Raw genomic sequence first — 137,989 nt, 5'->3', positions numbered from 1 at the left:
GCTCCCATGCTGTCAATGAGTATACTCTATTCAAACTCAAAGTCATATTGTCCTAATTAGAGTAAGTACATTTTAAAAGCAACCCCCTTGCCTGCTAACAAACTTCTACATAATCACAAAAGAAGGCATCCCCTGCCTCAGTATGACAGTATGATATACTATATATATTAGACTGTTCCCCCCATTCCATGCAAGGCCACCTGGGTTGGCTGGAAGACTGTTTACTTAGCCTGGCAGGGCGAAGGGCACTGTCTCAGCTGAACTCTGGACACACACACACACATACACTGATATGCACACACTGATCCCCCCTCCCTTTCCAAACGTCTTCGATGCTTGTGCCCTACTGGGGAAGATGGCAGTTGACTGGACCAGCGCAGACATGCTGCAGGACCGGATGCGCTGTCTACACCGGCTCTCTCTTACTCCTTACCCGCCCCTGTTGCTTGTCTTGTGTTTCTATGGTGTATTGATAGTCATGTGCTTTTTGTGCTCAGGTGTTTTTTTCTGTTATCAAACTGTTCTCCCACTAGGAGCTCAGTCTGAGTGGAGTTTTTTTTCTCCTCCTCTTACCTCATGTTATGTATTTTCGTTGTTTTTTTCCTATCAGCCTACCTTTCTGACATGTCTCCCCAATGTGATGTTTGTGTAAAGTTGGTCAGAAGGTTCCTTTGTAAGTGCGCATGCGCCATTAGCGTGCTGCCTGCTGTAACCCTAATTTCCTTCGGGATTAATAAAGTATTCTGATTCTGATTCTGATGATATGGCAGCTGCACAGCACAGGACAGAAAGGACTTGGCCCCGGGTAGTGAGAATAGTACAGGGGATTTTGGGAATTTCTTTCCGAGATCTGAACTCAAACTATGCTCGCCGTGTCCAGAAAAAGGCTACCTGTGTTGATGTGGACTCCATCCACCTGGGTAATAAACTGTCCCTCTGCCTTCTGGAAGAAGCTATAGGACTATAAAAACAAGAACCACCAGACAGCATAAATACACACCTTTAAAGAGCAGGCGTGTGTCAATTTCACCATGTGAGTGCACAATGACATTAAGGAATCTTTGAACCTTTATCAGTATAGCACTGGTATCACTCCAGGACTTGACAATCAGTGCATCCCCAGTGCTCTGTGTATATTATCTGTATTTGTTGTTTATTTATGATAAATGTGATCATTTTGTAAAGGAAATCATCACTTCCATTATCCTTTCAGTGTTTCTGATGCACATGCTTTCAGCCGAGTTCTTCCTCTCTGCTTAAGTGATGCTATGCTTTAAAATTCTAAAGAGGTACTTCAGTTCAGTGAAAAAGTAATTTGAGTGTTCCCATACTAATTATTCTGGTGAGGAAGAGCGTGCATTGAAATATAAAATCTCTAATTTAGCTTTTTTTTTCTGTTCTCTGCTAGTTGAAATAACACCAGTTCATTCCATGTTATTATTTTACATATATACCAAATAACCAAGATTTTATTTTTATTGAAAATATTAATTCAGCCCAAGTTTCTCCTGCTGATATTAAAGCGTCCCTTCCAAGTTTTAATCTCTTGATCATCTGATGTTTCACTCCAACTATGTCACTTCTTTAATCTTTTCTGACACAAACACATTTGTTTGATGCTAACAAATTACACAAGACAACGCAGTAAACATTAAAGATAGATAGATAGGAGGAACTGCTGTAAAACTGATAAACGAAACTTGATCTGTAACAGTATCAGCACTGACGTGAGTTGTGCGATGTAGAGACTGAACAACTTTTAGCCGGAAAATGTGGTAAAAATGTGAGCGTGGGGGTAAAGAAAAACAATTTGCTGTATTCTGAGCATTCATGTGACTCCTTCTTATGTAACAATTCAAGAGACAAGGTGCAGCAGGGTGACAACGTCAGAGAGCAGCGTCAGTTGTTTACTTGTTCCACTCTGATCCTGACTTTCATCATGAGGATGGAAGAGCCAGGATCCAACAGAAAAGCTGTGAATGTGAAGACCATTCCTCAGGATGTACTCTACCTCGAATGAAATTAAAGTTGTCTCATTTGTAATACAATGAGGAGGGTTTTTAAGGCTTTTTCTGCAACTGATACCGAGTACACCATTTAAATATTCCAGCTGTTATCCTCTCTAGTTTTTCCTTCATGACCTCAGACTGCATTTTAATATTGCCGTATCTGATGTTTTCTTTAAAATGCAAACAAATCCAAATCATGTGCTGTTCTCTTGTCAGCAGACAGGAAACAAATGAAGTAAGCCTCTCCTGGGACACTATTTGAGCACAAAAGTAATTCTGACTTGCATTCAAGTCAGTTTTGTTTGTAGTGACTGTTTTGTTTATAATGAAGTTATGTTTTCTCCGTAAAATTTGGACAAATAGCATTTCATTCTGAAGTCAGAGCTCTTTGAAAAAGGCCTGGACATCCAACCCGCCTGTCAAGAGTTCCAGACGTTTGACAGTCCAGAGGAAAGACAGAAAGCAGCCAGTATTTACCAAATTCGTCCAGGCTGAGTCACCTAAATCAATAAAAACCGTGTTCATGAAAAGCCTGGAAAGCAAGCGTGAGCACTACCCTGTATAATCTGCACGTACAACAACCGCAACACCTAGAAATTGAAACTGCAATCACAGTGTAGGTGGCTGGATGCGATACATTATCTTCTGCATGAGGGAACACTATGTTCAGATATATTATCCGTGTGTTATTGCTATCCAATTTTTGTGATTTGGATTTCTAGTCAATGGAAGCCATTAGTCATTGTTTCCTTCTTCCTGTGGCACATGAGATAATCACAGCCCACTAGAGAATGCTACTTTCTCATGTTTCATTCAATCTAAGCAATGCAAAGACCTTTTTGATGCAGCCTCTAAACAGAGAGGCTCTGGAAAGCACTGCGAGGCCTTGAGGATAAAGAGCACTGAAAACATAATACAACATGATTCCGGCCCATCTAGTCTGCAGAGTGACCTCTGTGTCTGGCACAAACTGACATCATTTGTGTTGTTGACAGTGGAAAGTGTTGCACAGACAGACTGGGGAAGTGTTGCTGATGGGCACCATGCAGACACTTCCCCTTCTCTCAAAATATCCCAACAGACTGATGGCCGTGCCACTGAAACTTCCACACTACAGGGAGTACCATCTGGTGCACAGATAACACTTGGATGGAACTAAAAGTAAAACTCTGCTTTTCAATAATGTGATGCTTCTGGGTGAGATAGCCATTGTTTCAAGTGTGAAATTCAATATTTATTGATCAATACAAGTGAAATGTAGATGGCCAGAGGGCTGTTGCATGTATTCTTGCACAATCTTCTCATGTGTGCATCATAAAGCATTGCGATCCCCGAGAGTTTATTGTGATAGCGATATATTTAAATTGTTCAAGCGTTGCAAAAACGGAACAAAAACCCCCATCTGTGTTTTCATGGGTGTAAAAAGTGCATCACGTCTCTTTGCAGTTGGTGTGCTACTGCCACACAGTGGCGACTTGAAAGACGTGCAGGCAAAATTTAAATTTGAGCCACTGAAAAACACCAAAAATGATGCAGCGAAGAGTAAACATTAAATTAATCTTTATGTTTAAACTGTAAATGATTATATATCATCAACCAGATCAGCAATTTTGTTATAAAAAATGTGCCTCCTTCCATGCGGTGTCCAGTTGGTTGCAATTCAATTAATTTTGGAAATGATGATTAGAATTTGTCCATCAGCAGAATAAGTTGTCAGGAAATCATTAAAGTGCATAAAGGGCCAGTTGAAACACTTGTTGGAGGATGTGGAAGAATCTGACTGCATGTGATAACCAGTGATGGGAGACAACAGGAACGTTTATGTCAGGCGCAGTGGCCCGTGGACATGGGATGGACTCAAGTGCAGATTCAAAACCGGAGGCCAGGGGTGAGGTGTAACGAAAAGAGATTTATTTTTACAATGCTCAGAGGCTAACAGAAAGTGCAGACTGAATCAATGAACATAAACTAGGTGTCTGAGGCGAGAGAAAAATACTGTGGTGATAACTAGATGGCAGGGATAACTGGGTGCAGGTACTGGGCAGGGGAAACTGTGGCGGGCCAGGGCACTGAAACAGAGGACAGAGCAGTCAGGGGAATCCAACAGAGGTTTGCGAGTGAATCCAAGGATAGTACACTGAGCTGTCTTACAAGCTTGCAGGTGGGGGTTGCGTGGAGGGGGGAGGCAGGAGAGGTCCAGGTGGGTGCTGCATGCAATGCAGGGAGGCAGGCAGCAACTGGTATCCAGGAGAGCTTGGTAGGTGGGTTTCAGAGGCTGACGAGAAAAAACAGAGATTCGGTTAACACACACGATTAGTCACCAAGGAACGGACGTGAGGCCGAGAACTGACTAAAGTTGGCAGATAATCTGGCGAAGACCAGTTGAGTGCGCCGGTCATAAATACTGCTGGTACGATTGCCATCAGGTGAGGAGCAACAAAGACTCCACCCAGTGGGGAGGAGCTGATGCTGTGGAAAACCACCCAGACCACGACAGTTTAGGTATCTAGGCAAACATCTGTCAAGAAAAACACAATTAGTGTGCCAAGTGGTGGGAGGTATTCTATCTTGTTATTTCTATAGTACACAACTACTGTACTGTGCAAAAGTCCTGGGCCACCCCTCATTTATATTTTGCTTTCAAGGTGTTAGGTTTTCTGAAGGTCTTTTGTTGTGGATTTTCGGATGACATGTATACCTATATACACTATATATCTATCTGGACTGAACAGATAGATATATAGGGGCGATCGTGGCTCAGGGGGTTGGGAAGCGCATCTGTAACCGGAAGGTCGCCGGTTTGATCCCTGGTCGTTGTGCCCTTGGGCAAGACACTTTACCCTACTGCCTACTGGTGTTGGCCAGAGGGGCCGAGGGCGCGATATGGCAGCCTCACTTCTGTCAGTCTGCCCCAGGGCAGCTGTGGCTACAACCGTAGCTTGCCTCCACCAGTGTATGAATGCAAGAGTGAATGAATCGTGGCATTGTAAAGCGCTTTGGGTGCCTTGAAAAGCGCTATATAAATCCAATCCATCATTATTATACTGTAATGTTTGCATAGACTCTTAAGCACAAGACATTTTGCCCTCACCATAGTTTATTGAGGTGGTACAGTAATAGGGAGGTTAATGCCAGGGAGAGTCCTCCTGAACAATTCACTCTCCAGCTCCAGTAACTAGCTCTCCCTTAAGGATCATTGGTATCATAGACAGGAGGAGTAACACTCTAAATATGTTAAGTTTGAAGAGCTCGCTGCTTGTTCTTGTTCTTTTTTTTGGCAGCCATTTTCTGTTGTGGGGAGGGTTTGGGGAGGGTAAGGGTCACTGCTTTGAACCTCATACACTGTTCTTTTTTTTAACCTGTTCTGAACTAATTTCCACCCACTGTAAAGTTATTCTGTTCTTATCATCTAAGGCCAGTGTGCATAGTTTCTTTGCTCTACAAATCAGATGAGTCTGCAATTGAACTTTCTAAGCTGGAATGTTAAAGGTCTAAATCATCCAGTCAAGAGACGGAGGGTTTTGTCACATGTTAAACACCGTAACACTGACGTGGCTTTCCTGCAGGAGACCCACGTCAGGGCCTCTGATAATGTCCGTCTCTTCTCCCGTTGGAGGGGCCAGTGTTTTCACTCACTTTTCCAAGCTAGGGCACGTGGGGTCTCTATATTGGTCAGGCAGAACATTCCCTTTGAGGCCCACAATGTCATAGCAGACAAATATGGTAGATATGTCATAGTCATAGTCCTCAACATGAAGAAGAAGGCTTTCAGGAGCAAAGTGAAGGAGGAGATGAAAGCAGCACAGCGGGAGGTGAAACGCTGCCTGAGGGAAGCAAAGGACACCTACAGGAGGAAGGTGGAGCAGAAGTTGGAGAGGAACAATATGAGGGAGGTCTGGAATGGTGTGAAAACCATCACAGGCCACAACACCAAGAAAAGCACAGTGGGGGGGACTGTGGAGAAGGCAAACGAACTCAACAACTTCTTCAACAGGTTTGACCAGCCCACAACCCCCCCACCCTCACCCTCACCTTCACTACAGAGTCCTCTCCCCACTCTCCTGCCTCCCTCGCTTCCCCCCCTTCCTGACACCATGACACTCCCCTCCTCCAATCCCTCTCTCAGCAGCAAGACATCTCCCCCCCTCCCCTCCTCCCAAACACCTCCCAGTGTCACAGTGGATCAGGTCAGGAGGCAACTGAGGAAGCTTCGTCCCAGAAAGGCAGCAGGCCCAGACAAGGTGTGTCCTAGGATGCTAAAGGCGTGTGCTGCTGAACTTGGGGAGCCGCTACAACGAGTCTTCAACCTCAGTCTGCGACTGGGGAGAGTGCCCGCCCTATGGAAGACATCCTGCATCGTCCCGGTCCCCAAAAAGAACCGGCCCAATGAGCTGAATGACTTCCGACCGGTGGCACTGACGTCACATCTTATGAAGACTCTAGAGCGGCTCTTCCTCAACCTCCTCCGACCACAGGTACAACATGCCCAGGACCCACTACAGTTTGCATACAAGGCGGGTGTCGGAGTGGAGGATGCCATCCTGTACCTCCTACACAGAGCCCACTCACACCTGGATGGGGGAAAAGGCACGGTCAGGATCCTGTTTCTTGACTTTTCCAGTGCCTTTAATACCATCCGGCCCTGTATGCTTCAGGAAAAACTGAACAGGATGGAGGTGGACCCCTGCCTGGTGGCTTGGATCTCCGACTACCTCACCGACAGACCACAGTACGTCAGGCTGAAGGACATCACGTCTGACACTGTGGTCAGCAGCACAGGAGCACCACAGGGAACTGTGCTGTCCCCTCTTCTCTTCACCCTGTACACCTCTGACTTCTGCTACAACTCTGAATTATGCCATATTCAGAAGTTTGCAGATGACACGGCCATCATGGGGTGTATCTGGGATGATCAGGAAGAGGAGTACAGAAGTCTGGTGAGGAACTTTGTCGCATGGAGTCACACAAACCACCTGCAACTCAACACCTCAAAGACTAAGGAACTGGTTGTGGATTTCGGGAGGTCTAGAGCAGGTCCACTGCCGGTTCAGATAGAGGGGGAGGAGGTGGAGGTGGTCAACAAGTACAAGTACCTCGGGCTGTGGGTGGACAATAAACTGGACTGGTCATGCAACACAGAGCACCTGTATAAAAAAGCCCAAAGCCGACTGTACTTCCTCAGGAGGCTGAGGTCTTTTAACATCTGCAGGAAGCTCCTGAGGATGTTTTACCAGTCGGTGGTTTCTGGAGTACTTTTCTATGCTGTGGTGTGCTGGGGGAGCAGCACAGCAAAGAGGGACTCATCCAGGCTGGAGAAACTGATCAGGAAGGCTAGCTCTGTGGTCGGCATGAAGCTGGACACTCTGGTGACAGTGGCAGAGAAAAGGACATTAAAGAAACTGATGGACATTATGAACAATGCTGGGCATCCTCTGCACACGGCCATTAACAACCAGAAGAGTCTGTTCAGTGACAGGTTGCTTCTCCCCAAGACAAGAACTAACAGACTTAAAAACTCCTTTGTCCCACACGCCATCAGACTGTTTAACTCCTCTCTGGAGGGGAGAGGGAGGGGAAACAGGAGGACAAAGGAGGGGGGAACAACTAAGCTGTAGTGCCTCTTCACCTCACTGTACAATACCTTGTGCAATACTTTTTGTAAATAGTCAACAGTGCAATAGACTCAATACTTGAAATGTGCAATTCACTTGTATTTTTATTTTTTATTCCTATTTATTCTGTTTATCCCCTTTGTATATTTTATTTATATTTGTCTCTGTATTTATATATGTGTGTGTGTGTGTGTGTGTGTATATATATATATAACAATTCTGTAACTGTAACTTCGGTCGTTGCTGTGCTTTTTTTGGAAGTCGAATTTCCCAGAGGAACCCACCCGAGGGATTAATAAAGTTCTATCTTATCTTATCTTATCTTATCTTGTCAGTGGGAAACTGTATAACAGTCTTGTTGCTCTAGTAAATGTGTATGCTCCTAATACAGATGACGAGAATTTCTTTAAACAACTATTCTCCTCTTTGCCCGACTTAAATGTCTACTCTCTTTTTCTGGGGGGTGATTTTAACTGCTGGTTAGACCCAGCCCTGGATCGCTCATCCACTAAGAGCAATGTTTTAAGCAAATCTGCATCTGTCATTCATGCCTTTCTATCAGAATATGGAATGTGTGATGTTTGGCGTACTCTAAATCCTCATAAAAGAGATTACTCCTATTTTTCACATGTGCACCATACATATTCAAGAATTGATTACTTTATCATTGACACTAATTGTCTGCAGCAGGTCAACTCCTGTGCCTACCATAGCATAGTTATTTCAGATCACGCCCCTCTTACTTTGTCTCTGTCTCTTCCACATCCTCCTGTTAAAGCTGCACAATGGCGTTTCAACTCGACCCTCCTGTCGGATGAAAATTTTGTAAAGTTTATCCAGGATGAGATACGCTTTTACTTTGCCACCAACTCTTCCCCAGAGACTTCCAGCCTTGTCGTATGGGATGCCTTTAAGGCGTATATCAGAGGCCAGATTATTGCTTATTCGGCAAGAATTAAAAAACAGTCCACCCATGAAAGGAACAAGTTAATGCAACAGATTAAGGAGACTGATGAACAGTATGCTCTCAAACAGAGTCATGAAATATTTAAAAAGCGTGTAGAACTTAAAACAAGACTTGACCTACTCACAACGTACTCGACTGAACGTTTACTCTTACATGACAAATCCAAATTTTATATGCATGGTGACAAACCTGATAAATTACTGGCGAGCCTTCTAAAAGGTTCTCGGGCAAGGCAAAGTATTCTTAAAATTCGACAACAAATTCAAATTCAAATTCAAATTTTATTTGTCACACACACACAACCATACACAGTATGACATGGGGGTGAAATGCTTGTAGCTGTACAATGCCCGACCATTAAATGACAGAAGAAAAGTTTTACAATATTTACAATTTACTACAAAAATTTACAAATTAACTTAGGAATTTACAGTAAAAATGTGCAAATAGCAGAAGAGATTATAAAGATAAGGATTGTAAATTATAGGAATTATAGGATTATAGGAAATGTGTGGTGGTGCGTGTGGTGACGTGTGTGAGAGTCCAGTCTTATAGTGACGTGTTTGGGAGAGTCCAGTCCTACACCTGGTTCAGGGCCCGAATAGCCTGGGGGAAGAAGCTCCTCCTCATTCTCTCTGTTTTGGCCTTAAGGGAGCGGAAGCGCTTCCCAGACCTCAACAGTGAGAAGAGTCCATTGTTGGGATGGGAGAGGTCCATCATAATCTTCCTAGCTTTGGACTTGCACCGCTTGGTGTAGATGGACAGCAGGTCAGGGAGCTCTGATTGAATGATGCGTTCTGCCGAGCGCACCACCCTTTGCAGATCTCGTCTGTCCTGCTTGGTGCTGTTCCCAAACCAGGTGCAGATGTTTGACGTCAGGACGCTCTCGATGGTGCAGGAGTAGAAGTTCTTGAGCACAAGATGGCAACATAGTCACAGATCATGAAAAAATCAATGAAGTGTTCAGGGATTTTTACTCACAGCTTTACACCTCAGAGTCCCAAACTGACTGTAATGCAATTAATGAGTTTTTAGCTAAACTTAACATTCCTGAAATTCCAACAGAACTTAAAACAAGGCTGGATGAACCCATCTCCCAGTTAGAAGTTTCCTTGGCTATAGCTTCGATGCATTCTGGTAAGTGTCCAGGTCCGGATGGCTTTCCGTCAGAATTTTTCAAACACTTCTCTTCATTACTGTCCACGCAGCTTAGTGCAACCCTCACAAGGATCTCTTCCTCGATCATTCTATGAAGCCTGTATTACACTTATTAAAAAGAAAGGAAAAGATCCGTTGGAATGTGCCTCCTATAGACCCATTTCTCTACTGAACACAGACGCTAAAATATTAGCCAAGATACTTGCCCATAGACTAGAAATAGTTCTTCCAAAAATTATTTCGAAAGACCAGACAGGCTTCATTAAAGGTCGTCATTCATATTTTAACATAAGGAGGCTATTTAACATAGTCTACTCCAGCTCTACAGACTCTGATGAATGTGTGGTCTCTCTTGACGCTGAAAAGGCCTTTGATCGAGTTGAGTTTGATTATCTCTTTGCAGTCCTTGATAGATTTGGCTTTGGAGCGAAATTTACTTCATGGATCAAATTACTCTATTCTCAACCATCTGCTACAATACGAACTAACCTCCAATTGTCAAAACCCTTCAAACTTCACAGAGGCACACGCCAGGGATGTCCTCTCAGCCCCCTGCTTTTTGATCTGGCCATAGAACCCCTTGCCATTGCGTTCCGCAGTTGCAAAGAGGTACACGGCATTTGGAGAAACAATACAGAACATAAGGTCTCGCTCTATGCAGATGATCTCCTGCTCTTTATTTCTAAGCCCTTAGCCTCACTACCATCTGCATTGAATCTGCTTAGTCAATTTGGTCAGATTTCAGGGTATAAACTGAACCTTAATAAAAGTGAGCTCTTCCCGCTAAGTAGCAAAGCCAGTATGTTAGACTTCACCTGCTTGCCCTTCAGAGTTGAAAGGACAAAAATTACATATTTGGGAATCACAGTGACAAAAAAACATAAAAACCTTTTCACAGAAAATGTGAGTGCATTGCTGAACCAAGTGAAGCGGTCCCTTACCCACTGGACACCACTCTCTATGTCTCTGGTAGGACGTATCAATTCAATTAAAATGACCATTCTACCCAAATTTCTATACCTTTTCCAGGCCATACCCATTTTCATTCCCAACACTTTTTTCAATAAGCTGGACTCTGTCATCTCATCTTATCTATGGCAGGGTAAACGCCCAAGGCTCAATAAGATGCATCTTCAAAAATCTAAAATTGAGGGTGGGTTTGCACTTCCCAACTTTCGTTTTTATTATTGGGCTGCTAACATACGATGTTTGGTGTTTTGGTATTTTTACCATAATCGGAGTGGTTGTCCTGACTGGGTCACTATGGAATTGCATAGTGACAACAGTATATCCTTACTAGCTGCACTTTGTTCTCCACTCCCATCCTCTTCATTCAACTTCATTCCCAACCCTGTAGTGGTGCACTCATTAAAAATATGGGGCCAGTTTAGGAAATATTTTAAACTTTGTGACTTCTCCCTCCTCAGCCCCATTGCATCTAACCATTTCTTTAAACCTTCTACCCAGGACGGTGGGTTTGCGGAGTGGCACAGAAGTGGAATAACTTGCTTTAAGGACCTATTCATAGCCAACAAACTAGCATCATTTGAACAACTTGCTAATAAATATATTCTTCCACCATCACACTTTTTCAGATACTTGCAAGTCAGGCACTTTATTTGTTCCCAGATTTCAGGCTCAAGCCCTCCACCAGAGCCTACACTACTAGAAACTATTCTACAACTCAATCCAACCAATAGAGGGCTGATTTCCTTGCTTTACAATAAAATGTTAAATTTGACACATACCTCTTCATCCAAGCTCAAGACACTGTGGGAAGAAGACTTAAACATGACAACCTCTGATGAAACATGGGCCTCTATACTCAAACATGTCAACACTACATCACTATGTGCCCGCCATTGTTTAATCCAGTTCAAAGTGGTGCATAGAGCCCATTTCTCAAAATCCAGATTATCCCGTATCTACCCTGAAATCACTCCATACTGTGACAGATGCAAAACTGCTGAAGCCTCACTGGTCCACATGTACTGGTCTTGTCCCAATCTCACTCAGTTCTGGTCAGAGGTTTTTCGTACCCTGTCCAGAATTCTCAGTGTGACGCTGGCCCCCGGCCCCCTTCTTGCTCTGTTTGGCATCAGTGGGAATGAGGTGCTTCTACCGGCCTCTAAAAAACAGGCATTATCATTCTGTTCCCTGTTGGCCAGAAGGGCAATCCTACTGAGGTGGCGGGACGCTGCCCCTCCCACTCACAAACAGTGGTTATATGACCTCATGGCCTGTCTAAAACTGGAAAAGATAAGACACTCACTTCAGAACTCCACTGGGAAATTTCAAGACATGTGGGGACCCTTCCTTGATGCTTTTCAAAATCTATAAGAATTTTTCAGCGAACTCTCTTAAGTCAGGTGTGGAAATACAGTGTGCGGGTGCAGGCAGTGACCTGGGTGGGAATGAATGGGATTGTTTTGCAGGGATTATGTTACTTTGGGATATATTATACATTTGTTTATATTCTTTTTTTTTCTCTTTCTTTCCCTTTTTTCTTTTTCTTTTTTTTTCTTTTATTTCACAGCCGAAGATACATTTTTGGACTCATTTCACAGCTTAAATGTACTACTTAACCTTAATGTACAGACCACCTGGGTCTGGGTGCAGTTCCCCCCTCCAGGGGCAAGGGTACCTAGACCCGGTTCGTAGAGTACGCTTGGGGAGTGTGATCGTGTGTACAGCGTCTCTTTATGTCTGTCTCCACGTTGGTTGAGTGTGGAGTAAGTGCATATGAGAGCATGAGGGTGGGAATGGATGTTTGTGTCTATATGTCAGGTTGGGTATCAGACGCCACCTCTCTGGGGACATCTCAGGCCCTCCAAGGTTTGGAGGCCTATCTCCACCCACCACCACTTCCCCTGCCAGTGGCGGACTCCCTCAGGTGTCAGTGCGTTGGTGGTTCTTTGTGTCTGGGGGTGGGCGTCCGGGTACACACCGGCTCACTCCTTGGCGGCCGCTTATCGGGGCCTGGAGCCTGGGGCTCGCTCGGGCCACTTCGGAGGTGGGGTGCCCCCGGCCTCTCGGCCTGGGGCTCGGTCACTCAGGCACAGCTGGCTGCCGGCGGAGCTCACGGGCGCGTCACTGCAACTCCCCCTGGCTTCTGCTCCGTGGCTGCTGAGTGAGCCCTCATCTGGGACTCTCCTCAGCTCTTACTGGGACAGTGGCGCGGCTGCCCCTCTGTTGGTCTTCCTTGGTCTGTTGTGTTCTGGGGGCCTCTGGATGTCTGGAGTTTTGTTCTCCTCCATACCTGCTTCATGCCCTGGTGGACGGGGCTGTGGCCCCCCCCCCCCCCCACACCCTCTAGCAGATCATTACATGGAGAAACCTTTGGAATGCAAGCATGCTGATCCACACAGGTATGCACACAGGTGTACACACGGCTATTCACAGACGCGGACTACAGCTTTCTTGGCTGCTGCCTCAAAGCACATTGTGCGCTGTCTATCTTGCGTGCTGCACAATATCGTTTATTATTTAGTATCTACTGCTAGCTAGTTTATTGTGATGGTGCCGTTTTTTTTATTATGTTGCTCTTTGTTGTTTGCTTTCTCTTCTGGGTTTTTTCTCCATACAGGTGACCCAGGTGTTTTTTTGGTTTTTTTTGTTTGTTTTTTTTCTTTCTTCCCCCCCTTCTCACCGTCTCTTCTCCCCTTTGGTTTTCTTTCTCTCCCTCTCTTTCTTTCATTCTTTCTCCCTGTCCTATCCCCCAGTCATGTCTGTCCCGTTTGTAGCAACTGTAAATAAAATAAATTCATAATTATAATAAAGGTCAATCAAATGGACCAATATCGCAAGGCCATGATGATCCACTTGGTAAAATAAATCCGCTTGGCATCTTTCTTGGCCTTAAGACAACAATTCTGATGGCTATAGATCCAAATGGGACACAAAAAAAAAAAAAAAAAACCCAGATCATCTGTAATCCTTCTCTTTTCTTTCTGTCTATATGTATAATATATATGTTGATGTTTATGTGTACAAAAGGAAACCTCTTAATAAAAAAGACATTGTTTAAAAAAAAAGTGGGATACTTAGATGCCGGTTAAGTGGAGCTTCCTGTTAAGCTGCGGGAAGCGCTTATAAATTAACATAAGACTTAGAAATCGGGCCGCTGTCCTGGACAGAGAACGGTCAATTGAACAGCAAGGTGGGCAAACCTGGGCTTAGAGGCTTTTAAATCTGTCGAAAAGGTAGGATGACCGATATCGGAGGCAGAGGAAGTGACGTTGAAAATGTTTGTTTTCTCTTTGATCTTTTAGTAGAATAAGCGGTTATAATGCACACTTTCTTACACATACTGAAAAAGTGCTCATGAAGAGATGATCTGTTGTGAAAGGTGACTTAGAGTGCAGTAAAAGGTCAATGCATGCACGCTTATGGTCACAGATATTACGTAGATTTATTTCTAGGGTAGAGGTGAAACATTTTGCTTTGTCTTTGCTTAGCAAGTAGTGATGCAGAAGGTGTTAAAGATATTCATGCCATGAATAAGTCGACAGGAAACATATGGAGAGTGAGACACCTACAGTGGGGCAAAAAAGTATTTAGTCAGCCACCGATTGTGCAAGTTCCCCCACCTAAAATGATGACAGAGGTCAGTAATTTGCACCAGAGGTACACTTCAACTGTGAGAGACAGAATGTGAAAAAAAAAATCCATGAATCCACATGGTAGGATTTGTAAAGAATTTATTCGTAAATCAGGGTGGAAAATAAGTATTTGGTCAATAACAAAAATACAACTCAATACTTTGTAACATAACCTTTGTTGGCAATAACAGAGGTCAAACGTTTACTATAGGTCTTTACCAGGTTTGCACACACAGTAGCTGGTATTTTGGCCCATTCCTCCATGCAGATCTTCTCGAGAGCAGTGATGTTTTGGGGCTGTCGCCGAGCAACACGGACTTTCAACTCCCGCCACAGATTTTCTATGGGGTTGAGGTCTGGAGACTGGCTAGGCCACTCCAGGACTTTCAAATGCTTCTTACGGAGCCACTCCTTTGTTGCTCGGGCGGTGTGTTTTGGATCATTGTCATGTTGGAAGACCCAGCCTCGTTTCATCTTCAAAGTTCTCACTGATGGAAGGAGGTTTTGGCTCACAATCTCACGATACATGGCCCCATTCATTCTGTCCTTAACACGGATCAGTCGTCCTGTCCCCTTGGCAGAAAAACAGCCCCATAGCATGATGTTTCCACCCCCATGCTTCACAGTAGGTATGGTGTTCTTGGGATGCAACTCAGTATTCTTCTTCCTCCAAACACGACGAGTTGAGTTTATACCAAAAAGTTCTACTTTGGTTTCATCTGACCACATGACATTCTCCCAATCCTCTGCTGTATCATCCATGTGCTCTCTGGCAAACTTCAGACGGGCCTGGACATGCACTGGCTTCAGCAGCGGAACACGTCTGGCACTGCGGGATTTGATTCCCTGCCGTTGTAGTGTGTTACTGATGGTGACCTTTGTTACTTTGGTCCCAGCTCTCTGCAGGTCATTCACCAGGTCCCCCCGTGTGGTTCTGGGATCTTTGCTCACCGTTCTCATGATCATTTTGACCCCACGGGATGAGATCTTGCGTGGAGCCCCAGATCGAGGGAGATTATCAGTGGTCTTGTATGTCTTCCATTTTCTGATGATTGCTCCCACAGTTGATTTTTTCACACCAAGCTGCTTGCCTATTGTAGATTCACTCTTCCCAGTCTGGTGCAGGTCTACAATACTTTTCCTGGTGTCCTTCGAAAGCTCTTTGGTCTTGGCCATGGCGGAGTTTGGAGTCTGACTGTTTGAGGCTGTGGACAGGTGTCTTTTATACAGATGATGAGTTCAAACAGGTGCCATTCATACAGGTAACGAGTGGGGGACAGAAAAGCTTCTTACAGAAGACGTTACAGGTCTGTGAGAGCCAGAGATTTTCCATGTTTGAGGTGACCAAATACTTATTTTCCACCCTGATTTACGAATAAATTCTTTACAAATCCTACCATGTGGATTCATGGATTTTTTTTTCACATTCTGTCTCTCACAGTTGAAGTGTACCTCTGGTGCAAATTACTGACCTCTGTCATCATTTTAGGTGGGGGAACTTGCACAATCGGTGGCTGACTAAATACTTTTTTGCCCCACTGTATATAGGGCAAAATGTGGTTGAGCTTGTAACTGAATGTGTGCCTGCAAAAGTAACAGTGTTGTACAAGACGTGCTCGAGATGATCAGATAAGAGAAGAAGAGAGCGAGCAACAGGAAACAGCTGGAGGGAAGACGGTGAAAGCGGCTCTTTAAGTGTGTTAAAGGTTGTCAAAAATATCGCTTACACAAATAAATAAAATTGAAGATTAAATACATAAAGGATAGAACCCAGAACATGATAAGTTGAACCAACTTTGAATAATTAAGAGAACAATTGATGAATACATTAGATTACTGAGGCGTAGCAGGGGGAGGAGGTTTTTTTTATACTTTACAGCAGCGGTCCCCAACCTTTTTTGCGCCACGGACCGGTTTATGCCCAACAATATTTTCACGGACCGGCCTTTAAGGTGTTGCGGATAAATTCAACAAAATAAAACTAGTACCGATACCGAAAAAAAGAAGATTTATTCATAACACACGTGAAAAGACCCAGGAAAACCGAGTTAACGATAAAAACACTAACAAAATAACACTGAAAACCGATAAAAACCCTGAAAACCATACATTTCACACCTGAGCCTCAACTCTCGCGGCCCGGTACCAAACGACTCACGGACCGGTACCGGTCATGTTAAAAGAATGTTGGAAATTTGATCAGAATACGGTGAAAATGAGAGAAACAGACATTTTTCTCAGATCATTGTGTTAAATTGTCAAAATCCCCGTGTTCTCTTTAAGACTATCAGCTCTACTCTAAACAACCCTGAAAGCCTCTGCTGACACATGTCATCAGTTCCTTTCTTTCTTTGTAAACAAGGTCGAGTCTGTCAGGTCAGCAATAGTACTTCCTACAGATGACCCATCAGTGTTTATTCCATGACTGTAAACATGTTTCCATTCGTCACTTCAGTCTTTACTCTGAAATACAGGAAATGACATCATGGCTCAAAATCTTTGTCGTTCAAACAATTCTTTATTTAACATTTTTTTAACTTTATTTAACAAAATACATTCAATAAAAACTTCAACTGAAACTGATTTTTAATCCAACCACTGAAAAAAAAGGTAACGACTGAACACAAACACTACAGAAGAACAATTTATAAAGATTAACATTGAACTATAGGAACAGTTTGATTCACAGCCTCATTAGAACTTTAACTTAAACTTAAGGAGAGCCGACCTGAGCTCTGTGGAGCCTGATCTCCAGGGTTTTAAGTTGGACTCTGAAACCAGAAGAGGATGTTTCTCTCTCTTCAGATTCGCTGTCGTCCTGTGATGGGAACGGTTTCAGCCCTGCGTGATCGCGCTGATGTTTGCACAGAGCAGATGATGAAGTGAATGTTTTGGCACAGTGGTAACAGTGAAACAGTTTATTAGTAACGTGGGATCGTTTGTGTGCAGAGTATGAACTGAGATTACTGAAGCTCTTGTCACACTGCTCACAGCTGTAGTTTCCTTCCATGTGTGTACGTTCATGGTTGCTACGATGACCTGACTGTGAGAAGCTTTTGTCACAGTGTCTGCACTTGTATGGTTTCGCTCCTGTGTGGACTCGTTTGTGTGTTTTAAGCTGACTTGCAGTGGTGAAGGATGACCCACACTGATCACAGAGGTGCTTTTTGACCCCACTGTGAAAGAGTTCATGTTGTTTTAACTCAGCTGATGTGGGGAAGCTTCTCCCACATTCTTTGCAGTATTTCAGTTTGTCTCCAGTGTGTTTATGTTGATGTATTTTTAGGCTGGCTTGCTGACTGAAAGTTTTTCCACAGATGTCACAACGAAAGTCTTTCCCACCACCACAGCGATGACAGGGTTGAGAAGTGGATCCATCTGTGTCGCTCTGCTTCTAAACAAAGACACAAAGACCGTGTAAGTCAGTCCTTCAACACTTTTATCCTGAAAGTCGCCTGAAATAAAGAGCATCTCTGCAGACGTCCAATTACATTTTACTGTTTCGATTAACACACTCAGTTTACTGGGCTACAATAACTACAATACTACCACCATAATACTACAGCAATACTTATTTAATATTACAGTAACATCTGACTTACACTTAAATGAAATGAAAACCTGAATAATGGCTCAGAGCTACTCTTCGGTGCAGCAGAAGTGCTAACATGCTAACACAATTTAATGAGCAGACTTGTTCCAAACAGTCAGACTGAACTTACAAGAATAAAATAAAAATACAAACCTCACAGTAACTGCACTTGTAGAGTCTCTTTCTGGTGTGGATCTGTTGGTGTTCTCTCAGGTACTGTGGAGTTTTAAAAGTCTTCTCACACAGGTCACATTGATAAGGTCTCTCCTCAGTGTGGGTAAACATGTGGCGTTGTAACTGTGTGTCTGTTGTAAAGTATTTGCCACACTGATCACACCAGTACACATCTTCTCCGGTGTGAATGCGTAGGTGTATATTTCGGTACCCTAGCTGGCTGAACGTTTTTCCACAGATGTCACAGCTGTATGCCTTAATTCCAGAGTGGGTAACTAGATGTCTCTGTAAGTGGCTACTGTGAATAAAAGCTCTGCCACACTGATCACAGCTGTAAGCTTTAACTCCACTGTGGATGACTTGGTGTGTTTTCAGGGAATTCTTCCAGGAAAACGACTTTCCACACAAGTCACAGCTGAACGGTCTCTCTCCAGTGTGGATGAGCTGATGTTGTTTTAGTTTAAACTTCCAGGTAAAATCCTTCCCACACTCGTCACAGGTGTTTTTTTTCTCTCTCTTTCTTCTGTGAGGTTTGTCGGCCTCCTGAGAGCGCTGACTTCTCGGTCCACGTTGGTCCTGCAGTGACAGAGATACAAACAGAGGCAGTGAGTGAAATGCAGTCATTAAACAAACTGAAGCTTCAAACTCCCTCCATTAACACTAGTTTTAAACCTGAAGGTGGAGTGTGGCACCAAACACCTTAAAGGTCTCTTATCCCCACCTACTGGTAGTAGTAACACATTACATCCAACCTGCTGTTAAAGATAATTAATCATTGTTCAAACACTCTAAAATCATGCCCATCCCTCCTGCCTGTGCACAAATATTAATGCTAACACACTCAGAATAGTAATAAATGTTTACCAGGTCTGTACTTTTTTATATTTCCTGTTTGTTTCCTATTATATATTTCTATAATTGTATAATTTATTCGATAATAATAAATCATATGTAACAGTTACTAGCTTGGTTCAGTGAAGGATGATGTCAGAGTCTGACTGTAACCTGACGTTTTTTTTTTACTTTTACTCGCTACATTAAAAAAAAAAAAAATCTGTATTTTCTACTCCTTACATTTTCAACACAGGCTTGTTACTTTTGGTTTAAGTCATTTGAGGGGAGTTATTTCATCACTGCGGGCATCAAAGATCAAATTGATTTGAGCCTAAACAGTAACACATGAAATCCAATCCTGCATCATACACCAGGCTGTGTGGTAAAGTCCTATAAATGGAGCATGTAACGATCACTGTAACACAAACCGTAAATCTTATCTGAGTTTAAAGGTTTAAATCACCGTCAATTTCATCCTTCTATGATTCAGAGTTTGGTGACATCCTTATCATACAGAGTTCCGTTGGCTGAGTTGGGAAAAAGTTCTCAATAGAGTTTTTGAGCTCAGCAAAGAAATCTGTCAGTTCATGGTGTGAGATTATTATATTATCTTATGCCACGTTATACCCCTAATTAAAGATAGTGAAATTATTATGTAGTTTTAGTTTGCATTATTCTCCTGACTTTGAAGAAGGTGACAACTATTACAGTTATTAAACTGATTTGTATTACATTAGACTGCTGATTTGTGAATGAGTGATATTGTTTTATGATGCATTATACTGCTGAGGTATAAGAAATACTGTTTTCAGAGAGTCATGGCCTTATTTGTCTGATTAGAAGAGAACAGAGCATACCGGAGAGGTTTTCTGCCCCATCTCATCAGGAGGAGATAAAACAGGGAGCCAAGGCCGTCACTTAGGCGCCGTAAGAGAGAAAGAATGTGAATGTTTAGGTTTTATGACTAGGTGGAGGGGGGCTGAAGCTATAAGAATGTGAGAAACACTCAGACGCTTCGAGATCAGGCGGACACCCTCCCGCGCTCATCTCCCCTCCGGATGGTTTATGCTCAAAAGTGTTGAATTGTATGGAATAAAAGATTGTTGATTGAGCATTTATACACCGAGTATTGTCCTTCCTTCAGCCCAAAGATCAAAAGAATTGGGAGATTTAACAATGGACATGGCATGTATGATGCAGTGAAGGCATTTCAAGTGAAGCTGTCACAAATGCACCAGTGCAACCTGTCTCACTTTCCCTGTTGCCAAGTAATGTTGAACCAAGTCGGCGCACTTTGCTGATAAACTGAGCGCACTGAGTTCGCGGCGCTTTGGTGACTGTGAAGCACAAAAAGAGAATTTCAAGCTTCTTCTTTACGTGGAAACTGCACCTGTGCAGATTCAGATGGAGCTGCAGTGTAATGATAGACTCAAGGCAAAGTACGACACTGAATGGCCTGCACAGTTTATTAGTTCCATTCCTGCAGCAATGCCCCAGCTCCGTCTACATGCAGCTCCAACCTTGTGTATGTTTTCATTTATTTTTTCTGGGGTTTTTGCAGCATGTTCATATTTCTAACTTGCATAATTTTGACAGGATATATTTTTATGAAGATCAAAACATTTAAAGTTAAAGTTGATTTTTTAAGTTTATTTATTCTGGAATAAAATTCCTGTCTGTTTTTATTCATATTTCTGTTTAAAAAACATGGTTTTAGTGTGTTCAATAAATGTTTATCTTGTTTGGCACGCAACCTAAAGTGTGCCTTGAGTTTTGCTCCCTGTGCAGTTGAGTTTGACACCCCTGGTGTAGAGGATGGAAATCAGCCAGGACAACTCATGAAACATCTGCAGACATCTGGTTGAATTCAGTTGTGTACATCCACAGAGAGCAGCAGGTCAGCTGATCACAGCCTGTACATTAAGAACATCGACTGGAGCTCTCAATAGAAATGATTGTGAGCTGTGACTCTTTTCCCCACACTGAGCCACTACAGCTGATTTTAGGGTTGAATCCTGCTGAATCCCACTTTAACCTCTTCCCTGCCCATTTTCCTCTTTAGAGGCAAAGTCACCCTCTACAATGTAGGCATTGTATTATTACATGAATATTACATTACATTAATATAGCACAAGGTTCAGTTAGTTTTGCATAATATATATATCAGTACTTCATCTTTTACCCCTTTAAGACCTACCATAGAACCAAGAGCTTATGTTTATATTTTTACTAGAGATGGCACGATACCACTTTTTTATGTCCGATACCATAAATTTGGATATCTGCCGATACCTATATGAATCCGTATTTTTTAATCAACAGAACTGTTTTTTTTTTAATATCTTGCTGTTTTTGTATAAGTTCATACTCAAGTTAAAAAACAAAACACTAAAGCTATTCTGTTATACCTGTATGCAAAAAATACACAGCACCCAAATATTTCATAGTTCAGTAATAGTGATCAATCTAATACACTTAATCCTACTCCATCCTCCCTATTCTGGTATTTTAAGGAGTAAGTAACCTAAATAATAGGGCTCTAAAACTCCCAGCAAAAAAAAAAATAGATAGGGAATCACCCACCCTCCACTTCATGATGCTTAATCAACATAATCAACTTTAATTTGATGCAGTGTGAAAAAAGATTCACAGAAATCAATTATTTTTCAAGAATAATTAAATAGATTCAACATCTTTCTTCAACAGAATTGCAGACTGCACAGATGGTACCTTCCCAAAGGAAAAAGTAGTAAAGCTTACTAGGGTATATTAGGCTTAGTTACTATATACAGTCATGGACTTCTATACATTTTACATCAGATTAAAACTTTGGGTGTAAGATTCAGATAATTATTTATTAAAATCTAGACATTTTAAATGAGAATAAGAAAGAAAAGGATGTCTTTGTGCCCCCTTTTCCCTGTTAATGCCCTATCGGCCACCCTGGCTAAACTTTGCTAGATCCGCCCCTGCACAGTTACCAGCCGTCAGCTAGAAAAGGATCCTGGTGTAGAAAGTAATATTAAATAAATTCTAACAACAGCTTATCAAGGTTAAACGTGCTGCTGTTGTTCAGCTGCTGGTTTCCTCTTTCTGGCGCGAAGTGGGCAATAAACAAACAAGAGAGACGGACTCGCGACAGAAAAGCCGATCAGCTGATCATGATTTCATGACTGAAGTAGCAGCAGGAGAGGGAGGGGGAGAGAAGAGGCAGTCGCTCCATATATGTTCCATCGCAGGAATGCTTTACAAACATTCAGAGACGAACTTACACACTTGCTTTACTTCTCTCTGGGATAACTTCCTCGGAGATGAAATGCCGGATTGGTAGCGAGGCTACAAATACACACAGCCGCTCTATCACGTGAGCACACTGCTCCGACGTGCTACGGTTATGAGCCGAGTTACGCCATGTCGCAAGTTTTGTGAGGTGCTTTTTTGAAATTTAATGGATCGGATTACATTTTTTATTTCTCTCCGATATCAGATCCAGTAATTTACGTCAGTATCGAACCGATACGATACGTGATATCGGATCGGTCCATCTCTAATTTTTACATGCCCTTAATGCAGGGCTCTAGAGTGCGACCAATTTGGTCGCAAATGCGACCAAATTTTTCAGTGGTGCGACTAAAAAATATATTTGCTTGCACCTGTGCGACCAAATGTTCGGGTAGCAAAAAAAAAAAAAAAAAAAAAATCTGCAACCTTCCCTGTGGTCAACAACAGACACACATTATGCCCCTATCGTGGACTAAACCAATCAGAGATAGTAAGGGGCGGGACCTCTCTGATTGGCCGTGGTCCAGTTGAAAGTGCAGGTGGAAGTGGGAGGTGAGTAGCTTGAATAAAGCGATATCAATTCATTAAATCCTGAATCGACTTTTAAATATAACTGTGTTTTGCCAGAAACGCCAGATTCTCAGATTAAAGCTCACAAAACCATTTCAACAACAACCAAACAGCAAATGAGAGCAGGTACACGGACTCCACACAAAGACGTAAACACAGAGCCAACGCATCAGAATCAGCTTTGTCTTTCTCGGCTTTCTCAGCTTAGCGATCCTGATGCGTCCGGTCCACGCTGTGATTACGTCTTTTTGCGCTGATTCTGAGCTGCAGGTTTTGTCTCTCCAACCAAAATTCACCGAGCCAGCAGCAAAAGAAGCAGCAAACTGCGCTTCACATTTGATCAATGTCGTCATGAATTTTGCTGTTTTGCTTCCACGACTATTAAAATCACACTTCATGCACAGCTAGCTCTCTCTCTCTCTCTCTGTACTTCAAGAACAGTTTCCCGTCTCCAATCTCTGTTTTCTGTATTATTCATTCGCTTATTACCCACCAGTCTACCGTTGTTTACAGCGCTGTCGGCTGCTGTCTTTTTCTATTCTTTTTTTCACTTAAATGACATCGGACAAGAAAGCCTATTTTTTCTGTTGTTCAATACTGAAGAAATTTAAACTTTATATGCAGAACATTGTAGAATATTTTGAAGGTTATCTGCTATAAAAAGCCAGACAAGGAAAATCTCCTTCATGTTTTTCTGTGTTTTATTCTCAGTTACTTTCACACAAAGGCATCTGCTGTGATGTTCACAATTCTGAAGAAGTCAGTACTGATAAATGATCAGAATTATAATATTTCTGACTGTCTGAGGCTAAGTTGAATCGAATCGGGACTTTGAAAACCGGAATCGAATGGATTATAGAAATCAGTGATGATACCCAGCCCTAGTGAGCAGCCTAGGCACGACAGAAGTGGATGTAGCTGTAATAGGAAAAGAACTATTGCTAACTTTTCTGTTAAGTTAAGGCCTGATCCTTCTGAAATTCATAGCCAGTGCTCTGACACGGTGTCATCAATCTTTGAATGCTGAAAAAGCACAGTGTATCCAGAAAAACACATTATATTATATAAATTATTATAAAATTTGTGTGCGCCTAACTTTTGTGCTGGTACACCTAACTTTTTAAAGTTAGGCGTACCGGCAAAAAGTTAGTCTAGAGCCCTGCCTTAATGCCATTTTGGGGAGCATTTCAAGTTGCTATACATCAATATGACCATTATATCCCAAATGTTAATAATATCTATGCATTAAGTCCATAGTAACTACATAAAGTGCAAAAAAACTGCAATAAAATACAAAAAAATTTAAATTGTTTTTGTTTTGTTTTTTACACATATTTGTAGTTAGAAAATTGTATCCCTCAAAACTGTAAATTTAAAAAAGTTGCACATTGTTTCCAACCACAGGAAATTTGTTTTTGAGCATTTTTGAGGAAAAACAAAAATAAATATTATAATGCAAATTTGCAAACAAACAGCATGTGCATCAAAATAAACTATTACCAACAGTGCAGTTTGAGTTCTAAGCATCCCAGAAACAATACAGAAAAGAATAAAGTCAAACATGACTTTTAAAAACACCAGTATAGGTGTCGCTGAAGGCAGGTTTTGGCAGGTAAAGTCGGACATGTGATAGTTCGCGCTGGCATCTATTCCAACATAGGAAGTGCTATGAACAGCAAAGCGTGTTTCTGGTATATTATGTTTTTTTGCTGCAAGTGCTTTTTATGCAATTTCTGCAAATACATATGTGGAAGGAAACGTGACCTAGGGCAAGCTGATGGCATAAGATGTAAGTACAACTATTCCTAAATAAAATAATTGTGTTAGCTTAAGTGCAGTTCTACCGGGATTTTAAAATTGTTACGCAAAACGGAGCATTCCTGCTCCAATAGGCCTTAAAGGGTTAATGGAGTATTTCTTAACACTAGTATCTGTCACCTTCTTTGTCGAACTCATTGTTTTCTCTGCAGTGGCTGAGCTGAGTCCAAGTAGCGTAAATGTTCCCCTGCTGCTCCGTCAGACTCTTCTCCTCCTGCTGATCAGCTGGGACACAAAACAGAACTTTGTTAGGCTCCACACTGCACTGAAGAGTCAAAGTGTCTCATATGTTCATCTGAGAGCACAAACAACAAATTTTAGCTTCCCTGGGTGAGCAACTTGTTTAAAACATACACAAAAGGTTTGAGCACCGATACCAAATTCAGCAGTATGGCACACCAGTACCAGGAGAGCAATTCCTCTTTAAAAAAAGCCCTGGCAAAGAACAAAAACAGAACAATCGATGGACCTGCATAAACGAGTACAGTGTTTCCCAACCACTGTGCCGCGGCATATATACGTGTGCCGTGAGAACTGATCAGGTGTGCCGTGGAAGATTATCCTATCTGAGTGGGTGTAGAAATCTGAGCCATGATCTGAGTAACCCTCATCACTCAGTCACACTCCGATTCTCTACTTATATCAAGTCCATTGCACTACTTTCAAGCATTCTGCAACCTGTCCTCTAATTTATTCTTACTGTCTTACTATTTATATTGTTTTCCATGCACAGTTGGTGTGGAGCACCCACAATTTAGTTGAATATGTACAAAGACAATAAAAGACTATTCTATTCTATTTTAAAAAACTCTGCAGTACTTTTAAAACACAGATCCCCTCTTGGGGTTCGAGGCTGTATTTGTTTTAAAAATGAATCTCTGGTATCTCTGGCCTATCATTATTATTTTGCTAACAGTTAATCAGGCTCATTTACTGAATACTGATCAGAATTTATCAAATTATCTTTGAAATGATTCTAACAACAGGCCTCTCAGAGTGAGGCCAGTTTTTACAATCACATGCCCTGTGGGCTGACACAACTTTGCTGATAAGACAAAGGCAGCTGTGTTTTAGTCTGGAATACATTTATTTTTTACCTTTCTTTTAAATTGATTTCATTATAGCACTTTTACCGCCAACATATTTGGATTTTTTGGCGCTGGAATTGACCTTATATTGATGATGGCTGGCGTTAGCTAGCTAGCTAGCTAGCTTGGATAGCACGCTGCATTCAAAAACTATGCAGGTGCCACACAGTGACAGAGATGCTAACTAGCGCTTAGTAACAGACTAATAAAATAATAGAAACTCTGATTACACTTAGCTAATTTAAAAGCTTTCTTCTAATAATAACACTGTTTTCTTCTCTGTGTTTCATTAGCATTTGTTAATATTTTCTTGTAAATTAGTTTATAGCAGCTTGACTTGATGTAGAGGTTTTTTCTTTCAACTGGTTCACAAATAACTGACAACAGAGACCGAGGAGAGCAACAGAAAACTTCACTCAGGAGCTAAATTCAAGATTGACTGAACTCAGATCAAAGTTACCTTAGTGCTTCACTTTAGATGAGGAAGAAAAATAAACTAAAACACAAACGCAATGAAGCGGGAACTTCGCGGCTTCTTCTTCTTTGGGGTTTTTCTTTGGCGGTTAGAGCTTTAAGGTGCATTACCGCCACCTGCTGGACTAGATGGTTCTTAAACTAAAACTAGACATTTAAAAGTATTTTAATAAACAATAAAAACAAAGACAAAATGTTTCAGTGTGTTATATTCATGAACATAAACATCAGATGGCTTCAGCTTACGCTTACCCCCATTTATTTAAGAGATTTTGCTCTCTGCAGGCGAGGATTTTTTGTTTAGAGGATCTTTGTAAGCCTGTATTTACTTTAAAAGAAGGGAAGCACTTCTTCATTCTACAGAAAAGGTGACACATTACAGATGAGTTCATAAAAAGTGTCTCTGTCACTCTTTCAAGGCTCTGTCATATGGAAGAAATATAGTATCATCAGAATTCAAGTATTTTTAGACATTGAATTTATGACACTGAATTTTTATCCTCCAAATTTCCCTGCAAAAATATTCACCTGCAAAAATTCACCTGCAAAAATTCACCTGAAAAAAATTCACCTGCAAAAATTCACCTGAAAAAAATTCACCTGCAAAAATTCACCTGCAAAAATTCACCTGCAAAAGTGATGAACTTTAATGACCCAAGCCAGAGCAATCAGCACCAGATCGAGTCGAGTGGCTCTCAGCCAATTAAATTACGCTGTTTGATCACATGACACCGTTAGCCAGCAGTGTGTCTCCTAAAAGAGAGCTGTTTAAAGGTGAGTGATTAAGTTTTTCTCCTAAATAGAGATCATTACAGAACGCCTAGTCCTACTTAAAATCCCATTTATTATTATTATTATTTTTTATCATCTACTCGAACTAAGGAAAACGTTTGACTAACTCAAAGACAATTTCCACGCCTCCCCTGCCTGACTGCAGAGGCAGTTTTGAATTTAGGAGCGCCAAGATGGCAGCGGCAAACCCTGGCGGCTCTCCGGTGAGTATATATATATTTTTTTTTATCTTCAAGTTTGTCTTTTGAAACCTTAATTTTATTTAAATCCGTTGCTCACGTATAAAGTACACAGACGGGGTCTTTGCTCAACTCGTCTGAGGCGTGTCTCACTAAGCGCTACATGCTAGCATCCTGCTAACCGAGCTACCCTTTACATGCTGTGCTTTAGAAAATAGGATACTCGTTAAAAAAAATACTCCGCAGATATTGATAGATAGACGAACACTGCAAATATAATGTTGGAAACGAGAACGGCCTTTGGTGAAGGGGTAAAATACACCATGAATAAAGCCATAGAGTGAATGGCTGCCATGGTTGCAGAACAGCCTGATTTAATGACAAGAATGGGGAAGAGTGAGGTGAAGTGAACCACAGCCACAAAACACGGTCAGACAAGGCGGCAAAAGGGCAGTGATCTGTCCGTCAGTATGAAGTTGGTGTCTGCTTTGGTGAACAAAAACTCCAGACTGGTAGCAGGAAGATGGGAGACTCGTGTTTCACTGGAATAGTGGTGAATTAAAACATCCTTTGTTGGGGACATTTCGGTGTAAATGCATCCATACAGGCAAGACAGAGGCAGACCAGACAGTGAAGAAAACAAGGCAAACATTAGAAATATAAAAACGGAAATATAGGATGAGTCGGGGATGAGTTCCTGCCCCAAGTGGAGGAGTTCAAGTATCTCGGGGTCTTGTTCGCGAGTGATGGGAGAAGGGAGCCGGAGATCGACAGACGGATTGGGGCTGCAGCTGCAGTAATGCGGACGCTGCACCGGTCCGTCGTGGTGAAGAGGGAGCTGAGTGTAAAAGCGAAGCTCTCAATTTACCGGTCGATCTACGTCCCTACCCTCACCTATGGCCTTTACATGACTAACGTCCCCTCTTCTCCCTACCTCACATTAGCCCCCATCTTTCTTCCAGGTGGAAAAGACCCGTCACCTTCTGGGAGTGGCGGCTCCCGTGGGAACAGCTCCCACCACCAAGTCCCTGAGTGAGTCTCTGTCCCCCAGCGTGAGCTCCAGCACTCTGTCCACATCCACCTCCGTCTCCTCGCAGATCTCCAGCACCACCTTTGAAAGCGTGAGAAGGAGCTGGCCACCAAGGTGAGAAAAACGTGGGCTTAGTGGGCGTTCTTGTTGCTGCCTTCTTCCTTCTCTGCTCGGTCTTGTTCCTGTTGTGTTGTAGTGCCTGCGCCTTCTGACACACACCTTCAATACTGAATACAACCAGCTGGTGAACAGCATCAGTGACTGCAAGGTGAGAAATAATACAAAGAAATAAAAAAATAGCCTTTCTGTGTCACATCAGGGAGTTCCTATATTGACGTCTACCTCATCCTGCTGTTGTTTCACTTCAGCTTTCTCTCATCTCACCGATCGGACGTGATCCATCCGTGACGAGCTTCAGCAGTGCCACCCTCACCCCTTCCTCTACCTGCCCCTCTCTCGGACTCCCGCTGTGGCTCCATGGGCCAGAAGTAAACATATTTTTAGGAACATTGACCTCGATCTGCAAACGGTTATTGACAGGTTATCCATTTGATTCTAACTTGGTGTGATTTGTGTTAAAGGACCCCTGAGAACAGCTCACGTGCCTCCAGTCCCTCCTGCTCAGACTGTGAAAACTTCCCGATGGTTCCCACTCTGGAGACCTCCTACCTTGCGCGGGCTGCAAAGAACGAGTTCCTGAACTTGGTGCCTGATATTGAAGAAATGCGACCAGGGTGAGTAATGCCATATTAACCCAAATACTGTCACTATGACATGTGTCTCACAGACCAAATGTAAGTCGACACTCATGTTCTCTAGTTCAAGCAGAAATGATGTGGATCGATTCAAATTCCTGAGCCTGGATGATTTCAGCTGGAAACAAACCAACTCTGCTTCTTCCTCAGATAATTCAATTCAATTTTATTTATATAGCGCCAAATCACAACAAAAGTCGCCTCAAGGCGCTTCATAGATACAGAGAAAAACCCAACAATCATATGACCCCCTATGAGCAAGCACTTTGGCGACAGTGGGAAGGAAAAACTCCCTTTTAACAGGAAGAAACCTCCAGCAGAACCAGGCTCAGGGAGGGGCGGGACCATCTTCTGCGACCGGTTGGGGTGAGAGAAGGAAGACAGGATAAAGACATGCTGTGGAAGAGAGACAGAGGTTAATAACAGATATGATTCAATGCAGAGAGGTCTATTAATACATAGTGAGTGACTGGAAAGGAAAAACTCAATGCATCATGGGAATCCCCGGCAGCCTACGTCTATTGCAGCATAACTAAGGGAGGATTCAGGGTCACCTGGTCCAGCCCTAACTATATGCTTTAGCAAAAAGGAAAGTTTTAAGCCTAATCTTAAAAGTAGAGATAGTGTCTGTCTCCTGAATCTAAACTGGAAGCTGGTTCCACAGAAGAGGGGCCTGAAAACTGAAGGCTCTGCCTCCCATTCTACTTTTAAATACTCTATGAACAACAAGTAGGCCTGCAGAGCGAGAGTGAAGTGCTCTAATAGGGTGATATGGTACTACAAGGTCATTAAGATAAGATGGGGCCTGATTATTTAAGACCTTGTATGTGAGGAGCAGGATTTTGAATTCAATTCTGGATTTAACAGGAGAAATCTGCTCTCTCTTTCTAGTCCCTGTCAGGACTCTTGCTGCAGCATTTTGGATTAGCTGAAGGCTTTTCAGTGAGTTTTTTGGACATCCTGATAATAATGAATTACAGTCGTCCAGCCTGGAAGTAATAAATGGTAAATGCCCTGTATTTATATAGCGCTTTACTAGTCCCTAAGGACCCCAAAGCGCTTTACATATCCAGTCATCCACCCATTCACACACACATTCACACAATAAATGCATGAACTAGTTTTTCAGCGTCACTCTGAGACAGGATATTTCTAATTTTAGAGATGTTGCGCAAATGGAAGAACGCAGTCTTACATATTTGTTTAATATGTGCGTTGAAGGACATGTCCTGGTCAAAAATGACTCCAAGGTTCCTCACAGCGTTACTGGAGGCCAAGGTAATGCCATCCAGAGTAAGAATCTGGTTAGATACCATATTTCTAAACTTTTCAGGGCCGAGTACAATAACCTCAGTTTGATCTGAATTAAGAAGCAGAAAGTTAGCGGCCATCCAGGTCTTTAAGTCTTTAAGACATTCCTGCAGTTTAACTAATTGGTGTGTGTTATCTGGCTTCATGGACAGATAGAGCTGGGTGTCATCTGCATAGCAGTGAAAATTTATGCTATGTCTTCTAATGATGCTGCCTAGGGGAAACATGTATAATGTAAACAGAATTGGTCCCAGCACTGAACCCTGTGGAACTCCATAATTAACCTCAGTGTGTGAAGAGGACTCTCCATTTACATGCACAAATTGGAGTCTATTAGATAGATATGTCACAAACCAAACTGTACACTGGTAAACTGTTACAATAAAAAAGACCGTAATTTTCTTTACTCTTCTTTATTTATGTAACTTTAGTTTTCACTGGCAATTTAGTGTTAGGTTAGGACAAAAAACAAATTAGGAAGGTTAAAGACAGAACATTACTAGATTGTGGTTTTAATTAAAATGTAGCCTTTGACAATGCTGAACACATGAGAAGCTACTTTAAGGCATATCACCCAATTTGTAATATTGCTAAACATTTCTTAAGGCAGACGAGTCATGCTGGCTGGGTCAGTGTCATTTTTGTTGTAATTGATGTCTGGTTTGTTCTGTTCCCTAGTGATGGGTAGGGATGGGTACCAGTATCCGGTGTTCTTACATAATCCTTGAAATAGTAATAACACAGTATCCTCAGCAAAGATGAATTAAACAAGTTTTATTTTAATGGAAGTTTACTTCAAGTCTTCAGATTTTTACTGTCTTTTATTTGATTACTTTAAAGTATATGATTACATTAGAGTAATTAAATAAAGACAGTTTTGATGGAGCTCCTGAGCCAGCCCAAGCTCTCTATGAAGACGAGGAAAAACTCCCCTGGGGGGGCCAGACTGACGGGAAGAAACCTCGGGAAAGCCCATTCAAAGAGAGATCCCCTTTCCTGGGATGGCTGGGGGGGGTTACAGGAATTCCAAAACACTGAAATTTAAAGTGGGCTAATTAAAAAAAATTATTTCCTGAAAAAAAGAAAGGTAATTCATACATCACACATAAATGATAACGTCTGAATTGTGTGTGTTTGTGTGTGTGTGTGATAGGCTTATCTCAGCCAAGTGTGATGCTGTAGCTCCTCCAGCGTCGGCCGCGTCTCCGGGACTTTGGTTAAACACGCGTCCAAGAAATCCCGGCAGTCTGGAAAGAAACGAAAGAGAAAAAACATGAAGATGATAGTTCCAGTGGTCCAAGCCATCAGTCAGTCTTGAAGTGTGACGTTTTCTTACTTTTGGACAGATGTCTTTTGAATTTCAGGCGCTTTTTGAGGAAGCTCGTGGTGTTAAAGTCCCCGGCATGAAGCGCTTCGTACAGAACCACTCCCATTTGCCATACCGTGGTGGGTCCACACCTGTAGCAACTGCGCCCGTACCACTCGGGAGGGGAGTAAATTTCTGTACCTAATAAACAGACACAATTGCAATTTCTTCTAAAACAAAAGGCGAAAATTGTGACATCTGTGAAGAGCAAGAGCAGAATATGTTACCATAGAAGACGCGGTACTGCGACTGCTCCTTAACAAAGCAGCTCAGTCCAAAGTCGATGATACGAACACGCGGTACATCTGAGCCGGTCTCAATTAGAATGTTCTCACTCTTGATGTCCCGGTGAAAGATGTGTTTATCCTCCAGGTGCTTCGCAGCATCAACCAGCTGCTTCAGAATGACCTGGAAATAGAGCAGGGCGATATGACCAAAAATATTTATCACGATATACATTTGAAAAGTTGTGATAACGATATAACTGACGATATAACTGACACTAGACAAAATACTTTACAACTCCACAACTTTATTAGTGCAAAAAACCCCATAAATGTATTTCCACTTAAACAAGCAGCTGTTTTTTTATGTGCATTAAAGTTATATAAAAATGTAACAGTGCAAATGCAAATTCCTCGCTGACAGTTTAACCAAAAGGCATTTCCAGTGGAAATTGGCCGACATATCCTCAGCATAACCATGTAAAATATCCACAAAGCTTAAAAAGAGGTTATACACACACAATACGGTAATATCACGTTGAGGTGCAGTACGTATCACTCCGCGAGGCGCCTGCCTACGATAGCCGTAATGCTCCGACAATCCATCGAGCGGTGCGGCTTTGTAGCTTAGCAAAGTCGCCGTGTACATAAAATCGTTTCGAGGTCAGTAAACACAACCAGAATTCATACATAAGGCACACGGGATTATAAGGGGCACTGTCGAGTTTCAGAAAAATCAAAGGATTGATTTTAAGTGTGCCGTATTTTCCAAACAACACGGTAATAACGACGGCCCGCTAGCATGCGCTACCAAAAATCGTGCTTTGTTGTGTATTTGACGGACGAAAGCTAAACCAGTTCCACACCACTAAAGTTGCAGCATTTTTACAAACCAGTTCTGGTTCATCCGTTTCATTCAACGATCCACTTTTGCTCTTCTCTTTCTGCGTCACCGCCATCTGCGTATGTAAACATAGGCACTGCGCATGCGCGTTTTACCTATTCTAGCGCGATATTTCATTTTCCTATCGTTGCCCAAAATTACACCGGTATTACCGTGAATGGTATGATATAGCCCAGCCCTACCTGGAAACGATGAAAAAGACAATAATCAATCAATGGGTTAATGTTTCTCTAATACTCTGTGCTTTGATTGAATGATGTACAGTCTAAGACTCTTCTAAGGCAAGTCAACTTGCCTTGGCCTTGTCCTCTGGCAAAAATCCTCCATTTTCTTCTATGTATTTATCCAGGTCCACAGCGGGGACAGGTCTCTCCATCACCAGGATCAGCTCTCTGCCAAAGTCAAACCACTCCAACAGAGACACTGGGGCTGATGTTTCCACTGATCCATCTGCTTCAGCTGCAAGCTTCAGCATGATGGCAACTTCCACTGACACATTCTTCCCGTTATCATCCTGAAATATTTCACCAAAGTGGATGATGAGGCACAGACGTTCCACAGGTGAACGCTGCATGCAATCCACTAATGTAAAAACAATTCAAGTCTTGCACATTTACCTTCACTTTGCAGTACACTTTCCCCTTTGGGATGTGTTTGATGGCCACCTAAAAGACACAGGGCATTGATGAGCATTTCCTCAGTATGACATCATTAAAGGTGTAAAACAGCATACATCTCAGCTTACGATATTATCCCTTATCTGCATTACTGCCTGTCTTACTACCACCATCTGAACACTTACTGGTAAATGATCCTTTATGCGGTAGCCAGCAAACACTGCTCCACAGCCTCCTTCTCCAAGCCGGTGCTCCTCCACGTATCTCGCTTGGAAGTCTCCTAAACAGACAAACACAAATTGGGTTTTACTACAGCTGTCACACAAATTACTCTCTGCTGTACCCTAAATGTTCATTTTGCTCTTCACCTGAATATAAAAGCTAAGCTGCTTGCTACTTACGTTTCTGTTCAGCCACTGACTTTTTGGCAACGGTTTTGGTTTTGTCCTGGTCCACGTTCTTTTTCTTAGGTGGGTCCCTGGTGTCTCCCGCAGCTTTCCTTTTGCCAGCCTTTTTGTTTTTACTGCAGCTCTCTGAAATCTCTATGCTGCAGTCTGCAGATGTGGAAAACACCAAAAGCACGTCAGCTTATTAGATAATAGACACAAATATCTCCCAAACACTAATATCTTCAAACTAGCAACCAGATGTACACTTAATCTACCCCTCACTCAACTAATTAGCCTACCTTTACCAGTGTCCAACCAGGAAGATGCCTGCCCCTTGTCACCGCTCACATGCTCAAGAAGTTTACGCTTTTTTGCTGTATTGGTTGTCCCCGCTTCATCTTGTTGGACCTTTCGCTTGACTCCCCCGACCACATGAGCATCTGAGCTGGTGGAAGGACCAGCCTGCTCAGTGACCCTCCTTCTTTTTATGGGGGTCGTTTTTTCAGGACTGGCCTTTCTTTTAGCCATCCTGCTCTTACAATCTATAAACAACAACAACACATTAGTGAAAAAGAGCGCTCGACATCAGGACTAGAAGGATTTTGATGTCATTGAATTTTAAATTAGTATTGCTTACAATATAATAACAAGTTTATCCTTTTGATAAAAAATCTACTAAGTCTAGATACTGATGACACTTGTTGCTCTGTTTTCACTGCTCAGTCCAAGAATAAACTTGTCACATTATTTTACCAAAAGACAAAGTGCCCCAGTAACCTTTCTTTGATTAGACATGTTGCACTCAGGTTAGTTTCAATCAAAACCAGGATTTAAATCCTCTAAAAATGAATCATTTTATACACAGAGCCTCAACATTGTTAGAAATGTACATTCTGTTATTTAGGGGATTTTATTTTTTACTTACTTTGATCTCCTGGATCTTTCTTATCTGCCTCAGTCGTAACTTTTCTTGTTTCCTTTTTCATCTTAATTTTTAAAATAGAAAATGTCACCTTAATGAGTGAATAGTCCTTCAAATGTCTGGATGCTTGACTTTTCTAACTAAGCTGTATAAGTCAGTTCTGTAAGTGAGCTTTAAAAGTAAACTCCGGAGTCTATGGCAACACAACATTAGAACCTTGCCTTTTAGTGACAAGGTTAGTGACATCACTAAAAGGCAAGTAGTTTAAAGAAAAACACTCTGGCATTTCATATAATTCAGTAATTTCACATTAAACTTTCTTTCATTATCCTTTCATTATTTGTTTAAAGACTTGATGTGTGGATGCTACTATGAAGACTTCTAGTTGAGCAAACACTAATAAACACTGACTAGTTTATCTGAGATAAAATATAACACTTTTTTATTAAGTCAGTGTTAACTCTGTTTTTTTCTGTTAGGATCATTCAATAGTATCAGAAGAGAAAAGAAAAGTATGTTTTGTTTTGTTTTTTTTTCTTCAAGATCTGTTCACATGTACTTAGCAAGAGTGAGTACACAGCGTTAAAAAATGGTACTTAGTGTAGTGAGGAAGGCGAAAAGCAAAGAGAGCATATGAAGGTAATATTGAAGAAGGCGCAGTTTTGAAGTGGTGAAAGGCAAAGGCATGAGTGCAAGCGTAATAAAAGGTAATAGGAGAGATGTCGAGCAGGCGGAGGACTTGGCTGGAGCAGGAAAAGGCAAAAGGGGAAACGCGAGTGCACGTCTGAAACTTCTTCACTGTCAGTGAATCCTAATTCTTAAGACTAAGAAGAATAAATCTATGTATGAATGTCGTTTTGAGCACATCTCCTCTTTCTACTGATCAATTCTTCCACCTAGTGGATAGATGATAGTATTGCAGCTTGTCTCGTCACCTGTTGTGTGTTTTGTGTGCTCCAGAACCTGCGTCCTGTTGGAGTACTGTACGTAAAACACACAAACACTGGAGTGAACACAGCTGCTGAACATCTCTATATTCATAACTTCTTCCTGTTATCTCATATCTGTCTCCCTTCATCTGTGTAGGAACGGTGTACAGATGTATGAGTATGTCACTCCTGCTCCTCCACCTAACACCTCCACTCCAAAGTAAGTTTGCTCTGCTGCTTTGGTTCACTGATCTGCAAGTATCTGTCATTTGTTTGCAGATGTCTGCAGGAATTATTGTAATGATCCATTAATGGTGCCTGATTTCATTCAGTTTTACAGCTTGTCTCGTGTTTTTGAACTGCTTCCCTCACAGTTGTACACAGTGCTAACATGTGCTCTTACTCTGTGTTTTATTCCTGAAGAAAAAGAAAGTGCCCAGCCCAGCAGGATGAAGATGGGCCATACGTCAAGAAGCCGCCAAATGCCTTCATGCTCTATCTCAAAGAGCAGAGGCCAAAGGTCATTGCTGAACTCAACATCCCTGGAAGTGCAGCCGTAAATGCAGTGGTGGGACAGAGAGTAAGTGTGTAACTCTGCATACATTTATGCATCTGTTAATGTTGTCTGCTCATGTTTTTGCATGTGTCCCAGCTGTCCTGTAGTTATGTGTAGTAGCAGTGCTCACAGTGTGTTCTTATGATCTTCTGTCCACAGTGGAAGTCGCTTTCAAACGACCAGAAAGCCAGATATTTCAAGCAGGCTGAAACAGAAAGACAGAATCATGCCAAAGAGCATCCAGCCTGGTCGACCAAAGAAAACTATGTATGTCCAACAATAATTTCATTATAGACGATTGGACTGATTTCAATTGAATTAAACTGTTACTCCTGTTATTTCAACATCTGTCTTTGTGTAAATAAATGAAAAAACAAACAAAAGATGCTTCTGTCATAAGTTACAGCAGGATGAAACAACCTTCATGTAGTTCTTGTTTTTAACACTGCAAACCTTCTTTAGTTCTTTTGTTTCCTTTCATATTCAGCACACATCTGTCAGTGTCCACTAACTGTCAGGGAAAAGCCAGATAAAAACACTGTGGGGTCTTTTGGGACACGTGCTCGTTGGGTTTACTCATAGATATCAGAAATGATCTGTTCTGTATTCAAAGGATACACGAAGGACGTTTGTATTAAATGCAATATAGCGACTGATCATATGCTGCTTTCTTTGGGGGCTTTTCACCACCATGTTACACAAATCCAGTTTCTAACTGAAAAGAAAATCCTTCACCATTTTCTAATCAAATTCCCTGGTTTCCCATGTCAGAGATGTCATGGCTGAAAGGATCATCGCATATTGAGCTCAAAGCTAAACTCTTGTGTAGGGCCTCTTTCCATGTTGTACCATTCATTTTAAAAAGTCCTGGTAACAAGAAACAGAGGTGACTTGATGTATTACAGTTACTTCCCAATTTACAGAAATGATGTGACTTCTGACATTTTCCTAGCAGGAAATGTGCTACTGTGGGACACTGAAAGAATAAACAGCAAGGCACGTTTTGTTTTAATAACTTTTCTTTACTTCATTTGTATGAACTAGGTTTACCTTACAAAATCTTATACTGTATATAATGTTTTATGTTTAATTCATGTCAATGTCAGCTCGTGTTTACTCGGGTGAGCAGTACCGGCCCACAAAGAGAATGCTCTTGGTGGGTTTATGTCGGATGAAGAAGATGAAGTGATGGTCGGCAACAAACTCAGCGGGAATCGTTATAGAGCGGACTTCCATGTCAACCCCAGTGGCAGCAGCAGCCTCAGTTCCTTCTTCATTTACATCCACGAAAGCCTTGTGGACAACTTTGGACACTATCAGGTCATTTGCTGGAGACATTCCTAGTAGATGAAGAGCCCAGAAATCAGTTGTGTTTTTTTCTTTACCAGATGATGTTTTGCCGTTTTTGTGCTCTCAATATAACTGTATAATTGATTCAGTGTGTCTCATTGGTGCAATATTTCTCACCAGAGAAGTCTCTCTTGTAGATGTCAAAAGCGTTCTCCATTCCCATGTTGGTCAGGATTTTCTCCAAGTCATACTTCTCCTCCATCTTAAATCGAGGGAGCTTGACATCAACCTCGTTGGGGCTCATCATGTCTGGGCGAGTCCAGTCCACAAAGTTCTGATAGGTCAGCTCCTTCTCCAGCTGTGTGGATACAGTGTCACTAGCTTGTCTGATTGAAACTGGACATTAAAGTACTGGTAAGTGCATCTTACCTTTTCCAAGCCTGTGGTATCATCTTCTATGTCATTAGGCAGGAATATGAGCATGCTGAGGTCATTTCCTTTATACGGCATCTCAAGAATCTGTCCAGAAACATTGTTTTTATTTATTACTCCATCAAAGATGATCTGACTTCCTAATCTAGAAATTTAGGCTGATATTTGTAAAAGACAAGTTTTAGATCATGCTGGTGAAATCCTGTAATAAGCTGAAAGTGATGGATGTTACCTTGCAGTTGGCCTCAGGAATGGTCGCAAAAGGAAATTTACTTTTCTGCTGCATCATCTTCACCGGCTTAGTGTCGTTCTGAAAAATAGGGGAGACAAGAGAAATGTTTTTTGTGTTTAGTCTCAAAATGATCTCAAAAAGTTCTGTCATGGTTTTATTCCAGCCATTGAGTGGATTTGGATGTAGAGCACACGTCACAACACAACTTGTTCTTGTTAGCCGAAGTTTGTGATGTGCTGTTGTTTGAGATTTATTTGAGAACTTATTGGATATTACATGAATAATAAACTGCATTGCATAACTGCATAAAGTTGGAAAGTGATCGTCCAAAAAGCACGATTTTATCCCCTCAGAGCTCCAGGCTTTATGTTCTCATTCAGCAAAGTCCACAGCTCGTTTGTAGTATGACAGATCAAAGTATAACTGCACCATCCTATGCTGCCTTTCTGCACTGTTACCTTGTTCAGTCGAAACTGCGCATCAGCAGTCTTCTCCTCCTTAAACTGCGTGTTCCAGCTGCCCTTGAAGTAAATGGCATTCACGAGAACCAGCTTCGTCAGGCTACCCACTGCATCCTGGCTTAGCAAGTCCTTGATTTTATCTGGTAAAAAGAATTTATGAAAACTATTAACTATTACCAAAGATGCACTAGTTACTGTACAACATCTTCAGCTATAAAATCAGAAAACAGGGCAACAGCAAGATGGTTTTTATTTTAAAAAAAGGGGAAAAAGCTTTATGATCAGTATAACAGGGAACAAAAAACAAAAATTCAAGCGTAGGCTTGAAGCCACTGAGGTGGTTGTTAGCGGGGGTGACGCGATGCTTCTGGTATGCATGAATTAATTAAACAGTCCAATAACTCCAGCAGTACTTATCTTGTCCTTTTTGGTCTTTGTTCCAAACATTTTAAGATAAAAGCGCAGCGGTCACAAATGTTTTGCCTTCTTATGATTAACAACACACCTGACGCTGATTACGTGCGTCCACCTTAAATACCTTACATAAACCTACCATACAGAAACTTAAAAAGGTGGAATCCTCAGTGGTGCTTGGTGCCACACCCTCAGGGACTTTAATGTTATATAAAAACACTGACAGCTCAATATCTGCCTCAGTCACTCTCCCTGATCCAGCTGAGTCACCAATAGGAAAAATCTGCTTTTCACAGGAACTTGGTAACAGCAATAAGAGAATACGTAGTTTATTCCAAGAAGATATCGTCTCTCTCCCATATATAACATCTTATTGGAACCGATATGTTCCAGATATCAAGTGGAAGACAGTCTGGATGGTCCCCCATAAATATTTGATTGTAAATAAGGTGAAAGAAGTCTCATTTAAAATTCTACATAAATGTTATCCAGCCAGTCACTACATGGTCAAATGTAAAAGGGACATAAATACTAATTGTACTTTCTGTGGGGATCATCCAGAAACTGTGACGCATCTTTTTTGGTACTGTTCTTTTACACAGAGATTCTGGAAGGAATTTAGCAGGTTTGTTATTGTCCATATTTTAAGGGAGTTTTCTTTACGATGGGAAAATGTTTTATTCTGTTTGTTTAAGTTCCCCAAGAAGTATGAGAAATGTTTTTTATGATGAATTTGTTCATACTTTTAGCTACATTTTTTATCCATAAATGTAAGTTTACTAACAAAACACCATATTTCTGTCATTATTTTAAGGATGTGGAAATGTACATACAATCAATATCAGACTCCACCAACACAAAGGCTCTCAAAACAATACATGTATGTGTATTCTTATAATTGTTACCTTTTTCTTTTACTCTTGGCTTTTTGTGTTCATGTTCTGTTGTTTTGTATACTTCATCTGTTCGTATGTTGTATACTCATTGTTTGTTAAATAAAGTTTAAAAAAAAAAGAAAAAACTTAAAAAGGTTACCTCTAGCGGCAACATGAGGTATCAACCCAAAAATGGCTCCTACAAAAATAATGGGATTAAGATTGTCTCATTTCCAGCAGGTGGCACCACAGTCCTATAACCCTCATAGAAAGTCCTTGTATCCTATTATTATAGATGGTAGATTTATAAATGGCCTGTATTTGTATCGCGCTTTTATAAAAACAATGAATGAATTTCCTGCTGCACTTAAGATAATATAAAGATATAGAATCAATAGCAGCCAATCCTAAATGGGCCTGAAAAATAAAAATATGTTAAAGACACAAGTGATCAAAGTAGAAGTACCCATCACATAATATAATAAGAATAGAAGAATTGGCCTGCTATTTACAGCAACATACTGCTGTGATGGTTTTATTAATAGCATGAAACCAAACAGTAAAACCCAGAGATAGTGCTGCTTAATACTGAATAGAAATTAGACTGGAAGAACTGGAAACAGAAAATAATGTGGACGGTGGACAATCCGGTAATAATGTCTCAACTGAACACAACACAACTGATCCCCAAGGATTTACAGTGGAGATCATTTAAAGTTACATTATGCTTACCTTGTGTCTGCTTCTCCACCCAGCTGTTGATGTGGACCCTGGCCTCCTCTGCATTTCCTTTGAAGTCCACAGACTCGAGCTCAGCGTTGTAATGCTTTTTGGTGCCTTTTAAAAATTCCTGGAATTGTGAAAATAAGTCACTCGAAACAGATTCAACAAACTACGGAGACTTCAATCAAGTTCAGTCACTGTGTTAAAACATTTTCAGTCCTTTGGATGCAGTTGAAGCTTGAACTAACCAGTCAGCCTTTGTCTAATAAAAGATTAAAGCAAATAGCTTGTTGGATGCCAATTTAAGTAGCCAGCATAGAAAAATACACAGATTGTGGGTAAGCTGGTTTGTAACGTTTCGGTTCAGATGGCAGCAGTTTTTGCTGACAAATGTAAGTTTTAGTATTTCTAAGTATTAATAAATTATTGTTTTACTTCTTTATATATTTCTTTATACTATTTGCAAATATTTTAAAAGTTTAATCTGCTGTGATGACTGGAACACAAAGGAGAGAAATGGTGCCTTGTCTCTTGTTATGAACTGTAAATAGCTAAGTGCTTAGAGCAGCTGGTCCTAGCACACTTCAAATCCTGTCTCCCCCCCACCCTGGACCCCCACCAATTTGCATACCGCCAGAACAGGAGCACAGAGGATGCAGTCTCCATCGCACTGCACTCTGTCCTCTCACACCTGGACAACAACAACACCTACGCCAGAATGCTGTTTATAGACTTCAGTTCAGCATTCAATACAATCCACCCCTCACAACTCATCAGGAAACTGACAGACCTGGGCATCAGTTCCCTCATCTGCAAATGGTTACTGGACTTCCTGACCAACCGCCCCCAACATGTCCGGCTGGATAACCACTGCTCATCTACCATCACAATGAACACCGGTGTACCACAAGGCTGTGTGATGAGCCCTTTCCTCTACTCCCTCTTCACCCACGACTGCAGACCTGCTGATGGTTCCAACACCATCATTAAGTTTGCAGATGACACCACGGTGATTGGCCTCATCAGTGACAACGATGAGGCCGCCTACAGGGAAGAGGTGGATCGTCTGGCTGAGTGGTGCGACACAAACAACCTGCTGCTTAACACCGAGAAGACCAAGGAGCTCATCGTGGACTACAGGAGGAATGCTGACCCACATCCACCCATCCACATTAAGGGGACGGCTGTGGAGCGTGTGAGCAGCTTCAAGTTCCTGGGAGTCCACATCTCCGAGGATCTCACCTGGATGACCAACTGCTCCAAGCTGGTCAAGAAGGCTCACCAGCGCCTCTTCTTCTTGAGGACTCTGAGGAAGAACCACCTGTCCTCAGACATCCTGGTGAACTTCTATCGCTGCACCATCGAGAGCATCCTGACCAACTGTATAACAGTCTGGTACGGGAACTGCTCTGCCTCGGACCGGAAGGCGTTGCAGAGGGTCGTGAAAACTGCCCAGCGCATCGCCGGAGCACCACTTCCTGCCATAAAGGACATCTACAGGAAGCGGTGTCTGAAAAGGGCTGGGAAAATCATCAAAGACCCCAGTCACCCATCACATGGACTCTTCACCCTCCTGCCCTCTGGGAGGCGCCACAGGAGCCTCCGGACTAAGACCACCAGGTACCGGAACAGCTACTTCCCCACAGCTGTCAGACTCCTGAACTCTGCCTCCTGACATCTGACCCACGTTAAACTCATGGACTGAACATACACACACACACACAATGGACAACTGTACCCTCAAACACACAATAATAACATGGAGTGAACCACCACTCACAACCACTAGCACTTTATATAGCCCCTGTAGAAACTATCTACACCCTCACTTATCTTAACTGAACTACTGTATAGCTCTGTGTAAATAATCATTCTGTACATTCAATAATCTTTAATCCTACAACTGTTTACAACTTGCATAGTTGCCGGGGATTCCCATGATGCATTGAGTTTTTCCTTTCCAGTCACCTTTCTCACTCACTATGCATTAATAGACCTCTCTGCATTGAATCATATCTGTTATTAACCTCTGTCTCTCTTCCACAGCATGTCTTTATCCTGTTTTCCTTCTCTCACCCCAACTGGTCGCAGCAGATGGTCCCGCCCCTCCCTGAGCCTGGTTCTGCTGGAGGTTTCTTCCTGTTAAAAGGGAGTTTTTCCTTCCCACTGTCGCCAAAGTGCTTGCTCATAGGGGGTCATATGATTGTTGGGTTTTTCTCTGTATCTATGAAGCGCCTTGAGGTGACTTTTGTTGTGATTTGGCGCTATATAAATAAAATTGAATTGAATTGAATTATCTGAAGAAGAAGCAGAGTTGGTTTGTTTCCAGCTGAAATCATCCAGGCTCAGGAATTTGAATCGATCCACATCATTTCTGCTTGAACTAGAGAACATGAGTGTCGACTTACATTTGGTCTGTGAGACACATGTCATAGTGACAGTATTTGGGTTAATATGGCATTACTCACCCTGGTCGCATTTCTTCAATATCAGGCACCAAGTTCAGGAACTCGTTCTTTTGCAGCCCGCGCAAGGTAGGAGGTCTCCAGAGTGGGAACCATCGGGAAGTTTTCACAGTCTGAGCAGGAGGGACTGGAGGCACGTGAGCTGTTCTCAGGGGTCCTTTAACACAAATCACACCAAGTTAGAATCAAATAGATAACCTGTCAATAACCGTTTGCAGATCGAGGTCAATGTTCCTAAAAATATGTTTACTTCTGGCCCATGGAGCCACAGCGCGAGTCCGAGAGAGAGGGGCAGGTAGAGGAAGGGGTGAGGGTGGCACTGCTGAAGCTCGTCACGGATGGATCACGTCCGATCGGTGAGATGAGAGAAAGCTGAAGTGAAACAACAGCAGGATGAGGTAGACGTCAATATAGGAACTCCCTGATGTGACACAGAAAGGCTATTTTTTTATTTCTTTGTATTATTTCTCACCTTGCAGTCACTGATGCTGTTCACCAGCATCAGTGACTGTATTGAAGGTGTGTGTCAGAAGGCGCAGGCACTACAACACAACAGGAACAAGACCGATCAGCTCCGAGCAGAGAAGGAAGAAGGCAGCAACAAGAACGCCCACTAAGCCCACGTTTTTCTCACCTTGGTGGCCAGCTCCTTCTCACGCTTTCAAAGGTGGTGCTGGAGATCTGCGAGGAGGCGGAGGTGGATGTGGACAGAGTGCCGGAGCTCACGCTGGGGGACAGAGACTCACTTAGGGACTTGGTGGTGGGAGCTGTTCCCACGGGAGCCGCCTCTCCCAGAAGGTGACGGGTCTTTTCCACCTGGACGAAAGATGGGGGCGAATGTGAGGTGGAGAGAAGAGGGGACGTTAGTCATGTAAAGTCTGTACTCTAAGAAAAAACTTTTTAGAATAGCACTTTGGTCTTTGAGCTGAAAAGTCATTTTTCCCTCAATGATATTAAACAGATTTATTTCTTTATGAATCTTTTAAGGCCCCACCTCCTGCAGCTGCTCCATCTTCTCCAGCTTCCACTGGTGCTCTAGGATGAGGCTATCTCCTCTGGGCCTCCAGCCGGCCAGGTTCTCCTCTCCACGCACATAAGCCACTGATGTGTCCAGGACCTTCCTCCTCCTCCTCTGCATCCCTGCTCAGGACATGAGCCCTCATTAGGATGAAGCTCTCCACAGAATTATGATAAAACAGCTGCCGTTCTTTAAACATGTTTCATGGCCGCTCACCTGGGCTTCCAGTGTCAGACATCTTACACAAGCTCAGCTCGTAGATCCCAGTCACTCGGTTGTTATAATGAAGCAGAAGTTTTGAACAAGGAAACTTTGTAACGAAATGCCAACGACCGCCTGTCTGTTTTCAGGGCTGTATTTGAAGCCATGCTCCAATCAGGCAAAGTTTTAAGTGTTGCACATTTCGATGGGTTTCTTTCAGCTGACATAGTTTCCATTTGGGTCATGTGGTGTTAGATACCCCAGCGTGTGGTCATAGGGTGAAGAGCCCGGACGATTAGTGGGATTTTAGGTGTGGTGTAAAAATGACGCTGCAACTTTAAAAACGTTGTTGCTTTAAGGATTAACGTACAACCATACTTGGGCTGAGTTTGACACTGGTTCTCTTCAGTAATTAAAATAGCTTTAACACATGATAAGATCAAATGTCAGCTACACTGTGACAGTCGAGGGGCCACACTCAGATATATTTATTCGCTTGTTCTCTTTGTGTGATAAGAGTTTCCATCTGAATTTAACCCCTGTGTGGGGCTGATCTTTCATTTCATTTTATTTCAAGCTCAGATTCTTTGCCTTTGGCACATTTTCTGTGACGAGACTTCAAACCATTCCCACCGTCCTTATTAATCAACATGGTGAAGTGATTCTTCGCAAGGTGATGGGATAGGAAGAGTTTCAGAAAATGAGGCCTTTTGTCTTTATTGGAGAGGTCAGTGCAGACAGGACGGATGGGGGGAAGGCGAGGGGGGAATGACACAGGAAACGGTGTTGGTCAGACCCAAAGACAGGCGTGGGCAGTGAGGACTCTCACCTTCAGACTCACTGTCTAATCAGTCTGACAGTGAGTCTGAAGACAGAGCAACCCAACACACGTTACTATGTTCATCATCATCATCATTGTTTATTTATATAGCACTTTAAAAACACACAAGGCTGACCAAACTGCTGAACAATAGAAACATAATAGATACCATAAGAATAATAAATATAGCGAAAAACAATAAAATACAAGTCAGTCAACCACTGAGTCAAAAGCCAGTGAATAAAAATGCGTTTTCAATCTGGATTTAAAAACCAGCACTGATGTCGATTGCCTAATGTGAAGAGGAAGATTATTCCAAAGCTTAGGAGCCACGATAGAGAACGCTCGGTCTCCTCTCAGTTTCAGCCGTGATTTGGGGACTGAGAGCAACAGCTGCTCAGCTGACCGGAGCGAACGAGTGGGGACATAGGGCTTCAGCAGGTGCCAGACCATTTAAAGATTTAAAAACCAATAAAAGAACTTGAAAATGAATCCTAAATTCAATTGGAAGCCAGTGCAGGGAGGCCAAGAGTGATGTTATCACTAAGCAGGACATTAAATCAAATTAATGAGACACCAAAACAAGAGCTGGAGCCCAAGACAGCCATGAAGTCACAGTGTACACAAATACACAAGAAACACAGAAACCAGCTGGGTGGATGTGGCTCGGGAACCTTCTGTTACCTTGAACGTCGGTGTTTTGAACGCTGGCTGCTCCAGTCTGCTTGTATTTGTCCAAGATTTCCCCTCATATCTTGGTTATGGTTATTTTTTCTTTTATTAAACTGATCACACTCCTGTTCATGAATAGAAAAAAACCCCATCAGTGTATTTTCACTTAAACAAGCAGCTGTTTTTTTGCATTAAAGTTATATAAAAATGTAACAGTGCAAATTCCTCGCTGACAGTTTAACCAAAAGGCATTTCCAGTGGAAAGTAGCCGACATATCCTCAGCATAACCATGTATAATATCCACAAAACCTGAGAAGGTTGGAGAGAAGGTAGGTGAACTCTGCTGGGATCTGCGTTTAACAAAGTGTCTAAAGACGAAACAAAGAAATCTTTCTGTAAATGTTCAGATGCACAGACTGGACTGAAAAAGAGTGAAAAAGCAGCTAACGTCCAAAAATAAGAAAACTTTGAAAGAACTCCAAAAAAACCTGGAGAACTTTTGCTCAAAAAACAGTTTTGTTTTTTTTAAATTACAAGGCAATCTGACAAAATGTCATCAAATGAGACTCAAGACTTCTGCAGGTCTCTGCCATGACTCAATTTTTTTTTCTTAACGGCAGAAACAATTGTTCCTTTTTTACTTTGTTTCTATTTTCTCTTCTTGTTTTTATCTGTTGAACAACAAACAACATTCATGCTGATTCACATAATATCCTGTCTCTAATCTCTGGGATTTCCTCGTAGCTCTTTGATGCAAAGAACATCCATCAAACGCTCCAGCTTGTGCTCAACATCATCGTGAACGGTGATGGTACTCTGACGAGAAAATACTCAGTCGACCTTTTGGTTGATTTGTTAAAGAACCCCAAAATAGCTGATTACCTAACAAGGTATGCAGATAATTCACAGCTCTTTTCCTGAATAGCTGCTTTAAAACTCTGCTGAAAGCCTTTGTCCATTTCCAGGTATCCCCACTTCTCGGCATGTGTGTCTCAAGTGTTAGGACTGCTGCATTGGAAAGACCCAGACCCTGCAGCCAAGGTGAGAGACGACAAATATGATAACCCACACCAGCTGTGCTTAACTCTGTAAGTTCCCAGTATTCCCTGAAACCATCACGTGTGACACAGTTTACATCAGACGTGATGCAGCTGACGTCAACACTGACCTTCTTGTGGTAACAGAGACTTAAAAAAATAATAATAAAGCAACAAAGTGGGTCGCTCTTTGACAGTAAATTCCAGTGCGGTCCGCTCCAATCTCCTCAGGCGGACTCTCTTCTAGGCTCTCCTGACTGTTCCCTTTACATGTTGATGATGTGTCTTGTAAATCTGGATCCCTTTCCAGCAGGACGCTCCTCTTTTTCAGACAGTACCTCAGCTGCTCTCTCTCCTGACAGTCAGCTGTCCACCTCTGCATGGCCAGTCGAGCCAGCGCCGGCATTTGAGGCAGAGCTCGGAGCAGAGCGGGCAGCCAGGCTGAGCACAGAGCAGAGGTTGAAGGTCGCAAACTGACATCCACGTCTTCCAGAGAGCCCAGACCTCCTGCTGCAAACAGACTGCACCAACCGTTGTCTCCCACCAAGCTGTTGTAGGACAGATCCAGTGCACGGAGTGAGGAGAGACAGCCCCGTCTGCACACGGCAGCTGCACAGAGGAAGAGGACCCATTGATAACTGATCACTTTATGCCTGTTCACTTTACTGTTTTGTTCACAATGTTTCTGATGGAGACAAAAATAACACCGAATAGTTTCATTGTTTTGTTTTATACGACAGCTACAGATGCTGGCAGCATGAAATAAATGAAAGAAATATCAATTTCCTTCAGGCTTTACTTGTCTTAATATACATTTATGCAGCCTAATGATCCACTACAGACCAAAAAAGAAAAAGTATAATGTCATTGTGTGTTAGTTACCCAGATGTTGCATGTCATCAGTGGTGAGCTCGCAGCTGCAAAGACGGAGCTCGCTGACGACTGATGGCTGCAGAGCATCCAGCAGGAGCGCCAAGTGACCGCCAACCACTTTACACCAGGAAATATCCACCGTGCGCAGATAGGACACCGCCAGGGCTGATGCATAAACACAAAGTTTTCACCATTTCAGGCTAGAGGGTGGAAGAGGTATTCAGGGAGAATGACTTGAAGGAAAACTTCTATAAATAAACAAGTGTGTGTGTGTGTGTGTGTGTGTGTGTGTGTGTGTGTGTGTGTGTGTTACCCAGAGCAGTGAAGGACTCGTTGCTCATGTAGCAGCTGTTGAATGGCAGCCGCCTCATTTGTGTCGCAGGGAGGGCGGAGACCAGCAGGTGGACCACACCTCCCACTTCCTTATTGGATGACACATCAAGCTCGGTCAGTGCAGTGAGAGAGGGCAGCACCTGGACTGAAAAACAACGAGTCACATGACTGCTGCAGCGAGCATGCGATTAGTGTCCGGCGTGTGAGATTGGTAGCAACTGACTCAGAGCCTCTAGATCATCTCGCGTGAGGCAACACAGGTGGAGGTCGAGTCTCTCCAGGTGTGTGACGTGAGCCAGGTGAAAGGTGAGGCGGCTCAGTCCACCAGCTAGAAGCAGCTTTACAGTATATTAATCAGAACAATGCTGCTCTCTAATGTATCTTGGTAAAGCGCAGAAAAATCTAATGTTTTATATGATACAGTGTGATTTCAGTAACATATCATAATCTACACTGGAATGTTTTTATATATGAGAATCACCATGTTAAGCATTTAACTTATATAGTTGAGCACCTGTTGATGCATACTGCTTGTTGTACGATTTAACAATTAGCATTAATGTGCAAATTTTGACCGTTTTGTGACCTATTGTGATAAAGCAAAGCAAAGGGTTAATCCAGAGCTTCCCAAAGTGTGGGGCCCGCCCCCTAGGGGGGGGCGCAGAGCCATTGCAGGGGGGGCGTGGTATGAAAAGGGAAAAAAAAACAAAAACGCTTGGACACTGCTAGCACAGGGCGCCCACAAAAACGCAAAGCAGGAGATGCAGCAACTTCATTCTAAGCCAAAGACTAGGAAATATGGTGAAGCATATCTTCCCTTTGGCTTCACCTGCACAAGTACCAAGGTAGGTCTCCCCTGCAGAATTGGTTTTCCCTGCGTCAGGAGCACGCGCTGGGCAAAAAAAACAACTGCACGTAAATAATTACACTGTGACGCCTCTGCTTTTCTTGCTTTGTTTGGACCCGGAAAATGCTGGCAAACAGAGTCTGGATTGAACAGTCAGATTTCGCCCATCCCTTTCTTTAAATGTGAAGTGGTGTCGGAATTTCCAAGTAAGAAATGCATTCCTGCCCGTGCACTGCTGGGTCTGTTGTGCTGGTTCCGGGTCCATTGTGCAACTGACCCCACCAACATTAATAGGATGCCTACATTAGAGCCTCTTATTTTGTTTGGGTTTCCAGCAATGCGTGAAATTACCTAAATTAGAGAGGGGATAGCCTAACATATGAAGCAGAAAATGACCGCTGTGTAATCCATTAATTTCAAGAAAGTAACTTTATTCTAATTATCACATATTTAAGTGTTAACTGTAAAGGAATACAGTTACTCATATTTTGTATTTTAAATGCATAACGCCGGTACCTGTATTCAGTTACTCCCCGGCACTGCCTATAAGAGATGGGTCGGAGGGGCCACCGGGGCTCTTCTCTGTCTCTGTGTGGCTCTGCTGTCTGTGCTTAAGGCTCTACACTCCAGGGTTTGCTTTGTTTGCTCTGCTATGGGTTTTCTTGCTGTTCTGTGTATGAACTATCTTGCTGTTCATATGTATTAAACTCTGTTCCAAGAATTCTACTGTTTTCCCGAGGATCTTTTTGAGTGAACTGATTTAATTGGATCTTAAAAAAAACTGGATCTCCACATCGTTGGTGGGATAAGGTTATCATATTGGCTTTAAAATTTACAATCCAACACTTTCAGTGTGATTTGTCTTCTGCTTAATTGAAAAGGGACCAACAGTGCCACCTAGAAAACCAGAAAATGTTAAATGAGCAGGTGATTCAAATGCTGTAAGGTGAACCAGAGGCACTGCTTAGAATTTTATTTTATTTTTTTGCCTGTCCCATTTGGTTCTTTTGCCATCAGAATTGTTGTCTGAAGGCCAAGAAAGATGCCATTACATTACAAAAAATACATATATATATATCACACTGATTCTTGAGATAAGGGACAAAACATGTCCGGCAGATAAAACCCAATTTTGTGGTTAAAAATATGCATACAAGTGTTAATCCAACTGCCTAAAAGACAAACCAAGGCAATGTTTTTACAACAAAAGCATGATTTTGCATTTTTTATACACATATATTTATTTTAAATGGTACAGTACATTACCAGTACCTTAAAAATCCATTGTCCTGAAGCAGGTGTGATAATATTAAAATACAGAAAAAAATTAAAAGTAATGTAAAATTAAACATCATGGCTCTCGTCACTAAGTATTTAAGTCAATACCTGTGTCCAGAGTTTTTGTCAACACCATCAGATTTTTTTTAAAGTACAAAAAAATCAGGAATTATTGTGGGCGGCTTACACTCTGAGGACCCCTTTACCACTTCCTGTTTGATACACATGCCATGAGGTCACTGCTGTGATAACTTTTTTTATTTTTATTTCATTTATTGCACACCTTTCTGATAAAACTGTGTCACAACCACAGTGCGTCAACACCAAAGTCGATGTAATCAAAAAAATTTTTTGTAAAAAGAGCTTAATTTAGGTAGATTGTAGAGGCCATAAGCAACTGATGAAAAACAAGATGGCTTCTGTCAGAAAAACATGTAATTATGAGAGAAAGTAGGGTATTTTGTCAACACCATCAGATGTCAACACCATCAGGATTTTTGTCTGACGGTGCTGACCCTTTTTCTAATGGTGTTGACAAATGCCACAAAAGTGTCCTATTAATCAATTCTATTAAGCTATTTTTATTAATATTTCAGTCATATTACTTCCTGTGTATTTTACTGATATTTCTGCTTTACAGATGTGTCAAATTGTCACAGGTTGCCGGGGCAAGCCATGTGTGAATTATTAACGGACCCAAGATGCAGACTGTGTAGTTGTGAGCGAGCTTTATTAACAAAAGGTGAAACAAACAGGAGCAAAGTGGACGAAAACCAAAACCTAAGAGTAACCTAAACTGGGAAAAACTAAGCAAAAACAAACCTGAAACCTTGAGACGTGAAACAGAGCTGCGGGGAGATTACACAGAAAAATGGAGGGGAACGACACAGACAAACCAGCAGCTACTACGACAGAAGACACGACTAAAATACACTCAGAGAAACACAGGGAGATCACACACAGGTGGGGGACACAGCTGGGAGTGATTAACGTGAGGAGACCAGGGAGGCAAACTGAAAACACTCACATAAGACGCAGACCTTCACAATAAAACAGGAAACACATACACGTAATGACACAACACACAAACTGGGGGACACAGAACATAGGAACATGGGAACATAGGAACATGAAACGTGAAAAAGGAGCGTACAAGAAACCCAGAATAAACAAAACCACAGAATAATAATAAACTAAAACATAAACACAGAGTCACAGACTCCGGACCATGACACAAATATTATCAAATTTGCCTTATCTTGAATCTCATTGTTTATGTATACATTATTAATCCTGTAGGAAAATGCTTAGTCCTCTGCATTTAACCCATTCACTCAGTGATGCAGTGGGCAGCTACCAATCCAGGATAGCCGCTGTTTGTTGGATTTGAACGCCCAACCTTTCGATCATGGGGCATCTACTGAGCTAGCTGTGCCCCGAGAGCTGTTCTTTAAGTGATGATGTATGAATCCTGTTTCTGGGCCTAAACTACTCTGTGTTTATTAAGCCTGTTGTGCTGTTAAAATGTTTTAATGCTTTTTATCGTATTCTATTACATCTGAACAAGCCCCTAAAAACAGCCAGTGATCACTGTCAGCCTAACCATCGGGAACCCTCACGTTAACTTTTATCAAGTGGAAAAAAAGTTAGCATTCATCCTCCAGCTTCACTGTGTTTATATTATGCTAACATAGCTGTGTCGCTAGCGATCATGTAGCACATCACTATATACCAGCTAACCCAACTTCAGTAACTCTACAGAAGTCACTGCTGTTTAGTTTTCTGTCTTCATTTATGTTGGAAGTGGTAGCAGAGCTGGTATGTTTAGGTGGAAACAAGCAATCTAACTTTAACTCTGTTAAATTTCATATATTCTGTTTTCATGGATGCCTGGATGTTACACCTGGTAGAGCCACACTGATCATTTTATTAAAGATGAAAGAATTTAGACAGTTTGTAACTCTCAGTGATGCCGCAGAGTTCCTTTGGCTTTGGGACCTGCAGCGGAGTTTGGACCTGGAAATGGCTAATGACATCAAACTTAATGGCAGGATAGCATTTCTATTTCTTATTGCATAATTGTGTTGTGAATATTCATCCTTAATCTGTGAAAAAGCATAAGGTTCAGAAAAATTATAGTAATTACAAAATGGTACATTTCAGGCTAAAATAGCAAAGGGGAACCTGTCAGTAGAGGAACGAAAGAGAAGGAACAGGAATGATCGAAAAAGAAGGAGAGAAAAATTAACAGCCAGCCTGAGTTGAAGAAAGAGTTTCTCATAAAGGGAAGGGAAAGATGGAGAAATAGAGTGAAAGAGGGAAAAATAAAGAACACCAGTGATCTGAAAGAAAGAGAAAAAAGGCAAAAGAGAAGGTTTTGGAAGAAAGCACAGAGAGACAAAAGGAGAGAAAGTCCAGCAGGGTCTAAACACACAACCACAGAGAACTTTAGGAATCAAGGAGTAGTAGGCAGCTACTTGCTGGTGAACTATTAAGATGTAGAACCTGAAATGTGCAAAAACAGAATTGTTATGATGTGTCTTGTGATATTACATAAGGTGTTAAGGTTAAATGGTCATTTTGAAAGAAATAATATCTTGTTTTCTACTAGTGCGTCACCACCGTCAGACTTGCGTCACCACCGTTAGCACCTTGTCAACTCCATAATATGGAGTTTTGGTTTATTTTTCTCTTTTGGAGAACCATATAGTTTCCTCCCTCATGATCTTCCAATAAAAATATGTAATTTTCTCAATAAATTTGTAATTTGCATGCTGCTAAATATGAATGTTTCTTATAGAGATTAAATACAAGCTTCTGAAAATATGTATGACTGTAACTTTAATAATAAAAAGCCAAAACAATCTTACTTTTAAATGTGGTATAATTACTTTGAAAACATATGTGCATAAACAATTGAACAGAGAAGCTGCTAATAGTCAAAATAGCTGAAACAACTTAATTTAAAATATAAATTTTTGCATTTCTTTGTGTCTGACGGTGTTGATAAAAACCTTGCACTTCTCCAGCAAAAACTTTGTGTAACAATTATATGTAAATATGTTTTTGAAAAATCAAAAAATATATTTTAGAAAATTAAAACCTGTTTTGTCCCTAATCTCAGGAATCACTGCTCAATCACCTGGATCACCTGTTGAGAGAAAAAAAAGAGAAAACAAGAAAAAAAGAGAGCAATATAATAAACAAGATCATCACGATAACCTATGTGAATATAACAGTAAATAGAGCCCACAGCGTAGCACTCGTCGCATGTCACTGGAGAGTGGCATTAGTCGAACGTCCCTTTGGCGGATATTAGCTACTCACAAATGGCACCCTTACAAACTCCAGCTACTGCAGCATCTCAACGAGGACGACCCAGATCGGTGCACAGAATTTGCAGAATGGGCAAAACAAAAATTGGAACAGGACCCTCAGTTCACGCAGAAGATTTTGTTCAGTGATGAGGCAAACTTTTATGTGAATGGTGAAGTTAACAAACAAAACCACCGCTGACACTAACCCACATTGGATGGATCCCTCCAAGACTGTTGGAACAACAAAAGTGATGGTTTGGTGTGGTATGTGGGGTACAACGATAGTGGGTCCATTCTTCATCAATGGAAACCTCAAGGCCACTTGATATTTGAAATTGCTACATGATGATGTGTTTCCCTCTTTATGCACTGAAGCTGGCACGTTCCCTGAGTTTTCCAGCAAGATGGTGCACCACCACATTATGGGTGCCAGGTCCGAGCATTCCTAGATGAACAGTTTCCTGGAAAGTGGATTGGTCGTTGTTGGCCAACTGAATACCCCCCAAGGTCTCCCGATCTGACCCCCTTAGACTTTTATCTTTGGGGTCATCTGAAGGCAATTGTCTATGGTGTGAAAATACGAGATGTGCAGCACCTGAAACTACGGATACTGGATGCCTGTGCTGGCATTTCTCCTGCTGTGTTGCTATCAGTGTGTGAAGAGTGGGAGAAGAGGGTTAGAAGAGGGTTGCATTGACAATCCAACACAATGGGCAGCACATTGAACACATTTTATAAGTGGTCAGAAATCCCTATCTCCGCCAGGTCAGAGGATGTTTGGACTTATTGGCCAATTTGCATGAAGCCCGGGAGGCGGCGCAAGCTCGGAAAATAACGGACAGACAATGGCCACCCCGGAGCAGCCGCGTCAGCCTCACTTGCCGGATGTGGTTTTGCCCGGCTCATCTGAGCCATCTGCGGGGAGGAAACCAACCATTCCCATTTTATTACGGTGTATCCATATAAATGGCCCACCCTGTAGTTTGTGTCTGTGAGCACCCGTGTGTACACCTGTGAGCATGAGCGCGCTTCATGTAACAATCTGCTAGAGGGTGTGGGGAGCCATAGCCCCGCCCCCCAGGGCATGAGGCAGGTATGGAGGAGATCCAGGCTCTAGACATCCAGAGACCCCCAGAGTGCAAGAGTCCAACGAAAACCAACTGCGGGGCAACCGTGCCACTCTCTCGGAAAGAGCTGAGGAGAGCCCCAGATGAAGGGTCACCCAGCAGCTGCGGAGCTGAATCCAGAGCGCCGGACACCAAGAACCACCAATGCACCGATGTCTGACGGCGTCAGCCACTGGCAGGGGGAGTGGTGGGGGGAGATAGGCCTCCATACCTTGGGGGGCCTGAGATGTCCCTAGAGAAGTGACGTCTGATACCCAACCTGACATATAGACACAGACAAACAGGCACACACAGATACAAACATCCATTCCCACCCTCATGCTCTCATATCAAAGTCAAGTCAAAGTCAAAGTCAACTTTATTTGTCAATTCTGCCACATGTACAGGACATACAGAGAATAATTTCGTTACTCTCAAACCCTAGATGAAATAGCAAATGAACATTTAAATATAAGAGAGTGATTAAAAAATGCAAATAAAATAATTAAAAAGTAAAAATTTTAATAAATACAATACAATTTAACAAGAAAGCTATGCAATATACACTATACAATATTCAGGTAAGGGTAAATGACATTGAGTGTAAACCAGACAGAGTAGTGCAAATAGGCAAATAGTGCAAATGGAGATTTAGTAATATACGGTAAGAGATAGTATAACAACAAAGTCTTATGAGATAATGGCAGTCCAATGCTCCAATGGCAGTCCAATTTGCTATGCAAATACTCAGCACTCACCCAACGTGAAGACAGAGATAAATAGACACTGTACACACAATCACACTCCCCAAACGTACTCTATGCCCCAGGTCTAGGTACCTTTGCCCCTAGAGGGGGAAACTGCACCCAGACCCATGTCATTATAGAGCTTGCTTTGAAAAACTGGTGCGCAGTCATGTTGGAACAGAAAGGAACCATCCTCAAACTGTTCCCACACAGTTGGGGGCATGAAATTGCCCAAAATGTCATGGTAAACTGAAGCATTTACAGTTCCTTTCACTGGAACTAAGGGCTCACACTATAACCCCCCCCCCCCCCAACCAAACTTTACGCATGCAACAGTGCAGTCAGACATGTACTGTTCTCCTGTCAACAACCAAAACCAGACTCGTGGGTTTTTTGTCAGTGGATTACATCTTTAACAGAAAATTTGAAAAACATGACAAAAGAACCCACAAAATCTGTTAAAAGACTGTGATGTGGTCATTTTCTGTGCTATAGAATAAAAATAAAGATGAGCTAAAGTTAATCTTAACCAGGTCAAAGTAAACAAAGTGGTTGTTTTGCATCAATCCTAGATTACCAGAAGAAGAACAGGAAAAGATGGTGGAACGGGCTATTTGTCCTTATGACTTTCTGCTCAAAGCGTTAGAAAGACTAAGAAAGGTAAAGGTTGGAAGAAAAGACTAAAGTGGACTCTAGTAATCCATTAAAAATACTCTCTGCTACAATTTAATGTACATATGTGCATAAAATTAAGTTTAGGGATATTGTGCTCACAAAATAGTTTTGGACGTTAAATCCTTTTGCACATCTGATGGAAAATCCAGTTCTTCCCTTCTCTGTTTTAAGTTGACCTACCTAAGTGAATGGCTCCATAGACTCATGTTTGTCTTTATCTCTATTGACTTTTTCTATTTAATCCTCTATTAAAAGATATTTAATGCAGTTTACCAAATGCCAATGGACACTTCTCCCATTCTTGTCTTTCTTCTTACACCTTTCCCCCTCTCCGAGTGAAGCTATCTCACAGTCTTTTCTTTGTGAAATGAAACACACCAGTAGGCTTTTAGCCAGCAGCAGACTGTGTGGCCAACATACAAACAGTTTATATGTTTGCTGATGTTTGCTGAGCTGATAGAAACGCTGTATTTGTTCCTGCCACTTTATGCAACATTTAATCACGACCAACCGCAGCATCGCACACAGTGCAAGAGTGATGACTTCAGCACTTGTGATGCAGTTTGCTTTATCCTCATCTTCCATGTCACCAGCTGCACCATACAGTGGTTGTGGTTTCAGTTTTAATTGCCTCCCCTGCATTTCTCAGCTTTTGTTACAAGCAAACCTCAGAGCGACTGCAGATTTCCCCCAGCCTTGCAAACCGTAACATTTCCATTACAATCTCTCTATAAAATTTGTAATGTGAGTAATAACTTTATGGTTTGAAACTGTTTTGTGTAACACATCTTTAACTTCATTGACTCTATGTGTCATGGTCCGGAGTCTGTGACTCCGTGTTTATGTTTAGTTTATTATTATTCTGTGGTTTTGTTTATCTTGGGTTTTTGTACTCTTCTGTTTCACGTTTCATGTGCCGATATAGGTGTCCTCCAGTCTGTGTTCAGTCGGTGTGTTTCCTGTTTTACTTTGAAGGTCTCTGTCTGATGTCAGTGTGTTCTGTTTACGTTTCCCCTGCCTCGTCAGCTGTTATGTCTCCCAGGTGTGTTTCCCTCCTGTTTCCCATCCCCTGATTACTGGTGAGTGTATTTATAGTGTGTGTTCCCCCGTCCTCGTTGCTGGTTCGTCTGTGTTGTTCCCCTCCATCTTCCTGCGTATCCATCTCTGTCCATCTCTGGGTTTGGTTTGTTAGCTGTTCCAGTTTCGTTTCTTCTCGCCATGCCGTTTCTGTTTGTATGTCATCCTCCTTACTAAATAAAGTTCACTCTCATCACAAGCCGCATCTTGGGTCCTTATCTACAACTCCACACGTCTGCCACGCTAGACGTGACACTATGGCTTTTTTCATTTTTGATACATTACTTATCTTAAAAATACAAATGTAGGGTGGAGGAGAGAGACTTTGTAACACCCAGCAAGTAAGTGCTGGCAGAGGCTCCAGTACCCCTGCCAATAGATAAGAAATTGCATGAGTGGATAGAAATGAAAGTATAAGTCAGACCAAAGTATAAATGTTTATGTGGAAACTCGTTTTTATTTAAAGAAAATTGATTTTTTTGATGTTTAACTTTCACAGGGCATATAAGAAGAAATAAATAATGGTATAAAGAAATGTGACTCAGACAGAGTTTAGAAACACTTCCTCTTCAGCAACAGAGATGACTCCATACACATACACATAGCTGTTTGCTATGTACCAGAAGTGAAAGTACAAGATACAAGCTTTTGTTCTTTACATCAAAGCAAAGCACTGCAACATCAAGACAACATCGCCAAGATGATTGACAACGACATCGTACTTGAAGCACTGGGGGTGATCTGCAATGCTAAGATAACTTCTGTTCAACAAAAACAAGGAGAAGTTGGCATCGGTTCTGGTCTTCTCGAAGCTTTCAAAAATTTGTTTTTCACAGCTCCTGCTACGCAGCTGCCTGTTACGCAGCTCATTTCTACAGTTGTGGATGGAGATCAAACTTGGTAAATGTTATACTAAACCTCTGATAACAACTACTTTAAATGTCATTACTGAAACAGGATTGTAGGTTTTTAAAAGGATTAGGCTTTAGAATAGAATTACTGGTGCAAAAAATGTTTCAAAAATAATTTAGATGACACTAGTAAAACTGTGACTGTGCCGAGACTCAAAGTCAGGTTGTAGTTTCGAAAACCCAAAGAAGTTTAATCGTTTCACAACAGGATAGAAAAATATGTGTGCTCATTTTTACCTGCATTTCACTTTATATAGTGTAAAAAAAAAGTCCAATTAAAATCCACCATTTTCATTTTCAACAGCTAAAATTTCAGATTGTTCAGACTTCTGAGACATAACTCATTAACTTTTGTAAAACAGCATGACCTATAAGCCATGCATAATCTGATTTAAAATATATTTAAGTCGATGACATGAAAAGACAGCTGATCTGCTTTGGAACTTTATGCTTACAGCTCGGTGTCACAAAGCAGTTTGATGAGGATTGATGGGCACGTGTCTTCTGGATTGCCCGGGAATATAGGTATTAAAGGTTTTCCAGCAAATAAACATGTATCAAAATTTGAAATAGAGGAAAGAAATGGAAGGCGTTTCATCATCAACGAGGAAGAATTCTTTGACCCCAGATTTCACTACGACTTTACTGGAATGAAAGACACAGATACCTTTTACAGAGGTGACGAAGAGTACTGGCGTCCCTATGGTTGGCAGCGTTTTGCTATCAAGGTAAGTATCCCTTTGAAGCAGCCATGTTATTCATGTTCAGCATTTAAACTGCTATAACTGGTCCTTAAACACTATCAAGCACTGGATGATACTGATACTCACTGAAAAAGACGCATTATGAATTCAATGATACCACCGTAAAAGTTACTTATAAAAAATGAAGTGTATAATGAAATGAAGCATATAGTATATGAAATATATAGTAGAATAAAATCAAAAGATGGTTCACAATGTTATTAATAGATCATTTAGAAGCATTACAATGACATTGATATCAAAATATAGAGTTGGTTTTGTTTTCTGTTGCTGGCTTTATTAGAAACTTTCAACTAGCGGCTGTGATGAACAAATAAAATGCAGACTTTTTTCTCTTGGTAGATACAGTGGAAGGAGGGCTGTGACTTCAATAGATTGTCAAAAGAATTTATATTATATTTCACGGGAAATCAGAATAATGACAATAATAATTTTACTTTTACTTTTATTTGACTTTTTAAAATTTGTGTGTAAAACACGTGTTTAACTTTTGCAAAGATAATCTATGGACTGTCTGAAACAAACAAAAGCAGTTTTGATGACCTCAGACCGACAGACTGCGTCTTCGTACTCGAGCTGCGCCCTCTAGATAGCATCCTCTGCTCTTATGTCCCACTGCCCCATCCATTCCAGCCTCTAGATACAAAACAAACAAACAGATGCAGAAATAACTACAGATAAAGAGATAACTTTTGGCTCTTTGACCTATCAAAAGCGATAGTTTTTTTGTTGTTGTTGTTTTTTTTGACTGTGTTCTGCTATGAGTTGTGCCCCTCAGCTTACGTAACTCTATGAAGCTATCATCTGTTATAACATCATAACAGATTTTCTTGCATGAAAACATTTGATCACAGGTCCTGGATAAGTATGATGGAAATGAATGGCTCGGCACAGCAGGCTATCGCACTCGGTCAGTGTCAGGGGAGTGGCCTGTGTCCTACCATGGGACATCTTATGACTCTGCTTGTGACATCATCAAAGGACGTTTCAAGGTTTGATTACATCATCTCTGGTACTGCAGTATTTTAACCAGTGAAAATATGATACGATGCTTTAATATGGCAATACTTTTTTACATGCCTAGTAAGCCTCCTCTGTCAGGAAGTCTGTGTCTCCATCATCTCCATGATGACTTCCCATGATGCAATGAGCATTTCATCTCCACTCCAATTGCTGTATAGTTATTTGACACAATATCTTAAAATATTTCATGAATGTTTATCTTCTGTCTGTCTGTGTTTTTGTCCTCTTGTTGTTTGTTGGTCTTTCTCTGCTTCTCTTTCCCTCAGCCCCTGATCAGTATCTACTGAAATTTCAATAGATTTCATCTTCAGTAGAAGCAGAACATAACAGAAAAACACAATACGTGTTAACAAAGACTGTGATGTGCTCATTCCCTATGCTGTAGAATAGAAACGTGATCTACTGTTAGTTATTGTACATCTTTAACTAAATAAATAAATAAAATGGTTAAAAATGACTTAAAGTTTATCTTATTCAGGTCAAAGTAAATAAACTGTAACATTCTCTAAATTATCTAAATCTCTAAATTAATTTCTAATTCCTCTCACTTTATTTAACAGCCAGGTCACCGTGACGTCTATGGTAGAGGGGTTTATTCTACACCTGACATCGAAGTGGCCCTCAAATACTGTAAAGATTTCAAGTCCAAAAAAAACGGCAAGACGTACAAAGTGATTCTGCAGAATCGGATCAACCCCAGATACAGAGAGAAACACCACAATGATAAGTACTGGCTGGTTCCCATCAATGATAGAGTATCAAAAGAAGAAGAGGAAAAGATGGTGGCGCGTGCCATTCGTCCCTATGGCCTTCTGTTGAAAGAGTTCTAAAAGACCAAAACGGTCACTAGAGGTCGCAGAAAAGCCAAATAAAGACTAAAGCAGACTCTAGTAATGCTCTGTGCTGCAATGTAATGTGTAGTAAACCCTAAAAAAATTTATTTACCCGCATGCATAAAAATGTTTGTGGAAAGAGAAGTGAAGTTAAGGGGTTATTATTATGCTCACAAAACTGTTCTCACTAAGAAATTCAGGTAGACGTTCAATCCTTCTTTGTTCTTATGAGCTCTGAAGAACTGGTGGATGATTTGTAATTCCTTGATGAGATCTATTACCAGTGTTAGTCAAGTTACTTGAAAAAAGTAATTAGTAACTAATTACTGATTAATACTCCATAAAAGTAATCCATGATACACAACCTGAATAAATAATAAAGCAACAGACCTTTCAGCCCAATTCTACTTTTTCTGCATAATCCATCAAATAAAATTGAATCTTTTAAAAACTTGTTTTATCAGTTTTAATCTTTTAATTTTATGCACATTGCATTAAGCAAAAATGAAATTATATTCAACAGTCTTTGACTTGAAGAAATTTGTTTAACATTTAAACCTATTTTCTGCATATTCCCACATATAAAATAAAATAATTTTTTGTGTTTACACTCACTCTTTCAAATAGATGCAAGTAAAACACGGCAAAAAATAAATAGAATCAACGCTCAGAGTCACTAAGTCCTGTCGTTCTTAAATCTATCTTCACCTGTTAAGCAGGAGTGGGGCGGGTGGAGGTTTTCCCGGTGCCACAGTAGTCATGTCAGTGGGGGTATCCGGGGGTTTCTCTGTGAATTTCACATTCCTGTGGCAGCGTGCTCGGTGCTTGCTCAGATTTCAAGTTAAATTTTTCGCTGTAGAAAGACATTTTCTTCCCACGCAGAGTGTACAGCGGATGCTCATATTTTAGTCACTTTTTACCGACTAAAGTAATGTAAGTACGTCCAAGCTTTAAATGCTGCATAGTCGTACTCTGTCCTGCACTCCATACTATCCATTGTTGATCTACACAAGTCTGTTGCTGCCACAGGTGTCGCACGTGCTTATGTCATTGTCATGAGACACTCTCACAAACAAAATCACGGTTTAGTAACGCAGTAAAGCGGCGTGCTTACTGGAAAGTAACAGTAATCTATTTACTTTTTTTGCGATAGTAATCCCTTATATTACTCATTACTTGAAAAAAGTAATCGGATTACAGTAACACATTACTGCTGTTAATTCCAGTTCTTTGAATTCTTAGGGCCAAGAAAGACACGGCTCAAAAGTGGTCCTTTTACTTTAAAAATGATCTTTAATTAACATATCCTGGATATGGAGACCTGAACACACGGACACACAAGCTCAGGTCTGAAGCACAAAACAGGAAGCCTAGTCATTTATATACTTGCTCTCTACATCATACCACACTTTAAGTTTCAATCAAACAGCCTAGTTGGTTTCACTTTCACTTCATTCTAGCTGCAAAAGCAGGCTTCTGCAAAAGCATGTAATTTCCTGTCAGTCCTGTCGGCACAAACTGTACTAAGAGTTGGGCCTCTCTTATCCAGAAAAAATATAATAGCAGATAAGCCGATTATATTTTTAAATTCCAACACTGCCCATCTCTGTCTATAATAGCTCTTAATTGCACATGATCACACATTTTTACCAAAATATGTATATATCTAGTTGACCTGCTCCTTTTTTCTCATTTCTCATTTTCACAATTTAAATGCATTAAAAATGAAAAAAACTCCCCATCATTTATAATATTGCACTTTGATTCATGCTAATTTTATAAATAATGTGTTCCTTTGCTTTACTCTTTTTGAAGTGTGAAAAAAAGCATCTCCAGAAATTATTGTTTGTACTTTTTGCTGCAAAAGTGTTTCTTTGATGCTTGTTGTTCTTGCATGAGGGGAGAGAAAATCTAAAGTGTAAAAATTGTTTAAGATGAAATTATGTACGTTTAAATGAAATGCAAGCTTAGAGCAGAAAATTGTAAAAGGTTTGATATTTGTGCAATTTTACTTCTCAGATTTTGAAGATTTTAGATGTTTGTCACTAGTAAATATGCTTTTAACTATGTATATTGAGTTCCTTTAAATGTCCCAACATTCTAATCAGTCTAATTTGTAAGTGGGAAGTTACTGAGCTCTTTTTTGTCACAATATCTATATAAATATCCAGTAAGCAGGAGTTCACTGGGTAAAAACAGCTTGAGCTAGAGGTCAGAGAAGAATTGCCAAACTGCTTCATGATGATAGGAAGGTCATAGTCCCAAGTGAGAGTGTGTCAGGAAGCGTGTCCTGTGTGATATCTTAAGTAAGTCAAACATGTAGATCATCGAGAAGAACATTTCGATAACGGATTAGTCAGATCTGTGGACAACACCAACAACCTCTGATGCTGTTGAAAGGCATGTTCAGAGGCATCAAGAAAGACGGAAAGGCAAGGATGTAAGGAGAGGTAGAGACCAGGTGAAAGGGGAGCAAAGCCAGGCGCTACTAATGCTCTAGTCCGCTGTCGCTAGGAAGAGAGATAGAGCAGGTGTCATCTTGAAGGAAAAACTTGTGTTTTGGAGGTGAAGAAAACAGAGGTGAAGAGGAGGTGTTGGTAGGTATGATGTTAAGGAGAACAATGCTGAAGAACAGAAGGTAGTGGATCTTGTGAAAAAGATGGAAATGGCCGTGATGAACACTGATGGGGTTTGCAGAATGTACTCCACCATACAAAATACACTGAATCCTGGCAAAGGTACTTCTTGACACTGGGCTGTTAGAAAAATGCTACATTTTCATTAGAATTTCTTGCTTTGTACAAACTAAATATAAAAGTGAAAAACAAGTACATTTTTGCCACCCGCTGGGAAACTAGTCAGGTTTTTAATATATAATTTGGTTACTAGATTGTTACTAAATTTGTTAGTAGATAATTGATGAGATACTAGATTATTAACAGACAGTCAAACACCTTCTCCATATACAGATTAGTATTACAGAAAAAATATAACATTTTAAAATATAAACAATATACTATTAATATATTTATATTAACAATATATATTAGCAGTAGATGTGCAGGGAATGGGAGGGAAGGTGCACGAAAAGCAAAAACATGTCATCGTTTCTGTCACTCACAAACAGGTGAAATATAAATTTAAAAAAAGAAATATCTGCAGGGTGAAAGGTATCGGATTTACAGAAATGTTACCAAGAGACAATGGGAAGGAAAGAAAATGCCTTAAGCCTAGGATAGAACAAGTTTGGAAAGTTGGAAAAGTGTCCCGTTTCTGTGGCCCTTTTGGATACATTGAAGGTCAGTTTGGAATTGATGGATGAAAGTGTGTTTGTTTTTTGAAAAGTGAAAATATGTGATGGTAAATCTATCTGGAAGATTGGCTATATGTTTTAATAGCATTCTTCTCATCTGATAGAAATCAAAATCATCCAAATGTATGATTTATTCCTCATGACATAGACATAGACACATAGCACTCCACTCTTTTTGGCCTCAGGCTTGGAGGTGCTGATTCTCGTTCCTGCTGCTTCACGTTAGGCTGCAAACCTCTCTAGTGTGAGCTGGAGGCCACCACCTGATGAAGTCAATGGAACCACATCATCTGCAAAAAGCAGAAAGCTATTCTGAGGCCAACAAAGTGGAGGCTTTCTGCCATCTGGCTATGCCTAGAAATTCTGTCCATAAAAATTATGAACAGGAGTGACAAGGACAGCCCTTTGTTCCCATTTATTCTACCTGAAACTATTAAAATTGCCATAAACATTCCTAACAGCCTGAAAGAAGATTTGAAACAAGGAGAAAATTTCATGAGAACGCTGGGCTTAAAATCTGTTGAAACAGGTCTTATGGATTGATGATTCAAAAGTTTTTGATTTAAATCAATGTAAGTATGTACGGAGGAGGTTAGAAGAAAGGTACAACAGTTTTTATACCCATCCAATAACCATGGTGTATGTCACAGTTTGTGGCTGGAACCTGGAGCCTGGAGAACTATTCCTAAAGACATTAAAGAAAAAATTACAAGCTTGTAAAACAGAGTTCAGGCTGTGCTGAAAAATAAAGATGGTCATACCAAATATTGACTTTGAAGCTCAATAGAATAGTTTTTGCCTTTTACTGTACATGTGTATTCCCACCTATGTTTGCGCATGTTTCAATAAATCACTGCACTTATTTTCCGTTTTACTGGCAAAATATAGAAAAAAGAAAGGAGGCTCAAGTCTTTTTCAGTGGATTGTGAACCACTAAAAAAAGTGAATGTGAACGTACGGAGAGAAAGCGAGAGGACCCTGGGTGAACGTGCCTGTGTGATTTTACTCCATATCCCGGCATCCACCGCGGCACCGCCCTGTTATCTCATTGACGGTCAGCGGGGAGGCCTTTCCACATCTAGCTACATTAAAAAAAAACCAACAACAACCCAAAAAACTTGAGCACTGTGTACATACCTGATGGTAAGTGGATATCTATGTCATGTTATTTCAACTCGCAAACAGTATATGTGTTGAGTAAAACCAACACAGTTTTGTTAGGGTTAGCGTATGTTAGTAGCAAGCTGCTCATCCTGGACTAGCTGTATCAAAGTGCTTTCCGGTGTCCCAGCCAGAGCGGAGCTCAGATTGGGGAGTTGATAGTTTTGTGCTGACGGCTAACATTAATATCATTACTATGCAGCCAAGTCACGGCTGGGGAAACTGAGGAGACTTGGTCTGGCTATGAGTTGCTACATGATTGGTCATATTCCTAACTTTATTGTTAAATGATTAAAACCGCGTAACTTAATTCACCTTGCCCAGACCGCCCTCCTTTGCTAGCTTAACTAGTTAACTTAGCAAACGAATCTCTACCGGGAGTGTTAGCTAAGGCTGACTAGCTCATTCCGCAGCTAACTTAAAATGACGTGCAGGTAACTTCTCGTACCATCTCCTGTTAACAGACCAGCGTGTCTTCTCTGTCTTATGCGTATGATCGTCTTCTGTAATCGGCTTTAAGCTATTTCTGACAGCGCTCTGAGGCAATGAGTAAGTCATGTTTGCTTGCGAAGTTAACATTTTCATGCTTGCTGGCTGGCCTTGAACTCGAGAGGCTGTTGCAGGGACTCAAACATTTTAATGTGCATTTTAACAACGTAGCTGGATAATATATGTTCAAAGTAAGGTGTGCTAAGCGCCACCTTAGCAAACGCTGGGTGGTTTATTAACACTTGCGTAATCCTGTCAAATCCGAACCATGGTTTGATTAACACTGGGGACGCTTTACGTCCCATTAGTGTTGGTAGTTAGCTTTTATTTCATTTCCACTATACTATAAGATAAAATACCACAATCAAATTACAGTGCCATTTCATTATAAAGTTTACAATTGCTTCATTTTACTACAATCTGTTTCAGGACACCTCAAGTGTTTCAATGGAGCTATCAGGAAGTACCACTAGCAACCATACCCTGAACTCAACAGGTGGTGGTTCATGGGAGATCAGTGACAAGGCCAAGCTTTGTCGCTTCCTCTGCTATGGCTCAGAGGGAGCCTTGTACAGTACCAGAGAGAATGGTCACATCAGCGTGGAGAAGACTGGAGCCCTGCAGTCCATGCTGCAGGAGAAACAAGGCACTGAGGTGTTGGAGGAAATAAAAAGGTTCGCTCAGGATGGGCAAGCTGTCAGACTAGAGCCCTCCATTTTTGCCTTGGCTTTGTGCTCCCAAAACCCAGATGTGAACACCAAACAGGCAGCGTTCAAAGCCCTGAAGGATGTTTGTCGTGAGCCTGCCCATCTGTTTTCTTTCATCAAGTACAAGAAGGAATTAAAAGAGCACATGAAATGTGGGATATGGGGGCGTGCCCTGAGGAGAGCACTGTCTGACTGGTACAATGAGCAAGATGCCATGAGTCTAGCTGCTGCAGTGACCAAATGTAAGCAGAGAGAGGGCTGGTCACACCAGGATCTGCTCAGACTCTCCCACACTAAACCAGCTAGAGATGGTAAGTATAGAGACCCACGTCATTTAGCCTGCAAAATGTTATTAGTAATCAGTTGAATAAACGTCTGCAGTTATCCAACTTTCTTCTTTGGGGTTTTATTGGATGTTCTCTGTTCTGAGCATATATGTGCATATTTATAAACTCCCCATGCTGAATTTTAATCAGTACAGTGTAAGTTTTTATTTTGTTTCACTTTAGTCAGTGCTAACATGCAACGCCCATCTCTTTGTGTTTTCAGCTATTGCCTTGATCAGCAAATATGTAACAAAGGGGTGGAAAGAGGTCCAGGTTGCTCATGAAAACAAAGAGAACGCCGAAGAGGTTATCAGGGTGCTTTCATATCTTGAAGTGGTGGAAAAGGTAAAGCACAGTCGGGATGAAACTGAGGTCGTCACTTTAATAGAGGAACACAAGCTTGAGAGGGAACAGCTGCTGACCGAGCATCTGAAGTTTAAACAGGCGAGTCTGTTAAATCATTTTAACCTGGTTGCTGTTTATAACATAGACCGTAGTGATAATTGATGAGATGAATCAGTTTTTACACTTGGGATCTTATTAAGATTAGAAATGCACACGAAATAAGAAGATTTTCAGTGTTCTCAGCCCAAACTGGTGACTGACTCGGCTGAGAACACGTAAAGCAGCGCACACTCATAACCACAGTTTGACAAGTGGGGAAACTGCTCACACTGAGTGACTAGACCAGTGTCCAACGCAGAAAACCACGGGGAGATGACCACAAAAATGTTTAACAACAAATCTAATCACTTAAATCACTTTCACCCAGCTGAACATACGAAGCTAGAAAAGGCAAAGTGGCTAAAGGAATACAGAACTCAGAGAAGGTACAAGCTAGCAGCGTCTGTATGAGCAATCAAAGCTTAAAAATGATTATGAGGAAAATTATGAAGGCAAGTGAAAAACAGATAGGGCTTGTGAAGTTCAAAACAAACTGGGTAGTAATGAAAGCAACTCGTATAGTTTTGTTAAATAAATATATTGTACCTGCTGTTGTTTGGTAAAGTAAAATATGCCATGTAAAGGGGGGTGTACAGCAATTTATTTTCAGTTTAGTTTTTAATCTGTACCTCCTTCCAGTGGTGGCTGTAGAGCAGGTCACTGATCAGAAGGTTGGTGGTTCGATTCCTGGCTTCCCCTAGTCTATATGCCAAATATCCTTGGGCAAGATACTAACCCAAAATTGCTCTCCGATGCATCCATCAGAGTATGAATGTGTGTGAATGTTAGCTATAAAACACTTAGAAAGATGTGCTTGTGCGAATGTGTGTGAATGGGTGAATGCACAAGTTGTGTAAAGCGCTTTGAGTGCTCAGATGAGTAGAAAAGCGCTATATAAGAACCAGTCCAGTAGCAGCACAAATGATAGAAAAGTTTATTTTTTCAGTTCTCAGAAGCTTGTAATCAGCAAAAATCTCTCTCAGCAGTTCACACTAAAAAAAATAAGAAAATTGCATCTTTAATTCAAACAGAGCATTTAGAACAGGGGTGTCAAACATGAGGCTCGAGACCCTGGAAGAGCCTGGCAAAAAGTCCAATCCGGCCCACTGGATGTCTTTGACCCACTGGACTTCCACCTGTATTTTCATAAATTTTACAGCTTGTCCTGCTGATGAAGCCCTCCTACTCACAGTCTTACACACTACATCAGATTATTAAATGAACAGAAAAGTTCCTTTTTTCTTTTTGGGTTTTCAGTACTGATAAAAGAATTCCTGTTTTTTACAGTGTGTCCACAGTAAAATAAATAAAACAACAAAACTTTCTGCTTTATAATTACAGGACAGTCTGGTAAATGAGCTACCAGAATTTCTTTATCATGTAGTAAAACTGAGATGCCCTGTTGAAATTGCACCTCTTTATTTATATTGAAATATTGGAGGGATTAAATGTGCAGCTACACGTAGTTACACTGACAGAAAGGGGACTTTCCTAGATCTGGCCCACTTAGGATTAAAGTTCTGTTTATCTGGCCCCTGATATAAAATAAGTTAAACATCCCTGGTTTAAAAAGTAACTGCTTTCTTGTTTACTACCTAAACACCAAATATCATAAATGATCTTTACTATCTCACGTCCTGAACTGCTAGGACTTTTTTTTTTTTCTTTTCCAGTTTTTGGTGGTTGGGGTGAGCCCCTTGTAAGTTCCTGCTCACTGCGGAAAAGTGTTCCCTGGAGGGGGAAAAAATCAAAACATTTCTTATCTGTAAAACTGCAATGTTCAGGTAGACTGAAGCCTAATGTAAAGAATGTGGGAATGTATTTTTCTACATCTAACAGGATGTGTGGTGGTTGTTTTCTGCAGGTATGGAGCGCTTTGTTGAAGGAAATGCCTCTCCATTCGGTGGTAAAGATGTTAGGTAGGCTGACATCTGGCAAAGTTCTTGAACCTGGAAGCTCAGAAACACAGTTTTTATGTGACAGAATTCAAAGTGAGACGGCACTAAAACAGGTAAGGCTCACAACTTCTACCAGAAATGTTATTTTGTTTTTAATTATGCAGAGTTCAATATTTAGGAATTAAATGTCTCCTAAAATCACCAGGCAAAGATCCACCCTTTCAGTATACTTTTGGCTACAGAAAACTACAAAAAAGGCCATGGCTATCAGGGTAAACCGAAATGGGAAGCAGACCGCAACATCCTTAAAGCTATGGACTCTGCCTTTTACAAGAGCTTTATGGTATGTTGTTGTAATTTTCAAAACTTTCTCCAGTTGTTGCAGAAGATGTCAGCAGCAGTTCTTTAACGTGAATGTCCTGTTCTGCTGTAACTCTGTCCTCAGAATGTGGAGCCTGTGGGTAAATGCTTTGTTGTGGCAGTAGATATGAGCGGGTCACCGAGCAGCATTGTCCCAGGAACGTCGATCAGCACTGCTGCTGCTGCAGCCGCTATTGCCATGGTAAGACTGTACTACAGCCAGATGATGCTATCTGGTTAGTTGGAACAGCTGCATCTTCAAACAGGGCTCAGGCTGCCCCATCTTTAGAGAGATCCTGGGTGATGGCATGGGACTGTTGACGCATACTGTGAATTCCCTGAAAATTCCTTTCTCAGTATGTTAGCGCATAGGCCCTAACAGTGGTGTACTGTGTGTGAATGTGCATGCAGGATAAAGGCATTTTAGTCAGGGTAACTAAATGGCTTTCTTTTGACCTTGGCTTTGACACAGATTTTTGCAAGGACGGAGGCTGACACACATGTGCTTGTCTACTCTGAAGAGGCTATGGTACCATTCTCTATTTCTGCTGATATGACTCTCAAAGAAGCAACCGATGAACTGGTTAAGGTAAGGCTTTACAGAACATTAAAGGTGACGAGATAATACGAGCGACTGAACAGTTCCTTTCAGGAATATACAATACAATATTTGTTGCAGACGAGCAACTAGAGGCATTTTTTTTCTTCTTCTTCTTCCACCTTCACATCAAAGTACTGCAAAGCAGTGCTGGTTAGCTCAACTACCATCTGTTTATTGTCCTCTCACATAGAGCACGAGAGAAAGGGGTGCACAGCCATCAGGTAGTGCCTTTATGTTGCAGTTCCAGAGTGAGAGCAGAGACTGCACCGTTCCCATTCAATGGGCCACGGAGAACAGGAAAGCTGTAGATGTGTTCGTCACTTTGAGCAACAACCCACTGTGGACGCTTACTGCCAGCCTGGTGGAGTCTCTGAAGAAGCACAGAGAAGTATGTTTGTTTTTTCACATCTGGGGTTGAATTAAATAATGGCCTTGTGTGGTAAAGATTGTTTTTGAACATATACAATACCAAGCAAAGATTAACGGGATGGGGTTGTTGTGCTATTTTTATTCACATTGTTCCATAGATGGCTGATAGGGCACAGTTAATTTTACAGCATTAAAAGTTCTCCTTTAAACTCCTTTATCTAAAAGGTTACTTAAAATATGTACTAAGTGACGATGACAAATGTAACATTTTTACAATAAACATGGTTTGTGTATATTCTCAACAGACATCAGGAGCTAATTCGAAGCTGGTGATGTGTAACCTGACTAACATTGGAATTGCCATCCCAGACACAGAAGACCGGGGTTTGCTGACCATCTCTGGCTTCGACCTTGGAGCTTTTAGTGTCATTCGTAATTTGGCCCAAGATCTGATCTGATAAGATTTCTGGGACTTTTCTTGAGAAATGTAATGAGTGTAGAATATGAAGGCAAAGAGTGGACCAATGAGGCTCATTTAGCATGTAGAGTGTCCCAAAACAGCACTAATCCAAAAGATGCTGACAATTTCAATTCCAGTTTTTCTTTGTTTTCTCTTGCTCACCATTCAGTCGACAAAGTGTCCAGCAGGCTGGACAACACTTTGGAAATGTAAAATGCATCTATATTTCGTGAAAATTGAATAGCAAGTGATTAAGACATGGTATGTGTTAATGTTTTTAAGAGTCTCTATATGATCAGCTGTTCAGTACTTTGGTGGATTTTGATGGATCGTGATTTAAGTGGGGGAAAAATGAACCAATTCAACATTTGTAGCAAGAGGTTGGCAGGTTAAGGGGAACACTGCAAGAGTCAGTCATAGGGTGTTTGCAGATGTAGGTTTACTTCGGGGGGATTACCTGTAGTTTTCAACATGCATGCAGCAACATGCAGTTAGCAGGTTTGATGTAGAGATACTTAACATCAATGAAAGAGAAACCTGACACAAAGCACACAAAGTCAATGGTAAAACTTGGAGTTGCTTTTTATTGTGTTAATTTCACAGATTTCTTAGATCAGAAAAGTTTTTTCAAGTATTAACATCTTGTATTCCTTTTACACAGTCTTTGCTTTAGCTTAGCCACAAATTTTAGTTGTTCTAACATTTGTTTGACCCTAAGCCCAGTTTATTGTTTTAAAGCTGAGTTTTCTGTTTTCTTCTCGTGAGGTTATACTTTAAAAGAAATGTGGTGACACTTTTTATAAAGTAAATTTGGATTCAGTTTTAACAACACACTAATGCCAATGTTTGGGGGTTTTTTTGTTTTTTTTTTTGAAAAGTTTGTGTTTCAGTCTGAATTCTATGCATCAGAATTTACATTTTACTGTAATAAAGTATCTGGAAAGGACCAATCATAGCTCTCTGATACCCGTTACCTTATCTTTAATGTGACATTGTTCGTTCTGAAAACTGCTACCTTTCCAGAAAACTTGATATGAATGAATTATTGTGAAAATTATTTGAATGTACTTTTATAAAACCTGTAATGGTCAATTTAAAAAAACGTTTTATATTTCTCCAGACACAGAATAAACGTGCACAGCTTAGAGAGTTTTAGAGACAGGGCCTGTTAATTTTTGAGGAAATGTAAACAAATGATTACAGTGGTGCTTTTCGTTTTAGTCAACAGTAATAATTACTGAGAATATTCAGTAAGCTTTACTTATCACGGTGTCATTTAGTCTTCATAGAATTAAAAGAAAAATACACACTGACCATGTAACTGTGAAGGATGTTTGTCCCAACATGCTGATCTTTTCATTTTTAATTTTAAAGCAACATCCACAGTCTTTTTGGTCAACATATAAAATATTTATAACATGACTGTTGACACAGCGTTTTAGGAGATGGACATGAGATTTGGTCGTTCTCAAGTGTTTCACAACCATTCTGTTGTATCTGTCCTGCTTAACATGTACCTACTGTAGCGGCGATGTAAAGCCCTTCCTAATAAACAACTTGCTGCTCTGGAAATGCGCTTTCATTTTACCAATAACTGCCTGAGTTGTTGAACTGATACATGTGATCAAAGTAAAGTTTACAGTTTAACCTCCTAAGACCCCGAACTCTTCCACGGCATGCATCTTTCATATTTGGGCATATTGGGGCCCAATGAATGTAAAAACAAAGAATTACCAGATTTTTTTTTTTTTTTTTTTAACAAAAATAAGAGCCACATATGAGGATATTCATTAAAATTTCGATAGAACAGTAGCAGTATTATGTCCTTGTAAGTGGATATCAGGCCCTTGTAGAGCAAAATTGAATATTTTGGTCTAAATACCCCAAAATGTGCCGTCCACAGGTCCTAGGAGGTTAAAGCGGGTCAAGATCAGGCATCTAGAGAGGCCGCACGACGTTGATAACTAGGGGCCTCGCAAACACACTGCTCTACACACATACAACTGAAGATGGCGGATGTGTTGAGTGTTCTTCGTCAGTATAACATCCAGAAAAAGGAGATTGTTGCTAAAGGAGATGAAGTTATATTTGGGGAGTTCTCCTGGCCCAAGAATGTCAAGACCAACTACATAATCTCGGGGTATGTCATAAAACACAAAATCTTTAATTATTAGTGCAACAGGAAGGTCTTTCCCATAGACTATTTTACTAGCTTTCATGAAAGCTAATGTATGTCCTTTAAACTTAGCTCGAGAGAGGAAAAGCCAAACTTGTAGTATTGTGTAATGCTAATTAATCATGGACGTAGCTCAGAGTTGTTTCACGGAGTCAGAAATCCAAAGAGTCGAGTTGAAACACCTGTGTGTTTGTTTGTTTTCTCTTTTAGTCCCTACAGTCATGACTATAAACGTCTTTCTTCACCGTGCAAAAACCAAACTTTGTGCATGTGACGCAGAAACTGAAGTTGCAAGGAGCAGTGCTTTAGCTAGCAGGAGAACCGTTGACAGTGGTTGATAAAGTGACTTTGGCTTTATATTCAAGCCTTAATGCGGTTCACATCAAACCACCTTAAGTGTGCATCACGCAGTAATTCACTTAAAGTTTGTTAGTTGTAAAACTGGACGCCTGCATGCTTTTTAATGTATTTTGCTTCTTTTGATCTTTAGTACTGGTAAAGAGGGGCAGCCCAAAGAGTACTATACCTTGGACTCTATCTTGTTCTTTCTCAACAATGTGCACCTGCCGCATCCATCCTATGTGCAAAGAGCTGCAGTAAGTGCTCTGGAGTTCATATGAAACAGCCCAGAATCTGTCAGTATCAATCCTTCATTGCTTACCAACGTGTTGTTTGAGGACAATCCTGATTCCAGCCCACATTTTGTCATACATGCAGCATCTTGTAAACTTTAAAGAGTGTTGACTTTTATGATTGTGTGTTGTTTATAGACAGAGAACATCCGTGCTGTCAGACGACCTGATCGAAAGGACTTGCGTACATATCTTAATGGCGAGAGCTGTAAGTAGCGCTTGGGCGCTGAGGAGGGGGCTTTCTGTGGCATCTAGTACAGGTGTTGTCATTCCAGGTTTTGGTTCGCTGAAAATTTGCTTCAAATGTTGTTTTTGTCCATTTGCAGCCACGTCAACGAGCATCGACAGAAGTGCGCCCATAGAAATAGGTCTGCAAAGCCGGACACAAGGTAAAGTTACAGCATTTTTACAACATGATGTGGAATTACTACCGTATTTTCACGACCATAAGGCGCACTGTGCTAAAAGGCGCAGTCTCAGTTATGTGTGCCCTTACTGTATTTAACACACACATAAGGCGCACTGGATTATAGGGCGCATACAAGTACCGTATGCGTATTTAAAAATAAAGCGGGAGCAAACCTGAATTCGGTACCTTACTCACATTTCTATTGCCGGTAATCGTCACATCAACAACACACAAGCATACAAGTGTGCAGGGACATTTTATTTAGCTGGATTTAAAAAAATATTACTCATGATATAACATTGTGCAGACATGGCTGGTAAGGACATGAGGAGGAAACAGTAGGAGCTGTATGAGGCTACTAAAGGCAGGGCTATAACATTTTGCTGTCATCATTTTATTATAGATTAAGTGCAAGAGTTGTTAGGTGTGGATAATTAGATTATAGTTTATTGCAATAGCAAGTTGTGCCTTGTTCTCAGATAGACAGCAAGTGGAGAGTGATATATGAAATGATGGGAAGGAAGGAAGAAGAGAAGCAAAGAGTGATTCACAGGCAGAGCCGAGTTTATGTCACAGTTTTTCGTTGCCTTATGGTTCCAAGCGCTGTCACCAATCTTTGCATTTTGTTATTATCTCATGAAACTTGTTTAATCAGCTACCATCTCTCCTGTGGACTTTTTAATGTCTACAGTCTCAGATCAACACAGCCCTGCCCTTCCCATATTAGATTCTTGATGAATGTGTGTTGTTGTTATTCAGCATGGTTCAATGTGCCCCTTTTTAACTTTGAGCACCCGCCCCTTTAAACCTCTCTGCACGTCCCTGATAGAGACAGGTTTTAAAGACTAGAAATGAAAACATGTGAGTCCTGTCTTTAAATAAAAATATATAATTCCCTATATTCCTATCTATTCTTGACATTGAACCACGAGCTTTCTAAAAACTTGCATATAACAATTGTGCACCATTCATTCCTCATCTTTGCTGCCCATCATTACAACTTTGCTAATGATGGGCAGCAGGTTAGTGTCATGATGTCACCTCAGACATAGTTAAAAGCCCTGTTAACGTAGCTGCTTCTCGCCGGGTGCGGTGGCGCGTGCCTGTAATCCAAGCTACCGGGAGGCTGAGGTTGGAGGATCGTTTGAGCTCACGAGCTCTGAGCTGCAGCAGGCTATGTCGATTAACACAAAATAATTATCCTCATTCAAAAGTCATGTAAGAACCTCATTGGCTTACGGAATGTTGATGTTATTTAAAAAATTCATACAAAAACATGACCTCATTCTAGAATGTCATGTGACAACCTCATTGGCTTATGGAATTGTGATGTCACAGGCTTCTGAATCCATAAATAGGGGTGAGGAGGTACAACTTTCAGTCCGTTATTTGCAGCACTTATGTTAGCAGCATTCAAACGTTCACCAGTAAAGCATTTTCAAACATCTGGATACTTTTCGTACTCACGGTATACAGACTCCAACATGTCTCAGAAAGAGCAAGAAAGACAAGAAGCTGACCCCAGCTCTATTCCATGGTATGAGTCCCTAGACCCTTACATCAGCTCTCTTCCTTGGGATGAACAGGTGGAATTAGAGGAAAAGCGATTGGAAGAAATGGAGAAGGAAAATCTCATGAACAGAGAAAAGATTAAGATCCTGACAGAAGAAAATGAGAGAAAGAGCGCTGAATTAGAAAAATTATCCTACCAGCTTCAGGAAAGGGAAGGTATTATTGAGGAGAAACAATGGGCTCTCCAAGATAAGAAGAATCACGAGCTCCAAGAAAAGCTTGATGAAGCTCTAGAAAAAATTAAAGATCTGCTCCAAAATGAGAAAAAAGAGAGCATTAAAGGGGATAAAATGCTCAAGAAGAATCAGGAGCTCCAAGAAAAGCTTGATGGAGCTCTGGAAAAAAATAAAGATCTGCTCCAAAAGGAGAAAAAAGAGAGCATAAAACAGGAAAACATGGTCAAGAAGAATCAGGAGCTCCAAGAGAAGCTTGACGAAGCTCTGGAAAAACTGAAGGAAATCCACCAAGAAGAGAAGCAACAGTCCACACAGCAGAGAGACATGCAGAGCAAACTCCAAGCCATGGAGGAAAAATACAAAGCTCTGCATGTGAAACATGACAAAACTCTGCACAAAAGTCAACAGTTGCTTCAAGACAAGAAGCAAATGGAAATGAAACAGAAGGAAATTGACTCCAAGCTTGACGAGATGGAGGAAAAACACAGATCGCTCCAAATCAAGCTTGAGAAAACAGTGCACAGAAATAAAGAGTTCATTCAAGAGAGAGAGCAACAAGAAATGCTGGAGAAAGAAACAGACTCCCAGCTTGAAGTCTTGGAGGAAAAACTGAAAATGCTGCAACTAACTCTTGAGGAAACACTGCTCAAAAATAAAGAGCTGCTTCAAGAAAAAGACCAACAGAAAATACATCAGGAAGAAATGGATTGCAAGCTGAGGCACATCGAGAAACAAAATGAAGGCTTGCAAGTGATGCTTGATGAAGCTCTGGAGAGAAATAAAGAGTTTCTGCACGAGAAAGACCAACAGAAAATAAAAAAGGAAGAAATGGATTGCAAGCTGAGGCACATCAAGAAACAGAATGAAGGCTTGCAAGTGATGCTTGATGAAGCTCTGGAGAGAAATAAAGAGTTTCTTCACAAGATAGACCAACAGAAAATAAAAAAGGAAGAAATGGATTGCAAGCTGAGGAACATTGAGAAACAAAATGAAGGCTTGCGAGTAATGCTTGATGAAGCTCTGGAGAGAAATAAGGAGAACCTCCAAGAAAAGAAACAAGAGCCCGTAGAGCAGAGAGACCTGCAGAGCAAACTCCAAGCCATGGAGGAAAAATACAAAGCGCTGCAGGTGAAACATGACAAAACTCTGCACAAAAGTCAACAGTTGCTTCAAGACAAGAAGCAAATGGAAATGAAACAGAAGGAAATGGACTCCAAGCTTGACGAGATGGAGGAAAAACACAGATCGCTCCAAATCAGGCTTGATAAAAAAGTGCACGGAAATAAAGAGCTTCTTCAAGAAAAAGACCAACAGAAAATACAACAGGAAGAAGAAAAACTTCATCTCCAGAGGAAAAATCAAGCACTCCAAGAATTGTATAACGAAACAAAGTACAAATCAACTGTACTGGAAGAAGAAAAGAAAAAGCTGGAAAAACAATGCTCAGCGATGCAGAGTAGCATCAATGAGATGCTGAGAAAAAATACCGAACTTGAGGAACTTTCTAAGACCTTGAAGTACAAAATCACTGAAATCCAGGCGCAAAAGCAAGAACAACAGAAAACACATAAAGACCTGCAGTGTAGACTTCAAGAAATCCAGAAGAGAAACCAGCAGCTGGAAGACATGCACACAGATGTGCACAAGGCAAAGCGAATAGAGGAGGCAACAGTTAAAGAACTGAAAGACAAGCTTAAAGAAAAACAAGAACAATTAGAAGACATGGTGAAAAGATGCAACAAACTTGAGAAAGAAAACGCAGAAACAATCGATGAGCTGAAAACCCTCATCATTGAGAAAAAAGTGCTGGTGGAAGAGTATCTGAAAAAGAAGAAAAAACGCTTCCACTGGTTCTGGAGGAGGGGCACTGCAGCTTCTCACCTGATGTAACCTCGTCTTCCTCCACCTCTATTCCATCTTCATTTCCCCCCTTCCCCTCCCTCCTTTTTCTTTTTTCACCCTCACCCCCCGACCAGTCCCGGCAGTTGACTGCCCCCTCCTGAGCCTGGTTCTGCCATAGGTTTCTCCTTTAGGTGTCTTTCACTTTAAAAGGAGTTTTTCCTATCCACTGTCGCCTGCTGCTTGCTCAGAGGGGATTGTTGGGGTTTTCTCTCATCTCTCTCTTTCATTCTTTCTATCCTTTCCCCCCCTTCTGCCTTTTCCTTTACCCAATAAACACAATTGCCCACATTTTACATTTGTTTGAAAAATGTCTTCATTCAACAATAATTCATCTTAGGTATAAAAACAAGAAATAGGTAATAGCTGCATGTGTGTTTGTGTGTGTGCATAATATACATACTTGTTTCCCAGAAAGATTTAATACTAGATGGATAGAGACCAGGGACGTGCAGAGGGGGGGGCTAGAGGGGCTTGAGCACCCGCCCCTTTCCTGATGAGTGCCCAAAGTGCCCTTTTGTTGAGGCAACTTTTAAATTTTTTTTATTTATTTATTTATTTATTTTATGTGTGTGTGCGTGCGGAGTCCTGTCTGTGCCCCTCAACAATAATATTTAACTATTAATCATAGTTTTGCTAAATAAAAGGATCTGGCTTGCATCAGTCACATGATCACATTTAACCAATGATCGCCCTCGACGGCAGAACGCGCTGGTTACGAGCCGGGAACGAGCTCACAAAGAGCACGCGCATTTGTTGCGGTCCGGAGCTGTAGGAGAAACACAAGTTAACTCAGAGACACAGACTGATGCGACAAACCCAGTAAGTAGGTGTACAGCGCACACTGTAGTGTATAGCACCCAGGAGTATTAGCTTATTACGTACACGTTGGTAAGCTGTCTTGTTGCAACTGACGAACTGAAACAAACGAGCGTGCTGTGTGTGCAACAGCGTGACAAACATTACCTGTCCTTTTATTAACTGCACAAGTAGTGCTGGTCATAGCTGCTGGCTTCCTGTGTAAGGCTTTCATGGGTCTGTAGCTCTGTCACCGTTTTAGGGAACATATTTAGTTTTAAAGTAAGTTTCTGGGCATTTCCTGCCTTTCTGGAGGGATTATATTTCACTAAAAAACGATCTAATATGCATGTCCACATAATAATGATTATAATTATAATATATTAAAAAACACGCTGTATTTTAAAGAACATACATTAAGAAGCAGATTATATTAGATTTATATTTTAAATAAGACAAAAGTTGGATTTTACAGCAGTAAAATGATTGTATCTCTACAGTTTAAAAATGTAATAAGCTTTGCCCTGCACAGAGTGGATAGTGAAACAAATGGAATCATCATAAATACATTATTTCATATTTATTACTTCCCCCTCCTCATTGCTTTATTATTGTAGCTCTAGTAATAAATAATAATGTAAGGATGCCCATAGTATATACAGTATTCTGAAGAAGGTCTAAAATGTCACTGTGTGTGCATGTGTGTGTTTTATTTAGCTGGATTTAAAAAAATATTACTCATGATATAACATTGTGCAGACATGGCTGGTAAGGACATGAGGAGGAAACAGTAGGAGCTGTATGAGGCTACTAAAGGCAGGGCTATAACATTTTGCTGTCATCATTTTATTATAGATTAAGTGCAAGAGTTGTTAGGTGTGGATAATTAGATTATAGTTTATTGCAATAGCAAGTTGTGCCTTGTTCTCAGATAGACAGCAAGTGGAGAGTGATATATGAAATGATGGGAAGGAAGGAAGAAGAGAAGCAAAGAGTGATTCACAGGCAGAGCCGAGTTTATGTCACAGTTTTTCGCTGCCTTATGGTTCCAAGCGCTGTCACCAATCTTTGCATTTTGTTATTATCTCATGAAACTTGTTTAATCAGCTACCATCTCTCCTGTGGACTTTTTAATGTCTACAGTCTCAGATCAACACAGCCCTGCCCTTCCCATATTAGATTCTTGATGAATGTGTGTTGTTGTTATTCAGCATGGTTCAATGTGCCCCTTTTTAACTTTGAGCACCCGCCCCTTTAAACCTCTCTGCACGTCCCTGCAAGTGTGCATATTTAAAAATAAAGCAGGAGCAAGACTGAGTTTGGTACTCACATTTTTATTACCAATAATTGTCATCATCAACAACACACAAGCATACAAGTGTGCGTATTTAAAAATAAAGCAGGAGCAAAACAAAGTTTGGTACTCACATTTTTATCATCAATCAAACCCATCGAAGTCCTCATCCTCTGTGTCTGAATTGAACAGCTGCGCTAAATCTCCATCAAACATGCCAGGTTCACTGTCTTCACTGTCAGAGTCACTTTCCGTGCCGTGCGGCTCCTCGGAAACGATGCCAGCTTTTGCGAAAGCTCGAACAACAGTGCCAGCAGACATGTTAGCCCAAGCATCTACAATCCATTGGCAAATTGTGGCGTAACTCGCCCGGCGCTGCCTTCCACTCTTAGTGAAACTGTGGTCTCCACCGGTCATCCATCGCTCCCAGGCCGCTCGCAGCCTTACTTTGAACGGGCGGTTCACACCGATGTCCAGCGGTTGGAGTTCCTTTGTCAGGCCTCCCGGAATGACAGCAAGCTCACAGTTCATTTGTTTCACTAGTTTTTTCACATTGGCTGTGAGATGGGCACGCATAGAGTCACAGATCAACAGCGATGGTGATGCGTGGAAAAAACCACCTGGTCTCCTTACATACTCCTCCCTCAGCCACTCTTTCATCATTTCCTCATCCATCCAGCCCTTTTCATTTGCCTTAATGATGATTTCTGCTGGAAACTTCTCTTTAGGCAAAGTCTTTCGCTTAAAAATCACCATAGGCGGCAGTTTCTGTCCATTAGCATGGCAGCCAAGCACAACAGTAAAAGAAGACTTTTCATACCCCGTTGTGCGTATCGCTACCGTGCTGGTCCCCTTCTTCTCCACAGTGTGACTCACCGGGATGTCAAAAGTGAGCGGGACCTCGTCCATGTTTGTGATGTGGCTGGGCTGGATGTTTTTGTCGCCGATGTGTTTGCTGCAGTAGGAGCGGAAGATGGCCAGCTTTTCCTTATACCGTAATCCGCTGGAAGTTGCTGCGCTACCGTAGTCCTGGTCCGGATGGAAAAATGGCACCGTTTCATAAAACGAAAGCACCAAGACGGACCTCCTTGGAAATGTTCAATGTTCATCTCTTCAGCTAGTGAAACTGCTTTTAGCCGAATGGTGACCGTCGAAACGCTTCTCCCGCTCGCTCTTTGCTCGATGATCCACCGCTCGAGTCTTTCCTCCAACTCGGGCCACCTCGCCTTATGTCCGCGGAAACTCAGCTGCGTTTTCTTGACCTGCCGGAGCTTGTTTTCCAGCTTCCTCCATTTGTGAACCATCGATTCGTTAATCTTAAATTCTCTCGCCGCTGCTCGATTTCCATGTTCCTCCGCGTAGCTGATGGCCTTCAGTTTAAACTGTGCTTCGTAAGCGTGTCTCTTTGCCATTTTCAGGGTTGTTAAAACAACGATGTCCTGCATAATGCACATACCTGTTCTTTTATACAGGTATGTGCGATTGTCCCGGTATATACGATCAACGCCCACACTTCACCCTTTAACGTTCTCATGGTGTTCTCTACTACGTCCTCCTTACAACACATAGGGCGCACCGCGCTATAGGGCGCGCCGCACTTTTTGAAGAAAATTTAAGACTTTTAAGTGCGCCTTATGGTCGTGAAAATACGGTACTTATAAATGCTAGTGCTGATATTAATAATGGCACTGTCCTGTCGCTAATAGTCATATTTTTGCAAATATTTTCTATTGAATAAGTGAAGGAATTTATGTTTCGCACAGTGAAATGTTTTTTTTTGTTTCCTTTCTCTTTGTTATTGTTGTTTGTTTTGTTTTTTTCAGTCAGAAGAGAAGCTGATGAGGCATTTTCTGAAGCCAAAAAACCAAGAGTTGAGGTAAATTATGTTACTTCAGATGGCTTATGTGGTTTTTCTGTGTGGTATCATTAGAAATGTGATGCTTCAACCCTCCTTTGATGGCTGTGTTTACCTTGTAAACCTTGCATACATACAACTGAAGATGGCGGATGTGTTGAGTGTTCTTCGTCAGTATAACATCCAGAAAAAGGAGATTGTTGCTAAAGGAGATGAAGTTATATTTGGGGAGTTCTCCTGGCCCAAGAATGTCAAGACCAACTACATAATCTCGGGGTATGTCATAAAACACAAAATCTTTAATTATTAGTGCAACAGGAAGGTCTTTCCCATAGACTATTTTACTAGCTTTCATGAAAGTTAATGTATGTCCTTTAAACTTAGCTCGAGAGAGGAAAAGCCAAACTTGTAGTATTGTGTAATGCTAATTAATCATGGACGTAGCTCAGAGTTGTTTCACGGAGTCAGAAATCCAAAGAGTCGAGTTGAAACACCTGTGTGTTTGTTTGTTTTCTCTTTTAGTCCCTACAGTCATGACTATAAACGTCTTTCTTCACCGTGCAAAAACCAAACTTTGTGCATGTGACGCAGAAACTGAAGTTGCAAGGAGCAGTGCTTTAGCTAGCAGGAGAACCGTTGACAGTGGTTGATAAAGTAACTTTGGCTTTATATTCAAGCCTTAATGCGGTTCACATCAAACCACCTTAAGTGTGCTTCACGCAGTAATTCACTTAAAGTTTGTTAGTTGTAAAACTGGACGCCTGCATGCGTTTTAATGTATTTTGCTTCTTTTGATCTTTAGTACTGGTAAAGAGGGGCAGCCCAAAGAGTACTATACCTTGGACTCTATCTTGTTCTTTCTCAACAATGTGCACCTGCCGCATCCATCCTATGTGCGAAGAGCTGCAGTAAGTGCTCTGGAGTTCATGTGAAACAGCCCAGAATCTGTCAGTATCAATCCTTCATTGCTTACCAACGTGTTGTTTGAGGACAATCCTGATTCCAGCCCACATTTTGTCATACATGCAGCATCTTGTAAACTTTAAAGAGTGTTGACTTTTATGATTGTGTGTTGTTTATAGACAGAGAACATCCGTGCTGTCAGACGACCTGATCGAAAGGACTTGCGTACATATCTTAATGGCGAGAGCTGTAAGTAGCGCTTGGGCGCTGAGGAGGGGGCTTTCTGTGGCATCTAGTACAGGTGTTGTCATTCCAGGTTTTGGTTCGCTGAAAATTTGCTTCAAATGTTGTTTTTGTCCATTTGCAGCCACGTCAACGAGCATCGACAGAAGTGCGCCCATAGAAATAGGTCTGCAAAGCCGGACACAAGGTAAAGTTACAGCATTTTTACAACATGATGTGGAGTTTAATATTGAATAAGTGAAGTAAAGGAAGGTGGTATGAAGGCATTTGTTTTGTGCTGTGAAATTGTTTGTTTTTGTTTCTTTTTTGTTTGTTATTGTTTTTTTTTAGTCAGAAGAGAAGCTGATGAGGCATCTTCTGAAGCCAAAAAAAACAAGAGTTGAGGTAAATTATGTTACTTCAGATGTCACATGTGGCTGATATTGTTCTCTGTGTGGTATCATTAGAAATGTGATGCTTCAAACATCCCCCACCCCCCAGTCAGGACACTGAAATTGACAAAGTCTGAATATCTTAACTTTTAGAATTTTCTGCAGTTTGGGCAGTTAAAGATGTTTGATATTATATCACATTTTATCCTGTAATTTGCTAATAATGTGAGAACTGCTTTCACCCCAAGGATGAGGAATGTGTGTGTCTGGCTGCCCATCTAGAGGACCATAAAGAAGGCAATGTGCAAAGCTGGTGATGTGTGGCCTGACTTACATTGGAATTGCCATCCCAGACACAGAAGACCGGGGTTTGCTGACCATCTCTGGCTTCAACCTTGGAGTTTTAGTGTCATTCGTAATTTGGCTGATCTGATCTGATAAGATTTCTGGGACTTTTCCTGAGTAATGTAATGAGTGTAGAATATGAAGGCCAATTCAACATTTGTAGCAAGAGGTTGGCAGGTTAAGGGGAACAATGCATGAGTCACAGTTATAGGGTGTTTGCAGATGTAGGTTTACTTCGGGGGGATTACCTGTAGTCTTCAACATGCATCTATGGTATGAGTTAGCAGGTTTGATGTAGAGATACTTAACATCAATGAAAGAGAAACCTGAAACAAAGCACACAAAGTCAATGGTAAAACTTGGAGTTGCTTTTTATTGTGTTAATTTCACAGATTTCTTAGATCAGAAAAGTGTTTTTCAAGTATTAACATCTTGGATTCCTTTTACACAGTCTTTGCTTTAGCTTAGCCACAAATTTTAGTTGTTCTAACATTTGTTTGACCCTAAGCCCAGTTTATTGTTTTAAAGCTGAGTTTTCTGTTTTCTTCTCGTGAGGTTATACTTTAAAACAAATGTGGTGACACTTTTTAGAAAGTAAATTTGAATTTAGTTTTAACAACACACTAATGCCAATGTTTGGGATTTTTTTTGTGTGTGTAAAAAGTTTGTGTTTCAGTCTGAATTCTCTGCATCAGAATTTACATTTTACTGTAAGAAAGTACTGTAATAAGCTTTACTTATCACGGTGTCATTTCGTCTTCATAAACAAAAGAACAATAAACTGACCGTGTAACTGTGAAGGATGTTTGTCCCAACATGCTGATGTTTTCATTTTTAATTTTAAAGCAACATCCAACATATAAAATATTTATAACATGACTGTTGACACAGCGTTTTAGGAGATGGACATGAGATTTGGTCGTTCTCAAGTGTTTCACAACCATTCTGTTGTATCTGTCCTGCTTAACATGTACCTACTGTAGCGGCGATGTAAAGCCCTTCCTAATAAACAACTTGCTGCTCTGGAAATGCGCTTTCATTTTACCAATAACTGCCTGAGTTGTTGAACTGATACATCACTGTGATCAAAGTAAAGTTTACAGTTTAACCTCCTAAGACCCCGAACTCTTCCACGGCATGCATCTTTCATATTTGGGCATATTGGGGCCCAATGAATGTAAAAACAAAGAATTACCAGATTTTTTTTTTTTTTGTTTTTTAACAAAAATAAGAGCCACATATGAGGATATTCATTAAAATTTCGATAGAACAGTAGCAGTATTATGTCCTTGTAAGTGGATATCAGGCCCTTGTAGAGCAAAATTGAATATTTTGGTCTAAATACCCCAAAATGTGCCGTCCACACATGTGGACGCCAGGTCCTAGGAGGTTAAAGCGGGTCAAGATCAGGCATCTAGAGAGGCCGCACGACGTTGATAACTAGGGGCCTCGCAAACACACTGCTCTACACACATACAACTGAAGATGGCGGATGTGTTGAGTGTTCTTCGTCAGTATAACATCCAGAAAAAGGAGATTGTTGCTAAAGGAGATGAAGTTATATTTGGGGAGTTCTCCTGGCCCAAGAATGTCAAGATCAACTACATAATCTGGGGGTATGTCATAAAACACAAAATCTTTAATTATTAGTGCAACAGGAAGGTCTTTCCCATAGACTATTTTACTAGCTTTCATGAAAGCTAATGTATGTCCTTTAAACTTAGCTCGAGAGAGGAAAAGCCAAACTTGTAGTATTGTGTAATGCTAATTAATCATGGACGTAGCTCAGAGTTGTTTCACGGAGTCAGAAATCCAGAGAGTCGAGTTGAAACACCTGTGTGTTTGTTTGTTTTCTCTTTTAGTCCCTACAGTCATGACTATAAACGTCTTTCTTCACCGTGCAAAAACCAAACTTTGTGCATGTGACGCAGAAACTGAAGTTGCAAGGAGCAGTGCTTTAGCTAGCAGGAGAACCGTTGACAGTGGTTGATAAAGTGACTTTGGCTTTATATTCAAGCCTTAATGCGGTTCACATCAAACCACCTTAAGTGTGCTTCACGCAGTAATTCACTTAAAGTTTGTTAGTTGTAAAACTGGACGCCTGCATGCTTTTTAATGTATTTTGCTTCTTTTGATCTTTAGTACTGGTAAAGAGGGGCAGCCCAAAGAGTACTATACCTTGGACTCTATCTTGTTCTTTCTCAACAATGTGCACCTGCCGCATCCATCCTATGTGCGAAGAGCTGCAGTAAGTGCTCTGGAGTTCATATGAAACAGCCCAGAATCTGTCAGTATCAATCCTTCATTGCTTACCAACGTGTTGTTTGAGGACAATCCTGATTCCAGCCCACATTTTGTCATACATGCAGCATCTTGTAAACTTTAAAGAGTGTTGACTTTTATGATTGTGTGTTGTTTATAGACAGAGAACATCCGTGCTGTCAGACGACCTGATCGAAAGGACTTGCGTACATATCTTAATGGCGAGAGCTGTAAGTAGCGCTTGGGCGCTGAGGAGGGGGCTTTCTGTGGCATCTAGTACAGGTGTTGTCATTCCAGGTTTTGGTTCGCTGAAAATTTGCTTCAAATGTTGTTTTTGTCCATTTGCAGCCACGTCAACGAGCATCGACAGAAGTGCGCCCATAGAAATAGGTCTGCAAAGCCGGACACAAGGTAAAGTTACAGCATTTTTACAACATGATGTGGAATTACTACCGTATTTTCACGACCATAAGGCGCACTGTGCTAAAAGGCGCAGTCTCAGTTATGTGTGCCCTTACTGTATTTAACACACACATAAGGCGCACTGGATTATAGGGCGCATACAAGTACCGTATGCGTATTTAAAAATAAAGCGGGAGCAAACCTGAATTCGGTACCTTACTCACATTTCTATTGCCGGTAATCGTCACATCAACAACACACAAGCATACAAGTGTGCAGGGACATTTTATTTAGCTGGATTTAAAAAAATATTACTCATGATATAACATTGTGCAGACATGGCTGGTAAGGACATGAGGAGGAGGAGGAAACAGTAGGAGCTGTATGAGGCTACTAAAGGCAGGGCTATAACATTTTGCTGTCATCATTTTATTATAGATTAAGTGCAAGAGTTGTTAGGTGTGGATAATTAGATTATAGTTTATTGCAATAGCAAGTTGTGCCTTGTTCTCAGATAGACAGCAAGTGGAGAGTGATATATGAAATGATGGGAAGGAAGGAAGAAGAGAAGCAAAGAGTGATTCACAGGCAGAGCCGAGTTTATGTCACAGTTTTTCGTTGCCTTATGGTTCCAAGCGCTGTCACCAATCTTTGCATTTTGTTATTATCTCATGAAACTTGTTTAATCAGCTACCATCTCTCCTGTGGACTTTTTAATGTCTACAGTCTCAGATCAACACAGCCCTGCCCTTCCCATATTAGATTCTTGATGAATGTGTGTTGTTGTTATTCAGCATGGTTCAATGTGCCCCTTTTTAACTTTGAGCACCCGCCCCTTTAAACCTCTCTGCACGTCCCTGATAGAGACAGGTTTTAAAGACTAGAAATGAAAACATGTGAGTCCTGTCTTTAAATAAAAATATATAATTCCCTATATTCCTATCTATTCTTGACATTGAAGCTTTACTCTTCTTGATTTTGTGACAAAATACTCTTGGGTTAACCACGAGCTTTCTAAAAACTTGCATATAACAATTGTGCACCATTCATTCCTCATCTTTGCTGCCCATCATTACAACTTTGCTAATGATGGGCAGCAGGTTAGTGTCATGATGTCACCTCAGACATAGTTAAAAGCCCTGTTAACGTAGCTGCTTCTCGCCGGGTGCGGTGCCGCGTGCCTGTAATCCAAGCTACCGGGAGGCTGAGGTTGGAGGATCGTTTGAGCTCACGAGCTCTGAGCTGCAGCAGGCTATGTCGATTAACACAAAATAATTATCCTCATTCAAAAGTCATGTAAGAACCTCATTGGCTTACGGAATGTTGATGTTATTTAAAAAATTCATACAAAAACATGACCTCATTCTAGAATGTCATGTGACAACCTCATTGGCTTATGGAATTGTGATGTCACAGGCTTCTGAATCCATAAATAGGGGTGAGGAGGTACAACTTTCAGTCCGTTATTTGCAGCACTTATGTTAGCAGCATTCAAACGTTCACCAGTAAAGCATTTTCAAACATCTGGATACTTTTCGTACTCACGGTATACAGACTCCAACATGTCTCAGAAAGAGCAAGAAAGACAAGAAGCTGACCCCAGCTCTATTCCATGGTATGAGTCCCTAGACCCTTACATCAGCTCTCTTCCTTGGGATGAACAGGTGGAATTAGAGGAAAAGCGATTGGAAGAAATGGAGAAGGAAAATCTCATGAACAGAGAAAAGATTAAGATCCTGACAGAAGAAAATGAGAGAAAGAGCGCTGAATTAGAAAAATTATCCTACCAGCTTCAGGAAAGGGAAGGTATTATTGAGGAGAAACAATGGGCTCTCCAAGATAAGAAGAATCACGAGCTCCAAGAAAAGCTTGATGAAGCTCTAGAAAAAATTAAAGATCTGCTCCAAAATGAGAAAAAAGAGAGCATTAAAGGGGATAAAATGCTCAAGAAGAATCAGGAGCTCCAAGAAAAGCTTGATGGAGCTCTGGAAAAAAATAAAGATCTGCTCCAAAAGGAGAAAAAAGAGAGCATAAAACAGGAAAACATGGTCAAGAAGAATCAGGAGCTCCAAGAGAAGCTTGACGAAGCTCTGGAAAAACTGAAGGACATCCACCAAGAAGAGAAGCAACAGTCCACACAGCAGAGAGACATGCAGAGCAAACTCCAAGCCATGGAGGAAAAATACAAAGCTCTGCATGTGAAACATGACAAAACTCTGCACAAAAGTCAACAGTTGCTTCAAGACAAGAAGCAAATGGAAATGAAACAGAAGGAAATTGACTCCAAGCTTGACGAGATGGAGGAAAAACACAGATCGCTCCAAATCAAGCTTGAGAAAACAGTGCACAGAAATAAAGAGTTCATTCAAGAGAGAGAGCAACAAGAAATGCTGGAGAAAGAAACAGACTCCCAGCTTGAAGTCTTGGAGGAAAAACTGAAAATGCTGCAACTAACTCTTGAGGAAACACTGCTCAAAAATAAAGAGCTGCTTCAAGAAAAAGACCAACAGAAAATACATCAGGAAGAAATGGATTGCAAGCTGAGGAACATCGAGAAACAAAATGAAGGCTTGCAAGTGATGCTTGATGAAGCTCTGGAGAGAAATAAAGAGTTTCTGCACGAGAAAGACCAACAGAAAATAAAAAAGGAAGAAATGGATTGCAAGCTGAGGCACATCAAGAAACAGAATGAAGGCTTGCAAGTGATGCTTGATGAAGCTCTGGAGAGAAATAAAGAGTTTCTTCACAAGATAGACCAACAGAAAATAAAAAAGGAAGAAATGGATTGCAAGCTGAGGAACATTGAGAAACAAAATGAAGGCTTGCGAGTAATGCTTGATGAAGCTCTGGAGAGAAATAAGGAGAACCTCCAAGAAAAGAAACAAGAGCCCGTAGAGCAGAGAGACCTGCAGAGCAAACTCCAAGCCATGGAGGAAAAATACAAAGCGCTGCAGGTGAAACATGACAAAACTCTGCACAAAAGTCAACAGTTGCTTCAAGACAAGAAGAAACTGGAAATGAAACAGAAAGAAATGGACTCCAAGCTTGACGAGATGGAGGAAAAACACAGATCGCTCCAAATCAGGCTTGATAAAAAAGTGCACGGAAATAAAGAGCTTCTTCAAGAAAAAGACCAACAGAAAATACAACAGGAAGAAGAAAAACTTCATCTCCAGAGGAAAAATCAAGCACTCCAAGAATTGTATAACGAAACAAAGTACAAATCAACTGTACTGGAAGAAGAAAAGAAAAAGCTGGAAAAACAATGCTCAGCGATGCAGAGTAGCATCAATGAGATGCTGGGAAAAAATACCGAACTTGAGGAACTTTCTAAGACCTTGAAGTACAAAATCACTGAAATCCAGGCGCAAAAGCAAGAACAACAGAAAACACATAAAGACCTGCAGTGTAGACTTCAAGAAATCCAGAAGAGAAACCAGCAGCTGGAAGACATGCACACAGATGTGCACAAGGCAAAGCGAATAGAGGAGGCAACAGTTAAAGAACTGAAAGACAAGCTTAAAGAAAAACAAGAACAATTAGAAGACATGGTGAAAAGATGCAACAAACTTGAGAAAGAAAACGCAGAAACAATCGATGAGCTGAAAACCCTCATCATTGAGAAAAAAGTGCTGGTGGAAGAGTATCTGAAAAAGAAGAAAAAACGCTTCCACTGGTTCTGGAGGAGGGGCACTGCAGCTTCTCACCTGATGTAACCTCGTCTTCCTCCACCTCTATTCCATCTTCATTTCCCCCCTTCCCCTCCCTCCTTTTTCTTTTTTCACCCTCACCCCCCGACCAGTCCCGGCAGTTGACTGCCCCCTCCTGAGCCTGGTTCTGCCATAGGTTTCTCCTTTAGGTGTCTTTCACTTTAAAAGGAGTTTTTCCTATCCACTGTCGCCTGCTGCTTGCTCAGAGGGGATTGTTGGGGTTTTCTCTCATCTCTCTCTTTCATTCTTTCTATCCTTTCCCCCCCTTCTGCCTTTTCCTTTACCCAATAAACACAATTGCCCACATTTTACATTTGTTTGAAAAATGTCTTCATTCAACAATAATTCATCTTAGGTATAAAAACAAGAAATAGGTAATAGCTGCATGTGTGTTTGTGTGTGTGCATAATATACATACTTGTTTCCCAGAAAGATTTAATACTAGATGGATAGAGACCAGGGACGTGCAGAGGGGGGGGCTAGAGGGGCTTGAGCACCCGCCCCTTTCCTGATGAGTGCCCAAAGTGCCCTTTTGTTGAGGCAACTTTTAAATTTTTTTTATTTATTTATTTATTTATTTTATGTGTGTGTGCGTGCGGAGTCCTGTCTGTGCCCCTCAACAATAATATTTAACTATTAATCATAGTTTTGCTAAATAAAAGGATCTGGCTTGCATCAGTCACATTATCACATTTAACCAATGATCGCCCTTGACGGCAGAACGCGCTGGTTACGAGCCGGGAACGAGCTCACAAAGAGCACGCGCATTTGTTGCGGTCCGGAGCTGTAGGAGAAACACAAGTTAACTCAGAGACACAGACTGATGCGACAAACCCAGTAAGTAGGTGTACAGCGCACACTGTAGTGTATAGCACCCAGGAGTATTAGCTTATTACGTACACGTTGGTAAGCTGTCTTGTTGCAACTGACGAACTGAAACAAACGAGCGTGCTGTGTGTGCAACAGCGTGACAAACATTACCTGTCCTTTTATTAACTGCACAAGTAGTGCTGGTCATAGCTGCTGGCTTCCTGTGTAAGGCTTTCATGGGTCTGTAGCTCTGTCACCGTTTTAGGGAACATATTTAGTTTTAAAGTAAGTTTCTGGGCATTTCCTGCCTTTCTGGAGGGATTATATTTCACTAAAAAACAATCTAATATGCATGTCCACATAATAATGATTATAATTATAATATATTAAAAAACACGCTGTATTTTAAAGAACATACATTAAGAAGCAGATTATATTAGATTTATATTTTAAATAAGACAAAAGTTGGATTTTACAGCAGTAAAATGATTGTATCTCTACAGTTTAAAAATGTAATAAGCTTTGCCCCTGCACAGAGTGGATAGTGAAACAAATGGAATCATCATAAATACATTATTTCATATTTATTACTTCCCCCTCCTCATTGCTTTATTATTGTAGCTCTAGTAATAAATAATAATGTAAGGATGCCCATAGTATATACAGTATTCTGAAGAAGGTCTAAAATGTCACTGTGTGTGCATGTGTGTGTTTTATTTAGCTGGATTTAAAAAAATATTACTCATGATATAACATTGTGCAGACATGGCTGGTAAGGACATGAGGAGGAAACAGTAGGAGCTGTATGAGGCTACTAAAGGCAGGGCTATAACATTTTGCTGTCATCATTTTATTATAGATTAAGTGCTGGAGTTGTTAGGTGTGGATAATTAGATTATAGTTTATTGCAATAGCAAGTTGTGCCTTGTTCTCAGATAGACAGCAAGTGGAGAGTGATATATGAAATGATGGGAAGGAAGGAAGAAGAGAAGCAAAGAGTGATTCACAGGCAGAGCCGAGTTTATGTCACAGTTTTTCGCTGCCTTATGGTTCCAAGCGCTGTCACCAATCTTTGCATTTTGTTATTATCTCATGAAACTTGTTTAATCAGCTACCATCTCTCCTGTGGACTTTTTAATGTCTACAGTCTCAGATCAACACAGCCCTGCCCTTCCCATATTAGATTCTTGATGAATGTGTGTTGTTGTTATTCAGCATGGTTCAATGTGCCCCTTTTTAACTTTGAGCACCCGCCCCTTTAAACCTCTCTGCACGTCCCTGCAAGTGTGCATATTTAAAAATAAAGCAGGAGCAAGACTGAGTTTGGTACTCACATTTTTATTACCAATAATCGTCATCAACAACACACAAGCATACAAGTGTGCGTATTTAAAAATAAAGCAGGAGCAAAACAAAGTTTGGTACTCACATTTTTATCATCAATCAAACCCATCGAAGTCCTCATCCTCTGTGTCTGAATTGAACAGCTGCGCTAAATCTCCATCAAACATGCCAGGTTCACTGTCTTCACTGTCAGAGTCACTTTCCGTGCCGTGCGGCTCCTCGGAAACGATGCCAGCTTTTGCGAAAGCTCGAACAACAGTGCCAGCAGACATGTTAGCCCAAGCATCTACAATCCATTGGCAAATTGTGGCGTAACTCGCCCGGCGCTGCCTTCCACTCTTAGTGAAACTGTGGTCTCCACCGGTCATCCATCGCTCCCAGGCCGCTCGCAGCCTTACTTTGAACGGGCGGTTCACACCAATGTCCAGCGGTTGGAGTTCCTTTGTCAGGCCTCCCGGAATGACAGCAAGCTCACAGTTCATTTGTTTCACTAGTTTTTTCACATTGGCTGTGAGATGGGCACGCATAGAGTCACAGATCAACAGCGATGGTGATGCGTGGAAAAAACCACCTGGTCTCCTTACATACTCCTCCCTCAGCCACTCTTTCATCATTTCCTCATCCATCCAGCCCTTTTCATTTGCCTTAATGATGATTTCTGCTGGAAACTTCTCTTTAGGCAAAGTCTTTCGCTTTAAAATCACCATAGGCAGCAGTTTCTGTCCATTAGCATGGCAGCCAAGCACAACAGTAAAAGAAGACTTTTCATACCCCGTTGTGCGTATCGCTACCGTGCTGGTCCCCTTCTTCTCCACAGTGTGACTCACCGGGATGTCAAAAGTGAGTGGGACCTCGTCCATGTTTGTGATGTGGCTGGGCTGGATGTTTTTGTCGCCGATGTGTTTGCTGCAGTAGGAGCGGAAGATGGCCAGCTTTTCCTTATACCGTAATCCGCTGGAAGTTGCTGCGCTACCGTAGTCCTGGTCCGGATGGAAAAATGGCACCGTTTCATAAAACGAAAGCACCAAGACGGACCTCCTTGGAAATGTTCAATGTTCATCTCTTCAGCTAGTGAAACTGCTTTTAGCCGAATGGTGACCGTCGAAACGCTTCTCCCGCTCGCTCTTTGCTCGATGATCCACCGCTCGAGTCTTTCCTCCAACTCGGGCCACCTCGCCTTATGTCCGCGGAAACTCAGCTGCGTTTTCTTGACCTGCCGGAGCTTGTTTTCCAGCTTCCTCCATTTGTGAACCATCGATTCGTTAATCTTAAATTCTCTCGCCGCTGCTCGATTTCCATGTTCCTCCGCGTAGCTGATGGCCTTCAGTTTAAACTGTGCTTCGTAAGCGTGTCTCTTTGCCATTTTCAGGGTTGTTAAAACAACGATGTCCTGCATAATGCACATACCTGTTCTTTTATACAGGTATGTGCGATTGTCCCGGTATATACGATCAACGCCCACACTTCACCCTTTAACGTTCTCATGGTGTTCTCTACTACGTCCTCCTTACAACACATAGGGCGCACCGCGCTATAGGGCGCGCCGCACTTTTTGAAGAAAATTTAAGACTTTTAAGTGCGCCTTATGGTCGTGAAAATACGGTACTTATAAATGCTAGTGCTGATATTAATAATGGCACTGTCCTGTCGCTAATAGTCATATTTTTGCAAATATTTTCTATTGAATAAGTGAAGGAATTTATGTTTCGCACAGTGAAATGTTTTTTTTTGTTTCCTTTCTCTTTGTTATTGTTGTTTGTTTTGTTTTTTTCAGTCAGAAGAGAAGCTGATGAGGCATTTTCTGAAGCCAAAAAACCAAGAGTTGAGGTAAATTATGTTACTTCAGATGGCTTATGTGGTTTTTCTGTGTGGTATCATTAGAAATGTGATGCTTCAACCCTCCTTTGATGGCTGTGTTTACCTTGTAAACCTTGCATACATACAACTGAAGATGGCGGATGTGTTGAGTGTTCTTCGTCAGTATAACATCCAGAAAAAGGAGATTGTTGCTAAAGGAGATGAAGTTATATTTGGGGAGTTCTCCTGGCCCAAGAATGTCAAGACCAACTACATAATCTCGGGGTATGTCATAAAACACAAAATCTTTAATTATTAGTGCAACAGGAAGGTCTTTCCCATAGACTATTTTACTAGCTTTCATGAAAGTTAATGTATGTCCTTTAAACTTAGCTCGAGAGAGGAAAAGCCAAACTTGTAGTATTGTGTAATGCTAATTAATCATGGACGTAGCTCAGAGTTGTTTCACGGAGTCAGAAATCCAAAGAGTCGAGTTGAAACACCTGTGTGTTTGTTTGTTTTCTCTTTTAGTCCCTACAGTCATGACTATAAACGTCTTTCTTCACCGTGCAAAAACCAAACTTTGTGCATGTGACGCAGAAACTGAAGTTGCAAGGAGCAGTGCTTTAGCTAGCAGGAGAACCGTTGACAGTGGTTGATAAAGTAACTTTGGCTTTATATTCAAGCCTTAATGCGGTTCACATCAAACCACCTTAAGTGTGCTTCACGCAGTAATTCACTTAAAGTTTGTTAGTTGTAAAACTGGACGCCTGCATGCGTTTTAATGTATTTTGCTTCTTTTGATCTTTAGTACTGGTAAAGAGGGGCAGCCCAAAGAGTACTATACCTTGGACTCTATCTTGTTCTTTCTCAACAATGTGCACCTGCCGCATCCATCCTATGTGCAAAGAGCTGCAGTAAGTGCTCTGGAGTTCATGTGAAACAGCCCAGAATCTGTCAGTATCAATCCTTCATTGCTTACCAACGTGTTGTTTGAGGACAATCCTGATTCCAGCCCACATTTTGTCATACATGCAGCATCTTGTAAACTTTAAAGAGTGTTGACTTTTATGATTGTGTGTTGTTTATAGACAGAGAACATCCGTGCTGTCAGACGACCTGATCGAAAGGACTTGCGTACATATCTTAATGGCGAGAGCTGTAAGTAGCGCTTGGGCGCTGAGGAGGGGGCTTTCTGTGGCATCTAGTACAGGTGTTGTCATTCCAGGTTTTGGTTCGCTGAAAATTTGCTTCAAATGTTGTTTTTGTCCATTTGCAGCCACGTCAACGAGCATCGACAGAAGTGCGCCCATAGAAATAGGTCTGCAAAGCCGGACACAAGGTAAAGTTACAGCATTTTTACAACATGATGTGGAGTTTAATATTGAATAAGTGAAGTAAAGGAAGGTGGTATGAAGGCATTTGTTTTGTGCTGTGAAATTGTTTGTTTTTGTTTCTTTTTTGTTTGTTATTGTTTTTTTTTAGTCAGAAGAGAAGCTGATGAGGCATCTTCTGAAGCCAAAAAAAACAAGAGTTGAGGTAAATTATGTTACTTCAGATGTCACATGTGGCTGATATTGTTCTCTGTGTGGTATCATTAGAAATGTGATGCTTCAAACATCCCCCACCCCCCAGTCAGGACACTGAAATTGACAAAGTCTGAATATCTTAACTTTTAGAATTTTCTGCAGTTTGGGCAGTTAAAGATGTTTGATATTATATCACATTTTATCCTGTAATTTGCTAATAATGTGAGAACTGCTTTCACCCCAAGGATGAGGAATGTGTGTGTCTGGCTGCCCATCTAGAGGACCATAAAGAAGGCAATGTGCAAAGCTGGTGATGTGTGGCCTGACTTACATTGGAATTGCCATCCCAGACACAGAAGACCGGGGTTTGCTGACCATCTCTGGCTTCAACCTTGGAGTTTTAGTGTCATTCGTAATTTGGCTGATCTGATCTGATAAGATTTCTGGGACTTTTCCTGAGTAATGTAATGAGTGTAGAATATGAAGGCCAATTCAACATTTGTAGCAAGAGGTTGGCAGGTTAAGGGGAACAATGCATGAGTCACAGTTATAGGGTGTTTGCAGATGTAGGTTTACTTCGGGGGGATTACCTGTAGTCTTCAACATGCATCTATGGTATGAGTTAGCAGGTTTGATGTAGAGATACTTAACATCAATGAAAGAGAAACCTGAAACAAAGCACACAAAGTCAATGGTAAAACTTGGAGTTGCTTTTTATTGTGTTAATTTCACAGATTTCTTAGATCAGAAAAGTGTTTTTCAAGTATTAACATCTTGGATTCCTTTTACACAGTCTTTGCTTTAGCTTAGCCACAAATTTTAGTTGTTCTAACATTTGTTTGACCCTAAGCCCAGTTTATTGTTTTAAAGCTGAGTTTTCTGTTTTCTTCTCGTGAGGTTATACTTTAAAACAAATGTGGTGACACTTTTTAGAAAGTAAATTTGAATTTAGTTTTAACAACACACTAATGCCAATGTTTGGGATTTTTTTTGTGTGTGTAAAAAGTTTGTGTTTCAGTCTGAATTCTCTGCATCAGAATTTACATTTTACTGTAAGAAAGTACTGTAATAAGCTTTACTTATCACGGTGTCATTTCGTCTTCATAAACAAAAGAACAATAAACTGACCGTGTAACTGTGAAGGATGTTTGTCCCAACATGCTGATGTTTTCATTTTTAATTTTAAAGCAACATCCAACATATAAAATATTTATAACATGACTGTTGACACAGCGTTTTAGGAGATGGACATGAGATTTGGTCGTTCTCAAGTGTTTCACAACCATTCTGTTGTATCTGTCCTGCTTAACATGTACCTACTGTAGCGGCGATGTAAAGCCTTTCCTAATAAACAACTTGCTGCTCTGGAAATGCGCTTTCATTTTACCAATAACTGCCTGAGTTGTTGAACTGATACATCACTGTGATCAAAGTAAAGTTTGCAGTTAAAGCGTCATTCAGATCAGGCATCTAGAGAGGCCGCACGATGTTGATAACTGGGGGCCTTGCAAACACACTACACACATACAACTGAAGATGGCGGATGTGTTGAGTGTTCTTCGTCAGTATAACATCCAGAAAAAGGAGATTGTTGCTAAAGGAGATGAAGTTATATTTGGGGAGTTCTCCTGGCCGAAGAATGTCAAGACCAACTACATAATCTGGGGGTATGTCAGTGCTAATAACATCTACAAAGTGCTTCAGTAGGCCTGCAGCTGATGCTCATCTGTGCCTTGTGCTGCTAGTAACGACGGAAGGCTCGCTAGCTACGAAATGCTAACCCAGCTACTTTCCTCAAAAGTTAAAGCACCCTTTTAATTGTTGTTCGTGCATCAGGGAGGTCTCTTCCATAGACTATAGAGCCAATTTTACTAGCTTCCATGAAAGCCAATGTATGTCTTTTAAACTTACCTCGCGAGGGGTTCAGCCAAACTTGTAGTGTTGTGTAATGCTAATTAATCATGGACGCTAGCTAGCGAGCGAGTTGTTTCACGGAGACAGAGATTCAGAGAGTCGAGTTGAAACACCTGTGTGTTTGTTTTTCTCTTTTAGTCCCTACAGTCATGACTATAAACGTCTTTCTTCACCGTGCAAAAACCAAACTTTGTGCATGTGACGCAGAAATTAAAGTTGCAACTAGCAGTGCTTTAGCTAGCAGGAGAATTGTTGACAGTGGTTGATAAAGTAACTTTGGCTTTATATTCAAGCCTTAATGCGGTTCACATCAAACCACTTTAAGTGTGCTTCACGCAGTAATTCACTTAAAGTTTGTTAGTTGTAAAACTGGACACTTGCATGCTTTTTCAAAAATGTTTTGTGCTTGTTTTGATCTTTAGTACTGGTAAAGAGGGGCAGCCCAAAGAGTACTATACCTTGGACTCTATCTTGTTCTTGCTCAACAATGTGCACCTGCCGCATCCATCCTATGTGCGAAGAGCTGCAGTAAGTGCTCTGGAGTTCATATGAAACAGCCCAGAATCTGTCAGTATCAATCCTTCATTGCTTACCAACGTGTTGTTTGAGACACCCCTGATTCCAGCCCACATTTTGTCATACATGCAGCATCTTGTAAACTTTAAAGAGTGTTGACTTTTATGATTGTGTGTTGTTTATAGACAGAGAACATCCCTGTTGTCAGACGACCTGATCGAAAGGGCTTGCTGTCATATCTTAATGGCGAGAGCTGTAAGTAGCGCTTGGGCGCTGAGGATGGGGGTGTTTTGTGGCATCTAGTACAGCCTTTGGCATTTTCCAAAATTGTAATGATTTCTTCCAGGTTTTGGTTCGCTGAAAATTTGCTTCAAATGTTGTTTTTGTCCATTTGCAGCCACGTCAACGAGCATCGACAGAAGTGCGCCCATAGAAATAGGTCTGCAAAGCCGGACACAAGGTAAAGTAACAACATTTTTACAACATGATGTGGAGTTTAGTTTCATAACTTAATCCTGAAATGTAAATTTCAGGAATAATTACTACTTATAACTGCTAGAGCTGATACCAGTGATGCAACATACACTGTCCTATTTTTACAAAAACAATTTTGCATAAGTGAAATAAAGGAAGGTGGGATGAAGGAATTTGTTTTGCATAGTGATACAATGTTTTTTGTTTGTTTTTCTTTCTTTGCTATTGTTGTTTGTTTTTTTGTTTTGTTTTTTAGTTAAAAGAGCAGCTGATGAGGCATCCTCTGAAGCCAAAAAACCAAGAGTTGAGGTAAATTATGTTACTTCAGCTGTCACATGTGGCTCATGTTGTTTTCTGTGTGGTATCACACAGGACACAGAAATCACAGTTTTCCTATTCTGACATACTTAACATTGAATTTGTTTACATATTCTTACTGTAATAAATGTGGACCACTCCCAACACCTGAAAATACTACCACTACTAATCATGATGATGATAATAATTCATTTTTAAAAATAATTCCATTAGGAAAATATTTAAATGAATTAACTTAGTAAACTAAATAGTGGGAAACGCAGCTCATTAAATATTCTTCAGTGTTTAGTGTAACTGAATATAAAATGGGTAACTGTGTCATGCATGCAGGTGACACAGTGAGTATTTTAACTTTTACAAATTTCAGCAGTGTGGGCAGTTAAAGGTTTTTGATATATCATTTTTTATCCTGCAATTTGCTAATAATGTGAAAACTGCTTTCAATCTCAAGGATGAGGAACGTGTGCGTCTGGACAAGGAGCGTCTGGCTGCCCGTCTGGAGGGCCATAAAGAAGGCATCGTGCAGATCGAACAGATCAGGTATGATCAGGTTATGAGCTTTTCCTTATTCTGATTACCAGTTCCTCCTAACAGATAGTTCAGCTTATCAAAACGTTTGTCCCTGTCTTCCAGATCACTGTCTGAGGCCATGTCTGTGGAAAAAATTGCAGCCATTAAAGCAAAGATTATGGCAAAGAAGCGTTCAACTATCAAAACAGATCTCGATGATGACATAACACTGAAGCAGAGAAGCTTTGTGGATGCAGAAGTGGATGTCACCAGGGATATTGTTAGCAGAGAGCGGGTCTGGAGGACTAGGACAACCATTCTCCAGAGCACTGGAAAGGTTAGTGTACACTTTATGCCAGACTGTTTTCTGATGAAACTTTGAAACTAATGAAACTTTCCTTCAGAAGCAAGAGCCTTAAGACAAGTGTGTTGTCAACTAGCGCTGTATAAATGAATTGTAATTGACTTGACACTATAATGCCAGATGTATCATATCATGTAACCAGAAACCCCTTTTAACCCTACGCCATCACCTGACGTGCACCTCCCTAGAAGTCTGTCTAAAACTTGGGTCGACGCAGAAATAACTGAATGGCCTGGAACATAAAAAGGGGTTTCTAGTTACCTTGTGAGTTATGACATAGATTTCCCACAGAAGTCTAAATTATACATTAGCCTCCGGAACCCTAAGAGACAGTGCATTGGGTTGAGAAAACATTCAAATGGCCCAGCCATGAAAGCACCATAAATGTGTACCAGTACATGGACCAGTGTGAACCACTAGATGGCAGCAGAAGCTGAATTTAAATGTTAGGAATTAACTGATAACTACAGATTGTTGAAAAGATGTGCTCACCTATCAGTTTAAATTTGGCTTATCAAAAACGAAACCATCTTATTTAAAGTCCAGCCATCTTTGTTTTGTTTGTTTTAAGGTTGTCAGATATCTGATCTTATCTTAGTTTAACCTTTTTAAAGCTAAATAGATTTGTTTTGTCAGTCGCTCGATAAACTAATTTATTTAATGTGTCTCATTATGTCTAACTGGAGAGAGATATAGGGATAGGGAGGTAACAGTGCACAGTATTCAGTTAAGTATGAATGCCTGTTCAGATTCCACATGTTTAATATTTTTCTTATGATATCCAGAGTATTAAATGATAAAAAATCTAAACAAAAACCAAATATTCATGAACAAGAATTTAGAGTTCACAGTTAAATGAAACTAATCCTTCACACCAGTTGTGCCGTTGAAATTTTTTTTTCTTTAATGAAATGTTCAAAGTAAGGCAGCTGTCTCACTTTGTAGACACTGAGGGCAAAACTTGGAATTCCACCTGAACATCTGTTCTGTGGATGGATCGCTTGTTAGGAGAGAAATTGCAGAATCATGCAAAATATTGATTTTAATTATTGTACATATTTAATGAACCTGCTGCGTTGTTTATATGCAACAGCGAATGGACCATAACTAGTGAAATTTGAGCTCCTATTTGAATGTTCTTTTTGTTGTTTACATGCAAAGACTTCAGTTTTCTTGGCTCACAGTTCAAACTTAACCTGGGAAATTCTGTACTGAGGTGGGCATTAGAGCAGGGCGATATGGCCAAAAATATTTATCACGATATATATTTGAAAATTTGCGATAACGATATAACCGACGATATAATTGATGCGAGACAAAATACAACTCCACAACATTACTAGCGCAAAAAGACAACCTTCCATTTATTTTCACTTAAACAAGAAGCTGGTTTTTATGTACATTAAAGCTTTATAAAAAATTTAACAGTGCAAATGCAAATTCCTTGCTGAAAGTTTAACCAAAAGGCATTTCCAGTAGAAATGGGCTGACATATCCTGAGCATAACCATATATAATATCCACTGAAGTTAAAAATAGGTGCTTTGCAACATTAAACTGCAGTGTGCAGTACGCATTTTTCGGACCATAAGGTGCACGGGATTATAAGGCACATTAAGCGAAACAAAGCAGTCAGATAAATCAAACTTGATTAAACTCATTCTTCTTGCTTCCTCCACTTCTGTACCATTGATTCATTAATGTTGAATTCTCTGGCAGCTGCTCTATTCCCATGTTGTTGCAGTATATTAATAACTAACCTCGTATTGTGGATGGATTATCTCAGTTGTTCTCCTGACTGAAGTTTGGTCCGTTTACAGCATCCTGCCATGCGATTGCATTTGTCTCTAACCATGAGGAACCTTCACGTTAACTTTTATAAGTGGAAAAGTGTTAGTGTTCGTCCTCCAGCTTCACTGTTTATGTTATGCTAACATAGCTGTATCGCTAGCGATCACGTAGCACATCATTATATACCAGCTAGCCCAACTTCAGTAACCCTACAAACGTCACTGCTGTTTAGTTTCCTGTCTTCATTTATGTTGGAAGTGATAGCAGAGCTGTACGTTTGATTTTTTTCAGAAATCTCTCGGTCAGAACATGCTATATCATGCTTAGGTAACTAGCGAAACTAGCAAGCTAACTTCCGCTAGCTTCCTGCTAACTTCTAACTCTGTTAAATGTAATAACTTTTGTTTTCATGGATGCCTGGAAGTTAAACTTTATAGTTACACCTGGTAAAGCAGCAATGCTGATCGTTTTATTAAAGATGAAAGAATTTAGACAGTTTTTAACTCTAAGTGATGCTGCAGTGTTGTTTGACCTGAAGCATACGGAGTTTAGGACCCAGATTACTCCCAGATTTAAGAGCATCTTAGTCCGACAAATATGACAATAACAACGGCCGCTTGCATGTTCTGCAAAAAAATGTGCTTTGTTGTGTATCTGACGGACAAACACCAAACCAGTTCCACATCACGGAAGTTGCACCATTTTTACAAACCAATTCTGGTTCATCTGTTTCACTCAACAATCGGCCATGTGCGTATGAAAACAAAGGCACTGCGCATGCGCGTTTTACTCCCATTCTATCGCGATATTTCATTTTCCTATCGTTGCCTAACATTATACCGGTATTACCGTGAACGGTATAATATGGCCCAGCCCTAGTGGGCATGATACGCACACATGACGCTCATCGTTTCTAAACCAAACTAAAGATGTAGACAGACTGTTAACTTAACAGCACACAGTAATTAACTCATTCACTGCCAGCCATTGGCAGTGAATGAGTTAAACCCATTGACTCATTCACTGCCATTGACGGCTATAGACGTCAATGGCAGTGAATGAGTTAATAACTTGTACATTTTAAATGTGTTTTAATTGAATCTCTTCTGTGAGGGAAGTCTCGTTTTTGTTTTTAAAAGGAAACGACTCCTGCTCAACCTATTTTTGTTCCTTTTTCAGAACTTTTCCAAAAACATTTTTGCCATCCTTCAGTCCGTGAAAGCTCGAGAAGAAGGGCGAGCTCCGGAGCAGAGACCAGCACAGAACACAACTCAAGCGGTAAACTGACAAATATCCACTTCCTACAAATTACGTTACGTTATTTTTATTTTTTATTTTTTATTGGACCTTAATCTTTTTTATTAAGTGTTTATTTGCACATGGTTTAGATCTTAATCACACTTTTTTTGTAAATTAATTTCTTTACAATTTGAAAATACAGGAGTAATAAGGACGATTAAGAACCAGTTGATGATTTGTTGGTTGAATAAGCACACACCTTTAATTTGATTAGCTGTTAGTCCTGTTACGTTTGCATCTCATAAATAAATCAAAGTTAAAACTGACATATATTCATCTTATAATGAATTTGTCCAAAGTTATGTGTGCAAAAATAGTCTGTAGGTGTTTGAGTTAGTTGCAAATCCACTATAGTTTAAACTGAAGAGCGGTGTGTTTGTGTATATACAGGTATTTATTGTTTCGTATCTTTTCCAGGACCCGTCCCTAAGGAACAAGCAACCTGTCCCAGCTGCCTATAACAGATACGATCAGGAGCGATTCAAGGGAAAAGAAGGTGCGTTTTAGAAATGCTTTACTGATCATTTTAGTATCAATCCTTTTGCAAAAGAGTGCTTGTTTGTTTGAGTTAATATAAGTTCACTGATCCACAGTTTCCACATTTAAACCCAGCATCAGTAAACAAATGTGGTCAGAGTATGGAGAGAAATTTGCCACAAATGCATGCGATATGATTCACAAGCGTAAACTAAAGATTCACAAACGCGTACAATGATATGTGTGTAACTTTTGAGAACTCAGACGCACGTGCTTTAATCCACACACACACAAATATCAAGCAATCTGACCACACGTGAAACAATTTTACAAATGCGTTCATCCAAACTTGAATAAATACTGATCATTTATGATCATTTATGCACACTTTATTAAGTTTAGCTTCACGAATCAGATAATGTTCTCTTTCAAAAACATTTCTGTGCGCGCACACATCTAAAAATAATCATCTCTCATGTCCTTCACAAAACCATAAATGCGTAAGCACCAGTCACCTGATACTCACAGACCACGTCACATGCCCACTTGAGATTTTAAGGCAAATTTAATGCTGCTAGCTTCACACAGATTCACAAATGTAAGCTGCTTTCAAGTCCCAGTGTAAAACTGGGACATCTGGGCTTATAAGCGGCGAACACGTTGCATAATATGCAGGTATTAGATTTCATTATACTTATAAAGAAAAAAACCCTCTTTGTTCAGCCAGTGAGCTCCAACTCATAGCATGTTGTTGTCCTAGAAACGGAGGGCTTCAAGATCGATACTATGGGCACGTATCACGGCATGACCCTGAAGTCAGTGACGGTAAGAAATAACTTTTTTCACAATAACTACTAACCAAAACCTCAACCTGTGACGCATGTATACAAGCACGGTTTTCCACAGGAAGTTGAGTCATAAAGTCTGTCAAGTAGTTAAATAACACATTTTAAATGTGCTTATGTATGTAACAGCATTTGAAAAACAGATGCCTGCTGTTCTTTCTAAATAGATTTTACTGTTTCAAAGAAATTCAGCACAAAGTACAGATAACTGGATACATGTCCTCTGTGTAGGTAATGATGTCGCATCCTTACACGTCACCTGTCACAGCCATTTTTCAAAATAACTTCTTGGACAGTTTAATATGTGGAGATGTTTACTTGCACTGTCTGCTTCAGAAATCTAAAAGTCATACAGTAGCTCTGATTATTACAAAAAAGTACTTTATTTCTGTACAGTGAAGCACAGCGTGTTCTTTCATAAAATAAAACTCCAGTAGTTTGACTCAGACGTAGAAATAGTTCTTATCTCTTTTGTACAAAGTTGGCTAGAGCACTTGATTTGATTTTTACATTTCCAACATTTATGCACATTTTGTGTTGTGGATAAAGTGGGTTTGGATTATAAGTAAAGTCCCTTGATATGAAGTTCAAAAAAAGAGGATGTGCTGAGATATAAATCTCTTTTTATTTTGTTTTTATTTATTTATTTATTTTATTTTTAACAGTGAGCATGTGAGTGTAACAGTGTCCTTTCACTCAGCTGATTTCTCTCCAGTCACTCTGTGTAAGTGTGTCCTGCCTGCTCTCTCTTTAAATGCGTTGATGCAGGCGTTTCGCTTGTTGCTCTGAAGGTGATGCCAGTATTTCAGGAGCTCATTGGGATGAAACCCATGTGATGTTATCAGATGGCTGTACTTGCAGCTGGAGTAAGATACTCGCCAGTGGTTGAATAAGAACTCATTTGGTGGTGGCGTGGGTTCGATTCCGAGGCTGGCCAGACATATTCCCACAAACACGTCCTCCAGATGCAGATGGCGGATACGTAAAGATACTTGATAGATTTTCCTTGCGAGATCCCCAGAAAAGACGTAACCAGTCCCAGAGCAAAAGGTGGGATACTTGTCACCTGGGTACAGCTCCGGGGGCATGTACCACTTGCTGTTTTTATTTCGGTTGGGTGCGTAGCCTCTCATGTTGTTTCCTGTGAAGTAGTTCCTCCTGGGCTCCAGTTCAGGCCTGAGCAGCTTAAAAATGAGGTACTCTGTGTTGACGAACATGTCGCTGTCTGTCTTCATGACGTAGCTGGTGTGCGGACAGTGCATTGCAACCCAGTTTAGTCCCATCAGTGTCTTTATGGTGAGGTTTTTGTAAGAATCCAGGAAGTCCTGCTGAATGATATCATGATGCCTCCGGCTCTCTGCTTCTAGCATCCTTTGTTGTAGAAGTCCCAGTTCTCCATCTTTTTTCCCCAGCAGAAAGAGCCGGATAAATCCCAGAGCTGGAGCAACACTCTCGTTCCCCCACGTCTGCCGTATAGCATTCCTCGCCTCCACCTGCCGAGCTTCAGTGGCAATCAGCAACACCAGAAATGGCGCAGCTGTGTTGTCTGCACATTTATCAGGCTCGTTAATGATGTAAGGGTACGGTCCGTGGGTTATCACGGCGCTGAGGTCTGCGTCGTCTCTTTGGCTTGTGTTTGCTGCCAGAACGTTCTGAAAATTTGGGTCTGGTTGAGTTGGGTAAACTCCCTGATTTTCACGGGAGCTGATGTTGGCGTCAGCCTTGAAAGTCTGTTGAGGAATGATGACGAACCTCCACTGTGAATGGCGGGTGCTTGTGTTCCATTTGGCTTTGGTGGTGTGAGCTGCTCCACCTCCATACACCAGAGGATGCCCTCTCCACCATGGCATACCAGTGAGCCTCGGCAGCCACACCTGGTGGACTAGAAAGAACAGCACACCCAGCAGAGAGAGCAGATACAGAAGTTTAGCTGTGTGTTTACAGCAGTGGCGTCGTTTCCACTGCATGGTGTCGACACTTCTAGTCTTGACAGTTGTTACGCTTCAATCCAGTTGTCAGCAGGGTTTCAGCTCCTGTTGATGAGTAATATAAATCACTTTGTTGATACCCAGTGATGGCCTAGGAGACAGTGGAAAGAAGAGTATACATTTTCATTGTGAAAAACGAAATTATACTCACAGTTTTCATTCTGATAAGGCTGCAGTTTACAGTAAATAAGCTTGTAAATACCAGCCAAGTTAAGAAAACTTTGCAGCAATCTGGTGAGCACGTTTTCATTTCTTGATTTGGAGAAATACACAACTTGATTGGCCCATCCTGTTGTTTTTAAACATATTTGATATCATATTAATGTAATGAGGGTACATTTCTATAGTCTAAATATAGTTCGTAGGCTTTTATATCGACATTAAAATCTACAAATTACCTGCTTTGACGTCTTCCTCTACCACACTCGTTTGGTTTTAGTTTTCATGTACCGTAATTGTCGGGCTATAAGCCGCTACTTTTTGCACAAGCTTTGAACCCTGCGGCTTTTAGTCAGGTGCGGCTTTTCTATGGATTTTCCATGATTTTTGTCATATCGTAAGACGATTTGTTTTGTTTGTTCCGCTGTTGTACGGCACTACGTTGCCTGGCGGAAGGATCGGGGTTCAAGAGTGGTATGTTGGTCACATGTCCATCCGCCAGGCAACATAGTGCCGTACAAGTAGCGCGAAAAACAAACTTCAAAGTAGCGCTACGCGTTCAGCGGGAGTCGTGGATGATGAGCGGCGATAAACTTGCGAAAAGCAAGTTGTGCTCAACTCTACCGGTGGATTCTGACAGCGTGGAAAAGTGTGCAAACATCCACGATCACCAACGGATTTCGAAGGGCTGGACTGCTGCATGATGAAGAGGAGGACACCGCCACGGCCCTTCAGAGGGTGTTCGACTCCGACACTGACAATGACAATGAGGATTATCTTTGGTTTTGAAAGTGACAACGAAGGAAAGAAGCTGAGAGTGGATGACGAAGCCATCCTGAGCCTGTTCGTTTCCGACACTGGAGAAGAGGACTTTGGTGGTTTTAGAGCGCAGGAAGATGGTGGTGAATGACTGACTTTTCTTCTTGTTAAAGCCGTGTCACTGCACCTGAGCCTAAAAGGTAGTCCGAATCTATTTTTCTGGTGTGCTGTAGGTTACTGTTATGTACTACATTTGTTACTCATTTATGAAGCACAGCACATGTGCAAATATGTACCCATAACTTGTTTTTCAAAATATTAATAAAAGGGGTGTGTCTCCAAACAGCCATCTCTTTCCTGACAATTCGCTTTGTGCATATTCTCTTACATATGATAAGTCAATATTGAAACACCTGCGGCTTTTAGTCAGGTGCGGCTAATGTATGTACAAAACAGGATTTTCCCCTGATTTTAGCTTGTGCGGCTAATATTCAGGTGCGCTTTGTAGTCCGGGAAATACGGTAATAATGCTAGAATGCTAGTTGTGGCTAATTGTAGAATGTCAACAGACGGTGTAGTTTTTGCAGATGAGTTTTCTTTCTTTTTTTTAAGAAAATTACAAAACAAAGGAGCCTAACATAACAGAGAGGACTTTGAGAGAGTTTAAATTCTCTCCACTGTTGCATGCTTCAGTAGAAATAAGTTTTTCTCCCTTTAGAAAGACACACCCTTTACATCCTGTAAGTTAAACCACAACCAGAGGAGTGAATTATATCAGTCATCTGTTATGACTGTTTTTATGTCGATGTTCGTCTGTATTTTCAATTCTTCACAACATAAACTCACCTTTTTTAGTCTAAAAACTTGTCTCTGTGGTATTCATCGCTGCTGGATAAATTAGTCTTCACACATTCCGACTGGCCTCTCGGTCTCTGTTCCTGCGGTGCTTTTGGCCACATCATAAATGCACACAGCCCCATGTCCTCACTTTTTTTTTTTTTTTTTTCCTGCAGCATATGTCAAATTGTCCTCTTCTTTGGCTGGTAAGGTTTCTGTAGTCAGTCCAGGGAAATTAATTTTTCCAGGTAATCCTAGCTTTTTGCCTCATGCGTGCACAAATGTGCTGCTAGTTCATGCGTGCATGCCTGGCAAGAGCATGTTTGAGCGCTCCGGTGTTGCAGTCTCTCAATCTGCCTTGGCGCATTGTCCCTAGAGGCTTGATTTTAGCTGTGGTGTGCTGCTTCTTTTGCTCATGGCCGAAGAGAGAGGAGACACGGTAGTTGACAGTAAGCTGCAGCCCTGGGTCCTTTTACTGTCCCCGCTGTCATGTTGTGTATATCAAAGCAGGCACGCAGAGATGGGATTCACATCTGAATGATAAATAAGCCTACATGTCTCCGTTCAGCTTTGCTCCCCCTTTCTGTGCTTATCCTCGTTTCCTCTTGTTCTTCCTCTTTGATTCACATGCCCGCTGTCCACTGTGTTTCTCAGATCGTTCAGATTTCGGTTTTTATGCTTATCCCCCCTCCCTATTCAGCTGCCTCTCACGCACTGCTCCTTCTAGCTAGAGGAATGAAAGCAACGGGGGAGGAGGAAGATGAACGGAAGGAAGAGCTGTGAGTTGTGAGCTCGCTCTGAAAGGCAGCTCTAGGCTCGGTGGCATTACGCTCTCTCACCACGTCACGCCGTCTTTGCTGCTGTTGCTGCCTGCTCTGTTAAAGGGGAGGGGGTTGGGCTACTGACCTATTTGTATTCACACCCACTCTGAGGAATGAGGAATAAACCATTATCTCAATTGGCATGCTGTGAGAAAAGGGAAGAGAGGCCATTGTGTACACACTTCCACAAATCTTAGAGGGTCGCTGATTTAAAAGTGGCAAACATCAGCTTACATGTTGTTGACTGAAAAACAGTGGACATTACCACCCAGACCCCAGCAGTCTGTCACCCCCAGCTGTCATCTCACACAAACGTCTTGCATATAGTTAATTAAAATTATCTTTACACTAAGCTCACTAAATCTAATATTTCGCGTCTTTGCCCATGTTACAATACACATATTTTATTTGTGTCTGGTAATGACAGAAAAATAAAAAAACGGTGACTTTTCAGGTGACAAACCACAACTGTGATTCTTAGCAGCACAAAGGCATAAGTACTGTTGCTGAAGCGTGAACTAAAATTGTAAGAGACCGTTATGTTTTTATGACTGTTCCAGCAGTAGAAATCCCATTTCTGAATTTTACAACATAATCACAGTTTTTCTCATCCTGTGAGAAAGTTTGACTCCACTAACTTTTGCATGTTGGACTTTTATGTTTCTTTTTTCTGGTTTCATCTAAACATATAGGCCTTTGCCATAGCTTAGTACAGTGGTGGTGCAGATTGAATTACAGAATAGATCGATTTATTGTAAGCTATGCTTTAATGTACAGTTATCACCCATCACACCTGCTCCGCTCCACATTTCTGAAGCAGCAGAGCTCCTTCTCCCTCAGACTGATTCAACCTCACTGCCACAAAGAACCCTTGAGGAAATCATTCCTACTGTTCTCTATAAAGCTGTGTTTAAAACTCTTCATGCTGTGACAGGTGAACACACCTGTCAGGCATAAAATCCCAAATGTACTTTGTATTAAACCTTCATTCAGCTGTTTGTTTGTTTGTTTTTTTAATTTGCTTTTTTTATGTAATGTACATATAAATTAATGCAATTTTCACTTTTCTCTCAGGCAATGTCAGTCTTACTATTACTGTTTTTAACTACATTTTTACTTTTTTGTTTTTAATCACTGCTATAACTATAAATTCCTGCATAAGGCTTTTATCGTGTATTTCTTTGTTTAATGCGGTCTCTACTATTTTTACTTTTTATGTTTCTGTTCTAACACCCACATTTCCCTTGTGAGGTCAGTAAAGCAGCTATCTGTCTTGTTTTGTAGGTTAGCCCTGACAAGCTTAGCTCTCTTTCACAAGGGTAACTTGTGAACAAACAAATACTAGTGCTAAGAAAAACTACAGCAGTGTAATTAGCATTTGAGAGGTTTAAGGAACTTGCACTCGCACTCAGATGGGGCCTTCTAGTTAACATTAACCCACATTCAGTTCAAGCAGATGAGCTCCAGACATGCAATTTATCTGTAAATGACACACTTTGTTGTAGAGCTTCAGTTAGACGTTACCTTGCAGATCAGAGTTGGAGTATATTTGATACTTGATGCCCACTAATATTTAACTGTTGGTTGATTGTAGTTGTGTTAAAATGCTGAAAACTTTAGAAAACAAATAACAGATCACGATAAGGATGACTACCAGCTGCTTCAAGAGCAGCTGCTCCTGCTAGGTGGCTATCTAAGCCTAAATATTCAACACTGTTCAGTTATTTCACTGATGAAACACCTTGAACAATTTATTTCAAGTGGCCTGTTGGGCACAACAATCGAAGCTGCACAATTTTTATATTTCTTGTTAACATCAGAAGTTTCTGAAGACACTGTATGATGGGACTGTATATAACCTTGTATTTTTAATCTTGAGGTGTTGCTTGTTTTCTAGGAAGGAGCATCTGCTCGAAAGGCCCAGACCCCTGCACTGCAGCCTGTACCTCGTCCAGGTTAGTGTTGAATTCTAAATGTTCATGTTTAATCATGCATAAAGAATAAATACAGAGTAAAAACCTTTTTTTAGTTTTTGCCCATCGTGCCACAGAGTGTAAGGACTGTTTCTGTTTGAGAGTTTGTACTGGAGTGATGTTTTTAACAAAGACAGACTTGCACTCTGTACTACTACAATATTCTTTTCTGTGCCTTATTTTTCATATAGCAAGGGAAAACCGCTAAAAACACCCTATAGTCTGTACATGCTCCAGCTGAGCCTGGGCTAGTTCCTTTTTCATTCATTTCTCAAGGGTTAAATTGATTCTGTCATTTTTTTGTCCTCCTCCCAAATCCTGACGTAGTCACATCATGACTGTTTTCAGTTTTCAGTGCTCCCAACACTGCCTGTTAGTATGTGTTGATCAGCTCTTTTCATATATCAGTCACTCGGGTCTCTTACCAGCAATTTCTAAAGGGACTGTATCAGAGCGTTGTGTAATAATAACGGTATTTCTTTTATTCACAACGTCGACTGTTTCCAGGCGTGGCATTTAGACACATGACTGTACTAATAAAAAAAGAAAAGAATATTCACATGATTTCTGAATGAAGCGGCATCGCTAAAATAACCTTTTGTCTGTAGAGAAGAATCACATGTTTGTTTGACTCTTCTACAAACGCTTAGCAACTTCCCATTGCATGTGTGGAAGAAATAAAAAGTAGAACCAGTTTGATCCATTTGACCTGCAGCAGAGGTTTTAAGCTAAAACTTTGTCTTTGAGTGTGACTGCAAGTCTGACACAAACTGTCTTTTCTGCTTTATTTAATTATACTCCAATTAGCAAAAGACTAAACGTTTAAATATATTTAGTGGTCTTTCTTTAATTTTTGCCACTACTTTTATAAACTATCTAACGGTTCTCCAGTTGCTCACTCCATGGTGGTATTTCACATGGGATTTATGCATTTGTGTTGCTTTCAGTTTTATCTCCAGCTGCTTCAGCCGGTTGGTAGATATTTATTACTTTAACACATTGCAGAGTTCTTGCAAATCCACAACCCCAATTCCAAAAATGTTGGGACACAATAAAATGTAAATTAAAAACCGAATGCATCCTCTCCTCTTTCAACACCAGTGCAGACCAGATCATGTGCTGTCTGATGTAGGATTCAATACTTGATGTAATTGAAATATGGGTTGATGGCAAATTCTGTTCTTACTTAGATTTTAAACAAGGTCCCAACTTAAACATCATGAAACTGAACCACAGTTTGATGAAATGGGGAACTTGGAGAATCGGCTACATGTATTTTTAGTCTAACACTTTTTCTTTTTTTTATCATTTGACACACTCCGTGTATGCAAGCTTTAAGAGGCAAAGTCGGGTTTCCGTTTTCTTTTCTTTTTTCTTTTTCCCCTTTTGGACCTAAAGGGTTCATTTATTTCATTGGTTAAAGTTAGCATTAGGTATACTAATAGACACCAGATTCTTCCAACTATCATGTGGAAGTACCTCCCCTTTTCCAAACAGTTTTTAAGGATAAATTCCAAAAAAAAAAACCCTTTCTGTGTTCAGGTTTAGTGATGTTCGTTCAGTCGTTGGATATTGTAAGTCTTACTATTGTTAGAGCTTATGAAGAAAATTTCTTGTCAAGGAAGTGACTTAACAAATACTTGACGCATAGGAAGCAGTTTTACTGAGGATTGTTGTTCTTGTCTTTGGACTCAATATCCACATTCGTGTTTGTATTTATTTAAAAATATATTCTTTTAACTGTTTTCTCTCTAGTTTCACAAGCCAGACCTCCACCAAACCAGAAGAAAGGTACATCACATTTGATCAGAGTTAATCACTGTTTTTTAGTAGTACTGACCAACTGAGCTGTAGTTTTAAACCATTTTTAATGTGGCTTTCTCCACAGGATCCCGAACACCAATCATCATCATCCCTGCTGCCACCACCTCCCTCATCACAATGCTCAATGCTAAGGATCTCCTGCAGGATCTGAAGTAAGTACAAATCATTAGTGCCCTTCTTCTTTCTCTAAAGTGGAAGACAGTGCAATGAATCAACTGCACTGTCTTCCATGCATTGATGTTATTTGGCGGTTGATGTTCTTCAGACACGCAGTAGTGGATTTTTTTTTTTTTTTGTCAAGTTGCTCAACACTAAGTTTAGGGCAGAGATTGAAAAAGAGCTTGGCGTGCCAGCGGTGACTGTCTGTGGTCGTTGCCATAGAGCAACAACTGTTTGGAGGTTTAATGACTGGATTTAATGTTGGCACCTCTGCAAAATGGGCAGTGTTGGCAAGAAAGGTAAAAATTGTACCCTAAGGAGCAGCAGTGAAATGACTTCCAGACTCTGGCCTGTACCAGGTTTATCACATCAGAAGAGAAGAAGAAGCAGGGCATCCCGCGGGACAATGAGGTTCTGCTACAGAGGCGCAAAGACCAGATCCAGCCTGGTGGCACAACACTGAGTGTCACCGTGCCGTACCGCGTCATCGATCAGCCGCTCAAACTGGCTCCCCAGGATTGGTCAGTATATGTATTTTCTCAGTTATATTAGCATTTTACACCATACAGGAACACTATGGAAACAACAAGCCTGTACTCCCCTCTGTACCTTTATCATGAAATGACCATTCATCAGATGACTCAGCTGTTAACGGGGATATTTGAGTGTTTAGCAAATATGACTCATTATTATGCATGCAGCCTGTGTTGAAACCACAAGATGATTATGTTTCAGAGTCTGAGTTATCATATAATGGGTACACAGTACTGGCCGATTGTTGAATAATTTCAGAGGGAAATGGGGGGGAGAGGTGTGTGTTTCCTCTTCCTCACTTCTGCTGGAGCAAGTCTTAAGCCCATGTATAACACCCACTGGTATTGGCATATATAGCACATTACTGGTACTTGTGTAGCACCTTTCTACTTAAGTTGAGTACTCAGTGCTTCCTACTGCAAGCTGCACACAATCATACTCTAGTTGCTGCATTGGATGCAACTTTTCAGTAACCTGCCCAAGGACATGTGGAGCCGAGGATCAGTCCACCAGTTTTCCGAACCACTCCACTTGACCTACAGCCGCTCAAGAATTTCAGCATCGGGCATCCTTGGTTGTAAATCCAACATCAGGAAAACACATATTGTCATATTAATGATACCTGAGATCCTTGCCCTCTGCTGCAGTGTTCAGTGAATGTGTTTACAGCTTATTGCACCTTCTTTAAATGCAGGGCTCTAGAGTGTGACCAATTTGGTCGCAAATGCGACCATATTTTTCAGTGGTGCGACTAAAAAAAAAAAATATTTGGTTGCACCTGTGCGACCAAATGTTCGGTTAGCAAAAAAAAAAAAAAAATCTGCAACCTTCCAACAACAGACACATATTATGCCCCTATCGTGGACTAAACCAATGAGAGATAGTAAGGGGCGGGACCTCTCTGATGAGGCCTGATCCTTCTGAAATTCATAGCCAGTGCTCTGACACGGTGTCATCAATCTTTGAATGCTGAAAAAGCACAGTGTATCCAGAAAAACACATTATATTATATAAATTATTATAAAATTTGTGTGCGCCTAACTTTTTAAAGTTAGGCGTACCGGTACGCCCATGGCAAAAAGTTAGTCTAGAGCCCTGAAATGTTTAATCCAGTTTTTTTTTTTTGTTTTTTTGTTTGTTTTTTTTTTGTTTTTTTTTTTGACAAGCCTGTTTCTTCCTTCAGGGATCGAGTGGTGGCTGTGTTTGTGCAGGGTCCTGCCTGGCAGTTCAAAGGCTGGCCGTGGCTGCTGCCCGACGGCTCTCCTGTCGACATTTTTGCCAAAAGTAAGTAATATTGTGAAGTCTAAATAGACTATTTAGTCTATTTAGTTTCACTGTGTTGAAACGATAGCAGTAAAAAATGGTTGGAGTCGTGATGTTTGGTTTTCCACTCATTCAAAGAATCAGCAAATTGTGAACTCTGTGCCTGTTGTAGACATATTTATCTGTGGACACCTTTCAAAGCACTCAGTGTTACCTTACAACAATAAAATTAACAAGTAGATCAATATTAAAGAGAGATTTAAGTTTGAGATTCAGAAATGTAAAACACAAGGCGTTGATGGTTATAGGTGATATGCTGATACTAACAGGTAGGTTTTGCGCTGTGCTTTTAAGCTGTGTCATAGTTTGGTTGACGGAGTTAGAGGCAGTGAGTTCCAACGATGAGTCTCAGCTAAAGCCTCTAGTGTTAAAGTCTGAAGCGAGGAGCAGTGAGGAGAGCGTGGAGCACGGGCAGAGGTGTGAGGAGATGAGGGTGCCAGGTCATGGAGAGCTTTGAAAGTGAGGAGCAGAATCTTGTATTGGATGTTCTGGGAAATGGGGAGACGGTGAAGCTGGGTGAGAATAGGTGTAATATGATAAGTGTGGGTGATTATTCTCTCTGCAGAGTTCTGTACAATTTGGAGCCAGTTAAGAAGTTTTGGGTGGAGATCAGAGAGAACAGCATTCCATTAATCCAAAGGCATGGATTATTGGAATGCTGTTCAAGGGCATGAACTAGAACTTGTGTGTAGCCTGAAGATGTTAGGTGGACTTGATGTGGGTGACAAAGAGAGTATTGTCCATCTATAGAGACATCAGATAGGGTGTCCTTTCATTCAATAAAATAACTTCATGACGGCTTGCGAGCAGGTAATGAGGAAAGGACGGGCAAAGGAGTTGTCAACGTAAAAATGAAACTATATTTCTGAGAAGAAAGAGATCATTTATAAATAGCAGGGGGTCCAGTACTGATCCTTTAGGGACCCCATGTGTGACCGAGGCTAATAGAGAGCGTACAGTCTTGCCTTGAACTATATCCTGTCAGAAAGGAAGGATGTAAACCATTCTCGTGCTGTGTCCTGGAGTCCAGCACTGGCTCGTCATTCTAACAGAAGAGGGTGGGAAGTGGTATCAAAGCAGCACTGAGGTCAAGGAGGATGAGGATGGTGAGAACAGTGCCATGTGATGTCAGGAGGGATGTCAGTGGTCTGTCTAGAACGGAAATCGCGTTGAAATGGCTCGTAGAAATTATTGTTAACTAGAGCTGTGGTGCCACCGTGTCTTCCAGGATTTTAGAGATGAGGTTGGAAAAGGATTCAGAGGGTTGAATGTGTAGAATAAACTAAGACGTTGAGGAGATATTACTGAAAAACATCCTTACGGTTGCATGAATGCATTTTCCCCTCCAGTACGAGCTTTTCATTTAAAATACGATGAGGCAACGACTGATCCCAATGTGCAAAAGTGGGATGTGACCGTCCTGGAGCTGAGCCGCCACAGACGCCATCTGGACCGGCCCGTCTTCCTGCGCTTTTGGGAGACCCTTGACAGGTACTTAATTTTTATGCACTTAATTAAATTTCTTAATGTAATTTAATTTCACCTCGATGCACCTTTTTTATTTGTTTTTAATATGTAGTTAACGAAACTTTCTGTAATAAACTCTTTTCCTCGCTCCCTTTTCTTTCTTGGTGAACAGATACATGGTGAAACACAAATCTCACCTCAGGTTCTGAGCCAGGATCACAGCCACAGACACCGAAAATCCCACAAATCAATTCGTCAGCCTTCCCCTTCTAATTGGTCCAACTCCCTCATCCAAGCTGCCAATCCATCTTCCAACATGATCCCCATTTTAAGAGGAAGAGGAGGAGCGATCATTCCAGGGCTTCCTCCAGGACTCCTAATGCAGTCTGCTGGAATTGTTACTTTGGACATCAGAAAGGAGATTTTTGTGTTTTTTGTTGTAATTGTTTTCTAATGTTTTCAGGTAGTTAAAGACAAATACCAAAATAAGTTTTATATAAAAGGTAACATGCTGCGGAGATGATTAAAACACAATACTAAGCAACATGAGCTCAGAGGGAGATGCTTGCCTTTTGTCAGCGGTAAACAGGAAATGTGAGTGTTTTAGTCTGATGAAAACGTGAGAATCTCTGGGTACAACTGAGGCAAGTGCTGAGTTTGAGGAAGAGACTTTCTTTACACTTCTCTTTTTTTTTTTTTTTTAAATTTTGGGTGTTTGTGGTCTGAATGTACATATGTGATCAAATCTGTGAGAGCCAAAACTCCTTGAGCAGAAAGGGGAGTGCAGGTAAATGTGTTCATATGTTAGATTGCTCCTCTGCTCTCACTCAGTTAAAATGATCTCAGTCAAGCAGTCAATCCCTAGTTCAGTTTTTGACAGCTCTGCACACGTCTTGGTCATGCAATGACCTTGTTAAACTCCTTTTTTTTGGTGTTGTGCTAGATGAGAGAAATTATGGAGAGTATTGCTTTAAAACATCACATGAAAATAGACAATAAAGCCTCTGAGAAACAAGTGCTTGTGTGCAGTCTGCTGAACGTGGGTAGTGCTTATTTGATTTGATATCTCAGTAGTTTAATGTTAGTTTCATTTCTCCATGTCACCTGAAATACATTGTGTGGTTAATGAGGCTGAACACAGATGCAGCTGAGCCCTAAAATATCTCTCCAGTTTTACTGTGTGGCTCCAGCACTGTTACATAATGTCTTGTGAAATGTAGCTACTATAAACAATTCTAACACATTTTACTGTTGCAGTTAATAATCTGCTCGTGGTTTGATGACTTCATAATCAAAATACGAACTAAAACAAATCCACGAGTATCAGAACAAGTGATCTGTGACGGCCGTGATTGGCTTCCTAAGGATTAGGAATAACCTCATTGGGACTGGAGGATGTTTAAACTGGATAGAGTGCATGCTTGCTCATGTTCCATCGTATATAATCTCCAGACGCTTTATTAGGAACACCTTAGTACTTCAAGGTTTGACCCCCTTTTTGCCTGCAGATCTGCCTTAATTCTTCATGGTATAGATTCAGTGAGGTGCCGGAAACCATGTTGACATGACAGCGTCGCAAAGTTGCTGCAGATTTATCAGATGCACATTCATGATGTGATTTTCACATTCTCCTACATGCCTTCCAGGACCGAGGAGCCGACAGAGGAGCTTTATTAACATGTGAAGAGCCCGACATTTCTGACAGGGCTTAAACAAAGAGCTCAAAGGAAGAGTCGGTATTGGACTCCACCAGGTGGGCAGAAACACAGCAGCACATGAGAAAACAGTGACACAAGTGCTGGTTTCATTTTATTTTACATTAACATTTTAACATAAAAATAAACACGTAATTCACAAAAATCCTGTTAAACCCACTCAAACTCCTCCATAAATGAACTCAAAACCCCATCTCAGGTGGGACAAACACAGGTTCATTGATTTATTTTTTTTGTGACCTGAGTTGTCGCCTCTTTAGGCTCTGCCTGTTAATCGTGGTCCCCTGACAGTAAAGCACTTTCGTTCCCACGGCCCTCGGCCTTTCAGACTTCACATGCAATTCAATTTCAAATGCAATGTTTCTATCAGATCAATAAACATCAGCAAACACACGAACAGTTTGTGTGCAGTTTGTAGCACAGTGTTGCAAGCTAAAGGTCCAGCTGCTGTTTTCACGGGGAGAGAAAAGAAAGGGCGCGGACTTCACTCAGAGATGGAGAAAGATGACAAAGACAGGAAAGAAAGAAGAAATGTTTATATTTAAAGATAAGGACTGATCAGTGGTGTTGGAAATTTAAAGCTTACATGTAAGTCCTCGTTTTTTTAAATTGGATATCGGGTTTGTGCATGTGACAATATGCTTTTGTTCATGTTGTGAAACCTGCTGCAAAACAAACTGAAGTAGACTCGCTGTGGTTTGCTGCACTGTGATGGGTTTAAAGTAAAGTACAGTGTGTGACCGGTGCACAGTGGCTAAGGTTTCATGAAGTTAAACTGATGATGCTGAGATGCAATCACTGAATTCCACCTTCATACCAACTTTATAGTGTCTAATATAAAGACAGCATAAACTGAGTATTGTATAGAGAATGGAAATTAGCCAGAACAACTCACGAGACATCTGCTGACACCTTGTGTCAGCTGATCACAGCCTGTACACTAAGAAAATCTACTGGAGCTCTCAATAGAATTATTGTGTGCTGTGATTCTTTTGCCCACACTGAGCCATTAAGAACGATTTTAGCATTCCCCCACGTGCTCAATCCCACTTCAGCCCCTGACTGTGCTCATCTTTTGCTTAGATGCAGAGTCATCCTCTACATCGTAGCCAACAGAAAACAGATTTCTTTTCTCTGCTCATGTTCTGCTTCACTGATTCAAACTGAGAATATTTACTAGTATTAAAATTTAGACTAAAATAAAGTTTGTATTTCCATTTCCTAATATTATTTTATTATTACATTAATAAAAAAACAAGGTTCAGTTAGCTTTGCATAGAAGCAGCTGGTAGAAATGTGTTTCAAAGAGCTACTTTTACTCTGAGTACATTTCAGTACTTTTTCACTTTCACTTGAGTAAAGAAGTGGAATCAGTACTTCAACTTTTACTGGAGTATTTTTAAACACTAGTATCTGTACTTCTACTTAAATACAGAATCTCTGTACTTTTTCAACGTCTGGCTAGCTGCAATTCATTTACAGCAAATCCCACTAAGTGTGGGCCTGTCTACCCCAGTATTTCTCCTCCAGCTGTATTGGTGGATGAAACCTACATAGAGGATGCTTCCTAGGTGAATGAGAACCAACGGGGACTTTATCAGCAGCGGTCAGAGTACCCAGTGCCCACACTGTGAGCGATTGAAGAGCTGCTCCAAAGGTTTCTGTCTGACTGTGGTAACACAACATCAAATACGAGGCATCTGGAGTCAATCTGCATTGACCACTTTGTTAAACTTCCTTCAAGGCCGTCTTACAAGTTAGAATATTTAACTTTGACCTTTGCCATTCAGTAAACTTCCCTTTCTTCTTTTTGAGCCATGGATTTAAGATTAGTATTATTATCCTACTGAAAGTCTGATTTTTCTCACATAACTATCCAGAGGGAAAAATCCAATGTTTTCTTATATGTTCATTGGCAAACAATTGTTTTGCTGTGCACAGGAGTAGAGTGGCTCCTCCACCTTTTTGGAGGGTTGGTGATTTGATTCTTCAGTCTGAAGTGTTCTTGAGCAAGACACTGAACATCTTATTTTCCTGCTATTCGACTTTGAACATGTGTGATAGTTAGTAAGCGCCTACAAGGCAGAGAATAGAGTGCTGGCTGAAGGAGTGGCTGCAACTAGAAGGAAAAGGATTATTGAGTCCGTTTATTCCACCCTAGTGTTCGTTTTGGACAGCAAAGGCTGGAACACTTGGAACACTTCCCATCCCAGTTAAATTTGTCTCTTTGTGACTGGAAATGCATGCAATTTGGCACTGAGATGCAGATTTTCCAGCAGATCCTTGGATCAAATTGAAGTGTCTGGACTATTCTTTCCATCAAACTCTACTCGCAATTTATTTTCTTTTTTTCACAGTGAATGATTTTTATTTATTGATTTTACAAAAGTGACAATTAAATATGAACTGGTGATTCTAAATTGGCAAGATGTGAACATCTGAGCGTGTTGGCCCCTCTGTGGCCTTGTGACTGGCTGGTGACCTGTGCGGGGTGCACCCTGCCTCTCGCCCTGCGACAGTTGCGATAGGCTCCGGCCTGTCAGCGACCCTGAATCGGATGCACAGAAGAAAATGGATGGATGCATGCAAAATGTTGTTTTTGAGTGTCAGCTGTTTCCGCTGGATACAAATATATTTTTCACACATTGTCGATGCTTCTGTGCAACTGGTGTTGTTTTGTTCTCAGCGTCTGTCTGCAGCTTTGAACCCGTTTCAGGAACTTAAAAGTAATGTTCAAATCATAGCAGAGCTTTTTCCATGAAATAAATAAATAAAGGAGTATCCCAAAAAAGCAGCTCAGAGAGTGAAGTTGTGCTCTTTCATTTCTTCTCGTTTTGAAACACCATGTATGCCATTTTCCAGCCCTGAAATTAGAAAGTTACAGATTCATTAGAATCAAAAGTAGTAACAGAAATGTTGCCTGAAGATGTTCCCTGGATCATCAACAGGGAGAAAAAGGGCGATGCGAGAATACAGTTGCATTTAAAAACACTCAAATCAACCAAGAGCATGACATTATGATACATTTATTTTCCTGCCTTTCTTTGAGAATGTACCATCCTAAAATCTCCTCATTAAAATGTAAAGGTGGTAAAGTGCTTTCATTCAGCCATTGTTTTCTATACAAATCCTATCATTGCATCTGCAGGGTCAGCTAACATCAAGTGGCTGATGCTGAGCCTCAGTTTTTGTACTAATGTGTGCAGTTACAGGTCAAGCTCTAGCATTGCTATGCTTGTCCTGAGCTAAGTATTACAGCATTGCACATATATAATATTTAACTGATTAATTTGATGACATCAGTTGAATTTGTTGGAGCAGAAGCAGCGAATAAGGTCAAAGCAGGACAACCTTTACATATGTCATGTGACACAAAATGATGTCAACATATTCGCTGTTAAAAATATTTGCTCTTTTATGGGATGTTTTATGTTTTCTTTGCCATTTGAAATTATAGCCAGAAATCCAATTTTCCCACCAGCACTTTAATGCAGAGCCCATGAAGATCCAGGAGATGGTGATCACACACAAACTATAGGATCGCATTACAGTCATCAGTAATAATCTAACCCTAAATCATTATTCCTCCTTATTTTATAACATGTTTTCACTTTTTTTCCTTTCACCTGTGTTACTCCAGCCTGACCTTTGGCTTGGCTGTGTTTGGTATTTCAAAACAACAAAACCGTGACCTCTGATCACGGCAGTCCGGGAAATCATTTTGAAATGCGCACTCTAAACAAACTGTTGTGAGAGCTGTTCCAAACAAGGCTGAATCCTGGACGATATATAGAGTAACCCAGCCCACCACACACACACACATACAAACACAGACACGCTGGCATTACAGTTATAAAACCAAAAGTCAACATTAAATTAGAAATTAGAAGCTCAAACTAAAGGTGCACAGAGAGTCTGCAACTATAATTGTACAGAAGCAAGTATTTTTGCAATGCTGGTCAGTACATTCCTCCTCGTACAGTTTTCCTGTGCGTCTGAAATCAATTTGAAGGAAGAAAAAATGTAACTCTACAGGTTTGACTTTTCCCTCCAGTTTACTGGATTTTAGATGCTTGCTCCATTTGGGCATGTGGGCAGAGTTACGGCATGATGCCACAGGCATGGTTAGATTTTGGGGGAATTTCCTTAAATAATTATTAACCACCTCTGATTTTATCTCGTCTCTGTGCTCTCATGTTTGTTGCGTTACTCTGCAGTATTTGAGCTCCTGACAGGATGTGTGCGCGCTATCTTGGATTTGTGCTTCTGATTTGGTTTGCAGGAGTGACGCATGGTAAGAATATTAAATTCACTTCCTGCTATTTTCATACTTAAAAACACACTTTTAAAAAGTGCATTTTCCTCTAGTTGCTTACTTGTTCATCACTTTTTCAGCACAAAATGAAAATGTCTGCAGGGCTCCTGTGCTGGATGAGGGTTATTATGTCCCTGAAAAAGAGACTTACTTTCTTAAAGAAGAGCTCACTTACGCTTGTGATTCTGGACGGAAACCGGTGGTGGAGGGTTGGTGGGCGACAAGCAGATGTGAAGATGGGAATTGGGTTCATAAACCACAGTGTATAGGTAAGTGTTCAGTAATATCTCAACAAATTTGTTTCAGTTAGACGCTACAAATCTGCAGGAGTGCGAACTTTATTCAATACCATCGGTTAGCTGTTCATTAAAAGAACAATGTGGAGTGATGCTGTTGTATGAAAGAAGTAATGCATTCAGTTTGAAGCCATAAAAAATTATCCTTATTTGTTATTTGTTTTATTAAATTGTACTCTAATATGTAGTATAATATTTAAAAGTACACAGTAATGTAATGCATACCAAACCCAGCAATTACTTGACAGCTTAGTGTGAGTCTGACGGGTGATATTACTTTCTTCTGTTTACAGAACAGGGTCCTAAATCAGAACAATCGAGGAGCGTGTCAGGATACATTTCACTGCGTGTTGTAGTCGTATAACTATGCATGTGACAAATAAAGAATCTTGAATCAATTAGAGGACAAGAATAATATGAAAACAAGTAAAATACAGTTTAAAGAAAGTCATCAAATGAGTTTGTTGTTTTTTATCTTCTTCAGATCAAAATGCCTGCCTCCCCCCAACAATATCTCATGGGAAATATGATAAAGCAGAAGACGGTTGGTACAAAGAACAGGACTCTATTTTGGTACAATGTGACGATGGATATGAATGCAAAGGCAACAGTAGTCCCAGCTGTAGAAGTGGAACCTGGAGCCCTTTGCCTGTCTGTGAGAGTAAGTCTGCCAGATCCCACACAAACAAATCACTTTCTCACCACCTTCGTCAGTCGGCTGGTAATGAAAGTTTTATTTGTTCCTCACAGGAAGGAGGGATTCATGCAGTGAGCCTCCAAAAATCTCTCATGCAGTCATAATTCATCAATACAAGGAAGTGTTTTCTGAAGGTTCAGAAGTGCAGTATGAATGTGAAGAAGGTTATACTCGAAAGGGCAACAATATCATCATTTGTGAACGTGGACAATGGACTGCAGGGCCAACATGCAGTAAGTGTGTAAAAAATACCCTTTAATTTTATTTTTTCTCACCTTTCTAAAACCTAAAACAATGTTACAAAAGTTTATAAGGAACCAGTTTCTGTATACGTTCATCAGAAGAGATTCATGCACAGCATGTGTAGAAACTGAATTATTGGCTTTTGAAATTGCAGTTGCACTTTGGGACAGCTTTTTGTTTACTTTTTCCTGGTGCAGGTTGATCCAATGTTGCAAGATGACAAATGACCTGCAAGAATATTTATTTCTGCTTATGACAATAAAAATGAACCCTGCAATCCAAAACAAACAAACAAAACAAAAGCTGCATAATAAATACAACAAGGTCTCACTAAATTGAAAGTGGAAAAAATAAAAATCCATATAATTATCTAAATGCAGTCCAGGTCTGAGAGACATTAAACTTTACTTTGGCAACAGTCTGTCAGCATCATAACAGGGAAGATTTACCTTTTTTTGGGTCTTTTTTCTTCTTTACATGGGCTGCTTAGTTTTTATAGGATGACAACCACACCTTTTATCAGCAGTAACTGAGATGATGTAGGACTTTTGTCTTGTTTGAAAATTTGTATAAAATTTGAGAATAAATCTGATAGGATTGCCACTGTTACTTGAATTGTGCTCTGAATTCATTTGCAAGTCAGCAGGTAAACAACAGTTTATGTGACAGAGCACGTTAGCATTAAAGCTGCTTTTAAGCTGAATAGTCTCAATAATATCTTCGGTTCTGCAGACGAATCATCAGCAGATCAGGGACCCCCTGCATCAGACACAGACGTCCAGCCTGAGGGGGGAGGTACATTTTTAATCTTTTGTCCGTGCACCTCATCTCTGTGTTTGTGTATACTTTAAATCTAAAGCATGTTTTTCATTTAGACAGAAGAGAAAGTGGAGCTGGCAGTGGTAAACAACCGGAGGGTAAGTGAAGCATATTAATTAGTGGATCCAGTCATCTCATCTCTCAGATTATTGCAGCATTTTTGTATACAGATATTTATTTTTGACTCTCATTTTTGATTTAGAAACAAGAATTGCAAGACATGCATTAAAAAAGAAAACGGAAACTAGTAAATTTCAAATGCTTTGCAGATTATTTGGCTTCAATTTTCACCCCAACCCTTATCACAGATCTGAGGAAGCTCTAAATTATCATGTCATTACTCTCCATCTGTCTGTGAAGGTTCTCAGTCGTCCAGGTCATCGTAGTCAAAGGAGCTTGCAAAGAAAAGCGTCTGGACTTCTTTAAGTTACTTGAAGACGTTTCACCTCTCATCCGAGAAGCTTCTTCAGTTCTAAGGTCAAATGGTGGAGAGTCCCAGATATAAACCTAGTGGGAGTATCCCCCCACAGAGGGACAAAAGGACCCCCTGATGATCCTCTAATCACATGAGCCAAGGTGTGAAACTGGGTGTGGGTCCCAATCAGCCAGAGTTTCGGGTGAGTTCATTGTGAAACCTGGCCCCACCTTATCATGCGAATTCCTGAGATCAGATGGCCCAGGATGTGAGTGGGTGTTAAGGCGTCTGGGAAGGGATCTCAAAACTGGATTATAGATGGCAGAGAGTTGGTGTTGTAAACCCCGCCTCTGTTCAAAGATGGTCGCTCACAGTGGACATAGATGGCTTCTTTCACTCCTCTTTCAAACCATCTGTCCTCTCTGTCCAAAATGTGAACATTGGCATCCTCGAAAGAGTGTCCTTTATCCTTAAGATGCAGATGGACTGCTGAGTCTTGTCCTGTGGAGGTGGCTCTTCTGTGTTGTGCCATGCGCTTGTGAAGTGGCTGTTTGGTCTCTCCAATATAGAGGTCTGGGCATTCCTCGCTGCACTGTACAGCATACACCACATTGTTAAGTCTGTGTTTTGGAGTTTTGTCTTTTGGGTGAACCAGTTTTTGTCTGAGCGTGTTGCTGGGTCTGAAATGCACTGGGATGTCGTGCTTGGAGAAAACTCTCCTGAGTTTCTCTGATACACCGGCTACATAGGGGATGACAATGTTGTTGCGTCTGTCCTTCTTATCCTCCCTCGCTGGTGTCTGGTCTTCTTTTCTGTGCATCTTTGCTGACTTTAAGAACGCCCAATTAGGATAACCGCATGTTTTAAGTGCTTCCTTTACATGTGTGTGTTCCTTCTTTTTCCCTTCAGGCTTAGAGGGAACATGTTCTGCCCGGTGGTGTAGGGTCCTAATTACTCCAAGTTTGTGTTCCAGAGGGTGATGGGAGTCGAACAGGAGGTACTGGTCCGTGTGTGTGGGCTTCCGGTAAACTTCGATGTTGAGGTTGCCGTTCTCTTCAATGTGCACAGCGCAGTCCAGGAAACGCAAACAGTCGTCCTTTGTGTCTTCCCTGGTGAACTTGATGTTCTTATCCACAGCGTTAATGTGCGCAGTGAAGGATTCCACTTCTTGTGTCTTGATTTTGACCCAGGTGTCGTCTACATATCTGTACCAGTGGCTGGGTACTCTTCCTTTGAAAGAGCCAAGAGCCTTCCTTTCCACTTCCTGCATGTAAAGGTTGGCTACAATAGGTGACACGGGGGAGCCCATGGCACAGCCATGTTTTTGTCTGTAAAAGCCTCGTTGTATTTGAAATATGTAGTGGTGAGGCAGAGGTCTAACAGTGTGCAGATCTGATCGGGTGTGAAGTTGGTCCTGTCCTCCAAGGAGCTGTCTTCTTGTAGTCGTTTTCTGATAGTCTCCACAGCCTCCGTGGTGGGTATGCAAGTGAAGAGAGAGACTACATCAAAGGACACCATGGTTTCATCTGGGTCCAGGGTAAGTTTCTGGACTTTGTCGGTGAAGTCGGTGGAGTTCTTGATGTGGTGTGGGGTGTTCCCCACGAGAGGTGCAAGGATGGTAGCAAGGTGTTTTGCAATGCTGTAAGTGGCTGAGTTTATGCTACTGACTATGGGTCTGAGTGGGACAGCTTCCTTGTGGATTTTAGGAAGTCCGTAAATGCAGGGTATGGCATCCCCTGGGTAAAGGCGGTGATATGTAAGGCGGTCAATGATTCTTGAAGGCAAGCTATAACTTTCTTTTTGTAGCTGCTTGTGGGGTCTCGCTTTAAGGCTTCGTAGGTATTGTTGTCACTGAGGAGAGTAGTGATCTTTGTATGGTAATCTGTAGTGTTTAGGACCACGGTGCATCTTCCCTTATCAGCTGTTAAAACAGTGATGTTGTGGTCTTTGCTCACGCCCTTCTTTTCCTGTATTGTGAGGGTGGACGGAGGGACTTTGGCACTGGAGAGGGTGGCGGAGACTTTCATCCTGATTTGCTCTGCTTCTGTCTGTGATAATTTATTAATCCGTATGGCGGTTTCTGTGGCTGTGATGAGGTCCACTATGGGCAACTGTTGCGGGGAAATGGAAAAATTGAGTCCTTTGGCTAATACTCTCTTTTCAGGTTCAGTGAGATTCCAGTCTGAAAAGTTCTTAACCCATTTCTCCTGACTGTCTTCAGGTGTGTTTTCTTCCCTGAGTTGTGTAGGTTCAGAATGAGGGGTGTGTGTTTTTGAAAGCAAGGTGTGAAATTTCCTGCAGTTGAAGGGTGTTTCTCCCAAAATGTACGGCAATATGTCTGTGAAGGTTCTCAGTCATCCAGGTCATCGTAGTCAAAGGGGGTCCTTTTGTCCCTCTTTGGGGGGAAACTCCCACTGGGTTTAAATCTGGGACTCTTCGCCATTTGACCTTAGAACTGAAGAAGCTTCTTGGATGAGAGGAGGTGAAACGTCTTCAAGCAACTTAAATAATTCCAGACGCTTTTCTTTGCAAGCTCCTTAGACTCTTCTTATGTTTCTTTTTACTTGTTGTTGTTTTTGCAGGAGCGTTCTGTTTGGTGGATCCTGCTAGATATGCTGGTTATGGTTTTGCAGTAGCTCAACCTGCTTACATGCGGGAAGGAGAAGAAAAATATTTTTCTTGTACTGGAAGAGACAGACATATTTATGTTCAGTGTGCTAACAGAAGAATATATTTGGGCAGATGTAAGTATTTATCTCTTTACATTTTAACTCTTTCAGTTTCTATTTTCCTTTAGCAGCAAACATGTATGAAAATTTCTTCTCTGGGACCTGATACACAAACGAGAGGAATAGTGAAAGAAAAATAAAAAAAATAAACATTTCCCACACAGGAACACACTGAAAGAGCATTGCTGATTTGTTAAAAGCTGCAGCTGATGTTTGTGTATAGGAATGACACATTCACATCATGTTGTTGTATGTAGAGTTGTCCCCAGCTTCCAACAGCCAAACTCATCTACCTGCCTTCGTCCCAGCACATCACACAAAGCAGGAGATTCACTCTTTATCACAGGAACAAAGTGATTTAGTGTGCAGCATCCACACTTGTTCCAGTTGCCCCCAAATCACCACAAAACAGTTTGTTATGGTTACAAAACACACAATGAAGTAACTTCAACAAATGTTAATATGGAATAAAAGTAAAACATGAGGAATAAAAGCAGTCTGGCTCTTTAAGAACAGAGAGGATTTTCCTCTGTAGGTTTATCTTTGAATGCAGTGAATCAGTCTTCACTGATAAAGTTTACTCGATATGAGCTTCTAACTGACAAACTATCTGCTTCTTGTTTAGGCTGTGATGGATATGAATTTCGATATGATGTAAGTGTTGTTCTTTGATTTATTTTCAAACAAATATAGTTTCTTTGAAATAAATGTGCTTGATGTTTTTCACTCAGCTGTTGTTTGTTTGTTTGTGTTTTAATCAGCCTGATTGCAGAAGAATGACCCTACTGACAACACAACCTTTCTGAAACACTTCAACCAGAACCTGCAGAGCAACAATGAAACATGTTTCTTTTCTTTGTCCAGTTTTGGGGCTGATTGTTCTTTAAACACCAAACTGTCCATAAATGATTTGAACTTTTCATGCACTCAGTACATGATGTGTACACTGAATCCATAAAGTGTCGATGGCTGGCTGAGGTCTGAATAAAATGTTTCGTCATCAGAGACGTCTTTGTATTGCTTTGTCTGCTAACTGTGTAGAACAGTTCTTTTACTATGCACACCAAAATATTATTTAATGAATAACAATAACGGAAACACTATAGTAAGCAGACAGGAACAAGTTTATTGATTTGTTTTACTTCATGATGGTGTTGGCTTTGGTTAGTGACCGAGAGAATGAGATTGTGGATACAAGCTGCAGAAAACAGCTTCGTCTGAAGGTTGGCTGAACTCATTTTTACAGATGAGGTGATGATGAGTTGATGCACCACAGTATCACAGAGAAACGTGTCATACACACACTGATCCACTGTTACACAGTTAACAGTTGTCACAGGTTGACATTTTCAAACAGTCTGTGACGGCACAAAAACCCTCATTTGGTGTCCTGGTCCAAGAAACACACAAAAAACAGGGGCAGAAGATTTAAAGAACTGACCATCAGACACAGAGAAAGTTCTTATATCCAACCCAACATTTGAGCCAAGCCCAAAGATTCTTGTGCTTCACAATATCAAAAGCAGAAAGCAGCTAATGTCCAAAAGAATGAGGGCTGTGATATCTCCTGAATCTAATGTGAGTCACAAATAATTGATCACCCTCAACAAATCTTTTTCAGGAAAAGCTCTGAAGTCTGACTGAAATAGTTGCTGTATCTCATTTGAGAAGAAGTCATAACAAAATCACTTTTCCCAACACTTTTGACATTAATTTACAATTTGTAATTTATGTTAACAGGACAATGATTTCTTAGACTCAGCATAAAGGTTGAATTTTATTAGAGTAAACCCTGGATTACTGTATTGTTTAAAAAAAGCAGGAACAGTGGTTTGACAAAGTATTTTTGGTTTTTTGTAATATTCAACAAACAAACCTGAATAAATACAAAATCCAGTTTGTAAATGACGATTTCATTTATTAAGGGATATAAAGCTATTCAAATCAATCTGCCCCTGTGTGAAAGAGTAATTGCTCCTCTTGTTAAACCATGAAACAGTAATTAACCACATTTTAACCACAAAAGGTGAATTCAGTTTCAAGAAGCCACAGCCTACTTACCTGATTACTACCAGGTCGAGAAATCACTGAAATAGAACCTGGCTGACAAGAAACATGTCATGTCCTGATCTGATGAAACAGCTGAGAAACAGATGTCAGTGAATTTGTTTCTCAGCTGTTTCTTCTAGAAAAGGTTTGTCTAGAAATTGAGAAACGGGTGAACCTTCACAGGAAAGATTTACTCCAATTTGGTGGTTATTGGTGTCTGGGGCTGGGCGCTCAGGTATGTACCGGCCAGGCCTCTTCTGGCCTGTGGGGGCCCTCAGGCCTCTGGGCCTGTGCCTCAGTTCACTCTGGCAGAGCCTGCGGGCACGCCACTGCAGCCCCCTCTGACTTCTACTCCGTGGCTGCTGGGTGACCCCTCGTCTGGGGCTCTCCTCAGCTCTTCGCAGGAGGGTGGCACGGATGCCCCTCCAGTGGTCCTCCTTGGGCTCTCGCACTCTGGGACCTCTGGATGTATGGGGCCTGGATCTCCTCCATACCTGCTTCAAGCCCTGGGGGACGGGTCTATGTCTCCCCACACCCTCTAGCAGATCATTACATGGAGAAACCTTTTGAATAGAAGTGTGCTGATCCACACAGGTGTTCACAGACACAAACTACACCTTTCTTGGCTGCTACCTCAAAGCACATTGTGCGCTGTCAGTCCTGTGTGCTGCACTACTCTTATTTACTGTTAGCTAGATTAATGCAATAGTGCTGTGTTTATTATGTTGTTCTCTTTTTTCTTTCTTTTTCTCTCAACAGGTGATCCGGGAGATTTTTTTTTCTTTTTAAGTGTCCTTTCTCACTGTCCCCGTTCCCCTCTGTTTTTATGTTCCTTGCAGGAAGTCACACGAGAACCCAGAACAACATCTTAAGAACTTCAGGTCTCACTTCTCAGTTGAGTTCAGATTCATGATTCAACAATTAGGAACAACTGGGAACAACAGCAACTCAACCACAAAGTGGTAGACCACGTAAAAACACAGAAAGGGCCGGCAAATGCTGAGGCACACAGTCAGCAGAGGTCACCAACTTTCTGTAGAGTTTATCGTTACAGACCTCCAACCTTCATGACGGCTTTAGATCAGCTCAAGAACAGCACGTAGAGGTTTCATGGAACAGGCTTCTTATTCGAACAGGACTGCGCACCAGTGCAGAAAGCAAGGTCCATAAAGACATAGATGAGCAACTTTGACCTTCACAGTCATGACCTCAATCTGACAGAACACCTTTGGGATGTATTAGAGCAGAGAATATGAGTCCAGTCTTACACCTCCATTCACCACGATGCTAGCCTAGCAATTTAATGATGCTCGCTTAAAATAAAATGGTGGAGTAATGTGACTGTATTTACCTCACCAAGGTTCAACTGCATCACTTTGACTTCTTGCATTAATCCTCACATTAGAGTCATGTACACCGTGAATATATCACCCACATATCGTTGCTTCTTACTACACAGATATGTTTCTTACAGTCATTTCAAGTAGTGTGTAAACTTTGATGGAAACCATAAAAATGTTAGCAATGTTAGATATACCTTTAGAAGCAGCTGAATGAATTGCACAATCAGGTCAAACATACAGCCTCTGATCCATCGAGTCCGGGAAGTGACTTTGAAATTTGGACAGTAAATAGTTTCATTGATTTGATGTTTCAAAGTAAATGATTCTGGTTGGCTTCAGGGAAAATGCTCAGAACTGCTCCAAACATACGAACCAATGTGTAATGAATAAAATCAATGAAAAATAGATGTTGCTGAGATTTTTCCCATATTTCTTTTATTCATGTTTAAAAACAACTTCAATAAAAAAAATGTGACCACATATTTGAGTAAACGTTTGTGGGAAAACAGTATTTTTTTCCACGTTCTTTCTCAAAAGTTGTTTTGGATGTGTACGAACTTTTTTCCATCCCACAAAATGGGAAGGGCCAAGGTGATTGCACAAACTTTCGGGTGACAGTTGTGATAAGTAGCTGGTTCTCATGTGGATTACCTTTAACTGCTGGTGCTGCTTTGTTGTTGGACGATTTAAAAATGTGCATCAAATATTTTGCATTTGCTCTTCTTTGGTTTCCTGGAGTGCTGCACGGTGAGAACAACAAGTAACTTCACAGAAAAACATTTACCCTGGTTGATAATGTTTTGCACTTACTTCAGTGTTGTGTTTCAGCACAGAGCACCACACAGGCCTGTGATGCTCCCACACTGGACGGTGGCTTCTTTGCCCCAAAGCAAGAGACTTACTCTCAGGGCACCAAGCTGAGCTACACCTGCAACGAAGGACGTACGCTAGCAATGAAGGGTTGGTGGGCAACCAGCACATGTCACAATGGAAAATGGTCTCATCAGCCACAGTGTATAGGTAAGTCCTGCCAATAGCTCTTCTTTCTTTGCTCACCCACTTAAAGAAATCTGGTCACCTTCTTTCCAAGATCCTTAAACTGCTAATCTTAAAAGTAGAGAGGGTGTCTGTCTCCTCAATCTAAACTGGGAGCAGGTTCCACAAAAGAAGGGCCTGATAGATGAAAGTGCTGCCTCCCATTCTACTTTTAGAAACTTTAACTCTTTATTTAAGACCTTTTATGTCAGAGGAGGAGTGTCAAATTTAATTCTGCATTTTAAAGGAGCCAATAAAGGGAAGATGATACAGGAGACGTATGATGATAGTACTCTTGCTATAGCAATTTGGATTAACTGCAAAGTATCTGTAAGTATCCGGTTGGACACCACAGTCTGCACACTATGATGAAAACTATTGGTCAACCAAATTAATACTGGTCAACACAGAACAAATTTGAGACCAATGCTGTTAATAAAGGCATTTTATGTAATTTGTTTACAGTAGCAGGTCCTCACTTTTCTTTGATCCATAACTCAACTCACAGGAGTTTTTATGATTAGTGTTTAAGGACTGTAGGTTTTGTGGGTTTGATCCTGTGAATAAGCTACAAACAAACGGCCCTGCTCTGGGATTAATAACGTTTTTGAGTCTAAATCTAATTTTACAGAAAGCATGAATGCGTGCAGCGTGCCTCCTAAAATCCCCCATGCAGTCATCGTTCATCAGGACTACCAGGAAGTGTTTGCTGCAGGTTCAGAAGTGCAGTATGAGTGTGAGGATGGATACACTGCAGAGGGAGCACACAACACAAAATCTGTTTGTACACAAGGAAGCTGGACACAAGGCCCGACCTGCAGTAAGCTGACTGTTTACTGAGATCTGCATTTATGTATTTACTTTTTATGAATTGGCAATAATCCACAGTAAGTTTAAAAACAACTGATCACATGACACTTGTATCAGTGCACAAATGAATGAGAATGTTTAGTGAATGATCAGGTGGTCAGAAATATAATAAATAAAAAATAATAAGTAGTCTGCAATCAATCGAAGTTTACAGTCTACAAATGATGCACGTTTAAACAGGAAGTGGACTGTCAGTGTCTGTTTACAGTCTTTTCTGCTGTTCATAGTGAAATTTAATAAAATACAAAAATACAAAAAAAACAGATATTTAATACATATTACAGTGACTTTATCCTTTTATTTCTGGGTGTTTTTGAGCAGTAAAAGTTCTTGGATGCATATGTAGTGTGTGTAGAACCTTGTTAACATAAAAATGACTGACAAACTTTATATAATAATAGTAGAGAAAATGTTCAAATTGGCCTAATCTCAAAGCAAAATAACTGTTTTGTATCTTTCAGGATCTTCAAATGAGGGAGACACACGTCTTCGTTATACAACAAGTAAATAAGTACATTATTTTCTCCTTGAATTTATTCATGCTGACCAATCAGAATGTTAAGTGCATTACCTCAGCGACAGTTTGGTATGTTTTCAGAAATATTCCTGCGTTTTCATTTCAGTTCAAAGTTGCGGAAACTTCCCTGTTATTGAAAATGCTGTTGCTCAGCAAACTTCACGATACTATTTGATATACCGATGCCAACGTTTGTACAGATTAGTGGGTCCAGAAAGAGTGAAGTGTATCAGCAGTGGCATGTGGTCAGACTTACCTGAGTGCAGAGGTATAAACACATCAATGATAATCATTTTTAAGGATCTCTTAAAGCGTTGGGGAGAAATTTTAATTTAATGGTTGTTTCTTGTGTCCAGCTAACTTCTGTGCTGTCAACACCAATGACAATCCTGAATACAAATCTGTGGGAACTGTGCACCTAGAAAATGGTGAGGAAGAGAGAGTGGAGTGTGTGAAACCACACAGCTGGTCGTTAGAACAGTATTCTAAGGTTCGATGCATCAATGGAAGAGTGGAGGCAACTAACTGTAAGTATTACTGTAAACTCTATGTTTGAACGTGTCAGTCAGAAAAGTTTTCAGTGCTGTGTTGCCTACATGTTACCACGTTTTTATTACCTATAAGAAAGTTTTTTTTTAACAAATAATAAAACTGAACATGAATCATTTTAATAACAACTACTTTTAAAAGATCTGAGCACTTAATGTCTCTCAGTGTCGTCAAATTCAAGCAAGCTTTTACAACTTTAAACTCCTTTAAACACACAGAAAAAACTACAGCAACTCTGCTGATTCACTGATTCCTTGTAGCACGTGCTGCAGCCCTGACAGCTTCCCTTTCTCTGCACTAATGCCTGTGATGATTTAAATCTGAAGTTATCCTTGCCTTTTCCACTTGGCAATTTCTAGTGGAATCACAATAGATCTTATAGACCTGATGAATATGTATTTCTTTAAAACATGCAAAAAAGCTTTAAACAGAGTTTACTGTGTGATCACCTTTAATGAGGCTGATAAATATGTTGTTTACTTTGTGCCTCGTGTAAACACAGGTGACTATTTAGTAAACAACCATATCCACTTCTATAGAAACTTCTGCCTCATGCAGTGATTTAAACAGTATCCCAGTAAAGTCGATTAAACAAATTATCAAACCTGATAAAAAAAACTGCCAGCAGCTTGTAGACATGTAGAAAACTGAACACACCTCATCTGCAAATGTTAAGTAACTGAAGTGTTCACACTGAGCTTCTGCATCACTGTTTACAGGTTGTGACAGGGCAGAGCATGCAGTGGTGAGTGTTCCTCTTTAAAAGAAATGCTGTTATTGCTCTGATTTAACGATGTTTCAATTGAAGAATGACATCTTGACTTTTATACTTAGTTTTCACACTTTCGTTATTTTCTCCTTTGTTTTTACATTTTAAAATTATATTTGTCATTTATTCATAAAACATCTGTTCTTCTAACCAGGGATTGTGTGACTAAACCTGTAGCTGAGGATTAGCTCACCACTTTGGAGCTTTTACAGGAGGAACCTGACTTATGATCGCATCGTCACAGCCTGTGTTAGCTTTTCATTTTCATCTTCAAAAATTTAAGAGAAAATGGTTTGTGTGCTCTTATTTGAGACACAAACACCACCAAACTGAATAAAGTCTCAGATTTTACCATCAAAACTGCTCCTGCTTTGTGTGTGTGTTTTATTTGTTTAGTATCTGAAGAGCACTGATTTAAACCTAGCTGTTGTCAGGTTTATATAATGGATTGTCATTTATGCTTAGAAATATTTACTCATATATGCTTAGAGTTTTATAATTAGTTGTAGATTGATAGAGGTTTAATCCGTAGTAGTCTGTGGAGACTGTGTGCCTCCCAGAGCACTCTGGCATGCACACACAACTTAAGGTCAGGAGAGAAGTTATATCTGCTCTTACTGATTTATGGTATAGGACAGACCTTCCCAAAGTGTGGGGCCCGCCCCCTAGGGGCAATGGCGTGTCCAGCGGGGTGGCCTGGGGGGACACAGGCCACCCCCCCAACCAGACTGGCCACCCCAGGTGCCACCCCAAAGGTAAAACAATAAAATTCAATCAAATGTACGATTATGTTTTCACGGTGAAGCTCAGATATCCGAGTGTAAGTGAATGCAGCATCGGCTTCTGCGCTATGTGCATCACGTTAGCAAAGGTAGGAGAGCCAAGCACGAAAGACGTCACTGCAGGAAACAATTTTTCGGTGAAAGAAAATGAGGACAGAATAAATGTCCCGGTAAGTAATATCAAGTTTGTTGAGTTTAGTAAACTTCGGTGAAATTAGAATCCCAAGGAGAAAATAACACTTAAATGTCACGGTTTGCGGGGCAAGCCGTGTGGATTTGTAGTAAGGACCCAAAAGGCGGCAGCTCTGGTGCAGGTGAGTGTTTATTTACAGCAGTGGGTACAAACAGCAACGGGGTGTGAACATGAAACCGAAACCTAAACTGGGTAAACTAACAACACAAACCAGGAATGACGGTGCAGGGAGGTCCGGGGAAATACATACGGGGAGACGCAGGGAGACCGAGGGGAAACAACACAGACGAACCAGCAATTACTATGACAGAAGACACAACTTAAATACACTCAGAGAACACAGGGGGATTACATACAGGTGGGAACACAGCTGGGAGTAATTAACATGACGAGACTAGGGAGGCAAACTGAAAACACTCACATAAGACACAGACCTTCACAATAAAACAGGAACTTACACATGAAAGGACACAAACTAAGAAACGCGGACTAGATACAGGAACACACGGGCAGAACAGAGTAAACACTAACCAGAGGAAGAACAGAACCAAAATCGCGAAGAGAAAACACAAAACGCTGGGTCAAAAGGACCCAGGATCATGACAGTACCCCCCCCCCCCCCCCCCCCTCAAAGGCTGGCTCCAGACAGCCCAACAAGAAACAAAACAGCCAGAAAAAATAGAAAACAACCCGACCAGGGCGGGCGGCGGGGGCCCAGGAAGGAGGGCTCGAAGCAAAACAAAACCGGAGCACCAGGGCCCTGTTTCAGGAAGCCGGTTTAGTGGAAAAACTGAGTAAGTATACCCTGAGTTAACGAAAACTCCGGGTTTTCGGTTTCACAAAGCGATTTCAGATGAAGCCTCAGTGAGTCACTATGACGACACACTCCGTGAAGCTAACCTGCCCCCTAGCAGGTTTACTTCAACTAACCCTGACTGTCTCCGCCCCTTTGTTGGAAACCTGACTGTAGGAAGTGTCGGACATGGCGTGCTCCTTCCTTGAAGAGCCAGTAGATCGTGAAGCCCAAATACTCCGCAGAGCTCTCCGCCGGGAGAGAGTGATCAGAGCGCGTTTGGACATTTTATCATTTCCTGATGATTTTCTGTGTGAACGTTTCTCAGCACAATCTATAAGTTATTTGGATAACATCCTCAGGCCTAATATTACGCATGTGACACATCGCGGACATCCTCTCAGTTCTGTACATATTATTTGTATCGCACTTCGGTTTTTTGCAAACGGGAGCCTTCTGTATAATATTGGTGACGCTGAGCACGTTTCCAAGGCTACGGTCTGTCGGGCAGTCAGGAATGTTACAGTTGCACTGAAACGTCTCCTGCACTCGTTTGTGGTGTTCCCCGGTCACAGACCCACAAGATTTATCAAAGAGGGATGCCACAAAATTGCAGGTATCAGGATGACCAAAACTTAATTTATGATGTGGTGATACTTGAACTACTACTTAAATTTTACATTTATTTTCACGGTTCCCAGGCGTGATTGGCTGTATAGATGGCACTCACATTCCAATCATTGCTCCTTCAGTAAATGAAGGAGACTATGTGAACAGGAAGTCTTTCCACAGCATTAATGTACAGGTACATAGTTCCCTGTAGCATTTCAAACTAACAAATTATTTCATTATAGTAATGGATGCTAATTTGTGTTCTCTGCACTGTGAAGATCATATGTGATGCTGCCAACATTATCACAAATGTGGAAGCCAAGTGGCCAGGCTCTGTCCATGACTCACAAATATTCCGTGAATGTACACAAAATTTGGACATGGTGAGTTGAAAATACTGTAAAATATATAAAGACCAATTGCTTCAGGGACATTTGAACTGAAGTGTATCCTTCTGTCTCAGGAGAGTTCACTGGCTACTTGCTTGGTGATAGGGGGTATCCATGTTTACCCTATTTGCTTACCCCTTACCCTGACCCTGAACCGGGCCCACAGCAGCGATATAATCTGGCTAATTGCAGGACAAGAGCCAGAGTTGAAATGACTATCGGAATGCTTAAGGCCCGGTTCCAGTGCCTGCAAAGACTCAGGGTCACCCCAGAAAGGGCATGTGACATTATTGTGGCATGTGTGATTCTTCACAACATTGCCACAATTAGAGGAGAACACTGTCCTTCTGAACCAAACAGCAGTGATCCAAACCATGAACATCCTGACCCTCCCACGGACATACAAGATGGAAGCGCAGTCAGATACACCATATGTCACAATCATTTCTTTTGACCCATCACCTCAACATGTTGAAAGAAGAATAAACAGATTTTTTGTTCAACTGGCTTTATTGGTCGCCTGTATTTCCTGTACACAAAGTATTAAAAGATGTAAACCTCATAAAGTGTCTCTGTTGCTTCCACCTCTGTAACAGCTGTCAATGTTTCTTCATTATTTTCCTGTAGTAAAGAAATAAACAACATTGCTGTTCTACTGTAAACTCATATAATCTGTGGAGTATTACTCACAACTGCATGTTGGTCTGGCTCAACAGGAGGCTGCACCAGATGCAGTACACCACCACCATCAACTGATAGAATATGAGGTTTATACAGGTCACTTATAACTTACAAGGGACCAAATGGCAATTAACAAACATACCAATCACCTTACACTTCATTGTCATTATGCTCTCAAAGACAACCAAGACTGAGGGAAGGCAAAATCAGTAGGAAAATAACTTCACTACAAAATAATCCATTATGGTAAAGAGTTTATCAAATGAATGTGTCGCACTGCAAAGGTGACTGTGAAGAAAGGATGTATGCACATCATGTATTATTTTGGATTTACCCCCTATGTAGGCACTTGTGTCTTGTGGGGTTATTGACTCAGAGGATGTCCCCGTAGAGATGCCTTCGGCCACAGGGCGCCCACTGTTTTGGCTGAGGGCCAACTGCTCAGCCTCTGTGAGTGGTGGTGGTGGAGGACCCCCACCTGTTTTTCGGGCCTCCGCTTTTTTTCTGTTGGCTATAACGGGCCACATTTGAGCATACAGAGTAAGCAAATATGTACTTGTAATGTGCTCAGATAATTTCAATAAGTGCTTACAGA

At 41.0% G+C, this 137,989-nt stretch overlaps 13 protein-coding genes and 2 long non-coding RNA genes across 34 annotated transcripts; 9 read left to right on the top strand and 6 right to left on the bottom strand.

Annotated features, from left to right (window-relative positions):
* Window positions 1–3,898: 3,898 nt before the first annotated feature.
* LOC145421915 (uncharacterized) lies at window positions 3,899–4,382 on the bottom strand. The gene is made up of 2 exons (XR_013903290.1): window positions 4,161–4,382; window positions 3,899–4,078 (listed from the first exon to the last, which is right to left on the bottom strand). It is a non-coding gene; the product is annotated as an uncharacterized LOC145421915 (long non-coding RNA).
* Window positions 4,383–16,753: 12,371 nt separating this feature from the next.
* On the bottom strand, window positions 16,754–26,796 carry LOC145421786 (uncharacterized). Its single transcript, XM_080292577.1, has 4 exons — window positions 26,166–26,796; window positions 24,738–24,842; window positions 18,093–18,689; window positions 16,754–17,741 (listed from the first exon to the last, which is right to left on the bottom strand). Exons 2-4 carry the CDS (start codon window positions 24,753–24,755, stop codon window positions 17,061–17,063), a joined length of 1,296 nt encoding a protein of 431 aa, XP_080148703.1. The 5' UTR covers window positions 24,756–24,842; window positions 26,166–26,796; the 3' UTR covers window positions 16,754–17,060.
* A 44-nt stretch (window positions 26,797–26,840) lies between these two features.
* On the top strand, window positions 26,841–36,536 carry LOC113010675 (transcription factor 7-like). Of its 6 annotated transcripts, none has more exons than XM_080292570.1 (7): window positions 26,841–26,953; window positions 27,062–27,174; window positions 28,113–28,448; window positions 28,549–28,668; window positions 28,762–28,914; window positions 36,021–36,177; window positions 36,313–36,536. In XM_080292570.1, the coding sequence occupies exons 4-7, from the start codon at window positions 28,658–28,660 to the stop codon at window positions 36,445–36,447; spliced, it is 456 nt and encodes a 151-aa protein (XP_080148696.1). In that variant the 5' UTR covers window positions 26,841–26,953; window positions 27,062–27,174; window positions 28,113–28,448; window positions 28,549–28,657; the 3' UTR covers window positions 36,448–36,536. The 6 variants fall into 6 exon arrangements, with proteins under 6 accessions (XP_080148696.1, XP_080148697.1, XP_080148699.1 ...); XM_080292571.1 differs by having other exon boundaries at window positions 26,868–26,953; window positions 27,117–27,174; XM_080292573.1 differs by having other exon boundaries at window positions 26,916–26,953; window positions 27,117–27,174; window positions 28,095–28,448.
* Window positions 31,006–34,830, bottom strand: LOC145421783 (serine/threonine-protein kinase pim-1-like). The gene is made up of 9 exons (XM_080292567.1): window positions 34,672–34,830; window positions 34,046–34,288; window positions 33,759–33,911; window positions 33,543–33,637; window positions 33,358–33,405; window positions 33,036–33,254; window positions 31,840–32,020; window positions 31,583–31,753; window positions 31,006–31,493 (listed from the first exon to the last, which is right to left on the bottom strand). Exons 1-9 carry the CDS (start codon window positions 34,730–34,732, stop codon window positions 31,402–31,404), a joined length of 1,263 nt encoding a protein of 420 aa, XP_080148693.1. The 5' UTR covers window positions 34,733–34,830; the 3' UTR covers window positions 31,006–31,401.
* Window positions 36,537–37,154: 618 nt separating the features above from the next.
* Window positions 37,155–43,063, bottom strand: LOC145421785 (leukocyte elastase inhibitor-like; the record flags this gene model as incomplete). Its single annotated transcript, XM_080292575.1, has 7 exons — window positions 37,155–37,493; window positions 37,621–37,801; window positions 37,873–37,962; window positions 38,108–38,185; window positions 38,566–38,708; window positions 40,590–40,707; window positions 43,049–43,063. Coding segments are annotated over 7 exons (852 nt in total), but the record flags the coding sequence as incomplete, so codon positions are not given.
* A 2,100-nt stretch (window positions 43,064–45,163) lies between these two features.
* On the bottom strand, window positions 45,164–48,446 carry LOC145421784 (leucine-rich repeat-containing protein 31-like). 2 transcript variants are annotated; one of them, XR_013903149.1, is made up of 4 exons: window positions 47,981–48,446; window positions 47,677–47,832; window positions 46,640–47,403; window positions 45,164–45,881 (listed from the first exon to the last, which is right to left on the bottom strand). XR_013903149.1 is itself a non-coding variant. In XM_080292568.1 (3 exons), exons 1-3 carry the CDS (start codon window positions 48,036–48,038, stop codon window positions 46,946–46,948), a joined length of 672 nt encoding a protein of 223 aa, XP_080148694.1. In that variant the 5' UTR covers window positions 48,039–48,446; the 3' UTR covers window positions 45,164–46,945. The 2 variants fall into 2 exon arrangements, 1 of the variants encoding a protein (XP_080148694.1); XM_080292568.1 differs by having other exon boundaries at window positions 45,164–47,403.
* An 8,396-nt stretch (window positions 48,447–56,842) lies between these two features.
* Window positions 56,843–62,646, top strand: LOC113010653 (uncharacterized). Of its 4 annotated transcripts, none has more exons than XM_080292212.1 (5): window positions 56,843–57,048; window positions 57,546–57,946; window positions 58,415–58,685; window positions 59,576–59,713; window positions 60,011–60,201. In XM_080292212.1, the coding sequence occupies exons 2-5, from the start codon at window positions 57,747–57,749 to the stop codon at window positions 60,029–60,031; spliced, it is 630 nt and encodes a 209-aa protein (XP_080148338.1). In that variant the 5' UTR covers window positions 56,843–57,048; window positions 57,546–57,746; the 3' UTR covers window positions 60,032–60,201. The 4 variants fall into 4 exon arrangements, with proteins under 4 accessions (XP_080148338.1, XP_080148336.1, XP_080148337.1 ...); XM_080292210.1 differs by lacking the exon at window positions 60,011–60,201 and adding an exon at window positions 60,305–62,646 and having other exon boundaries at window positions 56,858–57,048; XM_080292211.1 differs by lacking the exon at window positions 60,011–60,201 and adding an exon at window positions 60,305–62,646 and having other exon boundaries at window positions 56,858–57,387.
* Window positions 62,647–64,876: 2,230 nt separating this feature from the next.
* ro60 (Ro60, Y RNA binding protein) lies at window positions 64,877–72,277 on the top strand. Of its 5 annotated transcripts, XR_013903024.1 has the most exons (10): window positions 64,877–65,033; window positions 65,970–66,558; window positions 66,797–67,017; window positions 68,882–69,028; window positions 69,121–69,258; window positions 69,361–69,477; window positions 69,748–69,864; window positions 70,067–70,264; window positions 70,551–71,142; window positions 71,215–72,277. XR_013903024.1 is itself a non-coding variant. In XM_026149720.2 (9 exons), the coding sequence occupies exons 1-9, from the start codon at window positions 65,031–65,033 to the stop codon at window positions 70,701–70,703; spliced, it is 1,632 nt and encodes a 543-aa protein (XP_026005505.2). In that variant the 5' UTR covers window positions 64,877–65,030; the 3' UTR covers window positions 70,704–72,277. The 5 variants fall into 5 exon arrangements, 4 of the variants coding, with proteins under 4 accessions (XP_026005505.2, XP_026005502.2, XP_026005503.2 ...); XM_026149720.2 differs by having other exon boundaries at window positions 70,118–70,264; window positions 70,551–72,277; XM_026149717.2 differs by having other exon boundaries at window positions 70,551–72,277.
* A 334-nt stretch (window positions 72,278–72,611) lies between these two features.
* Window positions 72,612–84,407, top strand: LOC113010641 (parafibromin-like). Its single transcript, XM_026149815.2, has 12 exons — window positions 72,612–72,845; window positions 73,372–73,477; window positions 73,652–73,721; window positions 73,840–73,902; window positions 81,485–81,537; window positions 81,662–81,792; window positions 82,319–82,424; window positions 82,599–82,668; window positions 82,787–82,849; window positions 82,993–83,046; window positions 83,282–83,382; window positions 83,416–84,407. The coding sequence occupies exons 1-10, from the start codon at window positions 72,715–72,717 to the stop codon at window positions 83,043–83,045; spliced, it is 846 nt and encodes a 281-aa protein (XP_026005600.2). The 5' UTR covers window positions 72,612–72,714; the 3' UTR covers window position 83,046; window positions 83,282–83,382; window positions 83,416–84,407.
* A 1,118-nt stretch (window positions 84,408–85,525) lies between these two features.
* LOC145421781 (parafibromin-like) lies at window positions 85,526–95,648 on the top strand. Of its 2 annotated transcripts, XM_080292566.1 has the most exons (11): window positions 85,526–85,626; window positions 85,801–85,870; window positions 85,989–86,051; window positions 93,681–93,733; window positions 93,858–93,988; window positions 94,515–94,620; window positions 94,795–94,864; window positions 94,983–95,045; window positions 95,189–95,242; window positions 95,478–95,578; window positions 95,612–95,648. In XM_080292566.1, exons 5-9 carry the CDS (start codon window positions 93,858–93,860, stop codon window positions 95,239–95,241), a joined length of 423 nt encoding a protein of 140 aa, XP_080148692.1. In that variant the 5' UTR covers window positions 85,526–85,626; window positions 85,801–85,870; window positions 85,989–86,051; window positions 93,681–93,733; the 3' UTR covers window position 95,242; window positions 95,478–95,578; window positions 95,612–95,648. The 2 variants fall into 2 exon arrangements, with proteins under 2 accessions (XP_080148692.1, XP_080148691.1); XM_080292565.1 differs by lacking the exons at window positions 85,526–85,626; window positions 85,801–85,870; window positions 85,989–86,051 and having other exon boundaries at window positions 93,504–93,733.
* A 1,072-nt stretch (window positions 95,649–96,720) lies between these two features.
* On the top strand, window positions 96,721–116,598 carry cdc73 (cell division cycle 73, Paf1/RNA polymerase II complex component, homolog (S. cerevisiae)). The gene is made up of 17 exons (XM_026149729.2): window positions 96,721–96,899; window positions 97,569–97,674; window positions 97,848–97,917; window positions 98,060–98,122; window positions 98,393–98,445; window positions 98,906–98,994; window positions 99,088–99,301; window positions 102,298–102,396; window positions 102,835–102,913; window positions 103,655–103,719; window positions 110,201–110,258; window positions 112,032–112,067; window positions 112,165–112,252; window positions 112,619–112,780; window positions 113,977–114,077; window positions 115,466–115,607; window positions 115,756–116,598. Exons 1-17 carry the CDS (start codon window positions 96,769–96,771, stop codon window positions 115,790–115,792), a joined length of 1,593 nt encoding a protein of 530 aa, XP_026005514.1. The 5' UTR covers window positions 96,721–96,768; the 3' UTR covers window positions 115,793–116,598.
* On the bottom strand, window positions 103,893–108,335 carry LOC113010609 (beta-1,3-galactosyltransferase 2-like). Of its 3 annotated transcripts, none has more exons than XM_026149769.2 (2): window positions 107,492–108,335; window positions 103,893–105,818 (listed from the first exon to the last, which is right to left on the bottom strand). In XM_026149769.2, the coding sequence occupies exon 2, from the start codon at window positions 105,704–105,706 to the stop codon at window positions 104,432–104,434; it is 1,275 nt and encodes a 424-aa protein (XP_026005554.1). In that variant the 5' UTR covers window positions 105,707–105,818; window positions 107,492–108,335; the 3' UTR covers window positions 103,893–104,431. The 3 variants fall into 3 exon arrangements, with proteins under 3 accessions (XP_026005554.1, XP_026005557.1, XP_080148687.1); XM_026149772.2 differs by having other exon boundaries at window positions 103,893–105,772; window positions 107,492–107,628; XM_080292561.1 differs by lacking the exon at window positions 107,492–108,335 and adding an exon at window positions 105,879–106,017 and having other exon boundaries at window positions 103,893–105,772.
* A 4,473-nt stretch (window positions 116,599–121,071) lies between the features above and the next one.
* Window positions 121,072–127,815, top strand: LOC113010630 (complement factor H-related protein 2-like). Of its 3 annotated transcripts, none has more exons than XM_026149801.2 (10): window positions 121,072–121,256; window positions 121,516–121,592; window positions 121,694–121,882; window positions 122,394–122,570; window positions 122,660–122,839; window positions 123,582–123,644; window positions 123,725–123,766; window positions 126,666–126,827; window positions 127,438–127,466; window positions 127,574–127,815. In XM_026149801.2, the coding sequence occupies exons 2-10, from the start codon at window positions 121,535–121,537 to the stop codon at window positions 127,616–127,618; spliced, it is 945 nt and encodes a 314-aa protein (XP_026005586.2). In that variant the 5' UTR covers window positions 121,072–121,256; window positions 121,516–121,534; the 3' UTR covers window positions 127,619–127,815. The 3 variants fall into 3 exon arrangements, with proteins under 3 accessions (XP_026005586.2, XP_080148689.1, XP_080148688.1); XM_080292563.1 differs by having other exon boundaries at window positions 121,110–121,333; XM_080292562.1 differs by having other exon boundaries at window positions 121,112–121,321.
* A 2,976-nt stretch (window positions 127,816–130,791) lies between these two features.
* Window positions 130,792–134,307, top strand: LOC113010821 (complement factor H-like). Its single transcript, XM_026150043.2, has 8 exons — window positions 130,792–130,951; window positions 131,033–131,224; window positions 131,871–132,059; window positions 132,571–132,612; window positions 132,733–132,894; window positions 132,983–133,153; window positions 133,895–133,920; window positions 134,099–134,307. The coding sequence occupies exons 1-8, from the start codon at window positions 130,897–130,899 to the stop codon at window positions 134,111–134,113; spliced, it is 852 nt and encodes a 283-aa protein (XP_026005828.2). The 5' UTR covers window positions 130,792–130,896; the 3' UTR covers window positions 134,114–134,307.
* Window positions 134,308–134,810: 503 nt separating this feature from the next.
* On the top strand, window positions 134,811–136,926 carry LOC145421782 (uncharacterized). Of its 2 annotated transcripts, none has more exons than XR_013903148.1 (3): window positions 134,811–134,896; window positions 136,603–136,707; window positions 136,788–136,926. It is a non-coding gene; the product is annotated as an uncharacterized LOC145421782 (long non-coding RNA). The 2 variants fall into 2 exon arrangements; XR_013903147.1 differs by lacking the exon at window positions 134,811–134,896 and adding an exon at window positions 135,578–135,713.
* The last annotated feature ends 1,063 nt before the right edge of the window (window positions 136,927–137,989 follow it).

Source organism: Astatotilapia calliptera, chromosome 18 (genome assembly GCF_964374335.1).
Source record: "Astatotilapia calliptera chromosome 18, fAstCal68.1, whole genome shotgun sequence".
NCBI lineage: Eukaryota > Metazoa > Chordata > Actinopteri > Cichliformes > Cichlidae > Astatotilapia > Astatotilapia calliptera.
The sequence above is the reverse complement of the archived record's forward strand: the minus strand, read 5'-3'. Positions and strand labels throughout refer to the sequence as shown.

Coding starts and splice junctions, on each gene's coding strand:
- LOC145421786 (XM_080292577.1), bottom strand. Junction 17,742..18,092: donor ACAAGTGCAGTTACTGTGAG/GTTTGTATTTTT, acceptor GTCTTTGTTTAG/AAGCAGAGCGACACAGATGG.
- LOC113010675 (XM_080292570.1), top strand. Junction 28,915..36,020: donor ATTGAAGAAATGCGACCAGG/GTGAGTAATGCC, acceptor TTATTCCTGAAG/AAAAAGAAAGTGCCCAGCCC. Junction 36,178..36,312: donor ATGCAGTGGTGGGACAGAGA/GTAAGTGTGTAA, acceptor TTCTGTCCACAG/TGGAAGTCGCTTTCAAACGA.
- LOC145421783 (XM_080292567.1), bottom strand. CDS start 34,732: ATGAAAAAGGAAACAAGAAAAGTTACGACTGAGGCAGATAAGAAAGAT. Junction 33,406..33,542: donor GCATAAAGGATCATTTACCA/GTAAGTGTTCAG, acceptor TGTGTCTTTTAG/GTGGCCATCAAACACATCCC. Junction 31,754..31,839: donor GCAGTACCGCGTCTTCTATG/GTAACATATTCT, acceptor TCTGTTTATTAG/GTACAGAAATTTACTCCCCT.
- LOC145421784 (XM_080292568.1), bottom strand. CDS start 48,038: ATGAGGCGGCTGCCATTCAACAGCTGCTACATGAGCAACGAGTCCTTC. Junction 47,833..47,980: donor CGAGTCCTTCACTGCTCTGG/GTAACACACACA, acceptor TTTATGCATCAG/CCCTGGCGGTGTCCTATCTG. Junction 47,404..47,676: donor TGATGACATGCAACATCTGG/GTAACTAACACA, acceptor TCCTCTGTGCAG/CTGCCGTGTGCAGACGGGGC.
- LOC113010653 (XM_080292210.1), top strand. CDS start 57,747: ATGATTGACAACGACATCGTACTTGAAGCACTGGGGGTGATCTGCAAT. Junction 57,947..58,414: donor GTGGATGGAGATCAAACTTG/GTAAATGTTATA, acceptor TTATGCTTACAG/CTCGGTGTCACAAAGCAGTT. Junction 58,686..59,575: donor GGCAGCGTTTTGCTATCAAG/GTAAGTATCCCT, acceptor ATTTGATCACAG/GTCCTGGATAAGTATGATGG.
- ro60 (XM_026149717.2), top strand. Junction 67,018..68,881: donor AGCATCTGAAGTTTAAACAG/GCGAGTCTGTTA, acceptor TGTTTTCTGCAG/GTATGGAGCGCTTTGTTGAA. Junction 69,259..69,360: donor CCTTTTACAAGAGCTTTATG/GTATGTTGTTGT, acceptor CTCTGTCCTCAG/AATGTGGAGCCTGTGGGTAA.
- LOC113010641 (XM_026149815.2), top strand. CDS start 72,715: ATGGCGGATGTGTTGAGTGTTCTTCGTCAGTATAACATCCAGAAAAAG. Junction 72,846..73,371: donor ACCAACTACATAATCTCGGG/GTATGTCATAAA, acceptor TTTGATCTTTAG/TACTGGTAAAGAGGGGCAGC. Junction 81,793..82,318: donor ACCAACTACATAATCTCGGG/GTATGTCATAAA, acceptor TTTGATCTTTAG/TACTGGTAAAGAGGGGCAGC.
- LOC145421781 (XM_080292565.1), top strand. CDS start 93,608: ATGTTTCGCACAGTGAAATGTTTTTTTTTGTTTCCTTTCTCTTTGTTA. Junction 93,989..94,514: donor ACCAACTACATAATCTCGGG/GTATGTCATAAA, acceptor TTTGATCTTTAG/TACTGGTAAAGAGGGGCAGC. Junction 95,046..95,188: donor TCTGCAAAGCCGGACACAAG/GTAAAGTTACAG, acceptor GTTTTTTTTTAG/TCAGAAGAGAAGCTGATGAG.
- cdc73 (XM_026149729.2), top strand. CDS start 96,769: ATGGCGGATGTGTTGAGTGTTCTTCGTCAGTATAACATCCAGAAAAAG. Junction 98,123..98,392: donor TCTGCAAAGCCGGACACAAG/GTAAAGTAACAA, acceptor TTTGTTTTTTAG/TTAAAAGAGCAGCTGATGAG. Junction 102,397..102,834: donor CACAGAACACAACTCAAGCG/GTAAACTGACAA, acceptor TATCTTTTCCAG/GACCCGTCCCTAAGGAACAA.
- LOC113010609 (XM_026149769.2), bottom strand. CDS start 105,706: ATGCAGTGGAAACGACGCCACTGCTGTAAACACACAGCTAAACTTCTG.
- LOC113010630 (XM_026149801.2), top strand. CDS start 121,535: ATGTGTGCGCGCTATCTTGGATTTGTGCTTCTGATTTGGTTTGCAGGA. Junction 122,571..122,659: donor CCCTTTGCCTGTCTGTGAGA/GTAAGTCTGCCA, acceptor TGTTCCTCACAG/GAAGGAGGGATTCATGCAGT. Junction 122,840..123,581: donor GACTGCAGGGCCAACATGCA/GTAAGTGTGTAA, acceptor TCGGTTCTGCAG/ACGAATCATCAGCAGATCAG.
- LOC113010821 (XM_026150043.2), top strand. CDS start 130,897: ATGTGCATCAAATATTTTGCATTTGCTCTTCTTTGGTTTCCTGGAGTG. Junction 132,895..132,982: donor AGACTTACCTGAGTGCAGAG/GTATAAACACAT, acceptor TCTTGTGTCCAG/CTAACTTCTGTGCTGTCAAC. Junction 133,154..133,894: donor AAGAGTGGAGGCAACTAACT/GTAAGTATTACT, acceptor CACTGTTTACAG/GTTGTGACAGGGCAGAGCAT.